This window comes from Prionailurus viverrinus, chromosome B2, assembly GCF_022837055.1.
Source record: "Prionailurus viverrinus isolate Anna chromosome B2, UM_Priviv_1.0, whole genome shotgun sequence".
NCBI lineage: Eukaryota > Metazoa > Chordata > Mammalia > Carnivora > Felidae > Prionailurus > Prionailurus viverrinus.
In genome coordinates this window covers 29,456,433-29,570,859 of record NC_062565.1, presented here as the reverse complement: position 1 = coordinate 29,570,859, position 114,427 = coordinate 29,456,433, and the positions used below count along the sequence as shown (strand labels likewise).

Here is a 114,427-nt window from a genome sequence, read left to right as displayed (position 1 = left end):
TGTGAAACGCAGTCAGATGTCTAGACCTTAGGATATTAGAAGAGGGTTGAGATTTCTCTGCGTGAAACGTGGAGTTAAAAGAATGGACAGATAAACGTGATTCACATCTCTTTAGAAGCATCTGTGTGCTCTTGCGCAGAATTGAGAGGTGACGATCCAGTGACCAGTGGGGAAAAGTGTAGGAAACTAGTGCAGTGTCCAGGAGGGGGATGTCAGCTGTACATCTGGGGTGTGAGGAGGGAAAAATCATAGGAAGTGATGGGGTTCTGGATATATTTGAGGTTGGACTTTGTAGCATTTCCTAATGCATTAATTTTCATTGTGGGAAAGTATCTTACACACATATTTGAATTGTTTTTTTTGTAAGAAGAAAAATGGAAGACATGCTGGGACATACACATTTTCTCTCCATAGGGCACAGCCAGGTGGCAGATTGAGGAAGTGGTTATCAGCTCAACATAAAATCTCTGAGATAACAAGAGTGTAGATCTTTTTTTTAATTTATTATATTTTTTTTTTATTTAAAAAAAAATTTTTTTTTCAACGTTTATTTATTTTTGGGACAGAGAGAGACAGAGCATGAATGGGGGAGGGGCAGAGAGAGAGGGAGACACAGAATCAGAAACAGGCTCCAGCCTCTGAGCCATCAGCCCAGAGCCCGACGCGGGGCTCGAACTCACGGACCGCGAGATCGTGACCTGGCTGAAGTCGGACACTTAACCGACTGCGCCACCCAGGCGCCCCAAGAGTGTAGATCTTAAATGTTTGCCCCACACAAAAGGGAATGGTAACTGTGTGATATGATGCAGGTTAATACTGTGATGGTAATCATTTTGCAGTATAGAAATGTGTCAAAACAAAAGCTTGCACCTTAAACTTACACAATGGTATATGTCAATTATATCTCCATAAATCTGGGAAAAAAAATTCTGTGAAGTCTTGCTCCTCTATAACTACTCCCTCCATTGATTTCTGACTCTTTATGATACATATGTACAGTTACAGAGACTTACAGATGAGAGAGAGAGAACGTGGGGCCATGTTCTATTTCAAGGAAAGTCACAGAACAGGCTTAAGTCTACACACCCAGGAACAGAATCCACAGTGGACCCAAGGTGAGGCCCCTATACAATAAGTGTCCTGCTGCTGGGTATAGATGCCACTTTTCACATCACTGAGTCCCCTGACATGAGACACTGGACCCTGAGGCTAGGACTGCTCAAGTTGGCCTGGATGAAGGAGTGACTTGGATGAAGGAGTGACTAATAAATGGCATCTTTCAGCTTTTTCCCTTGATAGTTGTTATGGGATCCAGCTTTTGTCTACTCCAGTTCTATTCACAAATAAGCAGAGTAGCACTGTCAGGTGATAAAGTGATTCTTCAAAATGTCTTCTCCAGCCTTTGTCTCTTCCTAGGATTTTAAAAAAATAATCAAAATCTGTAACACTTGAGATGATCTGTGTATATATATTGACTTTTTAAAAATTTTTTTAATGTTTATTTATTTCTGAGACAGAGAGAGAGCACGAGTGGGGGAGGGGCAGAGAGAAGGAGACACAGAATCCCAAGCAGGCTCCAGGCTCTGAGCTGTCAGCACAGAGCCTGATGCAGGGCTCGAACCCACGAACCGTGAGATCATGACCTGAGCTGAAGTCGGTCACTCAACTGACTGAGCCACCCAGGCGCCCCTACATTGACATTTTATATATCTTTGTACATGGCCATATTTCTGGAGAGAGTATCCATAATTTTATCAGTTTTTATGTGACCTCCACAAAAGTCTAAAAACTTATTCCACTTTAGACACTGTGCTTCTCCACCTCTGGTCCACGAACAGCCAATAATCAAACCATCTTTAGCAGTTCCAATGACTTGATATACAACTTGTTTTTGTCTTGTTGATTACCAGTATGAGACAGGATAAGGCCTCACTTTCAATTTCTGTCTGTATCTGTTTGTGGGCTGATGCACATTCACAGACCAGTGCTGGCTCACAGAAGACACAGATCACCATCGGGTTACGTGGAATTATACACTAGCACCTACTCTGGTGCCAGATAAATAGCAGAAGTGAAGAAATAGTTCATTGGGACGCCATTTCCAATAACAAGGAAGACTAAGTTTTAAGGCCACCTCTTCCCCTAAAAACAACTAAAAATGATAGAAAAAGTATAAGTATCTTAAGAGTATAGTAGAATAATCAAGAGAATAATCATTTAAGTCAAACTATAAATGTGGGCAATAGACCAAAGAGAAAATTGATCTGATCCTTAGGGCATTTTTCAAATCTAGAAAATCTTAGCTTGGCTTCTTGGGTCCATAACCTTCATAGACAGGAAATGATGCCCAGAGCTTATTCATGTGAGGAGCATGAAAGACATCCTCTCCATGAACATCTGGGAAATAGGTTCATAGCCTCAGAATAGGGTGAAACATCAAAATCTGCTCTATCTTACAGGGCTCCTGGATGCCTGGGTGGCTCAGTCCTTGAGAGTCCAACGACAACTTCAGCTCAGGTCATAATCTCCTGGTTTGTGAATTTAAGCCCCTTGCGGACATCACTGCTATCAGTGCAGAGCCTGCCTTTGTCCACCTCTATCTCTGTCCCTCCGCGGCTCGCACTGTCTCTCAAACATAAATAAATATTAAAAAATACATTAGGTCTAAAAAAGTTATATGAATAAACCATATTCACTTTTTAAAAAATATGTTCAAGTACCAGAGTATTCTAAGGAAATTTGCCTTTGAGCCAGCAAAAAGTGAGCAGACAACAATTTCAAAAATTTTGCAGTCACAGGCTAAACTTTCTGTGATCGATAATCCAAATTTGCTTTACCATTGGCCATTGCACCAAAATAAGTTCGTGTCATTAGTTTAGTTTATAACTGTCCTGGATTGGTGATGACCCCAAAAATTATAAAAAATAAGTTTTGGGGCAGCAGGTGACTCTTGATCATGAGTTTCAGCCCCACATTTGTCATGTGGCTTACTTTAAAAATAAAATAAAATATTAAATTTAATTGCATTCTACTCTGTCTCAAAATAAATGTTAAAAAAAAAAAAATTTAAAAAAAAGGGGCGCCTGGGTGGCGCAGTCGGTTAAGCGTCCGACTTCAGCCAGGTCATGATCTCGCGGTCCGTGAGTTCGAGCCCCGCGTCAGGCTCTGGGCCGATGGCTCGGAGCCTGGAGCCTGTTTCCGATTCTGTGTCTCCCTCTCTCTCTGCCCCTCCCCCGTTCATGCTCTGTCTCTCTCTGTCTCAAAATAAATAAATGTTAAAAAAAAAAAATTTAAATTTAATTGCATTCTTAAAAAAGAAATCTTTTTAACATCTTTTTTTTTTTTAAGTTTATTTTTGAGAGAGAGAGCCTGAGCAAGGGTAAGGCAGAGAGACAGGTATGTACAGGATACCAAGCAGAGCCCAACATCGGGCTGTGTCACAAACCATGAGATCATGACCTGAGCTGGAATCAAAAGTCAGACGATTAACCAACTGAGCCACCCAGATGTCCCTGAAAAAAAGAAATTTTTTAAAATTTTATTTATTTAAAATGTATTTAATTTTTTTTTTTTTTTTTTTTTTTTTTTTAAGAAAGAGGTGCCTGGGTGACTCAGTCAGTTGAGCATCCAACTTTGGCTCAGGTCATGATCTCAGTGTGGGTTCCAGTCCCCCCACCCCACCCCACCCCTGCCGTGGCTTCAGAGAAGCCAGTCAGCTGGAGCCCGCTTTGATCCTCTGTTCCTCCCTTCTCTGCCTCTCCCTGCTCTAGCTCTCTCTCTCAAAAATAAATAAAAGTTTTTAAAGGGTCAAATCACCATAAAGATGAAACAATAAACAATAAAGATAAAGATAAACAGTTCTAATCATATATTTACCTAATGACTCAGCACCGAATACATGAAAACAAAACTGACAAACTGAGAGAGAAATGACAATACAACGATGTAGTAAACTTAAATATATCACTTTTGATAATGGATAGAACAACTATGCAGAGATAAATAAAGATAAAGAAGACTTCACCCATACTATAAACCAACAGTAGAAATTTGATATTTATAGAACACTCCAGCCATCAACAGAATATACATTCTTTTCAAAGGCACATGGAGCTTTCTTGAAGATAAACCAACCTCAGTGAATTCAAAAGGGTAAAAATAGTAACAAAATATGTTCTCTTACCACAGGGGCATGATACTAAAAACCAATCAATAACTGAAATAAGTTTGGGAAACTCACAACTATGCAGAATTAAACTCATACTTCTACATAATCAAAGGTTCAAAGAGATATCAAAATGATCTCACACGTTCATGAGATGGAGCCATGCTTCCAGCCCCACCCTGACAGGGTGGAGCTTACTTAGGATTCTCTCTAACCTGCTTGGGATTCTCTCTCTGCCCCTCCCCAGCTCGCCTGTGCCCGCTCTCTCTCTCAAAATAAATAAAACATTAAAAAAACAAACAAACAAACAAAAACAAAAACGGATGTCCCGGACTGGAACCACCAAAGTGATTTATTTTCTAATCTCTCTGGGACCTTGAGCCATATGGACACTAGAGGGCGTACTGAGATTGCTAAAGCTACAAGGGTGGTGTCTAACCACCAAAAAGTCTTGTAGATTGGGCTTTCCTGCTTAAACCAATATTTGGTCCATTTTCTAGACCAAACAGATTGCATTTGTTGAGTAATCATGCCCTTAATTTACCTTTTAATGAATGAAAGACAAATATGTATAAGATAAGGCATTCAAAAAGAAAATAAAGTGGGCACCTGAGTGACTCTGTTAATCATTGACTCTTGATTTCAGCTCAGGGTTGGTGAGTGGGAGCCTTGCATCAGGCTCTGTGCTGACAGCATGGAGCCTGCTTAGGATTCTCTCTCTCCCCACCCCCCACCCCCCACCCCACTCCACTCTGCCCTCTGCCCCTACCCTGCTTGCACACTCTCTCAAAATCAATAAATAAGCTTTAAAATATTATTTAAAAAATAAAAAGGGGCGCCTGGGTGGCTCATTCGGTTGGGCATCTGACTTCCTCTCAGGTCATGATCTCACAGCTCATGAGTTCGAGCCCCGCACAGGGCTGTGGTGCTGACAGTTTGGAGCCTGGAGCTTGCTTCAGATTCTGTGTCTCTTCTCTCTCTGCCCTTAACCCACTCGCATTCTGTCTCTGTCTCTCTCAAAAATAAACATAAATATATATACATATACAAATATATAAATATACATATATATATATATATATATATATATACACACACACAAATAAATAAAAAGAGAATGGGGTGCCTGGGTGGCTCAGTTGGTTAAGTGCCCGACTTCAGCTCAGGTCATGATTTCATGGTTCGTGGGTTCCAGCCCGGCATGGGGCTCTGTGCTGACAGCTCAGAGCCTGGAGCCTGTTTCCGATTCTGTGTCTCCCTCTCTCTCTGCCCCTCCCCTGCTCATGCTCTGTCTCTCAAAAATAAATAAATGTAAAAAAAAAAAATTTATGTTCTTTTTTTAAAAAAGGAAACAACATGCTAAATTAAAATGGTAGTAAATAGGGGCGCCTGGGTGGCTCAGTCGGTTGGGCGACCGACTTTGGCTCAGGTCAAGATCTCGCGGTCTGTGGGTTCAAGCCCCGCGTCGGCGTCGGGCTCTGTGGGAGCCTGGAGCCTGTTTCAGATTCTGTGTCTCCCTCTCTCTGACCCTCCCCTGTTCATGCTCTGTCTCTCTCTGTCTCAAAAATAAATAAACGTTAAAAAAAATTTTTTTTAAATGGTAGTAAATATCTTCCTTCAAGGATGTATACAATTTTCAGACAAATTTTTTTTTCAATATATGAAGTTTATTGTCAAATTGGTTTCCATACAACACCCAGTGCTCATCCCAAAAGGTGCCCTCCTATGGGGCGCCTGGGTGGCGCAGTCGGTTAAGCGTCCGACTTCAGCCAGGTCATGATCTCGCGGTCCGTGAGTGCAAGCCCCGCGTCAGGCTCTGGGCTGATGGCTCAGAGCCTGGAGCCTGCTTCCGATTCTGTGTCTCCCTCTCTCTCTGCCCCTCCCCCGTTCATGCTCTGTCTCTCTCTGTCCCAAAAATAAATAAATAAATAAATAAATAAAGGTGCCCTCCTCAATACCCATCACCCACCCTCCCCTCCCTCCCACCCCTCATCAACCCTCAGTTTGTTCTCAGTTTTTAAGAGTCTCTTATGCTTTGGATCTCTTCCACTCTAACCTCTTTTTTTTTTCCTTCCCCTCCCCCATGGGTTTCTGTTAAGTTTCTCAGGATCCACATAAGAGTGAAACCATATGGTATCTGTCTTTCTCTGTATGGCTTGTTCCACTTAGCATAACACTCTCCAGTTCCATCCATGTTGCTACAAAGGGCCATATTTCATTCTTTCTCATTGCCACGTAGTACTCCATTGTGTATATAAACCACAATTTTTTTATCCATTCATCAGTTGATGGACATTTAGGCTCTTTCCATAATTTGGCTATTGTTGAGAGTGCTGCTATAAACATTGGGGTACAAGTGCCCCTATGCGTCAGCACTCCTGTATCCCTTGGGTAAATTGCTAGCAGTGCTATTGCTGGGTCATAGGGTAGGTCAGACAATTTTTTTTTATCTTAATGAAGGTAAAGGAATAATTCCTCTCATTTTTTTTTAAGTTTTTTATTTTCAGGGTTTTTTTTTAAATGTTTATTTTTTTATTTATTGAGAGAGAGCACTTGAGCAGGGAAGGGAAAGAGAGAGAAGGGGACAGAGGATCTGAAGTGGACTTTGTGCTGACAGCAGAGAGACTGATGCGGGGCTTGAACTCAAGAACCATGAGATCATGACCTGAGCTTATGAAGTCAGATGCTTAACTGACTGAACCACCCAGGCTCCCCTATTTTAAGTTTTTCAGTTTCATTTATTTTGTTTCTTTTGAAAATATTATTTGTTTTTTGTTTTTTTGGTTTTCATTTTATATTTTGATTTGGTTCAAAATTCAGAATCTTGTAAAAGATATGAAGTCTCTCTCTCAGCCTTGTCCCATTCCTGACAGGCAACCAGTGATATTAGTTCTTTGCATATTCTTCCAGAGACATTTTATGCCTATGCAAACAAACATTAATTAATTAATTAACATATACATTATTTTCCTTTTCATACAGATTTTGACATATGCTTTTCCACACCTTGCTTTTTTACCCTTAACCATATACCAAGGAGACCATCCCATAAGGATGTATTGAGAACTTCCTGGGGCGCCTGGGTGGCTCAGTTGGTTAAGTGTCTGACTTCAGCTCAGGTCATGATCTCACAGCTCCTGAGTTCAAGCCCCATATCAAGCTCTGAGCCTGGAGCCTGCTTCATTTTCTGTGTCTCAGTCTCTCTCTCTCTCTCTCTCTCTCTCTCTCTCACTCTCTCTCTGCCCCTCCTCTGCTTGTGCTCTCTCTGTCAAAAATAAATGAACATTAATAATTTTAAAAAAACTTTCTTTTTATTTATTTTTTTTTTACTTTTTTTTTTAACATTTATTTATTTTTGAGACAGAGAGAGACAGAGCATGAACAGGGGAGGGTCAGAGAGAGAGGGAGACACAGAATCCGAAACAGGCTCCAGGCTCCGAGCAGTCAGCACAGAGCCTGACGCGGGCTCGAACTCACATACCTGCGAGATCGCGAGATGGTGACCTCAGCCAAGTCAGTCGCCTAACCGACTGAGCCACCCAGGCGCCCATGTCTTTTTATTTTTTAATGGTAATCTATTGTATAGATACACAATGCTTCTTTTTTTCATGTTTATTTATTTTGAGAGAAAGAGAGAGCTAGAAGGGCACTTGAGGTAGGAGAGGGGGAGGGACTGAGGTGGGGGGAGAGAGAGAGAGAGAGAGAGAGAGAGAGAGAGAGAGACTCTTAAGCAGGCTCCACACTGAGCCCCAGGCAAAGCTTGATCCCATGACCCTGAGATAGTAACCTGGGCAGAAATCAAGAGTCAGACAGTTAACCGATCCAGGTGCCCCTGGATACACAATGCTTCTTAACCAGTTCCTTACTGGTAGATATTTAGATTGTTTATAAGGCTTTATATATATATATATATATATATATATATATATATATATATATATATAAAACGTGTGTTTAATTTTGAAATTTTGAGAGAGAGAGACAGAGACAGAGAGAGAGACAGAGTGAGCAGGAAAGGGACAGAGAGAGAAGGAGACACAGAACCAAAAGCAGGCTCCAGGCTCTGAGCTGTCAGCACAGAGCCCAACATGGGGCTTGAACCCATGAACCACAAACTGTGAAATCATGACCTGAGCCAAAGCCTGATGCTCAACTGAATGAGCCACCCAGGAGGCCCAGATTTTATATTTTTTAAGTTTATTTCTTTATTTATTTTTAAGAGAGAGAGAGAGAGTGTGTGTGTGTGTGTGTGTGTGTGTGTGTGAATGGGAGAGGAACAGAGAGAGAGGGATTGAGAGAATCACAAGAAGGCTCTGCACTGTCAGCACAGAGCCCAACTCTGGGCTCAATCCCATGAACTGTGAGATCATGACGTAGGCTGAAACCAAGTTGGACATTTAACCAACTAAGCCACCCAGGTGCCCCTAGTTTTTTTTTGTTTTTTTTGTTTTGTTTTGTTTTTAAAACCTATGCTGCAATATATAATTTTGAATACAGTCATCTTGCAGGTATGCGAGTTTATTTTTGGACACATTCCTAGAAGTGGGACTGCTGGGTGTATACATTTTTTAATTTGGACTGAAATTACCATATTGCCATTTATAAAAATGTGACCAGTTTGCAATTCCGTCTTCAATATATTTGAGTACCTGTTTTGGTATGCTATTTTTTTAAACTATGAAAATATATAGACATATTTTGGAGCCATTTCTATATAGATGATATTTGAAATCCTGGAACTGGATGAAACTGGAGTGATTAAGAAGACAGTAAAAGCCGACAGAGCAAGCAGCCCAGATACAGTTTTTAAACACTCCAGTATTTAAAGCAAAGGGAGTCAGCAAAGGAGACTGAGAAGGAGCAATCATGAAGAAAACTAGAACTGTATAATGTCCCAGAAGCTTAAGGAGAGGCAGGGGGAGTATAAAATAATACAATCATGTCAGATAACAGTTTAGCATCATGTGGTAGAGATGTGCAATAATTCCACTCCTATACACATATCCTAGGGGAATTCACACAAAGGACCACAGAGAGATGCCCCAGAGCATTCATGATAGAAAGAAACTAAAGGTCAATGAAGAGAAGGGATAGATTATAGCATATTCACACCATGGATCCCACCTAGCAATGAAAATAAATGAACGCTTTTGTATAAACATGGATTTATAACAAATATAATGTTAACTGAAAAGGCAAGCTACAGAATGATACATTCAGAGAGAAAAAAATTATACAAAGTCTCAAAGCATACCAAATAAGGGATTCTTTTAAAAAGTCCTGATAAAAGGGTGTCTGGCTAGCTCAGTGGGTAGAGCATGCAACTCTTGATCTCAGAGTTTTAAGTTTGATCCCCACACTGGGCATAGTTTACTTAAAAAAAATGAAATAAAATAAAATTATTAGTAAAAACACCATGTTCAATGCACACACCCCACAGTTAGTCCTTGCCTCGGCAGTGTTAACAGAACCCCATGCATATCAGAACCATACAAAATGAGGACTGTCTGCATATATTTCTATTATTTACTATGTATATTGCATGTAACAAATAATAAAAAAATGTTAAAAATTGACAATTTTATAGAGTGGTGACTCTATTCTTTTCTTATAATAATAAAATAATAAAATTTGTGAAGTAATTCCAAAAGAATTGAGCAAAATAAATAAAAGGAAAGAGTTGTCAAGTGTGCCGAAAGCCCCTGAGAGTACAGATGATGACATACATAGTCATCTCCATTCAAACTGGGTATGTATGTTCGTGACCTTGACTGCAGCAGATTTCCTGGAGAAATGTGAGCAAAAGCCAGAATGAAGTGTATAGAACCAAGAAGGAAGGATGAGGAAGTGTGGATTACAGGGGCAAACAGGGCCTTAGGTGTCAACCTCTGGGCGTGCAGAAGGGTGTGGAGGACGGGGAGGCAGGGTTGGATTCTGAACGTGCTTCTTTGGGTCCAAAGCTTAGAATAAAAGAAATGAACATTTATTTCCTTCTTTCCATAGTCTTCAGAGAGACCTTCAGAAATCATTATACACGCTGAAAGTTTGCAAACTGTTTCTCCAACAGTTCCTGGGTCCCTCAAAGAAATTAAGTACTTTGGTGGACTTCTGAATACAAAGACAAGGATGTGAAGTTCCTGGGGCTAGACTTCACCATCTGGGCCGTGATTCTCAACAATGTATGAAAAATTAGTAGATTTTGCTTTCCAAAGATTTTTTTTTTTTTAGTTCTTTGTTAGAATGTTTGCAATGAATGTGTGTGACAAAGGATTTGGATGTGGATTAGGAACTCCAATAATTTGACAGTGGGGGGGGAAAAAAGCAACAACAACAAACATGAATAAGACTTAAATAGGCATTTTATTTATTTTTTTAAGTTTTTTCACTTTTGAGAGACAGAGACAGCATGAGCAGGGCAGAGAGAGAGAGAGAGAGAGAGAGACGGAATCCAAAGCAGGCTCCAGGCTCTGAGCTGTCGGCACAGAGCCCGACGCAGGGCTCCAACTCACAAACCATGAGATCATGACCTGAGCTGAAGTCGGATGCTTAACCAACTGAGCCACCCAGGCGCCCCTAAATAGGCATTTTACAAAGGAAAATACATCAATGGTCAATGGTCAATACATATATGAAAAAAGGTTTTAACATCAATAGTCATCAGGGGAAAATGCAAAGTAAAACCACAATGAGAAACCAGTATGCACCCATTAGAATGGCTAAAAATAAAAATATTAATAAACTATGTGTGGCTCAGTGAACATCGACTCTTGATTTTGGCTCATATCAGGATCCCAGGGTGATGGAACCAAGCTCCTAGACAGGCTCCTTGCTGAGCATGGAATCTGCTTAAGGCTCGCTCTCTCCCCCCCCCCCCCACCTCTTCCCCACTCTCTCTCCCTCTCTCTAAAATGTAAATAAATAATGGGGCGCCTGGGTGGCTCAGTCAGTTGAGCGTCTGACTTTGGCTCACGTCATGATCTTGAGGTCTGTGAGTTTGAGCCCCGCGTCGGGCTCTGTGCTAACAGCTCAGAGCCTGGAGCCTGCTTAGGATTCTGTGTCTCCCTCTCTCTCAGCCCCTCCCCTGTTCATGCTCTGTTTCTGTCTCAAAAATAAATAAACGTTAAAAAAAATTTTTTTTTTAAATGAAGAACTACTGATAACATGCAACAGCATGGACAGATCACACAGATACTATGCCAAATGCAATAAGCCAGACACATAGAAGGCTATGCTCTATGAGTGCATTTGTATTATGTTTTTAAACAGGCAAAACTACTGTATGGGAATAGTGGTCAGATCAGTGGATGCTTGGTGGGAGAAGGGAGGCTGACTGAAAGGGGGCTGTTATTGAAAAGGTGATTAACCTATATATGTAAAGAGATGTCTGTAAGTTTATGACTATCATGGGTAGTATTATCCTATCTTTGTAAGAGCACAAAGTAAAAGCCTCAAGTATGTGGATATCTGTTTGTATGGCCAGGAGAGAAACTTGTGGACAGGTATATATATAGCTGTTAATGTGGTTACTTCCTGGTAGTGGAAACAGTGCATTTGTTAACTTTTCTTTCATAAAGTTTTGGATTGTTCACCTATAACGGCTAGCATGCACTACTTTTGTAATTTAAACTTTATATTCTATATATCAAAAGCTTCTTGGTCGTGGTTGTGCAACAACGTGAATATATGTAATGCCACCTTAATTGTACTTCATGTATACTTAAGGATAGTTAAGTATACTATCCTTAACTAGTGGGAGGACTCCTGGCTGACTCAGAGCACATGGCTCTTGATCTTGGGATCATGAGTTCAAGCCTCACCTTGGGTGTAAAGATTAAATAAATACATAAACTTTTTAAAAAGTGCTTGGGGTTCCTGGGTGGCTCAGTCCGCTGAGCCTCCTACTCTTGATTTCAGCTCAGGTCATGATCTCAGGATTGGTGAGTTCAGGCTTGGTGTCAGGCTCCTCCGCGTTGACAGTGTGGAGCCTGCTCGGCATTCTCTTTCCCTCTCTCTCTCCATTTCAAAAATAATAAATAAACTTTTTTTTACAAAAATGCTTAAAACGGTGATTTTTATGCTATGTGTATTTTACCACAATTTAAAAACAAAACAAAAACCTTAAGCTGTATCTGCAAATGATTCTGTGACTAAGAATGGAAGTTGGGACTGGTCGAGACTGGGAAATCAGAAATGAAAGTGAATTTTTTAAAACATGATATTTAATTGGTGAAGAGGAGTCTAAACATTAAAAAAAAAAAAAGCCAAAAACTCATAATCCCACAGTGACGGGGGAGACTAAATCCAGAATTCCAAAATCGAGGTGGACCGGAGGCGGGATTTTCTGCTTCGCAGGTGGGGAGCATAAAATCCCACCTCTAACTAGATTTAGTCCAATGGGATACAAGGAAAGGGGAAAGTCCCGCCTCTCAAGCAGCTACAGCCCAATGGGAGCCTTCTGGATCCGTTGGGATCCTGACGGGGCAGGTAAAGTGCGCTGGCCCTGAGCTCTCTGGCTGCGCGGGTCGCGGTCGCCAGAGACTTGGAGAGATACGCGCCCCTGGGCCCGGTGGCGCGCCGCCCTTCGGCCTGCTACTGTGTTTGCTCGGGGTGGCTCGTTCCGGAAGCCAGGCCAGTGAGAGCGGAGGTCGAGGGTGTGGGGCCCCTGCTCGGCCTTCCAAGCCTAATGACCGCCCGTCCCTCTAACGCCCAGCCCAGCAGCCAGAGACTGCGAAACTGAGAAACAGGCCGAGTGTTTCACTCCCACAGCCGGGGGCCTGACAGTGCCTCACTGGGGCGCTGAGTTGTGAGGAGGAGTTGTGGGGGGCTCAGTTCACCCCATCCACACCCTTCCCCAAACTGTGACCTTTATGGGGCCCTTTGTGACCACCTTCTGGAGCCCAGCCAGAGAAGGCTGGGGAGATGGAGGTTGCCAAGTCTGAGAGAGGATAGGGGGTAGGATTTCCTCTGAAATCAGTTGCTTCTCATAAATAGATTACCCCGAATCCTCTCCCCCACATCTGAACCTTAAATTTAACCCCTACACTTAGTCCTATAGCATGAAGAGAAAAAATGGATTTTATATCAAACTGATTTTTGCACCCCCCACTTACTGATTACTTCCTGCTTGGGAAGAGAGTTGCAAAGGGAAATAAGGTCTGGTCTTAAAATGTGTCAGTCTGCTGAAAACTACTGAGCAGATTAGTGCAAGGAAATATTAGACATAAATGCTATCACAGCAGAATGTGTAGGGTCTTGAGGCTTCCCAAAAGAGGAGTGAATTCTACCTGTGGAGGTGCAGAAAGCATTGAGAGGAGATGGCTGACATTGACTACCGAGATAAGACAAACTAAAGAGGGGAAAGAGCACTCCAGGCAACTCCACAGCCAGAGTGGGGTTCTAGGAACCACAGGTAGATCTGAAAACCAGATGGGGGGTGGGGTGGGGATGGGAATGGAGGGTGTGGGGGGAGGGTACAGGCTCAATCAGAGCACATGGATTGTTAAAGCACTCACCCTTGCTATTGCTGTCTGGGTACTTAATAAACTTGAATCTCAGCCATATCCCTTTAGGTCTTATTTTCCTGGGTTACAGATGAGAGACAAAAGCTTAGAAGTTATGTTATTTCGTAAATTCACACTGTTGGTATGTTTGTGAGGAATGTCAGTCCACGTCTTTCTGATTACAGATCCTAGGCAATTCCCACTTCCCCACAGGAGCCAGGGCAAGAAATTGACTGTGTTTTTGAAGAGGGGAGGTTGGAGGCGGGGAGAGGGTGGAAACTGAAGGATCTCAGGGAAGGCAGTAAAATGATTAGATTTATATTGAAAAAGCAGCTGCTAGAGGAGAAATGGTAGCAACTCCAAGAGAAGTCCAGAGATGAATGAGTTTCTCCAGGCAATACTCAAAAAATGCCCAGAGGGTAGGGCTTGAGGAAGTGATTCAGAAAACCTGATGTCACTGCTCAGGCACTGTAGCCAGTCATGAAGACTTGAGGAGAGGAGTCAACTCCCAAGCAGGAAAGTGACGAGAGAAAGAGAAATCCAGCCAGGGTCACAGGCTGATGAAAGAGCATCTGAGATAAGGGCTGCAAAGAGTTGGTGGATTTAGCAATTAGGAAGTGGCTGGTGACATCAGCTGTACCATGCTGAGGTGGAGGCAAAAACAAGATATAATGAGATATGTATTTACTAAGTGGAGAAAAGTTTAGAGTAGAATCATATTTTTGTTTGCTTGTTTGTTTAAAAATATAGTAGGTTACTATATTCATGAACAGTAACCTGGAAGAACATTCACCAAGGTGACAACAGTGGTTATCTTGGGAGGAAGGGTGTTGGAGGGCCTATTACTTTCTTCATGATATAGTTGATGTTACTTTTTGATCAGGAAAAAATAACCAATTAAAACATTTTGTGTATTAAAAGTGAGTGGGGGCTAAAGAAGTAGAGAAGGACAATTCATTCTGGAAGCTTGTTGGAAAAAGAAAGTGAGTCAAAAGGCAGAGGTTTCTGAAAAAGGAGGCAATGATAACAGCAGCTACATTTAATTAAGAATGTTTTAAGGAGGGGCACCTGGGTGGCTCAGCTAGTTGAGCCTCTGAGTCTCAGTTTAGGCTCAGGTCATGATCTCATGATTTGTGAGTTCAGCCCCACATCAGGCTCACTGCTATCAGTCAGCCTGTCAGCGCAGAGCCTGCTTCAGATCCTCTGTTCCCCTCTCTCTGTCCCTCCCCTACTTGTGCTCTCCCCCCAATCAAAAAAAAAAAAAATTAGAAAAAAAATATTTTAGGGAACACCTGGGTGGCTCAGTGGGTTGGGCATCCGACTCTTGATCTCAGGGTTGCTAGAGAGTTTGGGCCCGTATTGGACCCCACACTGTGCTCTAAGCTATATGTATTTTTTTTTAAAATGTATTAAAATACCCTACTAGGTGCTTTTTGGGGGGTAGAAGAATTATCTAGAATCCTCTAAGGCATTCTTTCCTCATTTTTATACATGAAGAAAGTAAGGCTTGGTGAGTTAAAAAGCCTTGTCCAAGATAGTACATCTCATAAGAATTATCAATGAGGTGCTTGTTAAAAATAGATTCTTGGACTTCCTCCAAACCTCCTGAGACAGACTCTGGAGAGGAAAAGCCTGGAAAACAGATAGCCCAGGTGATTCTTAGGTTCTAGCAACCAAGGGCTGTAGCAGCATAGGAGATGGTCTGAGGCCAGAGTAAGGGTTTAATGTGGCTGGTGGGTGGAGCAGAAGGGAGAAATGAATCTTCCCTTGACAATAGACAGTCCCAGGAAGACTCTGGGACATGGAACAGCAGCAGGAGTACAGAGATGCTCAAATATTCCTCTTCCAAGTTGGTCAAATGAAGGCAGGGAGTAGTGGGAGATGAAGGTAGAGAAGTCAGTCTTTGAGGGGCCCTGTTTAGCCTGCTAAGGAATTTGGAAGTCATCCTGAGGACAAAAAGGAATCCTTGAAGGAGCAGAAGAGTGGTATGCAGTAAGATATGTGTTTCCAGATAGATCACTGATTGTATCAGGAGGGCAGATTTTAAATGGTTAAGACTGGAGAGAGAGAGAGAGAGAGAGAGAGAGAGAAGCCTAGAGAAGGGAGACCAACTGGAAAGACTCTGGCTATAAGCCAAACAAGCCATACTATGGGTTGGTCAGTTTGATGGGAATAGAGAAGAATGTCCAGATTCAAGAAATAGGAAGTGAAAAATGGGCAAGGTTTGGTAATTATTTGAAAGTAGGAGGTGTTGAGGGAGGCAGCAATCTAGGATAAGTACCCACATAAAATACACTTGCTGATTGTTTGGGAATACCCAGTTCTGCTATAGAAGACAAGAAAACAAATAGGATGAATAGAACTTATAAGAAGTGTTGCATGTGGGTAAGTAAGTTAGTAATCTGTGAGACACGTTAGATGTTGACAAGTAAGTAGAATATATTTCTCTGAATTGAGATAGAAAGGGAGGGAAGACCCAAGCAGGCAATCATGGTATTCATGATACTCTAAATATATGATGCATCTGAAGCACTTGGTATTCAGGAGGACTCAGTTTGACAGGACAGATGCACATCAAATAACCTAGAATTCAGGCTGTACGATCCTTCCACCCAACTTGTACCCAATCCTAAATGTATTAACCTACCCCATCACTTTCCCCTTACTCCTTGCTGTGTGTTTTACATTTATCCAATAAACCATGTGAGTCAAGCATTTCAGTTTGGTCTGTGAGCCTTTTTATTCTGTGACCTCTGGGATAGCCTCTTAGTACTGCACCAGCCAGCTACCATGGCATCAAAGTAATTTCCCACACTACAACCCAGCTCTGACTTGAGTAAGTGGGTAGATTAGATGGTGATGCCACCTACCAGGAATATAGGATGAGGGTCAGGCTGTTTTATGCTGGAGGCTAAGAATATGCTCAGTTTGAATGTGTTGAGTTTGAGGCAATGTAGGACATTAAGCCAAGATGGCCAACAGGTGGTTGGATATAATGATGTGGAGTACAAGGATTTAGATATTGGTAGTCATTACTATTTAAAGCAATGAGCTTGGATGAGATCCTGTGGAGAAACAGTTTTCCTTCCCACTCTTCACTCCCCATTCCCTTTACCCCCTCTTCCGATGCCCTAAAAATAGTCATACAGCCTCACAGTAACCTTGTGGGGCCATCTCATGCTGATGTCTGTTGAGAGATAAACCCTTTCCACCATTTCTTTTCCCTCAGTGATGTATTCTGTGCAATAGAACTTCATAGCTCTTTCCCAGCTCAGCACTGGGTAGTTCACATAGGAATTCTCAAGTTACTTGGATGACCAGTCTTTCTTACGGTGCTGCAAGGAGGGCAGGTGGGCAGAACCCCAGGCATCTGGGTCCCAGGCCAGGGTCCAGGGGCTTGGGAGAAGCTGATTCTCACCAGAGCTCATCATTCTAAGCACCTTGTCAGCACCTTGTCATCATTCTAAGGAGCATGATGAAGCAGAACAACTAGAGCCAAAGTGATTGATTGGGGCAGGGGTGAGGTGGTGGAGAGGTGTGAGGAGGGTGGGGTGGTGGTGGTGTGGCTGTGATGGAAGACTCAATACAGTTCTAAAGATATGGAGCTATGCATTCATTATTGTTCAACTTTATTTATTTATTTATTTATTTATTTATTTATTTATTTAAAGTTTATGTATTTATTTTGAGGGAAAGAGTGAGCATGAACAGGGGAGGGGCAGAGAGAGGGAGAGAGAGAGCAAGAGAGAGAGAGAATCCAAAGCAGGCCCTGTACTGTCAGGGCATAGCCCAATGCAGGGCTCAAACTCACAAACCATGAGACCATGACCTGAGCCAAGATCAAGAGTTGGATGCTTAACTGACTGAGCTATCCGGGTGCCCTCTATTTTTTTTAATTTTTAATTTTTTTAATTTTTAATTTTTTTAATTTTTATTTATTTTGAGAGACAGAACATGAGCAGGAGAAAGGCAGAGAGAATGAGGGAGAGACAGAATTCCAAGTTGACTCTGCACTGCCAGCACAGAGCCTGACATGGGGCTTGAACCATCAGCCATGAGATCCTGACCTGAGCCGAGATCAAGAGTCTGACACTCAACCCACTGAGCCACCCAGGCACCCCTGTTCAACTATTTGTTAAGTTTGGGCACTGAATAAATATGCTGAGCACCCTAGATACAGCACCTTTTCTGAGATTCTGATATTATCTCCTCCTTCTTCTGAGGGATTTTATCCCTGACTCCAAACCCAATTATGTACCCAGTGGTGCCAGAAAGACTGGATATTAGGCATTGAGTATTGGCAAAAGTAGGACATGAGTATAACATCCCTGCCCTTGCTCCAAATCCAGAATCTGGGAAATAACTGGCCTTTTTCTGACAGAGTCACCTCCCTACCCTCACCAGCAGTTCATAGGACCCCTGGAGACTGGTCAGAGTCTGAAGTGAAGTATACTTCTAACTTATGTATTTTTTTTCTTTTCTTTTCTTTTCTTTTTTTTTTTTTTTTTATCTAGTGAATATCTGAGGGTCTACAAGTGCTGTTCATTTTGCATTACCAATAATAAACATTACGGTAGCACCTACTAGTACTTGAATTCTTACTGATGGGTTTTACATGAACACTGGCATGGGTTCTCTCATTGGATCCTTACTTGTTAAGGTAAAGACTATTATTATCTCTAATTCCCAGATGAGGAAAGTGCTGCTTAGAGTGGCTCATTTATACTTGCCGTGGGCATCATAAGGAGCAGTAGCATTTAGATCTGAGATTTAAGCAAGATGCTGTGTTGGGCCCAGTGCAAAGTTTTCTGCCTTCAGGGAGCCTCAGTGTGGTGAGGTGTATAATGAATGAGGACTCCATGTAGTCAGTACCATTACTGTGGCATGAGCAATGCATGCTGGGAACACAGGAGGAAGCCACTTGCTGCAAAAGACAGAGGGTGGGATGCAGCATGACTTTGCTGGGATTCATGAGAGAGAAGATATGTCTCTGAGAGTGAGTGAAGGTTAATCAGCTGGAGAAGGGAATTTCAGGCATTTTGGGAAGTGGTGGGATTGGAGGTGGAGAAAGCCACTGTTTGGCTCTCCTGTAACTTTGGAGTTCGGAGCTTTGGTATTTGAGTCACACATCCTGCAGACAATGGTAGTCTGTGAGTTAGGGAACCAGAGCATCTGGGAACACTGGCCAGGACTTCCTTCTCAGCACACTGGAGTCTTTCCACTCCAGCAAAAGCAAGTCTAGAAAAAGCAGAAGTACAGATGAGGAGAAAGGAAAAGAGCAATCCTTCCTTTTTTTTTTTTTTTTTTTCCAATGCTTATTTATTTTGAGAGACAGAGAGACACAGAAAGACAGAGGGAATTCCAAGCAGGCTTTGTGCTATTGGTCTGATGTGGGGCTCGAACTCATGAATTGTGTGATTGTGACCTGAGCCAAAATCAAGAGTCGAACGCTCAACCAGGCACCCGAAGAGAAATCCTTCCTGACCCAGAGCTGCATCTACTCACTCCAGAAATACCTGGCAGCTGGGGTGAGGCCCTGGCCTAGGATAGGAGTGATAGGTGTGCACTGATCAGTGTGTTAGGGGATGGGGGGTGCTGAGGGCACTGTGGGGAAGGGTGGGAAAGCAGGCCTTTCAGATAACCATTACTTCCATCACATTACCTGTGTGTCTTTTGAGCATAGTTCTATTGCTGATCATTCTGCTTGCCTTCTCTCATATGTACTTGGTGAACCCTTTCTCCACTTGGCCTTCAAGTTCTGAAGGACAGGGCATGACCTGGCATCGAGGATGCGTAGTACTTTGGCAAGACCAGAGGTGGCAAGTTCCCTGGTCCAGGTCTTTTGGTCTCCTTTGCCACTGCTGCTCCCAGTCCCACTAGTGTGTGTGACTATCTGTAAAGCCCCTGGAAAGGAGCTCATTGCACATGTCGGGCCCTTGGCTCCTGTCCTCTAGCAGTACTCCAACTAACCTAGTCGAGGGACAGGCTGCCTCTGAACCCTGAATCTCTGGGACCTCAAGCCACCTGTTCCCAGGGGATGGGACTGCTTGGAGCCAGAAGTCCACTGAGATGCCCTTTGACATGAGCAGAGGCTCTCCTGTCTTGGGGATCACCAAGCCAATGCTAGGTCTCTGCAGGAGACCCAGAGAGCAGGCCCAGGGAAAGGTGGAGGAGGGTTCAGCTGGTCTGTCAGTGGCCCACATGCCTTCACCTTTCAGAGCCTCCTTGTTCTAAGCTCCCGTCCCCAACACACACACAGTCTGGATCTTCTGTGGACTCCTGCCTTCTATGGTGATCATTGTGGGCGCTGCAGTGCACCTTTCTCTGGAGAAGTGGAAGAAGGGTAGCAGGTATGCTCAGAGTATTAGAGCTGGGAGTGACCATAAGGATGTTTTGACATCCCTCTCACTGGGAGACTGAGGCAGGGATTTAAAGAGAGCAACTGAAGGTGTATGAAAAGAGAAGGGAGTAGGTTAGGATTTTTGTTTCCTCTCTAGCTTTGGGCTTGGGTGTCTCCTTCCTAGTATACACACAAGCGTGTGCGCGCGTGCGCGCGCACACACACACACACACACACACACACACACACACAGAGCTGTTTTCCATGAGAAGTTTTGCCTCCTGAAGCATGTTTCTTGTAACCTCCCAAGCACTGAAAACCAAGTCCAAATTGGCCTGTCAAAATCCTCCTACATAACTTGATCAGACTTGATGGGAATACCTGCCAGATCTCCCAGGAAGGCTGCTTGGAGGTGGGAGATGGGGTGCAGAAAGGCCAGTTGCCAGCTGGCAACTCACTGAGTTCCTCCTCTCCTACTTCTCCAACCCCAATTTCTCTTCACAAGTGCACAGAGACAAATCTATATTCCCATGGCAAAGAAGTGATAAAGATGGATAGGAGGGTGTATGGGAGTGGGGCAGCAATTTTATGTTCTGGCTGGAAGGAAACGTAGAGTTCATTTAGTCCAATTCCTCTTTATTAGGTGAGGAAACTGAGGCATGGATGGAGGAGGTGCCACTGGCTGGGAAGTCAGAGCCAGGGCCAAGAACCCTGCTCTACAGACATGTAGTTTACTCCTGACTACTTCTCCCAGGCTCCCACCCCTCCCACTTTTCCCACAGACTACAACCAGCAAACAGGCTCCTTTTTTTGAGGTAAGTGTCGGACTGGGGAAAAGAAGACATCAGTTTGCACACCTGGGGAGAGATTGGAGGATCACTGTGAGAAGGGCAGGTGGTGGTTTACAGCCAGGAGTGGAATATGTATACATTGAGATTAGGGAGATAATCTCTCAGAGTGGGCAAAGCCTGAACCCTTCTCTCCCCAGGCCTCCTTGCTTTCTTCTGCCTACAGATTGACAGAACCCTGATATCAAAATAAGTGGTTTGCCATGCTGGTGTAGAGCAAGTTTCCATTGGTCTCCATCTGAGCCTTTCAGCTGTTTTTCCCAAACAGCACCCCCATGCCCCAGCAAGGGGATGGTTAGGCTGACACCTCTTTGCAGCTACACAGCCAGCCACGCCTGAGACCTCAGGTCCACGTGCTGGACCTCAACTGCCCTTCCTGAGTCTCCAGGTGGTGCCCTGAAACCAGATACTTGTATTTTTCTCTGTGCAGGGCCTTGACATTGCACTATAATAAAGGTGTATGTGGAGAGTTTGTGAGCCTAGTCCTGAACTGATTTTTGGGACTTGAAGTTTTTTAGTGACTCTCTAAGATCCAGGAAAGTCAAGCCTGGTCTGGTGACTCAACCTCGCTTCCTGTCTCCTCTAGGTCAACAACCCTGGGCTGCCCTACAGACGCTGGCTGGCAGAAGGGCAGCCCCCTACCCTTCAGGATGAACAGGAGGGTGGAGAAGGGGAGGGCAACATGTCTCAGCCTGGGTCAGCCCTGAGAACCCCAGGAGGGGCTGGCTAGGACTCCAGACAAACTTAACTTGCCATTAAGGTTCTGACTCAGACTCCAGGCAAGCACAGGGCTGACCTGCAGCAGAGGTACCACACAGGCCAACAGGGATCCCAGCACCCGCTCCTCTTCTGGTTCTCTCTCTGGAATGAGTCTCTTGCCCAGGCCAGAGACACCACCTAGAGCAGCTACAATTTGTAATCTAAAAAACAAGAGGGTGGTGTTGAGTGGGAAAATTGGGAAGGTGTTTGAGGAGTCGCTGCGAAGATGGGCAGCAGGGACTCTCTGAACTCGCATGGGGAGGGAGGTTTCTAGAGAGTGGTGAGCTGAGAAGCACTGGTGTTGGAGATTTCAGCCAAGTCTCAGGACTGCCCCTCCCCCTCCTCCAGGAGGCTGTCTTCTTGGCAGACAGCAGATAGATGCATGACAAAGGTGCTGTGATGGCTCTGTCCTGGGGGTGGGGGAGATGGCTGGGGAGGGGCCCCCTTCAGTTCTAAAGCACGTCTCTCCACCCCCATCAGGCCTCTTAATCTATCTGCCTTTTGGGCAGTTAGTGGCTTAGAGGTGAATACAGTTCCGGCTCCACTGCCCTGCTGCCCTGTAGACCTGCTAACAGACCTATGGGAAGTGTTGAAATGCATGCACACAGTTGTACAAAATGTACATATAGATGGGCACAGGAACAGGGTTGTGTTATATAGACTCGGTGGGGAAAAAAGGAAAACAGGCACAAAAAACTCACTGATACCAAGGTAAAGACAGCTGGCTACAGGTAGAAGGGCCCCCACTAGGACACCCAGCCCCTCAGAAGGCAGACACTGAGCCACTGACCCCAGCAAACAACCACAGACAGGGGCGAGCTGAAGAGATGCCTTAAAGTTGGCAGGGGTCAGTGTCAGTGTCCCTAGGCTCAGGATTCCGACCTTACAAGCTGCGGATAACTCTGATCCAGTCCCCCAATTTACCCAAGTGCCTCCACTTAGGGCAAGTTTGAGGATCCTTGAGGGTTATTCTTTTGCAAACAGAATCAAGCACTAGGCCAGCAGTGTGAGCCCTGAGGACAGACAGGGAAGTCCAGAAAAATAGACCCTGGGGGGAGAGCTTAGGGCTGGCTTCCTGTACTCCCTCCCCAAATCTCTTTCCACCTCTTCAGCATCTTTCCACCAGCCCCACTAAACAAAGTGGATCCCTTGGCCTGGGGGTCTGGGGGAGGGGTGGATGACAAGGCTGGACGCCTGAGTCCTCCAGAGGAAGGGGAGCAGGATACCTAGGTCCCAGCGGGGGGTCCTGTCTGAGGCTCAGGCTTTGAGGGGATTGCAGGGGGATGGTGTTGCTGGAGTTCTTTTTAGCTGCTCTGAGAGGGATTCTGTGTGGGGGATTGGGGCTGGGGGTTGGGGAGCAGGAAGCTGTCCCCAGGGGAGCCATCCAGGCCCATTCAAGGGTTGAGCACTTGTTTAGGGTTAGAGCTGCCCCCTCTGGGGACTGGGATTGTCCAGCCAAGGCCATTGTCCTGCCCCCTTCCCCCAGTCCCTTCCAAGCTTCTTTGAACCTGAAGTCGGATATTTTTTTCTCCCCAGCTCTCTCCTTTGGCTTTCCCCACCCAAGGCCTGGGGCTGGAGGCCTGGGCTGGGGAGGGGGAGGAGGAAGAACAGCCAACAATGGGGCCAGATATTCGGGTCTCTGATGGGGGGGGGGTGCCAAGGAGGCTGATGTGGGGCCCCACAGTGGGGGGCCTCTGGGGTATATGTGTCTGATCCCTCCGTCTGGACAAAGGTTAGAGAACGTGGGCCCAGTCAGTCCAGAGTCTGGCCCTTAGAAAGGGAAGTAGGCGGTCAATCCCTGGGTCTAGTAGGTAAGGGGGCTCTGGAAGGGAGGCCTTGTCTGTCAGTCTGCCGTTGGAGATGGGGTGAAATTCAGCAGGCTTGGCAGATAGGTACAGGGCATTTGTGGCTTTGGAGTGACTGAACCTGGCCAGTAATCCGGATGGGGATGTCAATTCCCCCTGGGGGAATTGGGCAAGAGGGAGGACTGCAGGGGGTGGCTATTAAGGAATGGAGGGGTAGTTACGGCAGTCTTAGGCACAGACACACTCAAAAATGTTTGAGGAGCTGAGAGGATGGCTGTGCACCAGGGAGGAGATGGCCTCAGTGTCTCTGAAGAGGGGTCAAGCACCTGGGCTCCTGAAGAACCGAGAGGAAGTATCCAAGTCCCCCAGACAGTTCTGAGGTGTGCAGAGCCCCAGAGGGGGCAGGCAGCCTGTTGCGGGTTGGAAGTGAAGGTCCGAATGAGGGGCCTGCATCAAGGGTCTGGGGCCTTGAGAGGCGCCTAGCTGGAGCTCCCTGGCTTTCCTACCCCCGCCACAGACCACCGCCACCATCAGGCAAACACCCTTCGCCTCAGTTTCTCCCACCCCCACCGCCCTCACCTCCACCCATCCAGGGGGCGGGGCCAGAGGTCAAGGCTAGTGGGTGGGATTGGGGAGGGAGAGAGGTGTTGAGCAGTGCCTCGGAGAGCCCTCATTTTTCCAGGCCCCCGGCTTGGGGCGCCTCCGTTCCCCATGGCGGGACACCTGGCTTCCGACTTGGCCTTCTCGCCCCCGCCAGGCGGTGGAGGCGATGCGCCGGGAGGGCCGGAGCCCGGCTGGGTTGACCCTCGGACCTGGCTGAGCTTCCAAGGCCCTCCCGGCGGGTCAGGAATCGGGCCCGGGGTTGGGCCGGGCGCTGAGGTGTGGGGGATTCCCCCGTGCCCCCCGCCGTATGAGTTCTGCGGGGGGATGACGTACTGTGGGCCTCAGGTTGGAGTGGGGCTGGTGCCCCAAGGCGGCCTGGAGACCTCTCAGCCAGAGGGCGAAAGGGGAGCCGGGGTGGAGAACAACTCCGAGGGGGCCTCCCCTGAGCCCTGCGCTGCCCCACCTGGGGCTGTGAAGCCGGACAAGGAGAAGCTGGAGCAAAACACCGAGGAGGCGAGTGAGCTGAAACAGGGCCAGAGGGGTGGCTGGGCTGGCAGGGGGCGGCCAGGGAGGGGGTGGTGGCTGCCTAGGCCTGGAACCCAAGAGGGCAGCAGGCAGAGGCGATGCCCCAAGGCAAAGAGGGCTGTGTAGCCTGAGAGCAAGGGCACGGTGGGAACCAGAAGCCAGAATTCAGAGAGAAGGGGCAGGTGAGGGCAGGGCAGCCCCAGGGAGTCGGAAGCTGCCCCAGGCTGGCCTTGCTTCCCGCCCGGCCCTTGTCAAGTAGCACCTTTCCACATCCTAGGCCTGGCCTGACTAGGGTCCGATCACTCATTTATTACCAGCCCAGCACTAGGCCCAGCTTGGGGTTTGAGTCCCTTCTCCCACCCTTAGCCCTTCTTGAAAATTTGATCCTTACGAGACTCAGGATCTTGGCCTTAGGGTTAAGTGTGGCCTGAGGGCAAAAACAGTGCTTATCCCAGGGTTATTGTTCCTGAAAGTCTAGGGTGTGACTGATTTCTGATAGAAGCTCCTGTTTGTGCTGTGTGTGTGGACGTGTGGGGTTGGGTTTACCTCCCGTCAAGTTTAGGGCTTGTCTTCCCTTGACCTCTGCCTCGGGGCCAGTGAGTCACCATTACGCAAAGTGCACACCCTGGCACCCCCTTGGTGGAAGAAGTCCTCCAGGCCATCGCCCAAATGTAGGGTCTGCTGAGGGATTGAAAGACTTCTGGGTCCAGCCCTGCTAAGGACTAGTAAGGATGTATCTTCCAGTCCTCCCAAGAGACAAGTGTAAGCAATTAGAGATCAAGTACTAAGCCTTTAGACCTCACCAAAGGAGGTGTGAGCGGGTCAGCCGACCGAGTGGCCCTAGACTTTGTAGGAGGTGACTGCTGAGCCTTGAATAATAATGGCTGCCAATTGTGGTCCATTTCCTAAGTGCCTGGCTGTGTGCTCAGTTTCTACATCATTATCTCATTAAACCACCACAAAATCTCCCAGGGAGGTATTATTAGCCTATTTCACGGGTCTTAACTACTAAATGATGAAGCTAAGGTCTGAACTGGGGTTACTTTATTTCAATCCTCAAAGTAGGATTTGGAAAAGCCATTATGGGAAGCTGAGAACATTTATAGGTCTGAAGCAGGGACTGAGCAGAAGTTGGGAATGGAAGTTAGCCTATTTGAATATGATGTGATCAGCCTTGGAATGCTTCCCTCAAAGTTTCTAGGACTGCACAAAGGCTTAGCTGCTCTTCTGGCCCTCTTGGCCACTTGCCTTCATTGGAGTGCCCCAGGGGTCAGTCCATCACCCTCTGCTCTATCTACCTTTCCTTCCTCTCATCCACTCTCAAGCTCAAATGCCTGTGGAGAGGACTACCACATTTTATGTCTCCTGCTGGGATGGCTCCATGAAATGCTTCACCCCATCCATCACCCAGTAGCTCAAGGCCCCAACCGGTCATCCTCATTCCTTACACATTCTACATCCCATCTTTTCGAAGCACAGCTATCTTCACCTTGGAAATACACCCTGAAGCAATCACTACCCCCTGGTCCCAGCCACCACCATCTATGTGGGGGTTACTGCAGTTGTTACAAGTCATACCCTCATTTCCTCCTTAGTATGTTGCCAACATGTCAACTGAAGTGAGCATCTTATCTTTTTTATTTCCTTTAAGTTTTATTTATATATTTTGAGAGAGAGACTATGAGCACAGGGGTGGGGCAGGGGTGGTGGTTCAGAGAGAATCCCAAGCAGGCTCTGTGCTGTCAGCGAAGATCTCACGAATCCTGGGATCACAAACTGAGTCAAAACCAAGAGTCAGATGCTTAACTGACTGAGCCACCTGGGTGCCTCTGGAGTAAAAATTGTTTTTTTGTTTATTTTTTTAAATATTTCTTTGAGAGAAAGAGAGAGTGTGTGTGCATGACCAGGGGAGGAGCAGGGAGAAAGGAAGAGAGAATCCCAAGCAGGCTCCACACTGTCCATGCAGAGCCCGATGAGGTGCTCAGTCCACCAACCGTGAGATCATGACCTGAGCCAAACTAAAGAATCTGACGCTAAACAGATTGAGCCACCCAGGCACTCCTGAAGTGAACATTTTATTTTTTTAAATTTTTTTTAATGTTTATTTTTGAGGGTCAGAGAGAGAGGGAGACACAGAATCTGAAGCAGGCTCCAGGCTCTGAGCTGTGAGTACAGAGCCCGACGCGGGGCTCGAACTCACGGACCGTGAGATCATGACCTGAGCCGAAGTCAGACGCTCAACCGACTGAGCCACCCAGGCGCCCCTGAAGTGAACATTTTAAAATCAGATATTTTACTCTACAAATCCATTCAGCAGCTCTCCGTTTCACTCGCTGACTGCAGCATCCACAAGATCTGCCCTGCTCATCCCTTTGACTTTGTGAACTCCTCCCCTCTTCTCTTTCTTGCATCTTTCACCCTGCTCCAGCCACACAGGCCTTGCCACTGCAGGGCCTTTCCACTGGGATCTTTCTCTTTGCTCAAGCATCAGTTTCTCTTATTTAAAATTGTCACCATCCTCATAGTCTCCCTCCCTGCTGTACTCTAATCCTTCACCCTGCTGCATTTTTTCCGTGGTGCTTCTACCATAGTAACATGCTGGATACTTATTTGTGTCTCCATGTTACAATGAAAGCCCCCTGAGGCTTTTTGTCTAGTTTGGGTAGCCTTTGGTTAATAGAAAGTGTGCAGTAAATCTATTGAATTAATCAATGAGAATCCCTGTATGTCACAAAAAGATACTAAAAATAAGGAATAATCAGATTTTTAAAAATGAGCACCAAGTCTACCCGTCACTTAATTCATACCTTTTATGACACCTTTTCTGTAGTGTGTGTGTGTAGGTGCATGGCATGTCATACCCTGGGAGGAGGCTGGGGGAGAGCATATTGAGAATTAGAGACATGTGCCCTTTACTTTTCCAGTCTTAACTGCCTCAAACTGGCATAATAATTGGGTCAAAAAGCTTTTGTGGGAATGAAATGAGCTAAGAGGCAGCAGCTCCCTTCATATAACCTGACAGGTATTCATTCTCATGGAGGCCAGGGCCTGCCTTTCCATCTATGCAGGAATGGTGCTCTGCATCTACCCGATGTGTTACCTTCTGGGGTGAATGATGTTCGTAGATAGGCTACTTCTAGATATTTGGTGGGCAGTCTGGATGCAGATACTCCCACAGACCATTCCTTGGGGCTATAGCCAGGTTCTTGGGGCCCAGGTGGGAAGGGGGATCGACAACTGGTGTGTTTATGTTCTTACATGTCCTCTTCCTTTATGAATGCAGTCCCAGGACATCAAAGCTCTGCAGAAAGACCTGGAACAATTTGCCAAACTCCTGAAGCAGAAGAGGATCACCCTGGGATATACTCAGGCCGATGTGGGGCTCACCCTGGGGGTTCTCTTTGGTGGGTCTCCCTCAGCCTGTCCTGACACAGAACACAGGGACCACATCTCCCCTGGAAGAACATGCCTGAACTTGGGGCTTTTCTTCCTACCAGGGAAGCAAAGCAAGGGTATTTCAGGAGCGGACTCTATCCCCACACATGAAGAGGGTAGAGAGGAAGGGGGAAAAAGTACCTGGACCTTGATTTTCCTCTGGGAAGAAGTGTGACCCTGGTGTGGGATCTCGGGAAGGCAGGAAAAGGTGGGGAGGCCCTGGGTCTTGGGGTCACACAGGTACTGCCTTCTGCCTCACCTTGCTTCTCTTTCCACTGGCTTCCCCAGGGAAGGTGTTCAGCCAAACAACCATCTGCCGTTTTGAGGCTTTGCAGCTCAGTTTCAAGAACATGTGTAAGCTGCGACCCCTGCTGCAGAAGTGGGTGGAGGAAGCTGACAACAACGAAAATCTGCAGGAGGTGAGGGGGGCAGGGATGCTCAGGGGTCTGCTGAGCCTTATCCTGGTTTTCAATGCTTCCACCCATGGCTTCCAGCTCTCCTTCCTGGGGCAATGGTCCTCAGTGGGATGGAGTGGAATTCCTCAGTTCTGGAAGGAGGTCCAGAGTCATCCGTCTAAACCCACCCTTCCAGGATTCTCTCCATACCATCTGCTACAGGTGACCCGTCCAGGCACTGCCCCCTTAGCAATTTGCTCTTGAGTCACTGACTTCCTGTTGCTCTGCAGGCTCAAAGTCTGCCATTCCATCTTCCTCCCTTGTCACTCTCTCTCCACCTCACCAGATATGCAAAGCAGAGACACTTGTGCAGGCCCGAAAGAGAAAGCGAACAAGTATCGAGAACCGAGTGAGAGGCAACCTGGAGAACATGTTCCTGCAGTGCCCGAAACCCACCCTGCAGCAGATCAGCCACATTGCCCAGCAGCTCGGGCTGGAGAAGGATGTGAGTGCCCAGTCCTTATGTGCTCCATCTCCTCCCCAGTCACCACCTCCCTTTCCCTGGCTCTGGCTCTTGTCTTCAAACCACTCTAGATCTGTTGGCTTTGTGCCAAATGACTAAGCAAAGCTAGCCCCACCTCCTGGAGTTCATGATTGATTGTCACTCTACCTTGTATCTTTCATCCCAGGTGGTCCGAGTGTGGTTCTGCAATCGTCGCCAGAAGGGCAAACGATCAAACAGTGACTATTCGCAACGAGAGGATTTTGAGGCTGCTGGGTCCCCTTTCTCAGGGGCACCAGTATCCTTTCCTCTGGCACCAGGGCCCCATTTTGGTACCCCAGGCTATGGAAGCCCTCACTTCACTACACTGTACTCCTCAGTCCCTTTCCCTGAGGGTGAAGCCTTTCCCTCTGTGTCTGTTACCACTCTGGGCTCTCCCATGCATTCAAACTGAGGTGCCAACCTTTCCCAGGAATGGGGTCCAGAGGAAGGGGGAGAGCTAGGGAAAGAGAACCTGGGGTTTGTACCAGGGCTTTGGGATTAAGTTCTTCATTTCACTAAGAAAGGATTTGGGAACACAAAGGGTGTGGGGGCAGGGAGTTTGGGGGGGTACTGGTTGGAGGGAAGGTGAAGTTCAAGGATGCTCTTGTTTTTAATCCCCACATTACTCATCACTTTCTTAAATAAAGAAGCCTGGGACACAGTAGGTGGGTACTTTTGTCTTTGGTTTGTCCTCCTTTGATTAGACGAGGAGCTGGGGATACCCAATAGTTAGGTATTAGCTCTCCGACCCCAATGACCCTGAAACCAAGGTTCCATTTAAACTGCTCAGTCACACAATATCCGTGGGAAAGCCAGTACTGGAATCCATTTATTTGTAGAAAGTCCCTATAGGTATGAACTAGTTCTTCAGAGCCTGTGACTTGGAGTCCTGGGGAAATTTGAGTGGAATACCTTATTTTTATAGCCCATTCCCTATTAGGAGCTGACTTTTTTTTTTTTTTTTTTGCTTTTTTGCTTTCCCCACTTTCTACTCTGGAAGTATCCTTAGTGGCGTTACACCAAGGAATTATCTTTAAATATTTTCTTTCTGTATATTGCCCCAGGTAGAAACTCCATCATGTGCTTTGTTGATTCCAAAGTCCATTTGGTTTCCACTTAAGATTTTGGCCTACTTTGTCCATGAGTGACTCCCCAAATCCCCATGTTTTTGTCCTGGCTCTGCCATTGCTTAATTGGGGTAATTGGGGCCCTTGCTTGGAGCTGTTTCCTTCATGTTAAAACAAAAAAATTAAAAAAAAAAATAAACCTTGGGTTGGTAAATCTAAGGGATAGAAAGGAATGGACATAAAAGATTGCAATAGGTCAAGATGGGACTTTCCTAATAAGATCTACAGAAACCCCATTTTGACAGTATCTTGGCTTGGTGTAAGGCTCATGAAAGGGAATCTGTTTATTATACTATACGTGGGTTAAGCTGATCTACACTGGATCAGGTCAGCATTCACTCAAGCTGGTGTACCAGGTTTTCTCTTTTCCATGGTCATACTTGTGAAACTTGTAAAGGTTCTGCCATCATGAACTTGACCAAACCATCCACCTTATTTTAATGGCAGTGGATCTGTTTTCCTTTAATCTAAAAACCTTAATTACCTTTTTTCTAGTCTCCCACCTCCAGCCCATTCCATATCAAGTGAGCAGGTTCATATTTCTCTGCTTTATCTACTCATCTCTCTTCTAAGAGTCTGAATTAGTTTTTCAGACCATATCATTCTCAAGAACTGGAAAGCAAGGAGTATCAGACCTGCAAAAAGAATAGGTATCTAAGAGTGAATGAAGCTAATTCTTTATTTGGAAATAGAAGCAAAGCTCTGAAAAGCCAGGTAATGATCATGGTCAGTGGCAATGGTTTACCCACAATGTAAAAGTTTTGGGGCTGTGCCCTAGGTTTTCCCAGAATGCCTTATAATGCCATCCCAAAACATTAAGCATTCACTCATTCCAAGTCTGAGGCTTTTATCTGCTCAGGCATGGCATCTGCAATTGATCGGTACTCTGACCACAGACATTCTAGTGCCTATGACAACAAGAACCTATAGCTTGTAACGGAATTTCCAGCTTGCTGGCAACTTCCCGGAGGCAACAAAGATCTTTGGCAGGAAACCATCTCTTCTGTCCCCTTGGCCATGAGGGCCGGCTTCAGTCCTTGACTCCATATCCATAGCAATGGGCACTTCCCCTATAGCTATTCCCTCCTGGGGAGGCAAGGAAAGAAGGGGACATTTTTTAAGACCCATTGGTGCCCCACTGTGTCCACCCAAGGCCTGGAGGTACCAGCTCTCTGTCCTCTTGGTGCCTTGTTGGTGGGCCTTAGGTCTGGATGCCTACACGGCACTCTGGGCACCGGAAGTCAGCCTCCCTAGCAGCCTGGATGCTGCAGCCAACACAGGCCACATGGAACCAGACATCACAACCATCACACTGAACCCAGGCAACTGTTTCTTCTTCAGGCAGGCAGCAACAAGGGGCTGCACAGGGCTCTCCACCCCCAACTGCTGGGGGAGCCCTGGGCGTGTTCACTGGGTGCTTCCGAGGACGTCCACGTCGATTTCTGAACAAAGTGACACAAAAGCCAGGGTCACTGGAAACCTGTAGAAGCCTAGAACTTGCCCCTGGATGATCACAACGAATTTACAGTAACAGTGAACTTGAATAGTAGAGCTGACTCAGGTCCTGCTGTTCAACATCTGTCTCATCTCTGTTCACCTCCCATCCCCATCCCCAATCCTATGCCCAGAGCAGAGGGCCACCTCCCAGCCTGGGGGTCTAAAAAGGAACCAAAGGGAGTTTACAAATTGAGAAAGATCTCTCCACTTACCCACCAGGTGTCCGTGGGGGTGTCTCGACACGGAGCTTCTTCCTGGGCTCTATAAAGACCGATGGGGAGCCCTCGGGCATCTCTCCCTCATCATCCAACTCTGCCAACACTCGATGAGCCGATTTCCTCCGATTTCTTGGGGGTGGGGCAGAAGGGGTGGCCCCCACCTCTCTAGGGGGAGTGGGAACAGGCACGTTCTGTTGCCCACCCCCAGTCCGGGAGAAGGTGAGGGGCTGGGGCCTGAGCTTGCTAAGACTGCCGATGGAATTGAGGATCAGTGTGGCTTTCGGGGCAGGGGAAAGGGTGCTGAGAGGGCGCTGTGGGGCCCCCTGTGGGGGCAGCATAGGCCGGAAACAAGCTCTGGTTCCCTCTTCGCCACTAGACCGCGGGATGGTAATGGCTGCAAAATCTTGAGGTTTGACTCGGACTTGCTGAAACATGAAGTAGAACTCTGAAGGGCTGGTTCCTGGGGACCCTTCAGGGCCAAAGGTCACAAGGTCCCCATCACTCAACTCCAGTCTGTGACCCCTTGGGAGTCGGATATTATTGACCAAAGTCCCTGTTGATGGAGGGCACCAGACAGATACAGAGAATGACAAAAACAGAAATGACCAGAGTCAGGACTGGAGAAATCTGGCCTCCTTTGGTTTTTTGGGGAACATGAGGGAGAACATGACATCTGTCATCAAATTCTCACATTTGAAGTCCCTCAGCAGGTGACATCAGATATTAAGCTCCTTGTGAGTGGAGGACAAGTTTATTTTACTTATGCCCTCTCGCAGGGCACATGGAGGAAATGGACTCCTTCCTTCACTCTGCTGAGGTCCCACTGGAGTCCCATTCTCAGACATACTGTCACCCCAGCTCCAACACAAAAATAGTTATTGGCATACCTCAGACTATCTGGGTTGAGATCTTGGCTCCACCCTTCCCAGCCATGTTACCTGGACAAGTTAACCTCTTTATGCCTCATTTTCCTTGTCTGTAAAATGGGGATGATATTAGTGCTCACCTATATTTAATGCACCTGAATAGTGCCTGGCTCATACAGTAAGCACTAAGTAAATGCTGGCTACTACAGTTATCTAATCTCCGCAACACTCCTACAACAGACCTTACTTTCAAAGCCTTACATTTTACCTACGAGGAAACTGAGACCCAGAGAGGTAAAGTGACAGGCCTGAGTTTTCACCAGGGGACAGTGGCAAAACCCAGGCCTCTTGAGGCTGACTGCATACAATTGCCTGCAAGTCAGGGAGTAAGACATATGCTCTGCTCACTAAAACATAATTCAACATATCATAACTGCCTTAAGACAAGAACAAGGTGTCTCAGCCAATTTAGAAACTGAGTCAAGTCTGAGCTTGGCCCCCAATGGTCCCAGAACATTCCCACTGTGATACTTCCCTAATGATGGCCCAGGCCCTGGATCTATCCAGCCCGTTTGGATGGTTCCAGCTAGGCAGGGACCATCGAGGGCCAACACTGCAGAGAGATTCTGACATTGCACACCTTTAGTGGGAAGACACAGGTCTGGACTACAACTGTCCATCCAACCTGATAGGGAGTTTGGGAGGCAGGCAGGGTCACTGTGGAGCCCCTTAATCATTCCAGCCCAGAACTGCAACTGCCCAGGAGCAAGACTGCCCGCTCACTGCTCACCTTGGCTGCTGTGGTCTTCCAGGCTGACCTTCCAATCATCACCCCGGCGCTCTGCGTGTAGCTCCGCATGGACTCCAGAGATGAGGCCAGGCTCCTGCTGGGGCTGCAGGGCCACATCACACAGATCGGCCCTACAACCCAAGCGATAGGTGCAGCCAGCCCCGCTAGGGGGGTGGAAGGTGTAGAGATCACCACCCCTGCCGCCCCCTATGCGCAGCAGCTGGAAGCAGGGCAGCATGGGCAGTGCCCCCCCCCCCCCCGCACCACCTCTTCCACTTCAGGAGTCCATCACCTTTCCCACTCCTGAGCCATGCACGGTGGCCTACGTTCTGGGCTGACGGCTTACTTTCTGTCTGATGCAAATTTGAGCTGTGCTTTGTGCAACTCTGAGCACAGGCCTGAGTTTTCACCAGGGGTCTGTGGCAAAACTCAGAAGAGAACCCAGACCGGCATAGTGCAAATTCAGAGTGCAAGGAGCCTAGGCATGCGATGCAAACAAAATTGTCTGGCAAGCAGTTTTGCAACTGAAAATTTCAGGGAAGGTCCCAGTGCAAGGCAAAAACGAACACGTCCTATGGCACTTTAGTTGAACCGGATCTTCAGGCCACAGAATATTCGGGGAGACTCAATCTGTGCAAGGCAACAATACATTAGGCAACTTCCAGAAAAATGCAAACTGTAGATGTGTGTACAGGGATTCCTGCTTCTGTACAATACTAACTTGTCACCTCAGTGTTCTTTGGAGAAAAGAAGCTTTTTCTTGTCAGACTTATCCAGAGAGTAACCCTTCTGCTCGCCCGCACCTTGCTCTTCAGGCCAATCCCTCGCTCTACCTGGTTATCTTGAACCCCAGTGGGAAGTGAATCCACTGTCGTCCCCCAAAAGGCAGTGAAAAGGGTCCCTACGTTCTCTAACAAAGCAGATCTAAACCCTGGAGGCTTCCCAGCTTCTCCGGCTGGGATAAAAACAGGGGAAAGATCTCCCCGAGATCATGCAAGGCAAATCCAGCCTTTTCCCTCCCCTGCCCAGCCCAGTTTCCGATCTACCGCGGTGCAGTCTCCAAGTAGTCTCCTCTCCAGGCAGTGCCAGACTGTGCGGCGACCCCGAACCCCTCCGGCTCGGGCCCGGAGCTGGCGCTACCGCCGCTGTTTGACAGCGAGGAAGCCGGGGTCGAGAGGGGCGCGGTCTTCGCGCGCGGGCAGCACCCGCCTAGCCTTCGGAATTCCCGGGTCTGAACTCCACGCCGAGCGAACCCGCCCCCCCGTGCCACTCCTGATTGGCCAGCTCATTTGTCCTCTTCCCCTCCATTGGGCGGCGTGCTGGGAGTGTCCCTGATCTCCCGCCTTCCGCTTTTTCTGATTAGTTCACAAATTTTCCCGGGTTCCCGGAGTTGGGAGGAGCCGCCAGGGCGCGGAGACATCCCCCAACGCTTTAATTGTGTCCGGCTTTAGACAGTACTGCGCCTGCGCGCATCTCTTTCTCTCCTTCTTCCTGGGTGAAACCGGATTTTAGAGCCTCCCGCCAAGCATCCCGCTTTGCGCAGGCGCAGTCAGAGGCGGAGGCCGCGCCCAGGAGCGAGGTGTAGGGGGTGTGGCTAAAGGGCAGAGGGGGCTCTCGCGCTGGGTAAGGGACGTTCCGGAAGTGTCAGTTGGGGGCGGGAGGGGGGTCGAGAGGGGGTACGGGGGTGGGTTCAGGGGTCTACAGGGGAAGAGGGGTACAGGGACCAGGTAAAGGAACAGATGAGGTGGCCCGAATGGCCTTAGAGTTCAGGGTCCAGGAGGGTAGACTCGGGTATCTGTAGGAGAGGCGGGGGGGGGGGGGGGGGTAATGGGGTGGAGCGAGAACTGAGAACCTGCTAGAGTGCTGGGAAGCAATTGGGAGATGAGGGGGTAGTAAGGGATCGGAATAATTCCTTCAGGAAAAAATCCGATTAGGCTGTAGCGAGGGTGATAGGAATCCCAGATTGGGAGAAAATAGGTGGATTCTGGTGGGAGGGTGGGGAGACCTTGAAGAGACCTCTCTTGTGCTCTAGGACTCTGGAAAGAGGAGGGTAGGCGGCAGGAATGGCTGCAAAGAGCATAGTAGAGAGAAACTAAGGAAAGTTGATAGAAGGGTTTGGGTGAGATGTCAAGAAGCTGGTTTTTCTGCGAAGGGATCTAGGCTGTCTGGATTCCCAGGGGACCTGGAGAGTGTCCTGCCCTACACGTGGTCACATTCATCTAGGGCCAGGCCTTGGGCCAGTGCTGTAATAGGGAAGGACCGGCGTCATGGCTTGGTGGTGTCTGGATGGGCTTCCTGAAGGCCTTGCTGAGCCATGGAGAGAACTCTGGAGATTGGGCTCACAGCCCCTGCACTGCATACCTCCTTCCTCACCTCCGACCAGGAACAGCAGAGACTGTAGGAACTTAAGGAGGAGGGTAAAGGCTCTGCCCAGAATTCTAAGAGTATGAGTAAAGACTAAGAGCTCTTTCTCAACCTGTCTCAGTTAATTCCCTCTACCTGATGGTTATTGCCATAGTTCTATCAGGAGCCAGGTTGGGTCAAGCAAGTGATTTTTGGGTATTTCCTACTTGGGAAGTTACTAAAGGATTATGATTTTGTTATTGTAGGGCTTTCTCTTTGGAAGGTGGCCTGAAAATTGATCTGGGGTGTCCTTGTTTCTCCTGTTGTCCAGGAAAACATAGATGACTGGACACAGAATCTAGAGACTTCAAGTGATGTGGAGATGTTTCGACCTTCAGGTCAGTGGGACCAGGCAAGGGGACTGATGATTGTCTCTCCCTCGGAAACTGACCATTTTTGTCATTGTGTGTGATTCCTCAGGTTCCACTGGGCTGATTCCCCCATCCCACTTCCAAGCTCGTCCCCTTCCAACTCTATCAAGAATGGCTCCCACCTGGGTCTCAGACATTCCCCTGGTCCAACCCCCAGCCCATCAAGATGTCTCAGAGAGGCGGCCAGACCAGAGACCTCAAATGATAATGTGGGAACAGGATGTTTCTGGCAATGTGCAGGAGCCAGGGCGGAGAGGCAGGTAGGAATTCATTGTTGCTCTTTCCTTGGGTTTTCTTGCCAGTGAGCCGCCTTTTTTTTTTTTTTTTTTAATGTTTATTTTTGAGAGAGAGAGAGAAAGAGAGAGAGCGCGCACACAAGTGGGGGAGGGGCAGAGAGAGAGGGAGACAGAATCTGAAGCAGGCACCAGGCTCTGAGAGGTCAGCACAGAGCCCAACGTGGGGCTCCAGCTCATGAACCTGAGCCAAAGTTGGATGTTCAACCGCCTAAGCCACCCAGGCGCCCCTCTGCTGACCCTTCTTCACTGAAATAGATTCCTTACCCTGTTGCAGCCCTTAGTTCCATAATTTGTGCATTTTTGTATAAGCAGTTACTGGAGCTTATAATGCATAAATAACAAGGCAATGTGCTGTATGGGGATAGCAAAAATGAATGAGATACTGATATCAATGAACTAAAAATCCTAAGGGAAGAGGTAGATTGACCAACAACCGACGGTAGGTAATGAGCATAATATGAGGCAAGACAAAGAAGTGCAAAGTAGGAGTATAGATAGACTGTACTATGGTAGTATGCATTTATTCTGATGGAGTGCTTGCCATTAGAGCCGGACATGCTATTTGTCGATGTTATGTCTGTAAAAATTCTGATTCTTGTTCTTGATGTTTCATGTGTGTCTTTTCCCAAATGTACTGGAATGTCATTCTGCCATTTTGCTCTGGAGTGGGATTGCAGGTGGGTCCACCTTGGACCCTGTCCAAGAGGAAGGAGCATGATGACAAAAGAGGAACACTGGACTGGGGGTCAGGAGACAGAGACTGCTGCTAGTTTGGCTACCAACTAGGGTCCTTTGGCCAGTCACTTAATGTCTCTAGGCTATAGATCCCTGCTAGTTTGTTTGTTTGTTTATTTGTTTTTAATGTTTATTGATTTTTGAGAGAGAGAGAGAGAGGAATGTGTGTGCAAGCTAGAGAGGGGCAGAGAGAGAGGGAGACAGAAAATCCAAAGCAGATGCTGCATTGTCAGTGCAAAGCCCAACATGGGGCTCAAATCCACAAACCATGAGATCATGACCTGAGCTGCAGTCGGACACTCAACCGACTGAACCACTCAGGTGCCCCGATCCCCGTCATTTTGAAAGAAAAATCCTGTGGTTCTGGGCCTCAGTGAAGGAGTTGCATCAAGAGCCATGTTAACATAAGCTGGTTTAAACTTTACAAGATACCAGTAGACTATGTAATTTATCGATGTGCTATCAACTCCTCATATGGTATATCTAACGCTCAATAAATGCTTTTAACTAATGCCTGGTCTCACTCTATTGATACTGGAAGCCATGACCTCTCTTCCTCTGAAACTTCCTCAAACTTTTCCTTGCCCTTAAATCAGAATTCAGAAATCTCTGGGTGTCTTCCAGCCTCTCCATTTCAAAATGTGTGGCCTGATGATGTGTGCATTTGATGTTTAATGCATCTGCCTGTACATAGCTCTCTCAACAGAGGTCATATTCCATGATCTCAGCTAGCCTTTAGGTCCTGTGAGCCCTGATAGTGGACCTAATCTGCTTAGTAGGGGCATGATAAATGACAACAGTGATGGAAGTGCAGATATCCCCATGGCCCAACTTCATCCCCCTCATCTCCACACACAGGGCAGAGGGACCCTCTTCTGTCTCCGTTTGTCCCCTTGGCCACCCTCCCAGCATCAGTGACAGGTCTCACTTGTGCTAACCTGTCTTTGAAGGTCTGTGGAGCTAGAGGGGTCACAGGCCTTGAGCCAGCAGGCTGAGCTGATCTCTCGGCAGCTGCGAGAGCTGCGGCGACTTGAGGAGGAGGTCCAGGTCCTGCGGGAGACTTCGTTGCAGCAGAAGATGAGGCTGGAGGCCCAGGCCATGGAGCTGGAGGCTCTGGCTCGGGCGGAGAAGGCTGGCCGAGCTGAGGCTGAGGGCCTGCGTGCTGCCTTGGCTGGGGCTGAGGTTGTCCGGAAGAACCTGGAAGAGGGGAGCCAGCGGGACCTGGAGGAGGTTAAGAGGCTGCACCAAGAGCAGGTGAATGTGGGGATGAGAAGGGTTCAGCTTCACAATGGTGAATGGGGCAAAAGCTTCCCAGCAAACAGCAGTTTTCGCAGATCAGGCCCTGTGAGCAGTGGAGTGATGAGATGTTCGGTGAGGGCGAGAGAGCAGATGATCTGGAAAGAGGGATTTGGCTGTTTTGGTCTTTATCCAGATTTCACTTTTCCCCCCAAGACTCAGGTGACCTCCACCACCTGAAGCCCTCCTTCCCCTTCCACTAGGAGGTAGTTTGTCTTTCTACTTCACTCCAGGTAACCACTTCGTGTGGGAGCATTGTGGGGGTGGTGAGGAGGGTGGGAGAGGGGTCTTAAGGTGGACTGGGGAGGGGAGATGATTCAGTCAGCAAGCCTTGCTCAGTGTTTACTCTTTGCCTCTGAGTATAGGAGCTGGGACTCTGGGGAGGGCAAATTAGCCTGAGTCCTTGTGGGTGAGGCTGACAGCCTAGTGGGGGACATGCACATTCAACACCTAATTCAATCCTAATTCATTCTTTGCAACTGGGAGAAATGCCATGCAGGAGAAGGACAAGGGAGCCCTAATATGGTCTGGGGGGTTAGGGAAGACCACCCTAACCAGTAGACATGCTAAGAAATGAAACCATGGGTGAATCTCATTTTTTTAAACATAATTTGTCATCCATTTTTTTTTAAGATTTTATTTTTTAAAATAATCTCTACACCCATCATGGGGCTTGAATTTATAACCCCAAGACTAAGAGTCACATGGTCTACCTACTAAGCCAGCCAGGCGCCCCTGGGTGAATTCCTTCATAACCTCAGATTGGGGAAGGCTTGAATCCAGAGCCATTAAAAGACTGATACATTGGCTTTGAAATATTAAATTTAGAAATGACAAAATTAAAGATTATATACAGTTCATATCACAGGAAAAGGCTAATGTCCCTCATATGCCTAGAAATTGACAAGGGAAGGGTAGCAATCTAGCCAGAAAATGGACAAAGGAGATAGTTCAAAGAAAAATATAAATGGCTTAGATTTATGAAGAATGCTTCATGATAAGAAATTGTCATTTGTGCTAAATAGGAGTTGGCTGGTTAGTTGGCACATGGGGAGGTGATGGGAGCTGGGCAACATTGGTAGCATGGGGGATATGAGGAGGCCAGAGGGGCTTGAGTGCTGGAGATAAGAGAGGCCCTGGATGGTGTGTGGACAGTGAGGCCTCGGGGTCTGTTCAGAACTTTGTACTTTACCTTGAGAGCAATGCGCAACTGTTGAAAAGTTTTCAATAGGGAAATGACATGATCAGATTTGTATTTTATGTCTAAAAAGACCAGTTTTATGGGGCACCTGGCTGGCTCATTTGGTAGAGCATGCGACTCTTGATCTTGGGGTTGTGACTTTAAACCCTAGGTCCAGTGTAGAGCGTACTTAAAAATAAATAAAATAAGAAGACCAGCTTTGTGATTTAAGTCCAAAATGATCACTTCATGGTATGGACATAGGGCTGGAGGGGGCAGAGTCCTCCCTTCCTAGAGCTGCCTTTCCAGCAGGGTGTGGCAGAGAGCTGTGTGGAAGCAAGATCATTCCAGATGATGAATAGGTGGTAGGATGGAGCGGGTGGTAGGGGGCCTAGGGAGGCCTTCTGAGCAGGTGACATCGCCCGAGGTCTGAAGAGTTGGGGGAAGCCAAGCCTCAGGCAGACTCCGCTGTGGGAAAGAGCTGGTTTGTTAGTGCGGAAGGGAGGGCATTGTGGCTGGAGCAGAGTGGGCAGTGGAGAGCGGTAGAAACTGAGCTCAGAGAAGTGGGCAGAGGCCATGATAGGTCAGGCTTCACAGGCTGAGGGCAGAAGATGGGTTTTGTTTTCTGTGCCATGATAAGCCGCTGAAGGCTTTTTTGTTTTTTGTGTTTATTTTTGAGAGAGAGAGACAGACAGAGCATGAGTAGGGGAGAGGCAGAGAAAAGGAGACAAAATCTGAAGCAGGCTCCAGGCTCTCAGCACCAAGCTGGACATAGGGCTCGAACCCAGGAACCATGAGATAATAACTTGAACTTAAGTCAGCTGCTTAACTGACTGAGCTACCCAGGCATTCCAAGCCACCAAAAGCTTTCAAAGACTGGTCAGGAGTGTGTTGCTGTTGTACAAGCCAGAGATGAGGGTGGCTTGCTAAGGTTAGTGGCGGTGGAGACAGAAGTGAAGGGGGGAGACTGGCAGGAACTGCTGATAGATTGGAAGGTAGATGGAGGACAATGAGGACTGTCTCCATTTTGCCATATGCAGTTGGGTGATTTGCTGGGTTGTTGTCTAAGGTCACAGAAGGTAGGGGTGAAGGGACAGGGCCTGAGCAGGAGCGGATTTGCCAAGTCCAGATGTAGTGAGCTGGCTCCTGCTGTGCCCTCTCTTCTCTCCACAGCTCTCCTCTTTGACGCAGGCTCATCAGGAGGCTCTTTCTAGTTTGACCAACAAAGCTGAGGGCTTGGAGAAATCTCTGAATAGTCTGGAAACCAGGAGGGCAGGGGAAGCCAAGGAGCTGGCTGTGGCCCAGAAGGAGGCTGAGCTGCTGCAGAAGCAGCTGAGGTAAAGGGGGGGTGGACTTAAGGGGGACCTGGTGGTTGGTGGGTGTGGTGGGTCTCCAGGGTGTCTCACCGATTGCTGCCTTATTCCGACCCCAACTCTAGCAAGACCCAAGAAGATTTGGAAGCACAGGTGACCTTGGTTGAGAATTTAAGGAGATATGTGGGGGAGCAAGTCCCTCCTGAGGTTCAAAGCCAGACCTGGGAATCAGAGCGACAGGAGCTTCTAGAAACTGTGCAAGTGAGTGAGTACAGGGTGCCTCTGTGTGGGGGCTGGACATGGGGTGGGAGGGCTCAGGGATCAGATCCTGGGACGGGAGTGGCCCCCTGAAGAAGAGCACAGTGTCCAGGAGCGAAGGCAGTGCTGTCGAGGGGCAGCGTGCTGCCTGCTGCATGAGGGCCTGTGTGGAGGTTCTACAGAGGCGGTGGCTCTCGCCCTCCCTCTCCCATACGCAGCACTTGCAGGAGGACCGGGATGGCCTGCACACCACAATGGAGCTGCTGCAGGTGCGTGTGCAAAGCCTCATGCACATCCTTGCCATGCAGGAGGAGGAGCTGGCCAGGAAGGTAGGCCCCTGGTGGCTCTCTGTGTGTGGGAGGCGTTCGCATGCTGCCAGAACCTCCTGGGATCTTCTTTTCTGTGAACACTTCTTGCTGTGACTCTTGCTGCTTGGTCGGGCCAGACAAAACAAAACGACACCCCACCCCCTTCCTCTGCCCCTGCCAGGAACCCACACTTCCACCCTTCCTCCACCCCGCAGGTTCAACCTTCAGATTCCCTGGAGCCTGAATTCACTAGGAAGTGCCAGTCCCTGCTGAAGCGCTGGCGCGACAAAGTGTTTGCCCTCATGGTACAGCTGAAGGCCCAGGAGCTGGAGCACAGAGGATGCGTGGAGCAGCTGAAGGGACAGGTTGCTTGACTCTCGCTCTCTTTCTCTCCATATTCACCCCCCTCCCAACCCCTGGCTCCTTACATGAGGGATGCTACTTGTCCAGCAAAGATTTATTGAGTAGCTACCATGTGCTGGGAACATAGCCCTGAACAGAGACAAGTACTACTGTCAGAGAGCTTGCATTCTGGAGCAGGGACCCACAACAGGCAAGCACACAATTAGATGATGTCAAGGAATTATGTGTGCTTTAAAGAAAAATGTAAAAGATAAGTGACAGAAAGAGACCATGGCGTCAGCCGGCTTTAGGTAGGATGGTCAGGAATGGCTTTTCGGAGGAGGTGACGATGCCCAAGGATGGCGGCATGGGCAGTGGCAGTGAGTCTTTGTGGGTATGTCACAGGTGGTTCCTCAAGGGGTGGGGGAGCACATGGAACATGCTTCTGAAAGGAAACCTGGACTCAGACTCCATTCTCAGGAACCCAGGCTCATCTCCCTGCATGATGTTCTCCCGGAGACTTTGGCACCAGCCCCTTCATTCCCAGTGCCCCCCTCCAGCTTTCCGCTCCAGCTGTGCCCTGTCCCGCATCCTCTCCTCCCACAGGTGGCAGAGCTCCAGGAAAGAGTTGTGGCCCAGAGCCAGGAGCAGGCCATCCTGCAGCGCTCCCTGCAGGACAAGGCCGCAGAGGTGGAGGTGGAGCGGATGGGCGCCAAGGTCTGTGTCTGAGACAGGCGGAGCTGAGGGAAGTCAGGGATGTCCCCGGAGTTGGGAGGGGACCCCTCTTTTCACTGTATCCTTCCCAGGCCCTGCAGATAGAGCTGAACCGAGCCCAGGAGGCCCAGCGCCGGAGGCAGCAGCACACGGCCACAGCTGAGGAGCAGCTGAAGCTTGTGGCCAATTCTGTCAGCAGGTATCTGGGGTGGAGGGTGGGTGGAGTAGCATTTCTGCTTCCCCAGCTTCCTGGGCACCTTGGAGGTTAAGAGTTTCAGGCAAGAGGGGCTGGAGAGCTGGCCATTGGAGGATGCAGGGCTAGAGGTGTGTAGCCCTGGAAAAGTCCCTGTGCTGGTTTTCCCCTGGGGCAGCCTGCTCCACATTCATCAAGGGTCACTTGTTATGACTCCCGTGCACATTTGGCTGGAGGCGAGGCCGTGCTTCCTCCTGTAGTTCAGTTCCCCTGCGAGGATCTCCACCTTCAGAGTTGTTCGAGGATGGGGAGTGTGGATACTCCATCTTTCTTTCTTTAAAATTTTATGCCCTGTTTAGTTCGAACCACGTTTTAGTCTTTTTTATTTTATTTTATTTTATTTTATTTTATTTTATTTTATTTTATTTATTTATTTTTTAATTTTTAACATTTATTTATTTTTGAGAGAGAGAGAGAGAGAGAGGAGCAGAGAGAGAGAGGGAGGGAGACACAGAATTCGAAGCAGGCTCCAGGCTCTCAGTTGCAGATGCGGGGCTTGAACCCACAAACTGTGGGATCATGACCTGAGTGGAAGTCAGGCACTTAACTGACTGAGCCACCCAGGTGCCCCTCTATTTATTTTAAAGCTGCATACCTACTGGCTTATTTGATATTCCATCTGAAATGTATGCCAGTTTCCTTTTCAATCAATTGCAAGTCTGTGTCTCTCATACCAACTTCCTAGGATTTTGCTTCTTGACTCTTGTTTTATAACCTTTAGAAAGACCTCTAAAGGAGAAACATACTTTCTTTGTGTGGGTAACAGCCCCTCCTCAGCTTTGGACTTTGGGATACTGAGGTGGCCCTCACAGTGCTCCTGGCACAGTGCCTGGCTTGTCATCTACACTCTGTAAATGTTTACCATTACCATGAGGCTGTTCTGAATGGATCACGTAAGAATATTGGTGTAGCAAAATTGTGGTGCCAGATAGGTCCTTGCCCAACATCACCTTCTATTGGATTTGTACCTGGAGGACTAATTTCACTTAAAAATTATGAAAAACTTCCACTTTGCACGGGATTGGAGAGACTAGTTATAACGAACCACCCCAGATTCAACTCCCTGCATGGGCCTCCTGTCCCCAGGAGAGCGGGAAGGTATGCTGTACACAAGGTTTTACTTTGGCATCAGGACATCACTGAAATGGTTGTTGCTAATGATTGGTTGCCAAAAAGTCCACGAGGCTTAAAACAACCCTGCTCAGATTATTGCCAGGTTTGTTAGATAGTCTCTAGATGGCCTGGAGACCTTGTCAGAAAATGGCTTTAAGGGGCACGTGGATGGCTCAGTTGGTTAAGCATCCGACTCTTGGTTTCTGCTCAGGTCATGATCTCACGGTTGAGTTCGAGCCTTGCATCAAGCTCTCCACTGACAGTGCGGAGCCTCCTTGGGATTCTCTTTCCCTCTCTCTCTCTGCCCCCACTCCCCCCAATAAAGTAAATAAAAACTTGAAAAAAATGGCTTTAATAAGAGCCACAGGAGGTGTTGGAAGCATCTGCTCACACCATTTTTTAGATAACTGATCTCTGCTGTGCTGCTAGGGATATAACTGTCAGCCTTTGTCATTCATTTATTTTCCAGTTGGTACAGACTTGGACTCTCCTGGGGTATTCCACCTCTGCCCTGAGATGCAGGTCCTCCTCCCAGCAGGGGCTGTGTAGGCTTCCCAGCTTTCATGCACCACGCTGGTCCTGCTTTGGGCACAGCCAGCTGATAAAGCACGGGTATCTGGCCTTCACTGGTATCAAGGAATTGTTGGAGAGAATAGCTTTGATCTCTAATGCATACCAGTGATCAAAAACTAGGTTATGAGAAATAAACCTTGCAGGTTGCTTGAAAAGATACTCAGTCAGGTAATGCTTTCTTGGGGTGAAGGCCCCTTAGAAAACTGATGGAAGTTATGTACTCTGTTTCTTAGGAAAAGTGCACCTAAATGCTGTATACCCAGATGTGGCATACAATACCAGATTACCAAAGCCAGGAGACATGTTCAGGCGCCTGCAGGCAAAAAAGTCCAAATCAGCTAGAGATGAGCCAGCTTTATGGCACTCGTTGTAGCCTGTGTGAATCATTTATACTGAACTCTACTGTGTATATGGGCTCTGGGTCCAGATGAGGTATGTGACCCCATGAAGCTCATTCTTGCTCATTACTGCAAGGCTCTTGTTAAAGACACTGATTGTGGGGCGCCTGGGTGGCGCAGTGGGTTAAGCGTCCGACTTCAGTCAGGTCACGATCTCGCGGTCCGTGAGTTCGAGCCCCGCGTCGGGCTCTGGGCTGATGGCTCGGAGCCTGGAGCCTGTTTCCGATTCTGTGTCTCCCTCTCTCTCTGCCCCTCCCCTGTTCATGCTCTGTCTCTCTCTGTCCCAAAAATAAATTAAAAATGTTGAAAAAAAAATTAAAAAAAAAAAAAAAGACACTGATTGTGAGGACCCAAATGAGAGCCTTACTGTAGATTTGGGGACCAAGCATAGCTGTGCTGTCCTTATGAGAAAGGGGATCATTTTTTTTAATGTTTATTTATTTATTTTGAGAGAGAGAGTGTTGAGCAGTGGAGAGGGGCAGAGAGAGGGAGAGAGAGAGAGGATCCCAAGCAGGGCCCCGCATTGTCAGCGCAGAGCCCCATGAGAGGCTCGAACTCACGAACCGCAAAATCATGACCTGAGCCGAGATCAAGAGTCAGACACTTAACCAACTGAGCCACCCAGGAGCACACCCCTCAACTGGATCATTTTTTTTTTTTTTTCAACGTTTTTTATTTATTTTTGGGACAGAGAGAGACAGAGCATGAGCGGGGGAGGGGCAGAGAGAGAGGGAGACACAGAATCAGAAACAGGCTCCAGGCTCCGAGCCATCAGCCCAGAGCCTGACGCAGGGCTCGAACTCACGGACCGCGAGATCGTGACCTGGCTGAAGTCGGACGCTTAACCGACTGCGCCACCCAGGCGCCCCTCAACTGGATCATTTTTATCTAACACACACCAAAGGACTTAGGCTCTCGGGTTTTCTTCCTTATTTGGCTGAGGAGCTCAGGCGTGACTGGCGGGACAAAGAGTTGGTGCTCCAGCCCTGGCTTCAGCTTCTCTTTTCCCTGCTATGTTCTGCCCTTCCCTGCTCCCCACATGTTAAGCAGTAGAGGATAGAAGTTATCCCTACAGGTCACATCAAGTCCTTTTGGGAATGAGGTGGGGTTGAAGTGTCGCTAACCTCATGTCTTCCTCAGCTTCCAGACCTGGCTCCAGAGCACCGTGGCTGACATGGAACGGGCCACCACACGGCTTCCCAACCTCAGCAGCCGAGTCAGCTATGCCGTCCGCAGAGTCCACACCATTCGGGGTAGGTAGGGCAACTGCCAGACCCACTGTAGCCGTCTTCCCCCATCTTTTTCATCCCACACCCGTCCCCCTGCCTACATGCCACCAGTCCCTGAATCTCTTCCCCTTACTCCCCTCTTCCCTTTTCTCCTCCTCGAACTCCTCTCTGTTGTTCTCTGCCTTTTCTCCTCCAGGCCTGATGGCTCGAAAACTGGCCCTTGTTCAGCTGCGCCAGGAGAGGTGAAGTTTAGGGCACTTTGAGGTGGATGGGAAGGAGTTAAGGTGTTGTTTGCTGGGACCCCAAACAATGAGGACTGAGGAGGGATGGGGGCTTAGGGATCAGGCTGGGTGATTTCCCCTCTTTCTCTTCCCTGCCCCAGCTGCCCCCAACCCCCACTGGCCACAGATGTGAGCCTTGAGTTGGAGCAGCTGCGGGAAGAACGGAACCGCCTGGACACAGAACTGCAGCTGAGTGCCCATATCATCCAGCGGGAGGTGGGCCAGGCCCGGGAGCAAGGTACTCTTGGTCCTGGAGTCCCTGGGCTGAAGCACAGGCCTGAATTGAGTGCCTTGTGGGTGGAGAGGAGGGAAGAGCTGGGGCCTGGCAAGGGGAGGCCTGTGAGTGCCGCCTCTTCCCAGGGGAGGCGGAGCGGCAGCAGCTGAGCAAGGTCGCCCAGCAGCTGGAGCAGGAGCTGCAGCGGACCCAGGAGTCCCTGGCTAGTGTGGGGCTGCAGCTGGAAGCAGCTCGCCAGGGCCAGCAGGAGAGCACACAGGAGGCTGCCAGTCTCCGACAGGAACTGACCCAGCAGCAGGAGATCTATGGGCAAGGTGTGCCGGAGGGGAAATGGGTTTACCCTGGAGGACTGGGGGGAGCAGAGAACCAAGGCTACCCCTGTCACACCCCATTTGCACCTCCCCACCCCCCCAGCTCTGCAAGAGAAGGTGGCTGAAGTGGAAACTAGGCTTCGGGAGCAGCTCTTAGAAACAGAGAGGAGATTGAATGAGGCTCGGAGGGAGCATGGCAAGGCAGGTGAGATTTGCTGGGATGCATATGGGCTTCTGGGGAGATTCAGGAAGTGTTGGACATAGGTTTTTTAAAAGCTGTTTTGGTAGTATGCAAATAATGAAGTTATCAAGAAATGGCACAAATTCTCAGGTGGTGAGCACACTCAGGTAGGCAGTGCCTGTATCAAGCACTGGCATGTGACCAGCCCCGAGCCTCCTAAGCCCCTCCCAGCCACTCTCCTTCACAAAGGCAACACCCATCCCAACCTCATACCAACAGTTACCCCCAATTTTTTTTTCCCATAACACAATATGCATTTATTCTCTCACAGCCCTGGAAGCGAGAAGCTAGAATTCTGAACTCAAGATGCACACAGGGTTGGTGCACACAGAGCCTAGAGGCTCTGAGGGACAATCTGTTTTATGATCCTCTCCTGCCTGTGGCAGTTGCTGGCAGTCTTTGGTGTGTAGGCACATCATTTCATTCTCTGTCTCCATCTTTACATGGTGTTCTTTCCTGTGTGTGTCTACCCCCAACATTTTTTTTTTCAAGTGTTTTATTTATTTTTTTTGCAAAAAAATTTTTTTTATGTTTATTTATTTTTCAGAGAGACATAGCTCGAGTGGAGGAGGGATGGGGGTGGGGTGTGGAGAGAAAGAGAGAGAATCCCCAGCAAGCTCCAAGCTGGCAGTGCAGAGCCTGAGACAGGGCTCAAACTCAATGAAACTGTGAGATCATGACCTGAGCCAAAACTAAGAGTTGGATGCTTAACTGACTAAGCCACCCAGGAGCCCCTCAAAGATTTTGTTTTTAAGTACTCTGCACCTAACATGGGGCTTGAACTCAAAAACCCAAGATCAAGAGTCATGCTCTACCTACTAAGCCAGCCAGGAGCCTCCCCCCAGCTTTTTATTAGGAAAAAGTTCAAATACCTACACAAGTTATGAGTCACGTAATGCCCACTTGTATACCTCTAACTAGATGTTAACAGTTAATTAATCTTTTTCAATTAAAAAAATGTTTATTTTGAGAGACAGCAGGGGAAGAACTGAGAGAGAGGGAGAGAGAGAATCCCAAGAAGGCTCCATGCTCATCAAGGAGCCAAACGTGTGGCTTCATCTCACTGCTATAAGATCACAACTTGAGCCGATATCAAGAGTTGGATGCTTAGCTAACTGAGCCACCTAGGTACCCTAAGATTTTATTTTTTAGGTAACCTCTACACCCAGTGTGGGGCTTGAACCGATCATCAAGAGTCACACGTTCCGCCACCTGAGCCAGCCAGGTGCCCAGCAGTTCCTAATCATTTGCTACATTTGCTCTATCCATATATACACATACACTGATACATGCGTTTTTTGGGGAATCATTTAAAATAAGTTACAAACATTATGACCATTCAGCTGCATCTCCTACAAGGAGGAAAATTTCCTACATAACCTCAATATGATTGTCACATTAAGAACATTAATTGCACAAAATCTAATATCCAGTTCATATTCAGATTTCCCCTAAGTTCAGGGATGGGGAAGGTACTTTGGGTTCACAGGACCATAGGGTCGTGGAGCATTAGCTACCAGACAGAAGAGACAGTCCTAGAGCATAAATGGCTTCCCTGAGCCATAGAGCTGGGGGCCCGGTGTTCCTGCCCATCATTCCAGTACTGTTCTCATGGTGCCTCTTTGCCTCTGGGCTGCCCCACACCTGTGCCTTCTGTGCCCTGGCTTCCACATAGTGGTCTCCCTGCGCCAGATGCAGCGCAAAGCCACCCGGGAAAAGGAACGGAACCAGGAGCTCAGGCGCCTGCAAGATGAGGCCCGGAAGGAGGAGGGGTTGCGGCTGACCCAACGCCTGCAGGAGCTAGAAAGGGACAAGAACCTTATGCTGGTAGGAGATGGCAGAGACCAGGGCCCTTCTTGAGCTGGTGGGGGAGCAGAGGTGTAGAAGAAGGAGGCTCGACTCTGCCTGGGCTCGGTGGCATTTAACCCTCTCCTTCCCAGGCCACCTTGCAGCAGGAGGGTCTCCTCTCCTGTTACAAGCAGCAGCGACTGTTGGCAGTTTTTCCTTCCCTGCTGGATAAGGGGAAATCTGTGGAGTCCGGCCCCAGGGCCCCAGGGTCTTCAGCACGTGTGCCTCCAGCAGTAGCACCCACCAGCAGAGAGTCCATAAAAGGTAATGGTCGATGTAGGAAGGGACACATGAGGGGGACTTTAGCAATCTTTCCTCCAGGCACTCTTAATGCATGAGCATTGTTCTCCATGACCCTTGGAGGCCCAACAACCTCTCTTATTCATGCCTGTCTTGGGCCAGAGAACCCTCTCCCTCATAACTCTCCCATCCAATGCCCTGTTCTCTGCGCGGTAGTTGCAACAGCCTTCTCTTGGTGGGCTCCTATCCCTTGGGGTCTTCTTTCCCAGGATCGCTCTCTGTCCTGCTCGATGATCTGCAGGGCCTGAGTGAGGCCATCTCCAAAGAGGAAGCTGTTTCTCAAGGAGACAACCAGAACTATCCTCCTCCAGTCTGCCTCTGAGCAGCGGGCACTCTGAGCAGCTGGGGGTTCAAGGTGGGCGGGGAGGATCTTGGAGAAGTAGGGTGGGGTAGGGAGGTCAGCCAGCTGCCCTCATGGACACGAGCTACCAAGATGTCTGTGAATTCTTCTATGGCACAATAAAGATGAATACAGTAGGAGCCATGTTGTCTCTGGGAATGGAAGGGAATTCTCCCAGCAGCCATCGCTTTCCAGAAAATGTGAGGAGTCCCACACAGCTATTTCTCTAGGTGGTGCCTTTTTCAAAACCCCTTTTCCTGGGCTGCTTGGGAAGTTTTTTGAGAAGCTCCAGGTTTTCTTTATTCTCAACTTTTTTTTTTAAATTTTTTAATGTTTATTTATTTTTGAGAGAGGGAGACAGAGTGCAAGTGGGGGGGGGGCAGAGAGAGAGAGGGAGACACAGAATCGGAAGCAGGCTCCAGGCTCAGAGCTGTCAGCACAGACCCCGATGTGGGGCTTGAACTCACGGACCGTGAAATCATGACCTAAGCCTAAGTCAGACGCTTAACCGACTGAGCCACCCAGGCGCCCCTCAACTTTTGTTTTAAAATTCTTTACCTCTTGGGGTGCCTGGGTGGCTCAGTCGGTTTAGCGTCTGACACTTGGTTTCAGCTCAGGTCATGATCTCACAGTTTCTGAGTTCGAGCCCCACTTCAGCCTCTCTACTGTCAGCACAGAGCCTGCTTCAGATCCTCTGTCCCTCTCTCTCTCTGCCCCTCCCCCACTTGCACTCTCTCTAGAAAAAGAAAAAAAAAAAACCCAACTCTTTACCTCTGGAAGATAATCACTGTCAGGAATGAGGAATATAAGACTCACTCATTTGACAGGAATCTCAGAGCTAAGGCGGTGTCCTTGTTCAGAGGCATTCAGAGGCTGCAGTGGTGGCTTGACGGGTGGGTCCCTGCTCCCACGGCACTGACATCAGGGCAGGGGGGACAGATGATGGACAAGTACCTAAGTGGGCAAAGCAGCATTGCCATGAAGAGAAGACACATACAGTGATGTGACAGAACCTGACTGGGGAGAGACAGCTAGATGGGGGACAAGAAAGGCCTTGAGGGGGAGATGTGTGGAGACCTTTGCTGCGGAAAACAAGCAGAGGAGCCACACCGGCAGGACTCCAGAAGAGTCCTGCGGAGGACAGACAAGCACAGAGACTGAGTGGGAAGGGAGGACCTGGTAGAGGGGATTTTATCTAAGTCAGTAGGAAGCCCTTGGAGTAATTTAAAGCTGGGAAGCAATCACACAATTAGGCTGATTTTTTTGTTGTTGTTGTTGATGTTTAATTTTGAGAAAGAGCATGAACGGGGTGGAGGGACAGAGAGGACAGAGGATCCAAAGCGGGGTCCTTGCTGACAGCAGCAAGCCTGATGTGGGACTTGAATTCACGAACCAGGAGATCATGACCTGAGCCAAAGTCAGACATTCAACCCAGGAGCCCCTAGGGTGACATTTTTAAGAGTTAGTTTGGCTGGCTATGGAGGACGGGGTTTGGGTGCAGGGAGGGATGAAGAATGGGGGCTAGGAGGGTACTGGGAGCTGGGGAGAGATGGGCTCCAGAATGGGGAGGTGGGTTGGGCTTGGCTTGGGGAGTGTGGAGGGGGGAAGGAGCAGAATGAAGGGTTCAAAGTGACACCACTGTCCCTCACTAGGAGGCAGCAGATGAGGTGGGGAATAGCCTGGGGAGGAAGGGTGTTCTGTTTGGAAGGCTTTCTGAGAAGCTCACTAGACCTTCAGACCAGAGGAGGCTTTCCTGAGGAAGAGGTTCTAAGGGGGTCTCTGAGACCCCCAAGCCGACAAGACTTGGACCAAGGCTTAAAGGTTCCAGGCAGTGGGGGGCCACAGAGAGCTGGCACCAAGGACTAGGGAAGCAGTCACAGGGGCCGGTGAGCAGGGTTCCAGAGAGAGGAGGAAGAGGCTGAGATGACTGGGGAAGCAGAGGCAGGTCCCTCCTAAGCCTCTGGGCTGTGACTGATGGAGCCTGCTCTGGGGTGGGGAGAAGGAGTCAGAATGTCCTCATACTTCTCACCTGCCATCACCCCAGTTGGCTTCTGGATGAAATTCTTCAGATGTCACTGTTTGGGAGGCCCCCTGGGTGTCTGATGAAGGCACATGCTGGAAAGCAGTCTAGAGGGGAGTGGAAGTTCCAAGGGTAAAACTGAGTCCCAAGGGGGAGGCTCGGGGTGCTGGCTGAGACCATCCCAGCTGCATCCTGTGTGTTTAAACAGGAGCAACTCTCCCTGCTCCTCCCCGAGCGTCCTGCCTCCCAGCCCCTGTAATTATACTGCTTCCCCACGCAAGGCTTGCTCCCATTCCTTGGCTTCCAATGGCTCCAAGGGATGAAAGGTAGAAGTCCCTGTGATTACGGAGTTGAGAGCTGGGTATTGATTGCTTCAGGGTGTGTAGGGAGGAGGATATGAAAACAAGGGTGGGGTGACCAAGGTCTAGATCATTGATAGAGCTGGGGTGGCTGGGTCCCAAAATGAGGGGAGGGGGGACTAAAATGAGGGACGCCACCGTCAGAGGTTACACATCAGCCATGGCCTTCCAAACAGGTTTGACCAGTTAGGTTCTGATGGGATTCCTTGTGTCACTGGGCTGGCCCCTCTCCAGAGATTGGACACCTCCTCTCCCGCCTCCCCTATAAAGTCTCTTGGGGTTCCCAGGCACCTAGACTCAGCCCACCCCCAACTTTGGGGGCCAGGAGATAGCCATGATGTTCAACTGGAAGCTACTGGGGATCCTGGTCCTTTACCTGTATGCCGTAGGTAAGCCAGGAGTGCAACCTGGGTTGTTGGAAGATGGTCAAGTGAGGTGAGGGTGAATTAGATGCATAGGGATGGAGGAGATTCTGGGTATTCACGTGAGGAGAAGAGTTAAGAGGTTGAAGGTGATGTAGCTCAATGTATTTACTGGTTCAGGTGTAGGTCCATGTGGCAATTTCAATCAGAATCAAGTTGTATAGGCAAGTATTCTTCACAGCTGAGGACTGAGAAAGAGGGTGGGTGTCACTGCAGAGGCTGGGATCTGGGTCCCACATGGGCCCAAGGTGTAAATGGCTTTGGAGGTACAGACCAGCACAGAGACCGTGCTATTGGGGGTCCCAGCCAGGGTGGATGGAGCTTATATCAGGTCCTGTCAATTTAAAGTTGGTCAAGTTAGGGGTGCTTGAGTGGCTTAGTCAGCTGGGTGTCCGACTCTTGATTTCAGCTCAGGTCATGATCTTATGGTTCATGAGATTGAGCCCTGCACTGGGCTCAGCACTGAGTGTAGAGCTTACTTAAGCTTTTCTCTCTCTCAAAAAAGAAAGAAAGTTGGTCAAGTTAATGATACCAGATAGGGTTCTTATGTCATTTTAAGATCAAAGATACACTGTAAATGTGTAAAGTTTCTTTGAGTTACTTTTTAAAAATTTATTTTCTTTTTCTTTTTTAATTTTTTAAAAAATGTTTATTTTTGAGAGAGCACAAGCCGGGGCAGAGAGGAGCTGAAGTGGGCTACGTGCTGACAGCAGAGAGCCTGATTTGGGCCTTGAACTTGCAAGTCATGAGATCATGACCTGAGCCAAAGTTGGATGCTCAACTGACTAAACCACCCAGGTTCCCTCCCCCCTTTTTAAAGTTTATTTATTTTGAGAGAGAGAGAGAGAGAGAGAGAGCAGGGAGGGGCAGAGAGAGGGAGAGAAAGAGAGAATCCCAAGCAGGCTCTGCACTGTCAGTGGAGAGCCTGATGCAGGGCTCAAAGGCACCAACCCTGAGATCATGACTGGAACTGAAATTAAGAGTCGGATGTTCAACCGACTGAGCCACCTAGGCACCCGAGTGAGTTAACTTTTGAGATGTGTTTGTGGTGTCAGCTCAGGGTGTGGTCTATCTCAGAGATGCTATGCCTTCTGAGTCTCTAGCTGGGGGAGGAGGGATCTGGCCCTCATCACCTTTTACCTTTCTCCTTCCACCTCCACAGGCATCTCAGGCAACGGAGACCACCCCTCTCACCCACCCATGGAGGCTGGAGAAGAGGATGGGTCCCCAACATTGCCTCAGGGCCCCCCAATCCCTGGTGACCCTTGGCCAGGGGCACCCCCTCTCTTTGAGGACCCTCCACCTCCTGGCCCCAGTCGTCCCTGGAGAGACCTGCCTGAATCTGGAGTCTGGCCTCCTGAGCCCCCAAGAACCGATCCCCCTCAACCTCCCCGGCCTGATGATCCCTGGCCAGCAGGACCCCAGCCTCCAGAAAACCCCTGGCCACCTGCTCCTGAAGTGGACCATGGATCTCAAGAGGAGCCAGATCTTGACCCACCCCAGGAAGAATACAGATAGAGGGATTCCCCAGAGGCATCTCAGTGCCCTCCAAGCCCATCTGAACCCTTCTGATTCCCCTTCAGTTCTCCCCAATTTATTCTCCATTTCTTTCCTCATTCTTTCAATTAATTCTGAATTCTCAGTATTTCCTGTCCACTTTTGAGTTCCGCCCACATTTCCCCACCAGTTTTCTCTGACAACTGAAGCATACACCCCTACCTCATGTCCAGTCCTCCCCCAGTACTTGCTTCCCAACTTCCTCTTTCCCACTCCTGCCCCACACTGTGTTTTCTGCTGCCGCCTGGTGGCCTACAGCTGCAAACTATCAGGAGACCAAAACGGCGCTTCCATGAAATGGAAAAATAAAAAAACCACATGTTTTCTTAATTTTGAATCTAGGCTGCTTCTTTGCCAATGATTAGGTCTTTGAATATTGAGATGCCTTCCTCAGAGCACAAACGTACAGAGATCTGGAAGTAATACGAGTTCCTGGCTTGCCCATAATTATGCATAAGGATGTGGAACTCAGCAGAAGGAAGTTGGAAATGTAACTATCAGAATTATAAGGGCATTCAGACCCACATTTCTCCCATTCTGGAACCCCTATTTTGGAGAATGAGAAACCAAGTTACGTCTCTTTTTAATAGCTCATGGCTTGCACACCCCTGGCTGAACATGAAAACTTTCCCAGGGGCATGTGGGCAGGACTAAGTTCTAAGGGGATCAATTTCCAGAAGTATATGTACCCCTTCCAAAAATGAATCTGCCTGATGACTGTACCATGTTTTCGTTTTCCACTGGTGTCCGATAACAAACCACCCTTCTCCCTCTGGACAGAGAAAAGCCAAGCTCTCTTGCTCACCTTGAACTGGAGGAGAGTGCTCTTCCTGGAGCTAGCAAACAAAAATCAGTGGGGAATAGAAACTTAGCAAACAAAAATCAGTGGGGAATAGAAACCAGCCCTTTCCATCTCATTAAGAGATGCATCTTTTTTTAAAAAAAAATTTTTTTAACATTTATTCATTTTTGAGACAGAGACAGAGCATGAATGGGGGAAGGTCAGAGAGAGAGGGAGACACAGAATTCGAAACAGGCTCCAGGCTCTGAGCTGTCAGCACAGGGCCCGATGCGGGGCTCGAACTCACAGACCGCGAGATCATGACCTGAGCCGAAGTCGGACGTCCAACCGACTGAGCCACCCAGGCGCCCCAAGAGATGCATCTTAAATAAAAGCTTATTCTGTTTAATCATCGTCAATATTTGTAGTTTTGACCAACTGTGTCTTGTAATAATTGTAGTTATAAACCCACTGCAGCATAACTGTTCGTAACACAGTCTTATGGTCACAGAAAATAAATTTCAATTTATATACATATTTTTGTTACAGAGATATATGAAAAGACTTCCCCCCAAATACAATAAAATACAAAAAAAGCAATACAATGAAAATATATTTCATTAGGATAAAACTAGGAAGAGTGGAATGGAAAAAACTAAACAAAAATAAGTTAAATTTGCTGACTGGTTAAAAGGCTTGCTCACTTATTAAAAGGGTGTTGTAGATATGAAAATGTTACAGCATTTCATCTGAATACAGTCTTTTTTTTAATGTTTTTATTTATTTTTGAGACAGAGAGAAACAGAGCATGAGCTGGGGAGGGGCAGAGAGAGAGGGAGACACAGAATCTGAAGCAGGCTCCAGGCTCCGAGCTGTCAGCCCAGAGCCTGACTCGGGCTCAAACTCACAGACTGTGAGATCATGACCTGAGCTGAAGTCGGAGGTTTAACCGACTGAGCCACCCAGGCGCCCCCATCTGAATACAGTTTGAAAGAGTGATGTGATTTTTAACAGGTAAGTATATACAATTCCTTGGAAAGTATACCCTTTACAATATTCAAACTTATGATTAAAAATGTTAACTGTTCACTTAAAAACGTGTAAAGCATACATAATTTTTAAAAACTTCGTTAAGGGAGTGTTTACGCTGGAAAGTTAAAAAGGCAGGAGCCAAGGGATCTCAATGGCCTAATGTCAATCAAGCGCATTACCAGGGTTGGGCGCTGAAGAGGGGCGCCCAAGAAATTGTGCATGACCTTAAAATTCACACTTAAGATCAAATTTGTTTACACGGCAACCCCTCCCCCCGCCCCCCATCAAAACCGGTATGTGACCAGTTTGGGAAAAAAACCAAAAAACCAAAAAACCCACCTAATTTTAGTTTAGAAAGAATCCTAGAACACGTAATAATTGTAGGGGTGAGCCTAGAATTTAATAGTTTCCAGTGTGGACTAGATTCACGAGATTCAGTCATTATCTTATACCTTAATATGTCCATCAATGCCAGGTGCCATGGGGGAATATAGAAAATAAAAACAAACAGTTCCCACTCTCCGGAAGCTTAAAATTAAGCCGGGAAAGAAAGGATTTGTATGAAAAGTTAAATAACAATGTCACAGACAGGATGCGAGTAACTAAATAATTATATGAGTAAGCACCAAATAGCCTCGCCAATAAACGCCGTGAGTCCAGAAGGGAGTCACGGGGAGCTGGAATAGAGGAGGCTTCCTGGAAGAAGGCACGCGCGCGCGGGGGAAGGGCAGGTCGCCGGGCTGCGGGCCGGGCTGGGGAGAATGTGGGTAGGGGCGGCTCCAGCCAAGGCGCAGGTGCAAACTTACCCGACGCCCAAGCCCTGCAGGACCCGCCCCTGCTCACCGGTGCTCTGCCCGTCCCCACCTCCTGCCTTTTTGGTGCCGCTCCCAGTGGCTGGAAAGGGCTTCCTGTCTCCAGCCGGTATTTCTCTTCAATGACGCCGCGCCCCACTCACCTGCGCCCCCTCCCCTGCGCTACCGCGGTCTGCGGCGCAACAGTGCGTGGAACAAAACTCAGAGGGCAAGGATTTATTTCCGCCTGCCCTCCGCTCCTAGGCCTCGAGCTTCTTGGGGGCAGAGACGGCCCTGCACATTTCTGTGGGATCGCTTTACCATTTTGGTGCCTGTGCCTCCCAGTGTGCTGTCACTCTCAGCAGCCTCGCCTAGGGCTCCCACCGCTGGGACACTGGCGTGCTGGAAGAACCTGTGTTTCTCCCTGGCATCCTCGCTGCCCCCACCTCTCTCCCAACCTTTGAAGGATGACCGATAAATGTGGGGGTATCGACACGCCAGCCCTTTGAGCCCGGTTGCCTTTCATGACACGTTGCTTGGGCTCCTTCGCACTAACCCACTCCTCCTCCTTCCTCCTCCACCCTCACCTTAAAAAAAAAAAAAAAAAAAAAAAAAAGGTCCTCTTGAATCTTTGTCTCAGGATCTACTTCTGGGCATCCCAGCCTGGGTCGCAAAGTATGGTTTGCTGCAAACCACTGCGACTACTTATGACTTCATGTGCTGTATGAGCACTGTTGCCAAATGCTCTGCAGATTAAGCTCTCACCTAATTTGCACAGTAACCGCATCCTTACCACCATTTTGGATCCAGAGAGGTACTGTGACTCATACAAGAAAAGACAAATGGCAAAACTGGGATTTGAACTCAGGTGTATCTACTAAGCCAATGTCTCCGATTTTTTTCTTTTTTTTAGGTTTTTATCATTTATTTATTTATTTTGAGAGTGCGAGAGAGCGAGGAAGGGGCAGAGAGAAAGGGAGAGAGAGAATCCCAAGCAGGCTCCACACTGTCAGCGCAGAGTCCAATGTGGGGGAAGGCTCAAACCCATAAACTGAGATCATGACCCGAGCCAAGATCAAGAGTCTGGTGCCCAACCGACTGAGCCACCCAGGTGCCCCTCCAATGTCTCTGATTTTAACCACTATATTTCCCCATCCCTTTATTTATTACCTGTGTAGCCCTGACACTGAATATAGTGCCTAGGTCTTCATGGACACTTAATAGGTTATATTAGGGTTCCCCAGAGAAACAGAACCAATAGAGTATATATGGAGGTTTATTATAGGAATTGGCTCAAGATTGTGGAGGCTTGAGAATTCCCACAGTCTGCCATCTACAAGTGGGAAAACCAGGAAAGCCAGTGGAGTAATTCCAAAGGCCTGAGAACCAGGAGTGCTGATGATGTCCAAGGACAGGAGAAGATGGAGATGCCAGCTCAAACAAGGAGCAAATTCACCCCTCTTCCTGTTTCTTACATTCAGGCCTCACAGAATGGATGATGCCCACCCACACTGGCGGCAGCAAGTTTCTTCCCTTAGTTCAACATTCCCATGCTAATCTCTTCCAAGAAACACTCTCACAGATGCAGCCAGGAACAACGTTTTACCAGCTATCTGGGCATCCCTTAGCCCAGTCAAGCTGACACATAAAATTAACCATTGCATACATGTTTCATGAATGGCCGAATTCATTAATAAATGGCAAGCTTGGGCAACAGGGAGTAGACTGAAATGGTTAGACTGAAGGGCTTAGCACCTGGAAAAGAGGGGGTTATGGCTGGACAGGTAGGTGGGGGGGAAATAGGGAAGCCAGGCTTGGGAGTTTATATCTGAAAGTGTTTCTCCTCTGGGGCACCTGGGTGGTTCAGCTGGTTAAGCGTCCGACTCTTTATTTTGATTCAGGTCATGATGTCACAGTTCATGGGTTCCAGCCCCACGTATGGCTTTGTACTGACAGCGTGAAGCCTGCTTAGGATTGATTCTCTCTCTCCCTCTCTCTCTCTGCACACACACACACATACACACACACACTCTCTCTCTCTCTCTCTCAAAATAAATAAATAAATAAATAAATAAATAATGAATCATGTTTAAAGTGTTTTTCCTCCGATAGAATTGTGTCCAGTGGTGGGGAGGCTCACATGCATGACTGGGTGTGCTGTGGCAGGGTTATATGGGATGGAAGGGAAGCAGTCTAGAACCCTCAAACTGACCAGTAGCAACCCCCCAAGCCAGATGAAGTTCGTTGGGAAAAGAAAGAGAAAATAATTAAAAAAATTTTTTTTTAACTTAATTTATTTATTTTGAGAGAGAGAGAGAGAGAGCACACAAGCAAGGAAGGAACAGAGAGAGAGAGGGAGAGAGAGAATCCCAAGTAGGCTCTGCACTGTCAGTGCGGAGCTCAAACTCATGAACTGTGAGAACCTGAGCCAAAATCCAGAGTTAGTTGCTCAACCAAATGAGCCATCCAGGAGTCCCAAGAAAATAATTCTTAAAGGAGAGAGAAAGTGAGGGAAAAGTCCTTGGTGTAGCCCAGGCAGGTGTCTAGGACTCTATATCATGCTGTCTTATTTAATTTCCACATTATTATGGTTTTCATGTCTTCCTCCCCTTGTAAAGTATGAGTTTCTTGAGGGCAGAGACCGTGCCTTGTCTGTGTTTGTATGCCTTCTTTCCTAGTACATGACCCAGAAGGTATTCAATAAGGCAAATTATTAGCCCTGCTTCACAGATGAGGAAACTACTCTGAGAGAGGTAATTCATCTAAGACATCACCCAAGTGCCAAAGTCAAGATGATGCAGGACTGCTTGCTCCAAACCAGTTCTTCCCCGTTTGACACAATAGGTGGGTGAGTGGGAGGGAAAAGGGGGAGGCATGAGGTAATTGGAGATTTTAATACCTATTAATAGGCAGCAGGTATTGACACCCAAACTTGGTGTGTTTATCAGTTGGAAAGGAGACTGAGTGGGACTGGAGGGTATGGAGCATTAACACAGGGGAACCCATTGTGCCAGCTTATCCATTCACTGCTTCTTCCCATCTACTTTGGCTGACCTCAGCTAGGAGTGAATGCAGTGGGGACAGTATTGCATCTTATGTCAACAAGGAGTCATAGAATCAAATAATACAATAGGATCATGGATTTAGAGAACAATAGCTCAGTACCTTGGACTGGTAGGCAGTCCATAAATGCTTGGTCAATGAAAGAAAAGAATCTAGAACTTGTATCATGGTATACTCTAATTATAGAAGCTGAGTTAACTTGGGAAGGCATCAGGCACAGCCCTCAGCCTTTGGGCAGGCCAGTGATGTCTTTGGACTAGACAGAAGAGATGGTTGTCTGCTCTTCTTTGAAGATCTCTGGGCTGGGAAACTCCAAACCACTCATTTGTTCATCCATTTGCCCAAATGACAATCGTTTATTGAGCATCCACTGCGTGGGGTGCTAGGCCATGGTAACAATCCCAGGAAGCAGTTTCAGTCCTCCCTGCCCTTAAGGAGCTCTGTCCGGGGAAGAAACAAACATGTCAATCATGGCAATAAAATGTGATAAAAGTTAAACCACAGAGGGGCATTCCCCTGAAGAGGGGAATTCCTAACTCCTCTGCTAATTTCTTGTTTCAAATACGTTTGAAAACTTGCTTTGGTATAAATTTAAGCTCTCTTACTGTATATTTTCTCCCTCTAATCTTCAATTAAGTGCCCCACTGGGTGCCCAGTGCTAGCTCAAAAAACTTGTTGAATTTAACCAAATCCACCTTCCAAGCTATTCACCTCCCCCCCCCTCCCCGCCCCGCCCCCATATCCTCAAATATCCTTAGCCTTCCTTTTGGCAGCTTAATCTCAACTCCTGTGATGGGGAAGACAGGATAGCATAGTGGTGACAGCATCAGACTGTGATCCAGATATTTGTCCCTACTCTGTTATCTATTCTCTGTATGACCTTGGGATGTGACTTTAGGCAATTTCTTAATTTCTAAATTTCCACCCAGTGCAGACAGCCTAATTCCTATGTGTGGGTATTCTATGCTCCTCCACCAGAGGGCGGCCTAGAGGCTCCTCCAAGGTGTTTCCCTCCAGAGTCGTCCTTGCTCTTTGCCTCTAACATCATCCACTCTTCAGGCCTCAGTCAGGCCCCACTAGTGCCCTCTTGGTCACCAAGGTGACCCCTCTAAGGTGATTCAGGAACTTGAGATGAGATGAGGCAGCTCTGGGGCCCTCAGGAAAATTCAGGCATAGGCTGCTTGGGCAAGTGGCCAAGCATATTCATTATTATTTATTGTCTCTCTCATTATGTGTTGAGTTCCTTCCATAAGCCAGGCAGTGCTCTAGGGCTATGAATACAGTGGTGAGTCAAATAGAGGAGGGCCCTGTCCTCATGGGGCTTACTTTCTAGTGGGGGGAGTGAGCAATACCCAAGATGTATACAGGACATGTCTAATAAGGTAACACGTGTGATAAGTGCTCTAAAGAAAATTAAGGCAGAGGAAGGAAATGGAGAGTGGTGGTCCATATGTGGACTTAGGATATGATTTTAAATAGAAAAGTCAGAAAGGGTCTCTGAGGAAACAGCAGGTGACAAGAAGTGAATAAAATGAGGGAGTGAGTCAGGCCATGGGAATACCCAGGAAGAAGAGGAAAAACCAGCTTAGTGCTGTGTGCCGAATATAGCATCAGGACTGCAGGTAAAGTCCCCAGCTACTGGGGGTAGGCATCGCCTTAACTCCCTGAACTTGTGTCTGTGGCCCCAAAGGACAAATGATCATTTCTGTCTCCTAGAGTCACTGGGAGAATCAAGGTCAATCCAGCATGTGTAGATGACTGTGGTGATCTGTTACACACTGCTGAAGAGTCAGTGTTCTTCCCTGGTTCTAGCCTGGGGTCCAGGAGAACGCAGCTGGACTAGGGATGCCAGCCTCTGCCATAGAATTCTGTCTTTTCTGGTCACCTTTGTGTGTACATGATGCATCAGGTGCCAGGGACACACTGGGGACAGGAGAAGCTTCCTGCCTGAGAGGAGCTCCCAGCCAGAGGGATTTAGGCCAGAGAAGATGGGCCCACCTGATACACCCTCAGCAGCTCTGAGAGCCACACCTGGCCTAGAAGTCCCTCCTGGCACGAGTCCTTCCAGCTGCTCCCGAAAGCTTCTTCAGATTGCACCCTGGCCCTCCTCTCACCCGCCCTCCCTGGTTCTGTCCTCTGGACTGGGGAGGGAGCCGGGTCTCTAATTCTGGGTGACCAATGACAATAAAAAGCATTAATAACCACAGTGGAAAGAATGACTGTTTTAAAGGTGAGCATAACGAGCAAACAATGAGAACTGGTGTCCCTAGCAGTCACTCCATAGAACAGAGAAGAAGACAAATATTATTGTTACTCTGAGAGCTAATCACAGCCTCTGTAGTCACCTCCTCACAAGACAAGAGGGGTGGTGGCTAAATCAGATGTGACCTAAACCTAGCGATGAGGTGTTGGGCCTGGGGAGCATGACCCACACTCAGCTGACTTCCTATGGCTTGCAGGCAGTGGGGAAGGGCAAGAAGGGGGAGCAGAGAGCGTGGTGGGCAGAGCTCCCACCTGCTGAATTCTTCCTCTTCAGGACTCACTGCCTGAGGATGTCCCTGGCTATGGCTCCAGTCCTCATTCCCATGTCCCAGCTGTGGTGCCCTGGGTCCCTTGGAAGGTACCAGAAGGGCTGCTAAGATGGTGAGGACAGATGGGAAGAGCACAAGTGGAGGCTCACCAGGCCAAATTCCAGGAGGTCTGTCCTACAGAAGAGATGGGTGGACTGGGAGCTGATGGAGAAGGAGGGAAGGCAGAGCTGGGTATAGACCACACCACTGGATATGTTTTGAGGGAGCAGAATATATCTTGATGGGGTATAGACTGCTCCTCAGAGCAGTGATCTTAGCTAAGGGCTGGGTGGGATTCCCAACAAGAATCACCTAAGGGATTTTTAAAGTACACAGCCCTGTCTTACTCCACTCCTGGCTTCAGATTAATGCCTTGTGCAGGGGGAAATCCCAAGACTTCCTCAGCGTGGCCACGTGAGCTCTGCTGTTTTTTAATGGAAGTGTGCTGCATCCCTCAGAGAAAAGAGATCATCCAGTGGAGAGAAGAGTGGCTCAGGGGAGACAGTCATCCATGAGGAATGAGGGTGGGACAGATAGGCCCACAAGAGAACACAGGTAAGTAGTTCTGTGTCAGAGCCAAGTCCATGTGTCTCCTGCTCCTTGCCTGGCTAGACCGAGTGCTCCTGGAGGCAAGGCCTTAGCCACTGTTGTTTATCACCTGGCACCTATACTGGGCTTTGCACGATGCGGTTGGGAGGGGTGGAGGGCACTGAAGCCAGATTGGAAGATGTATTTCAGAGTAAGGTAGAAAGGGAAGGATCACCACGTGCTTACCACAGGTAAGTGCTTGAAATTCAGCGAGCAGGCATATGCTCTGCCCATTTGTCCTGGAGTCCACAGTCCAGGGCCAATGGTTTCTGTTGCATTTTGAGGCTGTGTGGGGCTGCATAGGTAATGTGCCACAGACTCTATCTGAGGGCAATGGAATCCATGGAATGTGGATTCTGTGCTTGAACATCTACTGCAGGGAAGAAACTACAGAGGCAGGCAGAGAACAGAGACTACAACTGAATGAAGTTTAGGCAGTCATGGGCACACTGGGGCTGAAGAGGGCACAGACCAGGTCGGATCTCCCATGTACAAATTCATCCTTTCCTTCCTGGACCCATGACCTACGTCATGAGAGAGACCAGGGGGAGAGTATGAATGACACAGGGCACCCATCCCCACATCCCACTACAGGGAAACAACTCAGGGAGACCCTACTGGGAGTGGGCAGGGAGTGTCAGCTTGCCATCTGTTGGGGGGGGGGCGTGACTGCTGGAGAGAGGAGCCCACCACAGGCAGAGCAAGGGCAACAGAGGAAGAGAGAGGAGGAGAAGAAAGGGCCTATGGCTGGAGCAGAGCACAGAGGCTCAGAGAGGGAAGGAGCCCTCAGGGCCTGAGGTGCAGAGTGGCCTCTTCCCCTTTCCCCCCAACAAAACAAGCTCATCTTTTGGGCTTCTTCCCTTCCTGTGTTTTCACTCCCTTGTTCTTTCTCTCAAGCAGTAGCCCTAGGTCTGCCAGACACCCCTGCATGGAACGCTCGTTCTAGAACTTCAGTCCCATCTTTGAGGGCCATGGTAAAAAGCAGAGGAGAAAAGATTGAGTGGGAGGGACAGCATGTGCTATTGACTTTCTCACTTAGGACCTCTTAACTTTTGAGACTTTGATATCACACAAGGAATGTTGCATATACCCATACAGGGCTTAAGGAACCTCTGAAGTCTGTCCATGGACCACTGCCATTAATTTATGGCCTGGTGTCAGTTGAGTGATGGTACCCACATGGGCTCTGGAGTCCAATAGGCAGGTTTGCATCCTTTCCAAACTCTTTTTCTAGTTACCAGCTGGTTTGAACAACTAATTAATTAATTAATTAATTTTTATTTTTTAAGTTTGTTTATTTTGAGAGAGACAGAGAGACAGAGAGAGGGCATGAGCAGGGGAGGGGCAAAGAGAAAGGGAGAGAGAGAATCCCAAGCAGGCTCCGTGCTGTCAGCACAGAGCCCGATGAGGGGCTTGAATTCACCAACCATGAGATTGTGACCTGAGATGAAATCAAGAGTTGGACACTTAACTGACTGAGCCACTCAGGCGCCCCTTGAGCAACTAGTTTAAATTCAGTTTCCCCATCTGTGAAATGGGGGAGAAAGAACTCTTACTCTGCAGGGCTAGTGTAAGGATTAAGCACCAGCACATTCGTGGGGGACCTGGGACAGAGGAAATGGTTCTTCTCTACTCCCCAAGCCTCCTTTCTGACTATGCTGACCCCCCACTCAGAACCTTCAGTTCCCTGCATCCTCCTGCACATACCACATTCCTACCTTAGCCTGATGTTATAGATTGTCTCTGATGCTGGTCCAAACAGCCTTTCTGTTTTCTCCATCTCTTTCTTCCTCTGTTTATACTTCCCTAGCTACTTATTTGTTCTAAATATACTCTCAGCACCACCAGGGCCCTGAGTCTGAGCTGCCTGCTCCCTTCCCTGCTTATCTTCCCCAAAGCCCAGGGAATATCCTGCTGCCTCCTCAAAGCCAAGTGCCTGTCCCTTTTCTCCATGTCAGCATTCTTTCTAGGCTGTCCCCAGCTGGACTTCAGCTCCTCAAGGACAAGGGCAATTCATCTTCCTCCTTGTTGCAACTTCCAAAGCACAGTGTAGGACGAGCATGCTGAACCAGTGCCCAGTGCAGAATGCCCAGTGCCCAGTGCAGAATGCAACAGCAAAGAGAAGCCCAGGGCAGCCTAGAGTGGACACAACTTGCCTTCTTCATAAATGTGGGGCAAGAACTCCCAATCTCTTGTCCTTGGAAGGCACATGCTTTAAGTTTTATTTTCTCTGGTGTGTGGGGGGTTGCCCTAGACCACCAGTGCTGTCTCACCCAGTCCACCTGTTGGGCAGGACACTTGCTGCTGGGGAACACAGCAGACCCACCTGCCCCTCCAAGGGCATTGTCTAATTGGTGAGTGTCCCTCAAGGTGGCCCTGGGCTGGGCAGGCACTCAGCCAGTGTCCCTTCCCTGCCCTCCTCAGGCCCATTAGCTTCAGATTTTCACTGTCTGAGATGAGAGAAGGGTTAATAATGAGTCCCAGGGACATAGCATAGTAAAACAGCAGAGCAGATAGGATTCCAGTAAGAAAAGAGAGAGTGGAGAGGAGCTGGGAGGGCCCACAAGTGGGCAGATGTGGTGATGGGATTGGGTGGAAAGGGGTGGATACAGCAGACAGGGGGACAGTGAGAGGAGGGCTCTGAGGCTGAACACCAGGCTGTGTGGGTGGCTGGAGATCCAGACAGAGGCAGAGAGAGAGAGAGAGAGAGAGAGAGAGAGAGAGACTGTGCCTCCTCCAGCCCTGGCTCTCCTGGCGGAGGCTGACAGCATCCAGGAGGAATGAGAGGAAGAAAACAGGACAGACGTTGCCACCTCTGTTTGTTCTGAAAAAGAATATCCCACAGGCCTTGTAGTTCCTCCCCTCCTCCTCACCCACAAGGCTCCACACACCTCTTCTTTCGGGCACTCCCTCCCTGCTCCCGGCACCCCTCCCTCCTTCCCCTCCTCCTCAGGGAGATGGGCTCCAGTGGGGCCAGGAGTCCAGGGAGGGAACAGATGTGGCTGGGACAGACACACGCAGGTCACTGCTCTGTAGGGGCAGAGGGGCAAGGAGGCTGTAGGTCTCCTAAGGTCAGCCAGACTGGAGACTCCAAAGGGAGAGCCTGGGACTGTGCATCCTACTTGCTGTGTCCCAGTGTGGGACACAGACAGGACATTGCCGGGCTTCACGTGATAAGCCTGCACCAGGGGGGCTGCGCCCTTAGTCCCCTTTAATCTGTCTGATAATTTCCCATTTGATCCTCACAAACCCCCTGCAAGGTAGGATGACTTAAAATATCCCCATTTGACAGAGGAGGATGTTGAAGTTCAGAAAGGTTTGGACAGTTGCCTAAAGCCAGAAGTTAGCTGGGACTTGAACTCAGGTCATCCAGAGTCTAAAGCCAGTGTTTTGTTTTTTTTTTCCTCCCATTGCGTCAGCCCTCTTCAGGGGACACTGTACCATTATCTCCTCTTGCTGCGATAGCTCCAGGCCCCTCTTCCTTCCCACTCCTATCTTGAATGCTGACAAGGTCAAGGACTAGACTAGATGGTAGCCACTAACTGCACATGGCTATTTGCACTTAAATTAAAATTAAGTAAAATTAAAAATTCAGTTCCTTAGGTTGGTTATACTAGCCCCATTTTAATTAAAAAAAAATTTTTTTTTTCAACGTTTTTATTTATTTTTGGGACAGAGAGAGACAGAGCATGAACGGGGGAGGGGCAGAGAGAGAGGGAGACACAGAATCGGAAACAGGCTCCAGGCTCTGAGCCATCAGCCCAGAGCCTGACACGGGGCTCGAACTCCCGGACCGCGAGATCGTGACCTGGCTGAAGTCGGACGCTTAACCGACTGCGCCGCCCAGGCGCCTCAGCATTTTAATTTTTTTTAACATTTTATTCATTTTTGAGAGACAGAGAGAGACAGAGTGTGAGTCGGGGAGAGGCAGACACAGAATTTGAAGCAGGGTCCAGGCTCTGAACTATCAGCACAGAGCCCAACGTGGGGCTTGAACTCACAAACCATGAGATCATGACCTGAACTGAAGTTGGACGTTCAACCCACTGAACCACCCAGTCTCCCTATACTAACCCCATTTTAAATGTTTCATAGCCACATGTAGCTAGTGGCTACCGTACTTGGCAGGTACAGAACATTCCCATCACCAAAGAAAGTCCTATGGATAGCACTGTGCTGGAATTAAAGGCGGGGCAGGAAAGAGGGAATGGGAGAGGGCAGCCAAGGGCTTGGACATAGACTGCTTTTGTGAGGAGACTAGGGAAGTACGGAGATGAGAGTCTAGGTGAGGGGAGCAGGGTGGGGGAGGAGGAGAGGCACCTTGACCTGACTCCCAGGCCTCTCCCTCCGATACTGATACTCTGGGCAATACTAGTGAGCAATTAATTGGCTGGGGTGGGGCCAGGACCAAAGCAGGAGGGAGAGGAATGTGATGGAGGATGACCTGTCCCCCTTCTTGCTGAACTCAAGGCTCTGATCTGCCAGTCCTGCCTTTCATCCTTCAGGGATCCTGACATCTGCCTAGCCCTCCCTTATCCACCTCAGACAGGAGCTGGCTGTTTTCTGTTCACTCATCCAGGCCAGGGAGCCAGCTGATGGTCTGCAGGGCCACCACCTTCCCAATTAGTCTCATTAGCCTATGGCTCACCCACTGAAGTCAGGGTCACCAGCTGTGGGGGAGAGGCCATGAGTGGCCTGTGAGTAACTTCAGACCTAGCTATGACAGTGGTTCCCAGCCCAGGCCTCTCCTCAGGCTGAGGCCCTTGCAACCAGCACTCTTCGTACTATCCCAGGAGCACCCCCAGAAGGGAGAGATCAGAGAGCTGGTGCTTAGAGTGCAGATTCCTAGTTAAGAGGGAAAAGGCTCAATTCATTGATGGAACACGTAATAGGTGTGGCAGGCATGGAACTTGGACAATGACAACAAGGTGGGAAGGAGGGGGTACTGGGGATGCAGTGTGGAAAGTGGAGGCGGAGTGATGGATCCCAAGGAAAGGGACAGATTCAGAGGCTGTGGAGGGGAAACCAGGTGGGGTTAACCATGTGGTGGGGTGTGGGACCAGAGCAGGCACTCTGTTGTGGACAGGAAAGTAGAAAGGTCCATGTCTGTGCATGGAAGGAGTGGGACAGGCCAACACCAGGGCAGGCAGGAGAGCGAAGGAGCCAGGTGACTGGGTCCTGTAGTGAGAGTGGCCACCTGAGTGGGTAGAGCCCCCAGTTCCAGGTTAGGCAATGAGGAACATGGGTAGGCTGGTCAGGTGGCAGGAATCATTAAGGGCTCCGTGGCCACAGGTACCCCACACTGAAGCCACCTCTGCCGCTGAGTAGGCAGATGCCCCAACCGATTACTTCAGCTCCTCCCAACCACACCAAGTTGCCCCGGGCACCTGCCCCTCCACTTCCCCACCCCTACCCACAGTGACTCCTGCCCAGAGAATGTCCAGCCCTGGCATAAAGGCCCTGGGCTGTCCACGAGTTGCTGTCAGAAGGCTGCACAGTCCAAGATGGGCTCCTCGCGGGCACCCCAGATGGGGCGTGTGGGAGGGCAAGGAATGATGGCATTGCTGCTGGCTGGTCTCCTCCTGCCAGGTAGGAGGTTGGGGACCCTGGGAGTGAAGGAAAGCAGGGAGAGGTAGCAGAGGAAGGATGCAGACACCAGGTCAGAGGAGACTGGAGGGATCCAGTGGTGGGAGGTGGGAGGAAGCACCATCCAGGGAGAAACCGGGGGAAGACCTGGCAAGGGGGAAGGGCAGGGACTCTGGAATCTGATGCTTCAGTCTGGGGACTGCTCCTCACTGCTTTGTCACTCCAGGTAAGTTACGTAAATTTTCTGAGCCACAGTTTCTGAGACTCTAAAACAGGGTTAATGATAACACTTAGCTCTAGTTTCTCTGAGTCTCAAATTAAATAATGTATGTATGTAAGTGCTTTGGAAATTCTAGAGGGTTGGGTTGTATAAATGTTGGTCATTGTTGTTATTACTATTATCAATTATTAGAACACTAGAAGATGAAGACTGTATATTTAATAGTAATACTTGTTACCATTTATAGAATGCTCTTCATGTGCCAGACACTATTCCAACACTTTACATTAGCACTTTTATAAAAAAAGCTTATTTATTTATTTTGAGAGAGACAGAGAGAGACAGAAAGTGAACAAGGGAGGGGCAGAGAGAGAGAGGGAGTGAGAGCATCCCAAGCAGGCTCTTTGCTGACAGCGTGGGGCTTAGACTCACTAACCGTGAGATCGTGGCCTGAGTCAATATCAAGAGTTGGACACTTAACAGAATGAGCCACCCAGGCACCCCTACATTAGCACTTTTGATCGGAAGAACTGTATGAGAGATTTGTTATTCCCATTGTACCCCTGAAGACACTGAGGTTAGGCCAATTTAGGAGACTGGCTCAAGATCACAAATTAGAAAGCAGTAAAGCCAGGCTCCATCCAAACCGGGGTTTTGCTGTTGACCACCAGGTATTTGCAGTGACGCTGCCCATGGCCCCGTGGGTGGAAAGCAGACCATGTGGCTTGGTGGAGCAGAGAAGGAGAGCACGAATTCTCCATGATTAGTGCAGCTGAATGAGGGAGGCTGCAGGCAGAGTTGGGATTTGGTGTGGAGGGGGACACAGAGAACTTCTCTTTGAGGAGAGAATGGGGACATCACAGACTGAGGAGAAACTGGTTGTTGGTGGACAGATTTGACCTCTCCAAATGTATAAACTAAAGCTCAGAGAGGTTTAGTCACTCGCTAGTATGAAACTCTGCCCACACTGCTTGGGACCTTTAGGAGCTGAGTGGAGGAAGACTGGGGGTAAAGTGAGCCTGGGGTTAGAAACAAAGGGTTGGTTAAAGAAAGAAGTGGTTTCACATCTGTCAGGGATGTAAAGACAGGAGACTGGGGGGCAGGCAGGCATGGTGTGATAGCTGGGTGGAGAGAGAAGGAAGCTGATAATGGTCATGAGCCTGGGAGGAGGGTTCCATCTTCGTGTCCCTGGGCTGTGCCAGGACAGCAAGGGTGGCTCAGGGTGCGGTGTCCTGTCATGCTGTACCAGCAGGTTCTGAAGCAACAGTGAGTGCCCCCACATTCTGGCCCCCACCCAGATTTCCTGGCGTGGGCAATGTTGAGATGGGAACAGAACTCCAACCCTTTATCCAAGCCTGGACCCTCCCAAGGAGGCTGGTGACTGAATCTTAGTCCTCAAGTACCTTAGCCCTTACCTTAGTCCCTCTGCCACTGGCTTCCTCTTTTCTCAGTCTCGTTTGTTACTTTTCCTCTCCTTCCCAGTCCGTTGTTGTTTGTCTTGTCTTCTCTTTCCATTTGGTCCCTCAATCTTACCTGGGATTCTCTCCCTCAGGACTTATGCCCCATCTTGAGGAGTCTCTGTCACTCCCATGCTTTGTCTCTCTGGGGTCCTTCCTTTAGCTCCTGTTACTTCTCTGTTTCTCTTATCTTTCTTTAATACCTCCTGCTTTGGAGTCTCATTTTCTTTTTCTCTGGTAGATGTTTGGCTTCTGTCTCTGCCCCCTCCCAGAACACTGAAACTGCCCTACCTTTACAGACAACAGCCAGTTCTCTCTTCCTTTTCCACCCCAAGCTCTCCCTGGGCTCCTCTCAGAGAAGCCAGAGAAGATGACAGATGGGCTTGAAAGAAGTCAGAAGCAGATGACTCAGATGGGCTTGAAAGCTGAGGGGGCAAGCCAAGCCACTCTGGCCCTTACTAACCACTACTTCCTCCTCAGGGACCTTGGCTAAGAGCATCGGGACCTTCTCAGACCCCTGCAAGGACTTGCGTATCACCTCCCCCAATGACCCCTGTCTCATTGGGAAGAGTGGTTCCAGTAGCTTCAGTGGCCACAGTGGCTCCAGCAGCTCCAGCAGTTCCATTTCCGGTTCCAGTGGCTCCAGTGGCAGCTCTGGTGGTGGCCCCAGTGGTTCTGGTGTTTCCAGTGGTGGCTCCAGCGGATCCAGTGTCGCCCAGGGTGGTTCTTCAGGATCTTCGTTATTTAAGCCAGGAACAGGGTATTCCCAGATCAGCTACTCCTCAGGATCCAGCTCCTCCCAGTCGGGAAGCAGCTCCTCCCAATCAGGAAGCAGCAGCAGCTCCTCCCAGTCGGGAAGCGGCAGTTCCCAGCCAGGGTCTGGCTCAGCTCTACCAATCAGTGGTGATTCTTCCCGCTTACTAATAAGCTCTTCCCAGTCTGGAGAAGGCTCAAGCTCATCTGTTTCCCAAACTTCCTGGATATCCAGTAGCGGTGGCGAAAGAGTCAACTCTAACTTACGCCCTTGTAGTTCAGATGTCTCCGACTCTCCCTGCAGTGGGGGGCCCATCGTCTCACACTCAGGCTCCTACATCTCCAGCTCCCACTCCGTGTCAGGGGGTCAAAGGCCAGTGGTGGTGGTGGTGGAGCAGCATGGCTCTGGTGGCCCTGGATTGGCTCAAGGTTCCCCCTGTAGCAGTGGTGGCCTTCCAGGCAAGCCCTGCCCCCCTATCACCTCTGTAGACAAATCCTATGGCAGCTATGAGGTGGTGGGTGGCTCCTCTGACAGTTATCTGGTCCCAGGCATGACGTACAGTGGGGGCAAAATCTACCCTGTGGGCTACTTCACCAAAGATAATCCTGTCAAAGGCTCTCCAGGGGTCCCCTCCTTTGCAGCTGGGCCCCCCATCTCTGAGGGCAAATACTTCTCCAGCAATCCCATCATCCCCAGCCACAGCTCTTCTAGTTCCAACATCTACCCATCAGGAGCTTCCTCGGCTATTGTGTTCCAGCCAGTGGGCTCTGGTGGGGTTCAGCCTTGTGGTGTTGGCTCTAAGGGGCCCTGCTCCCTCTCCAGTTCTGGAGTCCACAGCAGTTCTAGCGTTTCCAGCAGTTCATCCTTCCATCCCTGTGGCGGTGTTTCACAGGGGCCCTGCTCCCCACCAGGCACTGGCTCCTTTAGTGGCAGCTCCAGCTCCCAATCCAGTGGCAAAATCATCCTTCATCCCTGTGGCAACAAGTCCAGCTCTTCTGGTCACCCTTGCATTTCTGTCTCCTCCTCAACATTGAGTGGGGGTCCCGATGGTTCTCCCCAACCTGATCCTTCAGCTGGTGCCAAGCCCTGTGGCTCCAGCAGCTCTGGAAAGATCCCCTGCCGATCCATCCGGGACATCCTGGCCCAAGTGAAGCCTCTGGGACCCCAGCTAGCTGACCCTGAAGTTTTCTTACCCCAAGGAGAGGTACTTGACAGTCCATAAGTCGTCCTTTGCATATGTGCATGTGTGGGCATACATGTATATACACAAACACCATCTCTCAGTTGGGAGAAGTCCAGGGGCCCAGGCATTGGGTTAGCTCAGTTTCCCTCCTCCTTCCCAAAGAGCTGTTCTATTTCCTCCATTGCTCCAATATGATAGAGGCCCCTTATCACCTCTTTTTTCTTTATCTTCCCAAATTGTAGACTCCAAATCCATTTCCTCATTCTCTCCTACTGTTTAGATTCCCTTTACTATAGTGCCCTCCCTGCCAGATAACCACTCCCTAAAATTTCCTCTGTCATTTCTTTCAGATAATACAATCCATTAGCTAATCCTACCATTCAGATTTTTGCCTGGGAAACCCCTGAAATGTCTCAGAGTAACTCTGGTTCCTGAATAAGTCATGCCCACTCTCCTTATTTGCCAAATAAAGCATAGTAAGTACAAACTGTTACCTGAAAGCAATGACCACTTTTCACTGACCTCCCTTTGCCATCTGGTCAACCAACATGCCATGTCATGGGGTTCTCACACTCCCAATTCCACTGTCACCCTCCGCTATAGAGCTCATCACACCTTCTGTGAGTTCCCAATGCTCCTTGACTCTCTAGATCTCCGTCTTAGACCCCCTTCCTGCCTGTAATTTCCCTCAATGCTCAGATGCTTCCCTATGTGAGGGAGACACAAGGACATGCTTGGAGACTGAAGTAGGCTTCCTGCTCTCTCTGGACCCTGGACAGATGGCTCAATAAACTGTGTGAACTAGATGCAGACTTTTGACTTCTTGGAGTCCTTTAGGCCCTCATAGGGCCTGAGGAATGCACTCCTATGCTTCTAGAGATCCCCGTGTCCCCCATTTTCACTCATAAGTTAGACCAGTATTTCTCTTATACTTTATAGCTCCTCCCACAAAGGAGGAAAACAATAAATATTTGTTGAACTGAAAGCAGAGGGTGGTCTCCAAAGTCCTTCCTCCCTTTTCTTTCCTCTCTCACTGCTCCAGGAAATCCATTCTCTTTCCACTCCCCATTCACCCTGGGGTCTTCCCCTCTCCCTATATGGGGCCCTAATTATTCTCCATCCCCCCTCCATGTAGACTCCTTCTTTCCACCATTATTTTGCCTCACTTACTAGATGCCATCCTCTCTGGGAGTCTGAGCATTGGTTTCCGGGTTTCTGGGGGCACTTGGGACCTTGGGAAGGCTGGAATACAACAACAAGACCAGATTCCTGGTGACTGAGTGTGAGCCCAGGTGGGCGTTATTCTGGGAGCTGGAGGTGGAGAGAGTAAAAGAAGACAGAGAGGAGGGGAGCATGACAGGGAGTACAGCCAAGCATGATGACTCACTAGCCTACATAAAAATGCCCCAGCCCATGGTAGAACAGAGTCAAGTGTCCTCTCCACCTCCACACTCTTGCTGCCTCTGCTGCAGTTCTAGAGTAAGACCTATGGGAGGTGAGAAGGCAGAGAACTATAGTGGAAAATGGAAGTGGCCTCTTTGGGAGAAAAGAGAGAAAGCAGAGGGTGGTGAGGGCCAGACAACTGTGTTTTGGAGACTGGAGCAGCAGGTGAGGGTTGGGGGGGGGGAAGAGGGAGGAGGCTGAGGCCAAGGAAGTTCTTATAACCCAAGGAGGGGAGAGTAGGCTATGCTTGTCCCTTTAGGAAGGGCCTCACCACAAAGCACAAGCCACCTCTTGGAACCTCTGACTACAAAGGAATTTTTCCCAACCCTAGGATCTAATTCATTCCCTCCTATTGGATAGTGTTAGCTGGTCCCAAATTTAGGACTATTATTGAAATTCCAAGTCCCAGTCAGCAGAAATGTGTTGCGTTGATTAGAAATGACCTGGGGCAGCTGAGCCACCTGCAGGGTTGGCTGAAGACAGAGAAGGGCTGCAGAATAGTCCTGTTTCTTTCATCACTGGTGAGTCACACTTGGCCTGGCATCTAGCCCTGGACTGCAGCCAATGAAAGGCATCAAGGCCCTTAGAGGCTCCATGCACCACAATTGAAGGATGGGTACAGACTCTGATGTGAGGATTCCTCTAGTCTCTGGTGTGGTCAAGGTCAAGGGCTTTTGCAAATCTGCTGGATGTCACTCAAAAAGGACACTGCCCCCCACTGGCCAGTTCTGAGGAGGAGTTCCCATTCATCAGGGGCGGGGGATGAGGATGGAAAAGGAAAATCTAACAGCTTATTTTAGACTTCATGTAACCAGGGAAGTCTAGTCTAGGTGCTCCTGGAAGCAACAGAGAAAATGAAGGCATTTAAACACTTTTTATTGTAAAATTTTCAACATATTTAAGAGTAGACAAAAGAATTAATGAAACCCTATGCTTGTCCCACCCAGCTTCAGTTATCAATTCATGGCCATTTGACAACATTTAAACATCCTCCTGTACTGTTAGTTGGGAATATCTACTCCCTTTCAGTATTTCTTATATTCTGTGGACCCATTTGACCATCTGTGGTAGGCAGAATGGTGTCCTTCCCAGCACCACCAAAGATACCCACATCATCTCCAGAACCTGTGAGTATATATGTTAGGTTACATAGTGAAGGGAAATTAAGGTTGCAGACATAATTAAGGTTTTTAGCTGACCTTAGAGAGATTATCCTGGATTATTTGGGTGGGTCAATGTGGGTCAATAAGCGTCCTTAAATGTGGAAGGGGGAAGAAGAAAAGGTCAGAGTGATGCAATGTAAGAAGATCCTGTTGTTTTTGGCTTTGAACATGGAGGAAGGGGACCATAATCCAAGGAATGCAGGTGGCCTCTAGAAGCTGGAAAATGCAAAGAAATGGATTCTCCCCTAGAGCCTCTAGAAAGGAACACAGCCCTGGTGACTCCTTGATTTTAACCCAGTGTGAACTATGTCAGCCTTCTGATTTTCAAAATTGTAAGATAATAAATTTGTATTGTTGTAAAGCCGTTAAGTTTGTGGTTGTTACAGGAGTGGTAGGAAATTAATATACCATCATCTCTCTTTTTAAAAATTTATTTATTTTATATTATTTTATTTTGTTATTTTTTTAATGTTTATTTATTTTTAAAATTAATTTATTTTTTATGTTTATTTATTTTTTGAGAGATGGAGCCCAAGCAAGCAGGGGAGGGGCAGAGAGAGAGGGAGACACAGAATCTGAAGCAAGCTCCAGGCTCTGAGCTGTCAGCATGGAGCTCGATGTGGGGCTCAAACCCATGATCTGTGAGATCATGACCTGAGCCAAAGTTGGACACTTAACCGACTGAGACACCCAGGTGCCCCCATTCATTTTATTTTTGAGAGAGATCACAGGCAGCAGAGGGGCAGAGAGAGAGAGGGACAGAGGATCTGAAGTGGGCTGGGTGCTGACAGCAGAGAGCCCAATGTGGGGCTCAAACTCACGAATGGTGAGATCGTGACCTGAGTCAAAGTTGGACCCTCAAAAGCTTAACCGACTGAGCCATTCAGGTGCTCCCAATACACCATCATCTCTTAAGGATGGAAACCGGATCTATTTCCTTAGATACAAGGTGTCATCTAGGAGTAGCCTCTCTGATGGGGGGCATTTCTGCACTGCACAACTCCTGTTGGTTGGGGTCAAGGTAAAGGAGCTATAGGGATGCATGAGAAAGGGGTGCTGGAAGAGAATGATCTGGATCCCAAAGAGAAAGTGAAGAGAATCAAGTGTTTCTATTACTGAGAAGGCAATGAAGATACTGCGACCCCAATGGCAAAGATCCTCCTATGCTTGGTGTAGGAAGCCAGGGCAGGGTAGGACTGGCAATCAGTGATAAGCTGTGAACCAGGACACTTGGGTCAGGAAGGGGTGGGGAACTTGAGGAAAGGATCTGGGAGTGGAAACACCCAGCTTCCCTGGGACATTCAAGTGGCACCTGTTGCCACAGACTGCATTAGGAATGAGAGTGGAATGTGAAGACTTATTATTTGCACAACCACTGGCTCAGCTTGTTTCTGCCCCACTGAGAGCATAAAGGGCTGGTTGTCTTGGTGCAGAGGGAAATGTTAGAGCTGAACAAGATGCAGGGCTGCATGGTGGGGAGCAGGGCTCTTCTGGGCCTCCTTCTTCTGATCTGTCTTCATTTCCCAGGTATGGAGGCTGTGCCCAACCCTTGCACCAGAGAAGACTGGGGACCCCAGCAGAGCTGGAATTGAGGGAAGGGGTAAAGGCAGGAGGGTCCCTTGGGTCCCTGGGGAAAATGAAGGGGCTTGGAGCAAAGAGAACCAGGGAATTATGGAAGGCATTGGAACCAAACATCCAGTCCATTGGCTGTCTCCTCTTCCCTTTTCCTCAGGCTTCTTTGCCTGAAGCATTGGTGCAGTGGAGAAGAAAGTTCTCCAAGACTTGGGAACCAGCTTACCTCTGCTTGAGCAACCTTCCTTGACCAGCCACTCCAACTCTGAACTTCCTCAGCCAAAGCCAGACCCTGGGCTAAATGATTTAACAAGTGTTCCTCTGAAGCCCAATGCTTCTCCATCAGATGGCTCCCAACCTGAAAGAGGTTCTGGGGTTCAGAGGTGGCCCCCAACTGAGGAGCTGCCCTCCATGGATCCCTGGCCCTCTGAGGATCGTTGGCAGATGAGGGCTGCTGCCACTGAGGATTACGTGGGGGAAGTGCTGCCTGAAAAACTGTCTTTCCTTCCTGGTGCTGTTGCCCTCCCTCTGGGCAGAAGTCTTTTGCCTGCAGGGTCCTCTGCACGCTCCACAGGCCCAGTACCTGAGGCTCTACACCTCCACCAGGACTCTAAGTCTAGATGGCCACTCCATTCTAATGTGCTGGGAGCCCAGAGAGAAATCCTTGCCCAATGCCCACCTTCTCTTATTAACAGGATTCAACAGCCACTGCTGCCTGGGCATCCCTGGGGAACCCTAAATCCAGGTGTGTCCTGGGGAGGTGGAGGTCCTGGAACTGGATGGGGAACAAGGCCCATGCCACACCTTGTAGGAATCTGGGGTATCAATAGTCAATACCCAAGTACTAGCTGGGGGAATCTTAACCGGTATCCAGGTACTAGCTGGGGAAATCTTAACTGGTATCCAGGAGGCAGCTGGGGGAATATTCATCTACGCCCAGTTATTAATAATCAGTTTCCTCCCAGAGTTCTCCATCCTACTGGCTTTTCTTGGAACATCCCAGCTGGCTTCCCCAGTCCTCAAAACCCTGGGTCACAGTGGGGTTAAGAGAAAATCCTAAGTTGGAAATCAGAGAATGGAGTCCTGCTCCCTCCCCTTGCAGTATGAGCTAAATCAAGATTCAACCAGTGTGTTTTCTAGCACCATCTCAACTTTTCACTGCCTCCCCTGTTCCCCAAATGCTGATCTCCAATAAAACACAAGCAATTACTAAATTTGCTCATTCACTGTGTCTTTGTTTCTGGGTGCAAAGTAAAGTGAGTTTTGTCCATTCCCACTTTCTAGCCATGCCCATGTCTCTCTAGGATCTGCAGACACTCTCTTGCTGTCCCCTATTCTTTGCAAAAGATCAAAGTCTGGATGTTTGAGGGTGGAGCTTCATGGTCTCACCCTGGTGAGGTGAGAGAGCTGGTTCCAGAATTGTCCTGAAATCTGAAGAGGGGAGAAGGGGCAGCAGGACTAATTGAGATGGCACCTGTGACAGGAGGGAAGGGTGAGGTCCAAGAAGTTAGTACTACAGCCAAGTGGGAAATGAATACCCTTTGATTCAGAGAATAAGAGTCAGAGAAATTCATTTTTTGTCTCTGCTTATCTATTCTTCCCCAGAAACACAAGCTTCTTGGAAACAGAGGATGCATTGATGTCTTCCCTTACATGCATCACTTGGCACATTGTGCCCTAGAGAACCAAGACTTTGAACATTTGCTGAATGAAAAGTACACCTCAATAAAGGAAGAAAGTAAAGGGAGAAGGGAAAGGGAAAGAAAAACCTTGGAGTCAACAATCCTACTTGCAGCTGTGTTTGCAGCTTTTATTCCCAGTTGATAACACAGTCTCTTCTGGTCACACAGTTTTCTCTCTGCCTGCCCATTGGTTTCCCTGGAGCTCAGCACCCTGTACAGGAGTTGGAGTGAGGCAGGGAGGGGCAAGAAGTGCAGATGGAGGTTAGCAGGAGCTGGCTAGGTGTGATGGGGTTTCCAGAAGGGCACACTCCTGGTGGCCATGCCATGTCTTTCCCTGTGCCATGCATGTACTTCACCAGAGTGATCCAGGCAGATAGTGTGGGGATCACCCCAGGTCCCAGAATTGGTTAGGCTGTGGGTAGGAAGTAGGAGAAGAACAAACACCAGAATTGGAGAGATGGGGAGATGTGTGCCTGACTGTGAGATGGGTGTTCTTAGAGAGAGTTCTCGGATCCCAGTGTCTGCCACAATACTCCATCTTGTTCCAAGAACTCCTTCTCAGGGCACCTTCCATTACCAACCATACTCCCTTTTGTATCACTTAAACCTTGCTCCCCCAATTCTTTCCCACCTTGGACTCTTGGTTTCTTCCTGTTCTGGGGCAGGTGGTTCTGTTTTCAGCATCTCTCTCTCTCCCACAAGGCCAAGCTCATTCTCTCAGGCTTGGGGTCTCAGTTCTCTCTGTCCTTCTTTCTGGTTAATGATCTGCACTTTTAAATTCCAAGTCAGAGGGGTGGCTGGCTGTCTCAATTGGTGGAGGATGCAACTCTTGATTTTGGGGTTGTGAGTTCAAGCTCCACATTGGATGTAAAGATTACTTTAAAAAACCAAATTCCAAGTCAGCACCCCCCTCTTCTGGTCCCCATACTTCCTAGAGTGTAGGCACCATGTGTCTATTTTGTTCACTTCTACACCCGTAGCACCACAGAGTCTGGACCAAGGGCCGATCAGTGTATTCCTCCCCACCCCGACTGCCCATTTTGTCTCTTCTTATACCTTATCCTGAGCTACAGAGCTGCACACCAAGTCTAATCTGTCCTCCTGTCTGGCCTTCCCAGAGCCTCACTGACATTTCCTTACAAACCCCACGTAGCACTTCTCAGCTCATAAAATGCTCTGTACACTCCATCATTTAACCCTCATTACTCTCTGTGAGGAAGGTATTACAAGATGAAGAAACTGAGGCCCAGAGAGCTTAAGCAATTTATACACGTTTACATAGCTAACAAGTGACGTAGTCAGTGACTCAAACCAAATTTTTAACATGATCTGTCCAAGGAGTGTTCAAGTACAATATGCAATTAACAAAAACCCATGTAACTTTTATTGAGTACTTACTATGTGTCAGACACTGGATAGGGTGCTCTCACACACACCCTTCCAGCTAATCCGCACAGTTCCATCAGGTAAACACTGCTGGGCCCACTGTACAAGTGGAGATACCAAGACCCAGAGAGGGAAGAGAACCAAGGCTTGCACAGAGGTAACATTGAGCCAAGGGAGTGGTACTTGCTGCTGTTGGAGGGTCCTGGGTAGCTGTGGCCAGCCCTGCCAGAGTGGTCTTTGCCTTAAGGTCAGTTGTTGCTTAAAAAACAAAAACTAAAAACTGAACAGGGATAGGTCAGTAATTGCTGACGTGATAAAGGTCCCAAGGTTTTCAGTGGGAGTTGCTGCTAGTGCACTGATTTTTCCGTGTTTATTAGTAGTTCATTGTTGGAAGTGGCAGCTGGAGCAGCAGGAGTCATTTCTCTTCTAGAAGGGAAGGTGCTGAGGTATGAAGAGCACTCATCTAGAAGTCAGAAGACCGAGATTTCCTTCTGTGTGTTCACCTAGCCTTCTCTGCCATGTCAATGTGAGGTAGTCACTTACCTCTGTGGACCTTAGTTCTCTCATCTGTAAAGGGCAATGAAAGCAGATATCCTGTCTGTCTCATAGAGTTGTCATGGAGTTTAATTAAGATCATGACAAAGTGCATTGGAGACTGAAAACTCCAAGCACAGCAAGGGATTGATTATAACACAGTACTTGGTCCCACTGAGGCAGTCCCAGTGGGACCATGCAGAAGGATAGTTCTGACCCCACTGTAGGAGGCTTGTCTGGTGAAGTGGCCATAGCTGACTTTACAGTTGATTGTTGAGGCTGGTGTGATGGTTCCCAATGGGAGTTACACTTAGAATTTTCCAAGATCCAGGAAGGAGAGTTGGCTTCTCATTTAAGCACCTCATTCCCCAGAGAAACTGTATTCAGTCGGATGTCCTTTTTTTTTTTAAGATTTTATTTTTATTTTTATTTTTATTTATTTATTTTTTTAATTTTTTTTAACGTTTATTTATTTTTGAGACAGAGAGAGACAGAGCATGAACGGGGTGGGTCAGAGAGAGAGGGAGACACAGAATCCGAAACAGGCTCCAGGCTCGGAGCTGTCAGCCCAGAGCCCGATGCGGGGCTCGAACTCACTGGCTGCAAGATCGTGACCTGAGCTGAAGTGGGACGCCCAGCCCACTGAGCCACCCAGGCGCCCCTAAGATTTTATTTTTAAATTACCTCTACACCTCAACATTGGGCTCAACCTCACAACTCCTAGATCAAGAGTCTCATGCCCTACTGACTGAGCCAGCCAAGAGCCCCCAGATGTTCCTTGCTTACACACATACTCTTGGCTAATAGTAATAGCTCCTTTATCATATATTTATCACATACAAAATGTGTTACAGGGTTATTTCCATTCCAACAATTCTAGGATGTAGATAAATAAGTAAATAAAAAAATAAAATTTTATTGTTTCTGTCTTATAGGTGAAGAACCTGAGGCTCACAGGTCACACGGCCAGTAAGAGGTGGATCTTGGTTATGGTGCCATTTAGAAACTGCAAACATGGGTGGGCAGACTGCACAGACCAGGTCAAAGCAAAGCTTTCCAGCCCACACAGCTTCATGGCCACCTTCAGTTCTTTCTCCAACAAATCCACTCTCACCCATCTTTTCATGTCACCTGAAGGCCAGCAATCAGGGTTGGGTTTTCTTTCTCTAAGACCAAATGCTTACCTCTTGTGTTCCTCTTATTGGAAAGACATCCCTTATTGTCTTCTTCCTATCTCTTCCTAGGTCAACATTTTCTTTTTGCTGTCAGAAAACTGGTGAACATACCCTGGAGACACCTTTACTAACCCATACTGCTGCGTGTGAGAGTAAGCACACAAGCCCTCAGGAATATTGATCACACATCAGGGTTTCCACATAAAGAGCAGCCTGGTCATGGATGCCTCTACGGTCCAGGGAAGTAGGAGCAGAGTACGCACTTCAGGTCTCAGAGAAGTGCTTGTGACCAGCGTAGGAATGGCCACTTTCATGCTTTCAGTAGCAATGGCTCTTCTACAGGTTGTTTAGGCCCCGTGTAGACAGAGATCAAGGGGGTGGATACGGTTTAACCCAATCTGGTAGTTAAGCTGGTGCTATAGGTATTATTTGTTCTAAAGGAGCAGACTAGACTGGTATGAAAAGATTTCTGATCCTAGATGGTGCCCACCTTGGCAAGCCCTACTGTGGAAATGTGGGAGAAACAAATTGTGAAATAGTTTTAAGGCCATTTAGTCCTTCTTGGCCTCAGCATGGCGGTCATAACCAATGGAGTGGAAGCTGTCCCTCCATCTCCTTTTCTGTGCTCAAACTGCCCCTGGCTACCCAGGGCCACCCATCAGTATTCCTCTCTGGCTGGGTCTGACTGTCCATCCCATGTGAGGCACTTTCCCTGTTGCCTTAACCCATCAAAACCCACTGCTCCTATACTCGTTGCTTTGGGGGCTTTCTGTTCACTGTGACACTGTAATATGCTGAATTCAGAAGAATTAACCATGTTAGTGATCAACAGGGGCAAAGGTGATGAATCTAGAAAAACAGTCTATGTTAGTGGACCTTTAGCTGTGTGTCTCCCAGCCTGCAAACTCAGGATCCCTCTCCTCCTGCCATTGTCTAAAGGACTTCGAGGCACTTTAATGTAAAATTTGTTACCCTTATGAATTTATTAAACAATTAACGGCATTAAATAACATTGCTCAGTTTATGTACTACTTACACAACTCCTACATAAAAACTTACTCATTTAATAAACCAAATTTATGCAAACATTAAATACTGGTTCACATTTACACTAACTCATGCATTTAATGAAAATTTCAAGTCTGATATGTAAGATGCTCTTAAATGTCTTAAACCCCCAATGAAACAAACAAATGCAAAAGTTATAAAGTTGATAACACTGATAACTTCACTTCTACTAAAAATCAGAAAGCTAGGGGTGCCTGAGTGGCTCAATTGGTTGAACATCTGACTCAGGTCATGATCTCATGGTCTATGGCTTCAAGCCCCACATTGGGATCTGCACTGAAAGTGAGGGACCTGCTTGGGATCCTCTCTCTCCCTCTCTCTCTGCCCCTCCCCCACTTGCACTCTGTCTCTCTGTGTCTCAAAAATAAATAAACATTAAACATTTTTAAAAAGGGGCGCCTGGGTGGCGCAGTCGGTTAGGCGTCCGACTTCAGCCAGGTCACGATCTCGCGGTCCGTGAGTTCGAGCCCCGCGTCGGGCTCTGGGCTGATGGCTCAGAGCCTGGAGCCTGTTTCCGATTCTGTGTCTCCCTCTCTCTCTGCCCCTCCCCCGTTCATGCTCTGTCTCTCTCTGTCCGAAAAATAAATAAACATTGAAAAAAAAAAAATTAAAAAAAAAAAATTTTAAAAATCAGAAAGCTAGCTCTATGGACTTAAACTCATTTCTTCATTCTTCTTCTTCTTTTTAAAGTTTATTTATTTATTTAGAGAGAGAGCACAAGCAAGGGAGGGGCAGAGAGAGAGAATCCCAAGCAGACTCCATGCTATCATTGCAGAGCGCAATGTGGGACTTGATCCCAGGAACCATGAGATCATGACCTGAGCCAAAATCAAGAGTCAGATGCTTAACCTACTGAGCCACCCAGCGTGCCTTCATTATTCTTCTTCTCTTTCCTCTTCCATTCTTGGACTACCTTTCTAGGATGTCAGTATTTTTTATTTTTATGCCATCCTGAGGTTCCAATAATCTTGGGATCTGCATTTTGACCACCTGAGTTTTGGCCAGAACTGAGGCTGGTTCGTTACATGGCTTACAATTCAAATCTGGGCTGCTAGTAACCAGTATGAACTGCTATTCTTTCTGCTCACTCTCCTTCCCCTTTTGAAGAACTCTATGACTACACTGCAAAGCCTTTGCAGCGTCTCACATTCCCCACAGCTGTGTATGAAGCTTCCAAGTTTTTCATATTCTTGTCAGCACTTGTTATTACATTTTGTTATAGCTGGGCTTATGGATGTGAAATTGTATCTCACTGGAGAACAAACCTTTTAAAGTGAATCGATTTTAGAAATTTGCAACCCATTTTCTTGCCTTAATATAACATAGTTAAATCCCTCTTGGGGCACATAGGAGGCTTAGTCGGTTGAGTGTCGGACTCTTGGTTTTGGCTCAGGTCGTGATCTCACAGTTCATGGGATCAAGACCCAAGTGGGGCTCTTCACTGACAGTGGGGAGCCTGCTTGGAATTCTCTCTCTCCCTCTCTGTCTGCCCTTCCCTGCACATGCATGCTCTCTCTCCCTCTCAAAATAAATAGGTAAACATTAAAAAAATCCCTTTTGACCAGTTTTCTCTCATTATGATATACTCACTAGATCTATTAGCATTATTAAATCTTATGTATTTCTTACTTATACTTTATTGTAATTAGTAAGGCAATCTAGAATCTTCTAGGAAGTGAGGAGTTGGGTTGACTTTATTAGCTCTCTTTTAGCTCTCTTTTTAAGTGATGTTTTGGTTAATTTATTGTCTTGGTATCTACTGTTGAAACCACCATCTCTTTCATTGTTGCCTCTGACCTCACCCTTTGTCAGACATTCTCATTTCTGTTAAAGTTCCTATTTACTGTGGGGCTTCTTGGCTTCCTCAGAATTCTTTTCTACTTACATAGATGAAAGTGCATCTCTCTCTGCTTCATAAACAGAACAGAGACATAATTGATAGAAGAAACAAAATGAACAATTCCCTTTTTATTAATATCAATTTTTAAGAACACCATTCTACTCTATTACAAGCTTTCTTTTGTGCACTTTATATTAACTTTTATCTTTTGAATATTGTAATGATCTCATGGCCTTCTACAGCATCAATTTACTTCAATAAACCCTAATTATCATGTTTCCCCTCATCCTCTTCTCATGTTTAACTGTCTTCAGGCGAACAATGGGAGCTCCTTTAAGTTGTCTCCTTTGTCTTTTTATTTTATTTATTGATTTAACCTTTAAAGAATTTCAAGTATAATTAACGTTGTGTTATATTAGTTTCAGGTGTACAATATACTGGTTCAACACCCGGGGTTCATCACAAGTGCACTCCTTAATCCCTATCACCTGTTTCACCCAACCACACCGCCCCCACCCCACCCCTGTAGCCATTAGTTGTTCTCTACAGCTAAGAGTCTGCAGGCACCCTAGTGGCTCAGTCAGTTAAGCATCCAACTCTTAATTTAGACTCCAGTCATGAATCACGGTATGTGGATTTGAGCCCTGCATCAGATTCTGCACTGACAGTGCAGATCCTGCCTGAGATTCTCTCTCTGCCCCTCCCCGACTCATGCATGCATATTCTCTCTCTCAAGATAAAGAAAGAAATGTAAGGGGGGAAAAAGCCTGTCTCTTGGTTTGTCTCTTTTTTCCCCTTTATTCATTTGTTTCTTAGACTCCACACAAATGAAACTATATGGTATTTGTCTCTCTTTGACTTATTTTACTTAGCATTATACCTTTTAGATCCATCCACCTTATTGCAAATGGCAAGACTTTATTAATTTTTTTATAGCTGAGTAACATTCCATTCCCTGTGTGTGTGTGTGTGTGTACCACATCTTCTTTATCCATTCATCTACTGCTGGACACTTAAGTTGCTTCCATATCTTGGCTGTTGTAAATAATTCTGTAGTAAACATAGAGGCACACGTATCTTTTTGAGTTAGAGGTTTTGTTTCCTTTGAGTTATTGCCTATGTTTTCTTCTAAGGATTTTACTGTTCCATTTTGAATTTATTTTTGTGTATGGTACAAGAAAGTGATCTAGTTTCTTTCTTTTGCATATTGCTGTCCAGTTTTCCTAACACTGTTTATTGAAGAGTTCCATCCCTTCACTTTCCTTTGTCCTTTTTAGCACGTTCTTTGCTATGCTTGAGGCATTCTTGATTCCTGGTAACAACAGAACTTTCAAGTACTGTCCTGATTCTTCTCTTCCCTGAGACATGGACCAGGTATCAACCAAGCCTTGCATTCAAAGGGGTCCTAGTTTCTTTCAGGAAAGAATAGTCTTTGAAATCAAAGGCAAGGTGTTGGATGTCCATATGAGAGTCGATTAAAAATGCTACCTTCTTGGGGTGCCTGGGTGGCTAAGCGGGTTGAGCGTCTGACTCTTGATTTCTCCTCACATCATGATCCCAGGGTCGTGGGATAAAGCCCCTTGTTGGGCTCTGTGGTAGGCATGGGGCCTGCTTAAGATTCTTTCCTTCTCTCTCTGCCCCTTCCCTGCATGCACTCTCTCTCTGACTCTTCTCCCCGCCCCCAAAATACTAAGGTATGGGGCACCTCGATGGTTCAGTCAGTTAAGCATCTGACTCTTGATTTCAGCTCAGGTCATGATTTCATGGTTTGTGAGATCAAGATCCACATCAGGCTCCTCACTGACAGCATGGAGCCTGCTTGGGATTCTCTCCCTCTCTCTTCCCTTCCCCACCCCAAAATAAATAAAAAAACATTAAAAAATGCTATGTCCTCTGTTGGCCACTTTTAAGATACACAGTTTACATTGAGTTTGCTAACTTAACATGATATGTCAATTGTTTCCTACTTTTATCTGATCTGTGTGTCATTAAACCATGAAGATTTTGACATCACCAAGAGACTAAAGGAGGAGAACATACTCTAGACCAGGCACCAGGCACTTCACTTCATGTGAAGTGAAGGCACATGTGGAGACTAATGTAGGTGTGGGGAAGGTTGGAGGATGTGAATTAGGCACACTCAGGTAAACTAAGGTTAGTATTGGGAGCCAGTTCACTGCAGAGATTTTGAAGTGATCATATTGGGACAGGGTGAAGTGCTCAGTGATATTTCCACTCGGTAGGGCCTGTTTGAGCTGTACTCATTTGGGATGAGACCATATTAAACCCTGTTATGGGTTGAAATATGTCCCAGATATGTGGAAGTCCTAACTGCCAGTACCTAAGAATATGATCTTATTTGGAAAGAGGGTCTTTATAGAAGTAATCAAGGTAAAATGAGGTAATTAGGATGGGTCTTAATCCAATAGGACTGGTGCCTTTATAAAAAGGGGAAAGGGCACGTGGCTGGTTCAGTCAGTAGAGCACGTGACTCTGGGTTTGGGGTTGTGAGTTGGACCCCTACATTGGGTGTGGTGATTACTTAAATCTTTTTGGGGTGTGCCTGGGTGGCTCAGTTGGTTAAGCATCTGACTTCAGCTCAGGTCATGATCTCACAGTTGGTGAGTTTGAGCCCTGTGTTAGGCTCTGTGCTGAGAGCTCAGAGCCTGGAGCCTGCTTCAGATTCTGTGTTTCCCTCTCTCTCTGCCCCTCCCCAACTTGCACTCTGTCTCTCAAAAATAAATAATAATAATAAAATGTCATCTATAAAATATTTTTTAAGGTGGGGGAGGGGCGACTGGGTAGCTCAGTTGGTTAAGCGTCTGATTCTTTGTTTCAACTCAGGTCATGATCTCACAGTCATGATCTCATAGTCATGAAATTGAGCCCCATGTTGGGCTCTGCTCTGAGCGTTGAGCCTGCTTAAGATTCTCTCTCTCTCTCTCTCTCTCTCTCTCTCCCTCCCTCTGCCCCTCCCCTACTCTCTCTTTCTCAAAAAAATGAAAAATAAAGATGTGGGGGGGGGGATTTGGACACAGACACACACAGATGGAAGACAATGTGAAGACACAAGGATAATGTCATCTAGAAACCAATGAACGCCTAAGGCCACCAGAAGCCAGGAGACAGGCATGGAACAGATTCTCCTTCACAGCCCTCAGAAGGAACCAAACCTTGCTGATACTTTGAGTTCAGCCTTCTAACTCCAGAATGCAGAGACAACAAATTTCTGTTGTTTCAGTCACCCAGTTTGTAGTACTTTGTTATGGCAGGCTGAGAAAATTAATTTCAAACCCTTTAACATACACCTCTCTGGCCTTTTCTCCAGGATCATCACCGAAGTTGTCATGAGTCACCTGCAACTAAGTGTAACTGGCTTTAAGATACTTTTTTGAGAGCAGGAGAGAGTTACATTATTCACTCATTTCACTGTTTGTTTTTTACTTTTAAAAATATTTATTTATTTTGAAGGAGAGAGAGAGAGAGAGAGAGAGAGAGAGCAAACAGGGGAGGGGCAGAGAGAGAGAGAGGGAGACACAGAATCCAAAGCAGGCTCCAGTTTCTGAGCTGTCAGCACAGAGCCTGACATGAGGCTTGAACTCACAAGCTGTGAGATCATGACCTGAGCTGAAGTTGGACACTTAACCGACTGAGCCAACCAGGAGCCCCTCATTTCACTGTTAATATTGGGCACTTACTATGTGCAGGTACTGTGACTGCAGTAGGGAACACGATTCACATGGTCCTTACCTCCTGGAAGTTACAGGCTAATGGAGGAGAAGAAAATGATCTCATAGTTAAAGAATACTGAATCTAAAATATTCTTCAGATTTATCTAGATAAATCTAGATATATAGATATCTAAAATATCTTCAAATTTAGAATAGATGCACCATTGTGTGTGTGTGTGTGTGTGTGTGTGTGTGTGTGTGTGTGTGTGTAAAAGGGTTTGGGTAATGGCAGCTGTGGTGAGACACCTTCCCAGTAGAAGGAACATCGAAATGAAACCCTGTGGGTGGACCCTGGAGCATCTGCACAACTTAAGGAAGCCTGAGGGCCACAGAGGGAGGCTAAGGGGAGGAGAGGGGCAGAAGCAGATCCTGTGGGGAGCCTTGTAGCACCTCTTAAAGATTTTGGGTTTTATCTGTATCTGAAGAACCACAGGAATTCACAGTTTGAAGTGGGGGGGGGGGAGAATAATGGGATTATATTTGCCTTTTAAAATGATTTCTCTGGATGGAGAAGGAATTGAAGGGGAATGGCAGTAGATGAGCTAATAAGGGATAGATTTTGACCATCTGGGGACTTTCAATAATATGAGAAATGAGTGCAGGAAAGGGCTGTTTAGAGCACTGACAGCAAGATAAGATGCTCTGTATTTGCCAGGGCCTGATGCCAGCAGGGCAAGTCACCCTGACAGGAAATGACTCCTCCACATGGCTGAATGATGCTGTGCATGCTTCGCGTACAAGGAGGTGCTTCTGTTTAATTATTAAATTTGTTTCCTGTTTCTGCCCTTCTTTCTCACATGGCCTCTTGGCCTCCTGCCTGGGTGGTTACAGCAACTCCTAATTGGCCTTAAAGCCATAAGCTTCACCTTCTCCAGCCCATCCTAAATTCAGCTCAAGCTGGGGGGGGGGGGTAGTCATAGTTACTGTTTAACAGACTTTCACATTTACAAGATGAAAAGAGTTATGGGGATGGATGGTGGTGAGGGCTGCCCAACAGTGTGAATGGATTTACTATTACTGAACTGTATGCTTAATAATGGTCAAGAGGGTAAATTTTATGTTGTGTGTATTTTAATACACATACACAAATTTGGTTTCTGTCAGACCACTCCCCTGCTCAATTATCAGCTGTTGTAGAGCCTGGAACTTGCACTGAAGGTCATTCCTGTGTGGCCAACTGCCCCTCTGGATTTTGGCTTCCTCTTTCCTCAGCCTCATCCGTGGGTCCTGCTCTGTGCCGTCTGAGACATCACCAGTGGAACTCAGAGAGGGTCTGCAGAAGCAATGAATTCATATACTCATGCACCAACCCCCTGCCCAGCCCATCTACGGGTGCCCAGCCCTCAAGCCCTTGGCCACTCTAAGGCCTTGCTCCCGCTTCACATCCACCTCTTCCTTCTCTACCTGCTAAATGGTCCGTTCAAGCACAGGAGAGTCCAGTTCCAAAAGATTTTAACAAAACCTGGGGAATCCTGGGAGGTTACAGTGGGGGAATAGAAGGGGAAAGACTCACTGTACTGATTATATCTTTGATGTTAAATGAAAATATAACTTTAAATAGCTTTGTTAAAAATTTAAGGGTAACCACACATTCCACTAGAACTTAAAGGTCCATGTTTAAACCAATGGATGATCTGAAATGACAACACAGAAAGCAATCCTTTTAGTGAAAATCAGGAACGAAAAGAAAAACAGAAAAAGAAATAATATAGATACACAGCTCGGTCTCCTTTTTTGATCTCTGAGCTAAGGTTGTTGATATGACTCAATCAAATAATTGCATGTTTAGTGCTGAGCATTGAGTCCAGTACAATAAGAACTCAACAAATTGCTGTTACATTATTACAATTCACTCTAATTCCAAACAACCTCCCAAGATAGGCATTATCAATATTAGAAATGAGGAAAATATGGCCCAGAGAGGTTTAGTAGTTTGCCTAAAGTCACACAGCTAGTAAAGGGCTTCCTAGGAAGTTAGCTGGAAGTTCATCACCCCATGAGTGAAAGTTGTGGCAAATGTGCACACCATGAATGAGAGGAACCATCTAGGTTGGGTGACGCTAAGGAAATTTGGGAATAATCAAGTCCAATCAAAGGGTAACCCGGGAAAGTATGCCTGGATGGATACCATGACTCAGGAAGAGAAAACGGAATCCATGGTTCTGGGCCCCATCTGAAGAAAGAATGTAGCTGCAGAAGAGGGTGGTCTCTATGGGATCTAGGAAAGGAAAGTTCTGAATATGTGGACCTCTTCCCAGCATGTTTGTACTCTTCATTTTATCTGATTTTTCTAACTTTTCATTTTCCCTAGTAATTCTTTTGTAAGATTTTTATTTTTTTAAAATTTTTTAAAATGCAAAGACAAGTGTCTTTTTTTTAATGTTTATTTAGAGAGAGAGAGAACAAGCAGGGAAGGAGCAGAGAGAGAGAGAGAGAGAGAGAATCCCAAGTAGGCTCCATGCCCAACATGGAGCAGAACGTGGGGCTCAGTGTCACCACTATGAGATTCACAACATGAGCCAATACCAACAGTCAGATGCTTAACTGATTGAGCCACCCAGGTACCCCATAACACATGGGGCTCAGACTTACAATCCCAAGATCAAAAGTCACATGCTCTTACTGGCTGAGCCAGCCAAGCAACCCCTTAGTTGTATTTTTAAATTTTTATTTATTTTTAATAATATATATATATGTATATATATATACAGTGTATATATATATATATATATATATATATATACTTTTTTAAGGAATAGAATTTAGTAATTCATCACTTACATATAACACCCAGTGCTCATCCCAACCAGTGTCCCCCTTAATGTCCCTCACCCTCTTAGCCCTTCTTTCCCCCAACCTAACACCCTGGCAGCCACCCTCAGTTTGTTCTCTGTATTTAAGGGTCTCTTATGATCCCTTTCTATTTTTATATTATTTTTGCTTCCCTTCCCTTATGTTAATCTGTTTTGTATCTTAAATTCCACACAGGAGTGAAATCATATGATATTTGTCTTTCTCCAACTGACTTACTTCACTTTGTCATTTTTGTTTAATCTATTTTCTTTTTATTATTTTTTATTTTGTTATATATTTTATTTACTTTTATTTTTTTAATATAGTTTATTGTCAAATCGGTTTCCTTTTTTAAATTTTATTTTTAAAAATTGACTTCCAAATTAGTTAGTGTATAGTGCAACAATGATTTCAATGATTCCTTAATACCCCTCACCCATTTAGCCCATCCCCTCTCCTTACCTCCTCCAGTGACCCTCTGTTTGTTCTCCATATTTATGAGGTCTTATGCTTTTCTCCCTCCCTGTTTTTATATTCTTTGTGTTTCCCTTCCCTTATGTTCATCTGTTTTGTCTTTTAAAGTCCTCATATGAGTGAAGTCATATGATATTTGTCTTTCTCTGACTAATTTCACTGAGCATAATACCCTCCAGTTCCATTCATATAGTTGCAAATGGCAAGATTTCATTCTTTTTGATTGCCAAGTAATACTCCATTGTGTGTGTGTGTGTGTGTGTGTGTGTGTGTGTGTGTACCACTTCCTTTTTATTTTATTTTATTTTTTATTTTTTAAAAATTTACATCCAAATTAGTTAGCATATAGTGCAACAATGATTTCAGGAGTAGATTCCTTAGTGCCCTTACCCATTTAGCCCATCCCCCTTCCCACAACCCCTCCAGTAACCCTCAGTTTGTTCTCCATATTTATGAGTCTCTTCTGTTTTGTCCCCCTCCCTGTTTTATATTATTTTTGTTTCCCTTCCCTTATGTTCATCTGTTTTGTCTCTTAAAGTCCTCATTTGAATGAAGTCATACAATTTTTGTCTTTCTCTGCTTGACTAATTTCACTTAGCATACTACCCTCCAGTTCCATCCACGTAGTTGTAAATGGCAAGATTTCATTCTTTTTGATTGCCAAGTAATACTCCATATATATATGGTATATATATATATACCATATTTTCTTTATCCATTCATCCATTGATGGACATTTGAGCTCTTTCCATACTTTGGCTATTGTTGATAGCACTACTATAAACATTGGGGTGCATGTGTCCCTTCGAAACAGCACACCTTGGATAAATACCTAGTAGTACAATTACTGGAGTGTAGGGTAGTTCTATTTTTAATATTTTGAGGAACCTCCATACTGTTTTCCAGAGTGGCCACACCAGCTTGCATTCCCACCAACAATGCAAAAGAGATCCTCTTTCTCTGCATCCTCACTGACATCTATTGTTGCCTGAGTTGTTAATGTTAGTCATTCTGACTGGTGTAAGGTGGTATCTCATGGTGGTTTTGATTTGTATTTCATTGATGATGAGTGATGTTGAGCATGTTTTCATGTGTCAGTTGGCCATCTGGATGTCTTCTTTGGAGAAGTGTCTATTCATGTCTTTTGCCCATTTCTTCCCTGGATTATTTGTTTTTTGGGTGTTGAGTTGGATAAGTTCTTTATAGATCTTGGATACAAACCCTTTATCTGATATGTCGTTTGCAAATATCTTCCCCCATTCTTTCAGTTGCCTTTTAGTTTTGCTGATTCTTTCCTTTGCTGTGCAGAAGCTTTTTATTTTGATGAGGTCCCAGTAGTTCATTTTTGCTTTTGTTTCCCTTGCCTCTGGAGACGTGTTGAGAAATAAGTTGTTGTGGCCAAGATCAAAGAGGATTTGCCCGCTTTCTCCTTGAGGATTTTCATGGCTTCCTGTCTTACATTGAGGTCTTTCATCCATTTGAGTTTCTTTTTGTGTAGGGTGTAATAAAGTGGTCCATGTTCATTCTTCTGCATGTCGCTGTCCAGTTTTCCCAGCACAACTTGCTGAAGAGATTGTCTTTATTCCATTGGATATTCTTGCCTGCTTTGTCAAAGATTAGTTGGCCATATGTTTGTGGGTCCATTTCTAGGTTTTCTCTTCTGTTCCATTGATCTGAGTGTCAGTTTTTGTGCCAGTACCATGCTGTTTTGATGATTACAGCTTTCTAATATAGCTTGAACTCCAGGATTGTGATGCCTCCAGATTTGGTTTTCTTTTTCAAAATTGCTTTGGTTATTCAGGGTCTTTTCTGGTTCCATACAAATTTTAAGATTGTTTGTTCTAGCTCTGCAAAAAATGCTGGTGTTATTTTGATAGGCTTTGTATTGAATATGTAGATTGCTTTGGGTAGTATCAACATTTTAACAGTATTTGTTCTTCCTATCAAGGAGCATGGAATCTTTTTCCATTTCTTTGTGTCTTCTTCAATTTCTTTCATAAGCTTTCCATAGTTTTCAATGTATAGATTTTTTTTTACCTCTTTGGTTAGATTTATTGCTAGGTATTTTATGGTTTGTGCAACTGTAAATGGGATTTATTCCTTGATTTCTCTTTCTGTCACTTCGTTGTTCGTGTATTGGAATGCAACCGATTTCTGGGCATTGATTTTATATCCTGCAACTTTGCTGAATTCATGAATCAGTTCCAGCAGTTTTTGGTGGAATCTTTTGGGTTTTCCATATACAGTATCATGTCATCTGAGAAGAGTGAAAGTTTGACCTCTTCCTGGCCAATTTGGATGCCTTTTATTTCTTTGTGTTGTCTGATTGTAGAGGCTAAGACTTCCGATACTATGTTGAATAACAGTGGTGAGAGTGGATATCCCTGTCTTGTTCATGACCTTAAGGGGAAAGCTCTCAGTTTTCCCCCATTGAGAATGATATTAGCATTGGGTCATTCATATATGGCTTTTATGATCTCGAGTTATGCTCCTTCTATTCCTACTTTCTTGAGGGTTTTTATCAAGAAAGGATGCTGTATTTTGTCAAATGCTTTCTCTGCATCTTGCCCTTTCTTTTATTTCCTCTATTCTTGTCCTTTCTTTTATTGATGTGATGAATCACGTTGTTTTGTGGATATTGAACCAGCCCTGCATCCCAGATGTAAATCCCGCTTGGTTGTGGTGAATAATTTTTTTAATGTATTGTTGGAGCTGGCTGGCTAATATCTTGTTGAGGATTTTAGTATCCATCTTCATCAGGGAAATTGGTCTATAGTTCTCCTTTTTAGTGGGGTCTCTGTCTGGTTTTGGAATCAAGGTAATGTTGGCTTCATAGGGTGAGTTTGGAAGTTTTCCTTCCATTTCTATTTTTTTGGATCAGCTTCAAGAGAATAAGTGTGAACTCTTCCTTAAATGTTTGGTAGAATTCCCCTGGAAAGCCATCTGGCCCTGGACTCTTGTTTTTGGCAGATTTTTGGTTACTAACTCTATTTCCTTACTGGATATGGGCCTGTTAAAATTTTCTATTTCTTCCTGTTTCAGTTTTGGTAGTGTATATGTGTCTAGGAATTTGTCCATTTCTTCCATATTGCCCATTGTATTGGCATATAATTGCTCATGATATTCTCTTAATATTGTTTTTATTTCTGCTGTGTTGGTTGTGATCTCTCCTGTTTCATTCTTGATTTTATTTATTTGGTTCCTTTCCTTTTTCTTTTTGATCATACTGGCTAGTGGTTTATCAATTTTGCTAATTCTTTCAAAGAACCAGCTTCTGTTTTCATTGATCTGTTCTACTGTTTGTTTGTTTTTGGTTTTTGGTTTCGATAGCATTAATTTCTGCTCTAATCTTTATTTTTTCCTGTCTTCTGCTGGTTTGGGGCGTTATTTGCTGTTCTTTTTCCAGCTCATAAGGCGTAAGGTTAGGTTGTGTATGTGGGATCTTTCTTCCTCTTATGACCGCCTTCACTGTGTCCCATCATAATTGTGTTTTTATTATAAGCTATTTTATTTTTTGTTTGTTTGTTTGTTTTGGGTTTTTTTTCAATATATGAAATTTATTATCAAATTGGTTTCCATACAACACCCAGTGCTCATCCCAAAAGGTGCCCTTCTCAATACCCATCACCCACCCTCTTCCCTCCCAGCCCCCATCAACCCTCAGTTTGTTCCAGTTTTTAAGAGTCTCTTATGCTTTGGCTCTCCCCCATTCTAACCTCTTTTTTTTCCTTCCCCTTACCCATGGGTTTCTGTTAAGTTTCTCAGGATCCACATAAGAGTGAAAACATATGGTATCTGTCTTTCTCTGTATGGCTTATTTCACTTAGCATCACACTCTCCAGTTCCATCCACGTTGCTACAAAAGGCCATATTTCATTTTTTCTCATTGCCACGTAATATTCCGTTGTGTATATAAACCACAATTTCTTTATCCATTCATCAGTTGATGGACATTTAGGCTCTTTCCATAATTTGGCTATTGTTGAGAGTGCTGCTATAAACATTGGGGTACAAGTGCCCCTATGCATCAGTACTCCTGTATCCCTTGGGTAAATTCCTAGCAGTGCTATTTCTGGGTCATAGGGGAGGTCTATTTTTAATTTTCTGAGGAACCTCCACACTTCTTTCCAGAGCGGCTGCACCAATTTGCATTCCCACCAACAGTGCAAGAGGGTTCCCGTTTCTCCACATCCTCCCCAGCATCAATAGTCTCCTGATTTGTTCATTTTGGCCACTCTGACTGGTGTGAGATGATATCTGAGTGTGGTTTTGATTTGTATTTCCCTGATGAGGAGAGACGTTGAGCATCTTTTCATGTGCCTGTTGGCCCTCTGGATGTCTTCTTTAGAGGAGTGTCTATTCATGTTTTCTGCCCATTTCTTCACTGGGTTATTTGTTTTTTGGGTGTGGAGTTTGGTGAGCTCTTTATAGATTTTGGATACTAGCCTTTTGTCCGATATGTCATTTGCGAATATCTTTTCCCATTCTGTTGGTTGCCTTTTAGTTGTGTTGGTTGTTTCCTTTGCTGTGCAGAGCTTTTTATCTTCATAAGGTCCCAGTAGTTCATTTTTGCTTTTAATTCCCTTGCCAAAATTGTAGTTCTTTATAGACATATGCTGTGCCTCAGTGCTCAGCAAGAGTTGCAAGCCAACTTCCCCTGAGACATTCAGAACAGGCAATTTCCAAGAGGTGCTCATCTCTCAGAGGGATACTACCCAGCCATTGCCACTAGAGGGCTCATCAAGATATTTCATTCTGCAGAGCAAATGAAACCATCAGGTAAATGAAAAGGCAACCTACTGAATGGGAGCAAATATTGACAAACCATATATCTGGTAAGGGGTTAATATACAAAATGTATAAATAACTCATACAACTCAATATAAAAAACCAAACAATCCAATTAAAAAATGGGCAGAGGATCTGAACAGACATTTTTCCAGAGAAGACATACAGATGGCCAATTTGTACATGAAAAGGTGCTCATCAGGGAAATGCAAATCAAAACCACAACAAGACATCACTTCACATCTGTGAATAACTAAAAAAGCAATAAATAACAAGTGTTGCCAAGGATGTGGAGAAAAGGGGACCCTTGTTTCATTGTTGGTGGGAAGATAAATTGGTGCATCCAGTAGGGAGGTTTCTCGAAAAATTAAAAATAGAGCTATCATATGATCCAGCAATTCCATTTCTGGGTACTTATCCAAAGAAATGAAAACACTAAATTGAAAAGATATTGCACCCTTATATGTATTGCATCATTATTTACAATAGCCAAGATAGGGAAACAAGATAGGGAAGCCAAGATAGGGAGCCAAGATAGGGAACACTATCTGTTGATAGTGTCCATCAACAGATGAATGGATAAAAAAGTTATGCTATATAAGACAATGGAATATTATTCATCCATAAAAAGAAGGAAGTCCTGCCATTGTGACAATAATGGATGGACCTCGAGGGCTAAGTCAAGTAAGCCAGATAGAGAAAGACAAATACCATATGATCTCACTTCTATGTGAAATCTAAAAAAAAACAATAAAACAAAAAACAAAACAAAACAAAACAATTAAACTCATAGACACAGGGAATAGATTGGTGGTTGCTAGAGGCAGGGGGTGGGTGGTGGATGAAATGGATGAAGGTGGCCAAAAGGTACCAACTTTCAGTGATAAAATGAGTAAGTCCTGGGGATGTAATGTACAGCATGATGACTATAGTTAATAATACCATATTACATATTTGAAAGTTGCTAAGAGAGTAGATCTTAAAAGTTCTCAACACACAAAAAAATTTGTAACTGTGTGTGGTGATGGAGGTTAACCAGACTTATTGTGGTGATCATTTCACAATATATACAAATATAGAATTCTTATGTTGTATACTTGAAACTAATATAATGCTATATGTCAATTATATCTTAATTTTAAAAAAACCATCAGGAAGATACAGGTAGTCTAGGAGTCTTTCTTCTGTCCTGGCCATTTGTTGCCATGGATACCATTTCTGCAGTTGCTTCGACCTTTAGACTGTCATTGCATTCCTCCCTATTATCTCTTCTTCCATGCTGAATATATAGTCTAATTAAATCTTCATCCATGTCAGTTTAACAATTTAACAATATCCAAAGTTTTCTGACAGCCATTTTTCATCAACTGTGATATTTATGGTATTTATTTGACTTTATTAGTGAGTTCTGTTTTTTTTTAAAGCAATCTTGGGGTGCCTGCATGGCTCAGTTGGTGAAGCGTCTGACTTCAGTTCAGGTCATGATCTCACAGTCTGTGAGTTCAAGCCCTGCGTCAGGCTCTGTGCCAACAGCTCAGAGCCTGGTGCCTGCTTCAGATTCTGTGTCTCCCTCTCTCTCTGACCCTCCCCTGCTCAAGCTCTGTCTCTCTCTCTCAAAAATAAATAAAAATATTTTTAAAAAGTTTTTAAAGCAATCTCTATGCCCAACGTGGGACTCAAACCCAGAGCCCCAAGATCAAGAGTTGCATGCTCTACCAACTGAACCACCTAGGCCTCCCCATGAGTTCTGCTTTTTAAAATAGTTGCAGCTAGGGGCGCCTAGATGACTCAGTTGGATGAACATCTGACTCTTGATTTTGGCTTAGGCCGTGATCCCAGGGTCTCTCTCCCTTTGCTGCTTAAGATTCTCTCTCTTTGCCCCTCTCCCTCGCTCATGCTCTATCTCTCTCTCTCTAAAATAAAAAATAAAAAAATAAAATAAAATAGTGCAGCCTCTGATCCAGTATCTAACACTGCATTCCACTTACAAATCAGGTATCAACTACAAGCAGCTAGACACAGCAGTGAATACTAATCAAAATGAGAAAGGATGGGTCTGCTGTGGTCTCAGCATGAATGCCTCTGCTCAGGGGTGTATCTGTAGTTCACCTTGCTTGATGCACCATATGATTACATTGCTGATGATAAATGTCACTCCTTAAAGTCTTGAATTTTTTAAAGGTTCCCAAAGAGGGTGTGGAACACTGAGGTATTTCACAACTTTTGCATTTACATGACAGAAATGTTCATTAGCTTCCACCAGACACCTTGATGGTAGATCTTTCTATGGTTTTCCACTATGTCCTCAGAGCCACACACAGTAACTTGCATATGTATACTCAGTAAAGACCTGATGGATGGTTAAATAAATCATCACATTCCACCTTCCCATGTGTAGAGTATACAAACTAAAAAACACTCCTGTGTAGAAAAATTCACAAATACATTAAAGCACCTTGATTCAGGGCTGCTGCCTCAAAAACTTTAAGTGGACTATGTAATTCACATATGTTAGTCTGCCATCTTTGTTCTCAAAAGAATTCCCAGCACATACTAGACACTCATTAAAGGAGTTTTAACTTCTTTGTTTCCAAACAAGATGAAAACCAAAGGGATAGCATCAAAATAAATTATGCATTCGTTTATTCCAAAAATATTTAATCAAATCTAAGATGATACTGAGTTCAATATGTACCATATTATGTCCCACTTAGAAAGAAAAAGTGCTGCCAACTATGACATGCCATCAGTGGTAAGACACATTTCCATGTTAGACTCCATATTAAACTATATGCAATGGGGAAGAATGTGAATCTTAGGATTAATGAAGTACAGTGATTACTGAACGCCTATTCTTTCTCAAGGAACTGAGATTCTAGTGGAAGAAGACAGAGAACAAATAAATCAAAACATAAAGATAAGCTCAGCTTGTTATCACTCCATAAGGGAAGTAAATATGGTGACATATAGAGACTACAGAGAAAAGTTGTAAATAAATCACAGAAATGGTCATGGCTAGATTTGAGGAATAATTATGTGTTTACTAAGGTATCACACGACACTTCTGTAGGGAGAATGCTGAACCAATATTGCTGGATAACTTCACAAACATTCTTGTTTGTAAAGACAGGTTACTGGACCAGAATGTACATTCACAGACATTTTTGTGAGGGGTGGCATGCCCAAACAGGCGTAAATCCTGTTCAGGCACAATTCTGTAAGGTATGTGCTTGCCTGGTCTTCTTAATCTGGGTAGTATAGTAATAGCATGTGCCACTTGGGGTCATCTGGATTTGGCACCACTCATAAACAATACCTAAAGTATTCCTCTCAATACTGGATTTTATAAAGAAAATAGGAGGATTAGCTGAGGGGGGCTGGATTCACACGATTGGATGAGCTGTACACATTCACTAAAGAGAGGGCATGCACAGATACATGCAACAAATCATAAGTGAGTATACAATGAGTATAATACGGATTAGCATTTAGCACTAGAAGAACCTAACACAGTTTTTCCTCAAATGGTGTCTATGGTAGTCCACATGTTCTCCATGATAATTTAAAAGCATGTCATATCAGTTAGGATCCCATTGGGCTGGAATTACAGAATGTCACCTAAATGAGCTGCAGTGCATTACTTGTCTCATATACAAAAGGTCTGGGAGCAGCAGCCAGGACACAGAAGCACCATCGGAACCCAAGTGATTTCTTTCCTCTACTCCACTCTCAGCATGGTGCCCTTCACCTTCCTGCTTGTCTCCACTTGGTCTCAGCATATTTGCTGCATCTCCAGTTCTCATACTTATACTCCAGGCAGGAATAACAGTGAAGGCTGAAGGGTGAAGTGCTTTCTCCTGGTCTCTCTCTGCCTTTTCATTTCAGAAGGAACACTGTCCCCAGAGGCTCTGCCTGCATCTCATTGGTCAGAATTGTATCTCATCACCATTATTGGCTGCAAGGGAGATTGGGAAATGGGGTATTTTCAGCTGGGTACATTGCCACCCCACACAAACTTGGGCTCCCTAAGTGTGAAAGAAAGGGAGAATGGAATTTGGATAGCAAATAAGTGTTTATGCCAATGTGTTTTATTTTTTAAATTATATTTTTAAGTAGGCTCCACAACCAATGTGGAGCTTGAACTCATGACCCTGAGATCAAGAGTCACATGCTCTATTGACTGAGCCAGCCAAGTGCCCCACATGTGTTTTCTTTATATGGTAATCTTTAAAATCCCCATAATGTAAACATTTTCTGGATCCTATTATGACCAATATAAAACCAAGATAAAGTTAATAGAAATTGTTAGATGTTACAATTTTCACAGGCTAACAAGAATAGAACAAGGACTGTCTTAACATTTAAATGATGCCTTTGCCTTAAGTGAATGCCAGACAATCGATAACTCGTTGAGAGACTGAAGGTTTTGAGATAGTTTGCACAGGAAAACCCATGGAAGAACAGAGACATCACATGGCAAAGGAGATTTGCTTTGCTTTCTAAATCTTGGAAACATACTTAAAATGGAGTCTAATATTTTAATTTATTATTCTGTGTTTCTGATTATATACCATACTGCCATCATTCCATTATTTTTTAAAAAATGTTTGTTTATTTATTTTGAGAAAGAGAGAGAGAGTGAGAGAGAGGATGTGCAAGCAGGGGAGGGCAGAGACAGAGAGAGAGAGAGAGAGAAAGAGAGAATCCAAGTAGACTTCAGTACACTGTAAGTGCAGAGCCTAAAGCAGGGCTCGATCTCATGAATTGTGAGATCTGAGTGAAAACCAAGAGTTGGATGCTTAACCGACTGAGCCACCAAGGAACTCCATACCACAATTCCATTATTAAACGGTGGTGGTGATGCTGATAATAGTGGCTGGGTGGACAACCAACAATCAGCTATCTTCAAATATTTTTCTCTTGGCTTTTTATCCTAAACTCCTCATGGAGCTGTTATGTTTGATACTTTGGCCTTGTTTGTGGTCTTAGACATCTTACATATCATTTGTAGGCTTTTCCATGAATTTCTGTCTGTGTGACCCATAAAGGAACAGCTATTCTCCTGTGAGAGGTCAGATCAGGACTTTGTCGCTCATTTCGCACCATGACTGAAATGAAACTCAGTTATCTGCTATGGTGGCCCATCCCTACAGTAGGTGCTCACTTGATATTTGCTGAGTGACCAGTTAGCTACATCCTGTAAACGTAATCCTTTGGCCTGGGTGTGCACAGGACTTGAGTGTAGTGCTCTTGGGAGACCAGAAAGCTGTATCCTTCAGGTACACAGATTCAAATTGGACAGACAGAAATGCATAGATTGGCTTCTGCCTGTTACTTCACCATTTTGTTAAATTTAGATATGAGACCTGGACATAAATAGATGAACATTTGCTTTATTCCTTTGATCAGAATTAATGAATATCTCTTCTAGCTGAGTTTTGTCTGTCTCCTTCAAATAGCTTTCATGACTAAACCTCGTAGATAGGGAAAGGCAATTTTCCTGAGGAAGCAACTATGGCCAGTCAGAATTAGGGGATACTCAGAGCAGACAGGCATCCTTCTGGGTGCCCCTGATGTGCTTATTCCCAGGGCCAGCTGCCTTCCTCATCTGGTGGTCCCAGGGCTTTGGAATGGGGTAGAAAAGTAGAAGTCTGAGGATCCACTTCATGGTCCTGCAGAGACTGATCAGGGTCTAAATTTATTTGCTCTAGAACCCATTATAGTTATTGCTGTTATCCTTTTTGTGGTGCACTCCAATCCATGGCATGGGGAAAATAAATACCCCTGGTGGATGGATTTAATGACTCCAGGAATCAATTTTTATAGAGGGGAAGGAAGTGGTTTGGTTTTAAGACAGTTTCTTTCTTAACTGATGTGTGAATTATCAAGATCAATCCATCTCCTCTTCTCAGCTCTATGACTCCTTCCTGTATCACCATTTTCTTTAGATCTTGACACTTACCCCTAGAGATACATAATTTCCAAAAATATTGAAGTCATGTAGGGAAAATAATGGCACAAAAACAGACACATAGACCAATGGAATAGAATAGAAACCCCAGAACTAGACCCACAAACGTATGGCCAACTCATCTTTGACAAAGCAGGGAAGAACATCCAATGGAAACAGCCTCTTTAACAAATGGTGCTGGGAGAACTGGACAGCAACATGCAGAAGGTTGAAACTAGACCACTTTCTCACACCATTCACAAAAATAAACTCAAAATGGATAAAGGACCTAAATGTGAGACAGGAAACCATCAAAACCTTAGAGGAGAAAGCAGGAAAAGACCTCTCTGACCTCAGCCGTAGCAATCTCTTACTCGACACATCCCCAAAGGCAAGGGAATTAAAAGCAAAAGTGAATTACTGGGACCTTATGAAGATGAAAAGCTTCTGCACAGCAAAGGAAACAACCAACAAAACTAAAGGCAACCAACGGAATGGGAAAAGATATTCGCAAATGACATATCGGACAAAGGGCTAGTATCCAAAATCTATAAAGAGCTCACCAAACGCCACACCCGAAAAACAAATAACCCAGTGAAGAAATGGGCAGAAAACATGAATAGACACTTCTCTAAAGAAGACATCCGGATGGCCAACAGGCACATGAAAAGATGTTCAGCGTCGCTCCTTATCAGGGAAATACAAATCAAAACCACACTCAGGTATCACCTCACGCCAGTCAGAGTGGCCAAAATGAACAAATCAGGAGACTATAGATGCTGGAGAGGATGTGGAGAAATGGGAACCCTCTTGCACTGTTGGTGGGAATGCAAACTGGTGCAGCCGCTCTGGAAAGCAGTGTGGAGGTTCCTCAGAAAATTAAAAATAGACCTCCCCTATGACCCAGAAATAGCACTGCTAGGAATTTATCCAAGGGATACAGGAGTACTGATGCATAGGGGCACTTGTACCCCAATGTTTATAGCATCACTCTCAACAATAGCCAAATTATGGAAAGAGCCTAAATGTCCATCAACTGATGAATGGATAAAGAAATTGTGGTTTATATACACAACGGAATATTACGTGGCAATGAGAAAAAATGAAATATGGCCTTTTGTAGCAACGTGGATGGAACTGGAGAGTGTGATGCTAAGTGAAATAAGCCATACAGAGAAAGACAGATACCATATGTTTTCACTCTTATGTGGATCCTGAGAAACTTAACAGGAACCCATGGGGGAGGGGAAGGAAAAAAAAAAAGAGGTTAGAATGGGAGAGAGCCAAAGCATAAGAGACTATTAAAAACTGAGAACAAACTGAGGGTTGATGGGTGGTGGGAGGGAGGGGAGGGTGGGTGATGGGTATTGAGGAGGGCACCTTTTGGGATGAGCACTGGGTGTTGTATGGAAACCAATTTGTCAATAAATTTCATTTAAAAAAATGAAGTCATGTAGGGAAAATAAAACTGTTTTGATAAATAGAATTAGGGGGAGAGATGAAAATATAGATAATTCTTATCTTTTAAACATTAAAAATATATTTTTAATGTTTATTCATTTTTTGAGAGACAGAGGATGAGTGGGGGAGGGGAAGAGAGCTGTCAGCACAGGGCCCAACTCAGGGCTAGAACTCATGGACTGTGAGATCATGACCTGAGCTGAAGTCCGATGCTTAACCAACTGAGCCACCCAGCCGCCCCATAAATATTTTTGGTTAAGTGTTTAAAAGTTAAAATTTTAGGGGCGCCTGGTGGCTCAGTCAGTTAAATGTCAGACTTCGGCTCAGGTCATGATCTCACGGTCTGCGAGTTCGAGCCCCATGTCGGGCTCTGTGGTGATAGCTCAGAGCCTGGAGCCTGCTTTGGATTCTGTGTCTCTCTCTCTCTGCCCCTCCCCTGCTCATGCTCTGTCTCTGTCTCAAAAATAAATAAAAATATTTAAAAAAAATTTTAAGTTAAAATTTTAGCAAGTTTGGGAACACAGAATTTCCTCTTACTCTCTGTACTCTGAGCCTTTTTAGCCATCTCATTTTTAGTCTCTACAAGAGGTTAAGAAGGTGCCATTGTTAGTGATTACTCTGTATCAGCACTTAGAGGTCTGGTTTGGAGGGAGGAGAGTATCCACCAACCTGGAGCAAGAGTGTCTGGCTTTTCATCCTGATCCACGTAATTAAAAATCCACTTGTTTGTGTAACAGTGAAGTCAAGGAGGTCCTCCTTCTGGTGAATACTGAATGTGACTCATGTGTGTGTCAAGTACATATGGAGGCTATTATTCCCCTTTTCCTCTTGTCAGCCATCCATCAGAACATTCAAATTTCATAGTGTTTTTGGTGGAATTAAACATGAACACCTCAACTGAATAATGCATTATTTTTTACTTAAATCACACTTCCAAACTGATCCCAAGCTGTGGGTTTGCCTCTTGGGGTCAATGCACAGTGGCATCAATGAATTAATGGGGCTTTAATGACCTGCATGAGCTGGCATGTAAGCCACCACTTGTTAAAGATTTCAACAGGAACTTAATCCTTAGGTCAGTATGGCCAAAAAGGACCAGCCTTTTCCCATTCAGTGGAAGTCAAACATTGAAGGCTTAGGTTTTAACCAAAAGTCAGTAAGAGCAAACCACAAGGCTGGTGTGGAGTCTTCTTATCTTCCCTGTAGAAGCAATGGCAGAGGCATAAAAATACATAGAGACCCCATTTTGAGAGCTCTTACCAATTGTCTCTCTGATATTTTGTAGCCCATGTTCATAAAACCTACCCAAACCTGGTTTTAAAAAATCTTTTGCAGAATTTCAGAGTGGGTAGCAATCAACACAAAATAATATCATTTTTGAGATGAGTGGGCCATTCAGAGTGTCTCTATTTCTTTCTCTCCTCTTACCACCAATTTCTTGTCTTTTTATGAAAATTTCCAAATTTTTACATCTATCTTTACTTAATGGTTTATACCTTGCTCTAGCTCTCACCATACCTTACTATATTTGTATTTTTATGTTCTTCCTTCTGTCTGCTTTATTTTCCTCCATACTCTTTTCTCCTTCTCTCTTTCTCTCCTTCTCCCTCTGTCTCTAACAACTTCCTCTCTCCCTTAGTTCTGTCCTTATTTTTTATGTTACCTGCTCCTCTCCTTTCTCTCCATCTCTGTCTCTCTCTGTGTCTTTCCAAAGCTCTATGTAGGTTTCCTCACCTCTGACAATTTATCATGCCTCAACTCATGCCCACATCCTCCTCCTCAATACTCTCGTTCCCATGTCTTTCACATTCCTGGGTGGATAGTCACCACAAAGAAGTTGAGTCCAACAAAGAATGCAACTGCCACTGTGGTGGCAGCCAGGGAAATAAGGATGATTCTGATAGGTGTCAGCAATCTAGTGGGGTTCACTGAGGTTACTGAATCTGTTCCCTCAGGATGAGTGTCTGGATGTTTAGTGGTGTAGAGCTTGCTGCTCCCAGGCCTGAAGAAATGTAGTCCTCAGGTATATCCAGGTGTTTAGTGGTGTAATCTTCGGTGATGCCCGGGCCCTCAATGACATGATCCTCACTGGTCGCCAGGTCATCAGTGATATACTCCTCTGTGGTCCCTGGGTCTGCAGTGAAGTACTCCTTGGTGGACCCCAGGTCTGTAGTGAAATAGCACTTGGTGACCCTCAGGTCTTCAGTGAAATAGTCATCTGTGGTCCCCAGATCTACAGTGCTATAGTCCTTGGTGGTCCTTGGTCTGCAGTCAGTGGTCCCTGGACCTGTAGTGGTGTAGTTCTCTGTGGTCTCTGGATCTACAGTGCCATAGTTCTCAGTGGTCCCTGGATCTATAGTGGTATAGTAATCAGTGGTCCCTAGGTCTAATGGTAGAGTCCTCGGTGGTCTCTGAATCTACACTGGTCGAGTCCTGGGTGGCCCTCAGATCTACAGTGGTATAGCCCTTGGTGGTCTTCGGATCTACAATGGTATAGTCCTCAGTGGTCCCCAGGTCTAATGGTAGAGTCCTAGGTGTTCCCTGGGTCTACAGTGGTAGGGTCCTTGGTGATCCCCAGATCTATAGTGGTAGAGTCCTGGGTGGCCCCTACATCTACAGAGGTGTAGTCCTCAGGGGTCACCATGTGTTCAGTAGTGTAGTCCTCAATGGTCCTCAGGTCATCACTGGTATATTTTTCTTTTGTCTGTGAGTCATCAGGGCTACCCACTGGGTCCTTAGTAGAAACATTTTGGCTTGTTCCTACTAAAAAAGAATCTCTTTTAAGTGGATCTTTGATGGCCTGTCATCATCTGCTCAGCTTAATGTTTTTAATAGTTATCCTCCCATTTATATAACTGGTCTCCCCATATAATGTGGTTGGACTTATTCATGTTAAAGATCATTTGGTATTTTGGATTTAATTCTGATAAAACATATTCCACAAGGCTTCCTCTTGTTTTATAATATGGAGTATCCAGAGCTAAGTCATAACCTTACAAGGTCTGCTCACCAGCCTTTGATTTTACTTTTTGCAGTTCTGGTCTCTTTCTGTGGAATAGTAAACCCGATTCTTCCTTAAGGTCACTCTTCCCTTGCACTCCTGCCCCCGGGGATAGTAGTTCAGCAAATTAGGTATTCTTACTCTGTGTTTGTATGTGTTGCCTCTCATTCAGTTCTGTCTGGGGCTCTGGTAAACAAATGAGGCGGGACCTGTGATTCATACTAGAGATTAAATTCAGGTCATGGCTTGGTGTGTGATTTCTAAATCAGTTCCTGGTTCTGTTCTGATGCTGAAGTGGAAAGATTGGAGGCAAGTAAGATTCAAGGTTGCTTGGGTTGCATGAATCATGAGGGATGTGTGAGCTGATTGAGGTTGACAGCTGCACTGAGCTGGGTATAAGTAGAAGGAAGACATGAAGCATCTGCACCTCCCACTGCCCCCACCTGCAGGGAATCAGAACTGGGAGTATTTATTCTTATGAATAAATGCAGCCTACATGGCATTACTTTTGGAGTTTTGGGTCTTTCTGTCCAAAAGAATTCCTCCCTATCTGCTGCTGATTCCCCAAATTCCTCTAATAAGGCTCAAATCCTTTATTTCTAAGGAGAATTGAAATAGAGAAACTTAAATAAAGTGTAAGTAATCAAAAGTAGACCATTTCCTTGAAAGAGGATGTGAGAAAGAGAATTAACAGGTCTCTGGGAGCCCTGCTTACCTGTGACAGGAGGTTGGGGGCAGATAGCAGGGTCCAGAACTTCCCAAGGTTCATTTACTTATTCCATAGCTTTGCTCACGACTGGCCCTGCCTGAGTCCCAGGATCTTTTTTCTCCACGGATCCCAACCCCTGTTTCTGCAGGCCCTGAGGAGCCTTTGCATCTTCTTCAAAGTTAATTCACCCACACAATTCTGAGCCCCCAAGTAGAAGCAGGAGTAGCAGGAGAAGGGATGTGGCAGAGCAGTTTCTTCTTTTCATCTTGAGAGAAACCACAAGGGCTGGAAGCATTTTTTCCTCCCTCCTTCCTTCTACACTCTCTCTCTCTTTCCTTCTCCTTAAGCCCACAGTGGCTGTGGAATTTAAATGTGCTGCTGCCAAGGGAATCCAGTACTCCTCTGTCTTCTTGCAGGGAGGAGCAGCCTGCTCCATTACTCTCTGTCAGTCAAGCTCTGATATTCTGAAGTGGCAGGGAAGAAGAGAGATGTCGCTGGTGCAAAAGGGGCTCTTGGCTCTGGCCCAGAGCCCAGAGTTCAACAGTAATGATATCAAGCTTATCAGCACGGGTGGCATCACTTTCTGATGTAGAGCCCTGGGTGAAAGCTGTTCTCCACACAATGTCTCAGCCCTCAGAGAGAGGCGAGGATTTCCCTTCCACAGGTGGGAGTGGTAAGGTCGAGGTGGACAAGGAAGGTATAAGCTAGGCCTCTCTTGGGGGGATAGTGCATGGTACGAGAAGAACTAGATGTCAGAGGGTGTAGAGCACCTTGGTCCTTAACAGAAAGGAGTGACATTGATGAGGGGGATGTAAACACCTGATCTCACTGTCTTAAAACCACTCTCTTCTCTCAGTCATCACACAGATCCTTTTCATTGGCTTGTCTGCAGCCCACAGATGCTGGGCTCCTTGTTCCTACTGCTTCAGTGCCCTCATGCTATCAAGATTGCCTCAATTACTAGATGAAATTAGCTCACCTCCAAAGGTTCCTTCAGGCCTGGAATGAGAATGCTCATATTCCTTCCTTCTCTGACCTGCATCCAGGATTCCACATGGCACTCACTCATCACCTTTCCTTAGGCTCCTTCCTACAATCTGTGATAGTTTCTCTCTTTCTTTGTTTTTCATGCAGAGCAATGGTCGCACATTTTATAGAATGCCCCACGATTCTGGTTTGTCTGATTTTTTTTAATGTTTATTTATTTTTGAGGAAAAGAGAGCACAAGTGGGGGAGGGGCAGAGTGAGGGGGTACAGAGGATCGTAAGTGGGCTCTGTGCTGAGAGCAGACAACCCAATGCAGGGCTCAAACCCAGAACCATGAGATCATGACCTAAACTAAAGTTGGATGCTTGACTGACTAACCCAGACGCCTCAGTTTGTCTGATTTCTTATCATTTATTTGATATCTTATGATTAAATTGGTGTTATGAATTATTGGGAGGTATACCACAAAGGTGCTGTGCCCTTCTCGGTGCCTTGTATCAGGGAGATCATAATATCAATGTGACTTATTACTGGTGATGTTAACATTGAACACTCTGTTAAGGTGGTGCCTGACAGGATCCCCACTGTAAATTTACTATTTTTCCCTTTGTAATCACTAAATATTTTGGGGGAGATGTTTTGAGACTATGCAAATATTCTTTTTTTTTTTTTTAAGTAGGCTCTACGCCCAACGTGGGGCTCAAACTCATGACCCTGACGTCAAGAGTTGCATATTCTACTGACTGAGCTAACCAGCGGCCTCTTTTAAAGTATTTTCTTACACCCTGTCATCACAAAATGCTCCATGATTATTTTGAATTTTTTTAACGTTTATTTATTTTTGATACAGAGAGAGACAGAGCATGAACGAGGGAAGGTCAGAGAGAGGGAGACACAGAATCTGAAACAGGCTCCAGGCTCTGAGCTGTCAGCACAGAGCCCGACGCGGGGCTCAAACTCACGAACTGCGAGATCATGACCTGAGCCGAAGTCAGCCGCTTAACCGACTGAGCCACCCAGGCGCCCCAACTCCATGCTTATTTTGTATATTCTCTGCCCAGGCCCTGGAATCAGCCATTTCTCCATGCAACTCTGTTTCTGTTTATTAGGGAAAAATATTTAGAAACCAAGATCTGGGCACTAGGTGTGTTCATTGATTAGGAATTGCTGCTTCTTGTCTGTCACAGTAGAGTCAGGAAATAAATAAATAAATAAATAAACAAATAAATAAATAAATGCTAACTCATACGCAAACACATACGTGTATTTATTTCTGTATTATCTGTCTGCAAATATATTAAACACAAACATGAGTCCAGTTTGATACCTTTAGCTCCAGGGCGCCTGGGTGGCTCAGTCAATTAAGATACATCTAGCTCCAGTCTAGTAACACACAGTTCATTCTACCCTCTCCCCTTCCCTTATTTGTAATTTCTTTCTCTGACATTGTTTGCAATATTTACAATATTTATTTTTTTAATATTTTATTTTTAGGGGTGCCTGGGTGGCTCAGTCGGATGAGCATCTGACTTTGGCTCAGGTCATGATCTCATGGTTTGTGGGTTCAAGCCCTGTGTTGGGCTTTGTCTCCCTGTCTCTCTGCCCCTCCCCCTGTCTCTGTTTCTCTAACTCTCTCAAGAATAAATAATAAACGTTAAAAATTTTTTAAATATTTTATTTTTAAATAATGTATACACCTGATATGGTGCTCAAACTCACAACCTCAAACTCACAACTCACAATGCTTTACTGACTGAGCCAACCAGGTGTCCCTACAATATTTCTAGTACTTATTTATTTATCCCTATTAAACAGATAGTAGTTTTGGAATTGCTAATCCACACCCATGTGAGAAGACAAATTTATCAACTAGAGTACTGTATTTGTGCACAATTCTTGTGTCTTTAGTCTAACAGTCAAAACACTGTTTTTCAAAGTTACTGAGGTCAGCTCCTTCCCTATCTCATTCGATATGGTTATGTGGTTCATTTGTCAGAGTCTGCATTCCACCTCTCCCCCTACATCCTGCTTGATTTGCTAAATTTCCACACAGTAAAATTTACTCTTTGTAGAGTACAATTATATGGATTTTGATAAATTATAGAGTCATGTCTTCACCACTCTGAAATATTTCCTCACCCCCCCCCCAAACCCTTCCTATGCTGTTCCTTAATAGTCAACCCTACCTCAATTACCCTGACTCCCAGATTTTGGCAAAACAGACCTGGTTTCTGTCCCTATAATTTTGCTATTTCCAGAAAGTTGTATGAATGAAATTATATAGTCTGTAGCCTTATTGGTTTTACCATAATCTATATATTATACATGGAAATAATGTTTGCAATTATTCATTAGTCAAGAATAAACTATTTTGGTTTTTTTTTAATGTTTATTCATTTTTGAGAGACAGAGGGAGACAGAGGATGAGCAGGGAAGGGGCAGAGAGAGGGAGACACAGAATCTGAAGCAGGCTCCAGACTCTGAGCTGTCAGCACAGAGCCTGACTCTGGGCTTGAACTCCTAAACCGTGAGATCATGACCTGAGCTGAAGTCAGACGCTCAACTGACTGAGCCACCCAGGCGCCCCAAGAATAAACTATTTTCTTGCATATGTTCTTGAATATAGTGTTTTATATGAAGATTTTTATAAATAAATATATCTTCTTGAGTATATAGTAAAACCTTGGATTGCAAGTAATTTGTTCTGTGAGTGTTCCACAAGATGAGCAAATATTTCTAATAAATTTTAACTTGATAAACAAGTGACATCTTGCAATATGAGTAGTATGTAACACCGAATGTTACATGAAAACACCTGAGTCAATGATTCTTGAGATTTGCTTTGATATACAAGATACAGATGCTTTGGATTACAAGCATGTTTCCAGAACAAATTATGCTCACAAACCAAGGTTTTATTGTATTCTTGTCTATAAAACATGTCATAAGCAACAAGATATTCTTCAGTCTCCCCTCTGCCTGTCCTCCAGTCCAGGCTCTAGCTACAGCAGGTGGGAGACATGTTGATTTTTGTTTAAAGACAATTAAAAAATTCAAAGAATTAATCATTTGATAAATTAATTTTAAGAAAATTGCCTACAGCTGTTAGAAGAGGGCCTCCCTGAAACAGGACTTCTAAAAAAAAGTCACTATGGGCTCTGGAGAAGGGGATTTTTAAAAAACTGCTAGGCAGAAACCTCTTGAAATCCACTTTTCTTCTTGATTCCTATTTCCAATTGTGCTCTTGGATTTGTTTGTTTCTTTGCTGGGACATTACAAGAGCTTTTGAATTTCAGTCCCTACTGGATTCCAGCCTCTATTTTCTACTCACTCAGGCAGAATGTTCTTGTTTGGAAAAAATATTTAATCCCACAACACCTTAAAACAATCTGTTGGCTTCCTGGTGTTAGAGAAGGAAATCTCACTACCTTGGTGTGGCATCCAAAACCACATAGTTAATTCTCTGGCTTCATTTCCCTGTGCTGTCCTACCTAGTCCCACGGTTCTTTTGACCATTCACTAGCAGTGCCACACCTCGTCTTGCACAAGGTGATTGCTTGATATTTCTCCTTTTCCTCCTTATAAATGCCTGCCAGCTCTTTATGATCTGAATCAAAGTCATTTATGTGAGTCAGCCCCTCTTCCCTTGGTCAAGTTCCATGTTTTTTCTTGGAGTACCTTAATTAATAGTACTTGATGCATTGGCCTAAACTTATGTCTACAAGTGTGTCCTCTTTATCAAATTGTGACCTACACATTCATCCTTGTCTCCCCAACTTCTCTAGACCTGGCACTCAGCACATGCTGAGTAAATATGGTGAATGAATGAATGAATGAATGAAGAAATGAATGAGAAATGTGATAATTACTTTAAGACAAAGGACTGGGGACTATTAAAACTGAAGAGATAACTAGTTAGAACCTTCGGGTATAAGACCACTACATAGTAAAATTATATAGTATAATTTATTTTAAGAATTGTATAGCATTAAACTGTTATGTGGTAAAAAACACAACCCTAACTACCATATAGTTTTGTTTAGGTAAAATTTACAGACTGTGAAATGCACATATCTTAAGTACTCAGATGAGTTTTGATAGATATATTTACATCTGTAACCAAAAGACCAACCAAGATATAAAACATTTCTATCACCCAGAAATTTTCCCTTTATAAAAATTCTCACCTCCATGGGAAATCAGTGATCTAATCTCTGTCACTATAGGTTATTTCTGTTTATTTTTGAAATTGAAAGAAATGTAATCAAACAATAGGTATTCTTTTGCATTTGGCTTCTATACAGCATTTTAAAACTATTTTGTTAATAGTGTTATAAAATGTACATAAACAGCTTTGGTCCTGTTAAAAAGGCTCTGGCAAAGATCCAGACTTTGAGAATGATAGAGGCTGAAGAGACTTAGGGTTAAGACATAAGGTTAAGTTAAGGTGAGTGATTCATTTGCTGCCAGGAGGGTTAGTGGAATGTGTGTGAGGAGCAAGTTGCACCAGAAGCCTTAACAAGGCGGTGGCCTTCAGCAAGAGCATGGTGTTAATAAACAAACTTTGTGTCTCTGCTTTGAGGCCTGGTTTTGCAGGTGATGCTACAGGGGATGGTTTGCAGGGGAGGCTGGTTTTGCAGCTCCTGGCAGGGCAGGCTGGGCCCATCCTTGCAGAAACTGGGAGCATGGTCTCCTTGTCTGGTAGGCCTCTTGAGGCTGGCAGCCCACAGGAGAGAAAGGTGGCAACTCAAACCTGTCTTTTCAGTAAAGAGTCCAAGCCCATAGCATATATGAACAGTCAATGTGGCCATTCCTGGGATTAGCCCCATTAACTGTTAAGTCTTTACCTCACAACAACCCCAACCCTTCACACTCTAGGCTCACACAGAGACCATCTCTTCATTGTGCAACACAAATCTGTGAAGTCCAACACTTGCCTTCCCTCATTTTTCCTGATTCAATTCTTCCATAAACCTAGAGGCCTTAAGGGAATGGGGACAAGACAGGGAGGAAAATGGGGCAGCTATAAGGTCTCTGGATTTCACTCTAGGGATTTAAGAGCTGAGAGGATACAGGAAAGAGTGGTCTTTGGGATACAGGGAACTTCTACTCACAGCAATATATAAACACTAACACATACTCTTTGGCTATCACATGTATTTGACACATTAATTTAATAATTCAGTTACAACTACAGCCTCCTTTTCATGGTAAGGAAAAAAAACAGTGAGAGGGAGGAGTGTTAGAGCTGGGAGGAGCAGCCATGGGGGCATATAGGACATAAGTCAGACCCTCCAGTCATCCAGGTCAGCTCTCTCTCTCTCCCCCTGAGGTGATGCTTCTGCCTTCAGGGATATTCAGGGCCACTTGTGTCTCTCAGTCAGTCAGCTACATGGCTGCAGGGGGAGACTGGTCTCCACTGGACTCAATCACAGACCCATGATGGACTCCATAAAAGCTGTAAGATGTGGACCAAGGTTGGAACCATAGGAGTAGTAGAGATCTGTGTTGAAAAGGTTTCTTAGGCATAGAAAGTTTCTTCAGAAAACAAAAGGATGAATCATTTCTGAGTTATGCCCCCTCTTCCAGTGTTCTCCAGTCCCAAGCATCCTCCTCCCTGCCAGCACTACTCCCCATTGCTCTTTTTGACTCCATCTTTCTCTCATCTCCTCTGAATATGCCTTAGCTTTTCTAACCATCTGTCTTGCTGGTTCTAACCTGCTGTTTCTAAGTCTTGTTTTCTATCTACTGATTTCCCACTCCTTAATATCCCTACAGTGACCCTGCTCTCTTTACTATATTTCCTTCCTCACTTTCCTGCTCTCTTTTTCTCAGAAAAAGAGATTCCTGTACTTCAGGCACTCACAAAGCAAAAGAGGAGCCCAGTGAAGAGGATCACAGTCATTCCAATGGAGGCTAGGGTGATTAGGGAAATTTCCCATGGCCTGAAGTGTCTGTTAGGATTTTCCTCATTCTCTGGAGTGGCAGTGCTTGTGCTGGTGACATTAGAGGCCATAGGTATTATTTTAGTTCCACTGGATAGTGTGGTTGTTCCAAGGTGGGTAGTTGTGATGATCCCACTGGGTGGTGTGGTTGTTCCAGGGTGGGTGGTGGTGATGGTCCTGCTGGAGGCTGTGGCTGTTCCAGGGTAGGTGGTTGTGATGGTTCTGCTGGGTGGTGTGGCTATTCCAGGGTGGGTGGTTGTGATGGTCCCGCTGGGTGGTGCAGTTGTTCCAGGGTGAATGGTTGTGATGGTCGCGCTTGATGGTGTGGTTGATACAAGGTGGGTGGTTGTGATGGTCCCACTGGATGGTGTGGTTGTTCCAAGGTGGTTGGTTGTGACGGTCCCACTCAGTGGTGTGGTTGATACATGGTGGGTGGTTGTGATGGTCCCGCTGGGTGGTGTGATTGCTACAGGGTAGGTGGTTGTGACAGTCCCGCTGGGTGGTGCAGTTGTTCCAGGGTGGGTGGTTGTGATGGTCGTGCTGGATGGTGTGGTTGTTCCAGGGTGGGTGGTTGTGACAGTCCCACT

General features: G+C 46.3%; 6 protein-coding genes across 15 annotated transcripts; 4 read left to right on the top strand and 2 right to left on the bottom strand.

The window, feature by feature from the left end:
- Positions 1–24,128: 24,128 nt before the first annotated feature.
- POU5F1 (POU class 5 homeobox 1) lies at positions 24,129–29,580 on the top strand. Its single transcript, XM_047859154.1, has 5 exons — positions 24,129–24,533; positions 27,829–27,949; positions 28,269–28,399; positions 28,722–28,880; positions 29,065–29,580. Exons 1-5 carry the CDS (start codon positions 24,129–24,131, stop codon positions 29,329–29,331), a joined length of 1,083 nt encoding a protein of 360 aa, XP_047715110.1. The 3' UTR covers positions 29,332–29,580.
- Positions 29,581–30,706: 1,126 nt separating this feature from the next.
- Positions 30,707–34,834, bottom strand: TCF19 (transcription factor 19). 2 transcript variants are annotated; one of them, XM_047859156.1, is made up of 4 exons: positions 34,464–34,834; positions 33,418–34,047; positions 31,756–32,314; positions 30,707–31,488 (listed from the first exon to the last, which is right to left on the bottom strand). In XM_047859156.1, the coding sequence occupies exons 2-4, from the start codon at positions 33,653–33,655 to the stop codon at positions 31,248–31,250; spliced, it is 1,038 nt and encodes a 345-aa protein (XP_047715112.1). In that variant the 5' UTR covers positions 33,656–34,047; positions 34,464–34,834; the 3' UTR covers positions 30,707–31,247. The 2 variants fall into 2 exon arrangements, with proteins under 2 accessions (XP_047715112.1, XP_047715111.1); XM_047859155.1 differs by lacking the exon at positions 34,464–34,834 and having other exon boundaries at positions 33,418–34,456.
- Positions 34,835–34,913: 79 nt separating this feature from the next.
- On the top strand, positions 34,914–54,443 carry LOC125165807 (psoriasis susceptibility 1 candidate gene 2 protein homolog). 9 transcript variants are annotated; one of them, XM_047859152.1, is made up of 19 exons: positions 35,243–35,834; positions 36,092–36,158; positions 36,241–36,451; positions 38,173–38,476; positions 40,872–41,035; positions 41,137–41,272; positions 41,488–41,598; positions 41,793–41,942; positions 42,526–42,636; positions 42,726–42,832; positions 46,111–46,223; positions 46,396–46,441; positions 46,582–46,718; positions 46,841–47,029; positions 47,130–47,231; positions 48,943–49,094; positions 49,208–49,379; positions 49,625–49,770; positions 53,719–53,841. In XM_047859152.1, exons 1-18 carry the CDS (start codon positions 35,685–35,687, stop codon positions 49,735–49,737), a joined length of 2,535 nt encoding a protein of 844 aa, XP_047715108.1. In that variant the 5' UTR covers positions 35,243–35,684; the 3' UTR covers positions 49,738–49,770; positions 53,719–53,841. The 9 variants fall into 9 exon arrangements, 8 of the variants coding, with proteins under 8 accessions (XP_047715103.1, XP_047715105.1, XP_047715107.1 ...); XM_047859147.1 differs by lacking the exons at positions 35,243–35,834; positions 49,625–49,770 and adding an exon at positions 34,914–35,040 and having other exon boundaries at positions 36,027–36,158; positions 53,719–54,443; XM_047859149.1 differs by lacking the exons at positions 35,243–35,834; positions 49,625–49,770 and adding an exon at positions 34,919–35,040 and having other exon boundaries at positions 53,719–54,443.
- Positions 54,444–68,442: 13,999 nt separating this feature from the next.
- Positions 68,443–72,177, top strand: CDSN (corneodesmosin). The gene is made up of 2 exons (XM_047860098.1): positions 68,443–68,527; positions 70,682–72,177. The coding sequence occupies exons 1-2, from the start codon at positions 68,443–68,445 to the stop codon at positions 72,175–72,177; spliced, it is 1,581 nt and encodes a 526-aa protein (XP_047716054.1).
- Positions 72,178–76,201: 4,024 nt separating this feature from the next.
- CB2H6orf15 (chromosome B2 C6orf15 homolog) lies at positions 76,202–77,363 on the top strand. Its single transcript, XM_047860099.1, is given in 2 exon segments — positions 76,202–76,271; positions 76,477–77,363. Coding segments are annotated over 2 exon segments (957 nt in total).
- A 27,769-nt stretch (positions 77,364–105,132) lies between these two features.
- On the bottom strand, positions 105,133–107,173 carry LOC125166417 (protein PBMUCL2-like). The gene is given in 4 exon segments (XM_047860347.1): positions 105,133–105,615; positions 105,750–105,958; positions 106,973–107,060; positions 107,063–107,173. Coding segments are annotated over 4 exon segments (891 nt in total).
- Positions 107,174–114,427: the final 7,254 nt, after the last annotated feature.

Bases quoted from the DNA above. Each gene is read 5' to 3' on its own strand.
- TCF19 (XM_047859156.1), bottom strand. From the start codon at position 33,655: ATGCTGCCCTGCTTCCAGCTGCTGCGCATAGGGGGCGGCAGGGGTGGT. The intron at 32,315-33,417 runs GTGAGCAGTGAG...CTCCATCAACAG, and splicing joins GGAAGACCACAGCAGCCAAG to GGACTTTGGTCAATAATATC. The intron at 31,489-31,755 runs GTAAGTGGAGAG...CACTTTGTTCAG, and splicing joins CCCCCACGGACACCTGGTGG to AAATCGACGTGGACGTCCTC.
- POU5F1 (XM_047859154.1), top strand. From the start codon at position 24,129: ATGGCGGGACACCTGGCTTCCGACTTGGCCTTCTCGCCCCCGCCAGGC. The intron at 24,534-27,828 runs GCGAGTGAGCTG...TTATGAATGCAG, and splicing joins TGGAGCAAAACACCGAGGAG to TCCCAGGACATCAAAGCTCT. The intron at 27,950-28,268 runs GTGGGTCTCCCT...TGGCTTCCCCAG, and splicing joins CACCCTGGGGGTTCTCTTTG to GGAAGGTGTTCAGCCAAACA.
- LOC125165807 (XM_047859145.1), top strand. From the start codon at position 35,685: ATGGCTTGGTGGTGTCTGGATGGGCTTCCTGAAGGCCTTGCTGAGCCA. The intron at 41,943-42,525 runs GTTGCTTGACTC...CTCCTCCCACAG, and splicing joins TGGAGCAGCTGAAGGGACAG to GTGGCAGAGCTCCAGGAAAG. The intron at 47,030-47,129 runs GTGTGCCGGAGG...CCACCCCCCCAG, and splicing joins GCAGGAGATCTATGGGCAAG to CTCTGCAAGAGAAGGTGGCT.
- CDSN (XM_047860098.1), top strand. From the start codon at position 68,443: ATGGGCTCCTCGCGGGCACCCCAGATGGGGCGTGTGGGAGGGCAAGGA. The intron at 68,528-70,681 runs GTAGGAGGTTGG...CTTCCTCCTCAG, and splicing joins GGCTGGTCTCCTCCTGCCAG to GGACCTTGGCTAAGAGCATC.